The sequence below is a fragment of the Balearica regulorum genome, chromosome 3 (genome assembly GCF_011004875.1).
Source record: "Balearica regulorum gibbericeps isolate bBalReg1 chromosome 3, bBalReg1.pri, whole genome shotgun sequence".
Lineage (NCBI taxonomy): Eukaryota > Metazoa > Chordata > Aves > Gruiformes > Gruidae > Balearica > Balearica regulorum.
In genome coordinates this window covers 105907997-106009856 of record NC_046186.1, presented here as the reverse complement: position 1 = coordinate 106009856, position 101860 = coordinate 105907997, and the positions used below count along the sequence as shown (strand labels likewise).

The 101860-nt window shown below is 42.3% G+C and overlaps 4 protein-coding genes across 11 annotated transcripts; 2 read left to right on the top strand and 2 right to left on the bottom strand.

Moving 5' to 3' along the window:
- Positions 1 to 6169: 6169 nt before the first annotated feature.
- BROX (BRO1 domain and CAAX motif containing) lies at positions 6170 to 23988 on the bottom strand. Of its 5 annotated transcripts, none has more exons than XM_075749323.1 (13): positions 23847 to 23988; positions 21905 to 22035; positions 21015 to 21121; positions 19379 to 19475; positions 17950 to 18045; positions 17209 to 17281; positions 16746 to 16851; positions 16101 to 16190; positions 15199 to 15284; positions 13828 to 13909; positions 12635 to 12785; positions 11067 to 11226; positions 6170 to 10572 (listed from the first exon to the last, which is right to left on the bottom strand). In XM_075749323.1, the coding sequence occupies exons 2-13, from the start codon at positions 22003 to 22005 to the stop codon at positions 10486 to 10488; spliced, it is 1236 nt and encodes a 411-aa protein (XP_075605438.1). In that variant the 5' UTR covers positions 22006 to 22035; positions 23847 to 23988; the 3' UTR covers positions 6170 to 10485. The 5 variants fall into 5 exon arrangements, with proteins under 5 accessions (XP_075605438.1, XP_075605439.1, XP_010306769.1 ...); XM_075749324.1 differs by lacking the exon at positions 23847 to 23988 and adding an exon at positions 23115 to 23708; XM_010308467.2 differs by lacking the exon at positions 23847 to 23988 and adding an exon at positions 22619 to 22783 and having other exon boundaries at positions 6883 to 10572.
- A 156-nt stretch (positions 23989 to 24144) lies between these two features.
- On the top strand, positions 24145 to 54563 carry AIDA (axin interactor, dorsalization associated). Of its 3 annotated transcripts, none has more exons than XM_075749327.1 (11): positions 24145 to 24372; positions 27993 to 28062; positions 34839 to 34892; positions 37323 to 37377; positions 42551 to 42614; positions 43062 to 43168; positions 44837 to 44848; positions 47586 to 47708; positions 50223 to 50345; positions 50826 to 50943; positions 51889 to 54563. In XM_075749327.1, the coding sequence occupies exons 1-11, from the start codon at positions 24263 to 24265 to the stop codon at positions 51983 to 51985; spliced, it is 933 nt and encodes a 310-aa protein (XP_075605442.1). In that variant the 5' UTR covers positions 24145 to 24262; the 3' UTR covers positions 51986 to 54563. The 3 variants fall into 3 exon arrangements, with proteins under 3 accessions (XP_075605442.1, XP_075605443.1, XP_075605444.1); XM_075749329.1 differs by lacking the exon at positions 24145 to 24372 and adding an exon at positions 28752 to 28832; XM_075749328.1 differs by lacking the exon at positions 44837 to 44848.
- Positions 54564 to 55283: 720 nt separating this feature from the next.
- Positions 55284 to 82167, bottom strand: MIA3 (MIA SH3 domain ER export factor 3). Of its 2 annotated transcripts, XM_075749316.1 has the most exons (29): positions 81542 to 82167; positions 80664 to 80797; positions 75049 to 75135; positions 71156 to 74102; positions 70270 to 70545; positions 68567 to 68676; positions 67125 to 67256; positions 65894 to 65915; positions 64118 to 64206; positions 63886 to 63963; positions 63680 to 63790; positions 62768 to 62839; positions 62463 to 62567; positions 61574 to 61696; positions 61337 to 61460; positions 60423 to 60478; positions 60251 to 60341; positions 59988 to 60126; positions 59151 to 59252; positions 58993 to 59053; positions 58834 to 58869; positions 58675 to 58742; positions 58296 to 58393; positions 58048 to 58179; positions 57776 to 57844; positions 57573 to 57649; positions 57355 to 57426; positions 56551 to 56713; positions 55284 to 56184 (listed from the first exon to the last, which is right to left on the bottom strand). In XM_075749316.1, the coding sequence occupies exons 1-29, from the start codon at positions 81690 to 81692 to the stop codon at positions 55853 to 55855; spliced, it is 6057 nt and encodes a 2018-aa protein (XP_075605431.1). In that variant the 5' UTR covers positions 81693 to 82167; the 3' UTR covers positions 55284 to 55852. The 2 variants fall into 2 exon arrangements, with proteins under 2 accessions (XP_075605431.1, XP_075605432.1); XM_075749317.1 differs by lacking the exon at positions 57355 to 57426.
- Positions 82168 to 86525: 4358 nt separating this feature from the next.
- On the top strand, positions 86526 to 98251 carry TAF1A (TATA-box binding protein associated factor, RNA polymerase I subunit A). The gene is made up of 10 exons (XM_075749315.1): positions 86526 to 86927; positions 88322 to 88491; positions 89728 to 89841; positions 91050 to 91248; positions 92039 to 92169; positions 93019 to 93177; positions 94316 to 94382; positions 95119 to 95239; positions 96567 to 96727; positions 97922 to 98251. The coding sequence occupies exons 1-10, from the start codon at positions 86792 to 86794 to the stop codon at positions 98062 to 98064; spliced, it is 1401 nt and encodes a 466-aa protein (XP_075605430.1). The 5' UTR covers positions 86526 to 86791; the 3' UTR covers positions 98065 to 98251.
- Positions 98252 to 101860: the final 3609 nt, after the last annotated feature.

The window sequence follows — 101860 nt, the reverse complement described above, 5'->3', positions numbered from 1 at the left end:
GTATATAGCAGGGCTCTGCCTTGGACATATATACTTAGTATTTTCATTAGTGAATAGGTTGATGCAATGGATTTATCTATAAATATATTTTTGCTAACAAATGAGAGTAACATGGAAAATAGGAATACAATTCAAAAGAATGCCTATAAAAGAAATATTCTGGAAAAAACCCCAAACAACCCAAACTCAGGATGTAAGGAAATAATTTCAGGGTTCTGTACTTAGACAAGATGGGAAACAGCTGCTTAGGTAGCAGATATGCACTACTTTGTCTTGGTGAGCCCCAGCTGGAGGCCTCTATTCTGGTTTGAACATGACAACATTTGAAAAGCATGTGGACAAATTAGAGAAAGTCCAGAGGACAGCAATAAGAATGAGTAAATATCTTGGGAACTAAAACTAAGGCAGAAAGATGCAAAGGGATGGTCGTATTTAGTCTACAGGTGGAAAAGTTAAGGGAAGGCATGGTAACAGTCTAATACAGGAAAAGATCATGAAAGACCAAAGGATAGTTTGTCGATAGGACAAGAGAGGAACTTGAAATGCAGACAGCATGATCTACGTGAAATAAACAAAACTCTATTAGTGAAAGGATTCAAAAACACTACAACCAACTACCTGGCAAGCTGATGCAGTAATATTACCAGAAGTCTTTAAGAATAAATTTGACAAGCCTGTCAAGAATTACTTGATCTCTCTTGGGGCAAGAAGCCAGACGAAGCGGTCCATCCTTAATTAGAAGCATCCCATTCTGATTCTTCTGCTAGTGCTTTCTGCCACGCTGGTCTAACTGCGAAGGTTGCACAAAATTCATAGCATGCCTAACATACTGCACCCCGGTTGTTACCTACCTGTGTGATAATCAGGTTTTTCTATTTTCAAATTGCTCTTTTGCTTGCACTAAGGCTGCCTCTAGGTAGCTAAAACCAAAGACAACTCCTGTTCTGGGTATCGTAAAATGCATCCTTTGGAAAAGACCAACAGGCTGATAGGAAGCAGTGTATTCTGCATTATGTCATTGTTGATGGTGTTCATATCATCCGAGCAAGAGAAAATACCTAATTTTAAAAATCATCAAGTGTTTTAAATCCTGGTGATAATCCCTTGAGACAATGCCAGTAAGTATTAAAAGGAGAAAAAACAGCACAGTACCAGCTTTGTTGCTTGAATAGTGATTGCATTCCAGTTAATCCATCCTTAAAGTAAGCTAATCAATCATATTAAAAAAAAAGAAGAAACCGTAAGTTACTAAGAAATTAACTGGTTGCAATTCAAACTGCCCAAAACTGGAGATACAGCCTCCAAGAGAGTGTGGACTACAGAGCAGAAGCAAGAAGAAAGTTTTAATTTTGAACATAAAGACAAGCTGATCCATTCAGCTTGTAATATGATGTGATCTGCCAATTCACAAAGAAGAAAGCCTGTAGCCTGTTTTAACTGATCTCCTCACACTGGCCAGACCCAGATAATATATTATTTGCTTTAAACAATCCCACCATGACCAGCAGATTTTGCTAGGATGGTTAGTGTATGCAACAGCTATACAGGGATCTGAACTTGGAAAGATATAAGTCTTGGAGATACATCACCTGTATCCCATCTGCCAGTTTGTCAAACCAAACAAGACAAAAAAGATAAACTTGGATGTTTTCTCCCGAGAATTCCTAACTCGGTGCCTGAGACCTCTGGAGGGAGGGGATCCCTTGAAAAGGCTGCCAGGCCCTGGGATGGGGCAGCTGCTGGGAGCCAGGGCAAGAGATTGTCGGAGTCTGTCAGTGCTCCTGCTCCATGGCCTAGGCAGTGACCTTTATGGAAGGGTAGCTGCTCACCTGGTCACAGAGCACCCATGGACTCCTGGATGTCACCACGTAACTAATTACAAAGATATCCTTTTCAGTGTAACCTCATGTAAAAGATGTAAATTGTTTACTTCTTCCCATTTAAAAACTGCAATACGGCTTTTGTGTGCGTACCGTTTGTGTTATGCGGCCATCTAGAGGGCCTGCTGCCAGTACCGACTTCATGCTGTTGACCAGAAATCACAAAACTGCAGGAAAATATAAGCTCTGCTGACCCTTAGTGGCCATAACTCCACTACAGTACTGTGGAAATTTTTTTATAAATTTAAGAGCACTGCTGTTCTGGTGCCGTTATGCACTGTGTTCTATTTTGGGGGGGGAAAGTACTGACTAACTTGCTGAGGGCAAAAATTGGGGAAGTACTATCAGCAGAGAAGAGGATCCAGGTATCACAGAGGAGAAGGCACTTGCCCTTAAGATTTTACAGCAATTCAACAGAGCAAATGCAATCTTACATCCAGGGGCTATCAAAATTGACCCTGTAAACTGAAGGCAAGTCATTCTTTGGGAAAGACACAGAAAGATTGGAGGCACGATGCAAAATGATTTAAAGACCAGCACATGGCTCTGACAGACAGATGTGGTTCTTGGAGACACCAGGAGATGCATGTCTGGTTCAGATAGGGAAGACTTAATGCATTGTACTACTGAGGCTTCATCTAGAATTCAGACACGAGCCTGGGTCTCAAGGATCAGGAAACAGGAATTTAAATATGCAAATAAGGACCCAGGGGGACAAGGGGCACTGAAACCCCGTTTTATAACATGAACTTAAAGATTGACGGGAACCCACACAAAAGTAAACATACTGAGAAAGAAAGATACCTCCTTAGCCAGAGTCCTGAGACATCCCTGATAAGCTCAGCAGAAACCTCCATGGTGGGGAGTAGTTGGCCGAACAGAAGAAACCCTGATGGGTGCAGGACAATGAAACTGTGATAACAGAATTGTAGAATTGTTTAGGTTGGAAAAGGCCTTTAAGATCGAGTCCAACTGTAAACCTAACACTGCCAAATCCCACTAAACTATGTCCCTGAGCACCACATCTATGCATCTTTTAAATACCTCTAGGGATGGTGACTCAACCGCTTCCCTGGGCAGCCTGTCCCAGTGCTTGACAACCCCTTTGGTGAAGAAATTGTTCCTAATATCCAATATACATCTCCCCTGGCACAACTTGAGGCCATTTCCTCTTATCCTATCGCTTGTTACTTGGGACAGGAGACCAACACCCACCTCACTACAACCTTCAAGTAGTTGTAGAGAGTGATAAGGTCTCCCCTCAGCCTCCTTTTCTCCAGGCTAAACAATTCCAGTTCCCTCAGCCACTCTTCATGAGACCCTTTACCAGCTTTGTTGCCCTTCTTTGGACACACTCCAGCACCTCAGTGTCCTTCTGGTAGTGAGGGGCCCAAAACTGAACACAGTATTCAAGGTGTGGCCTCACCAGTGCTGAGTACAGGGGTACGATCACTGCCCTAGTCCTGCTGGCCACGCTATTTCTGATACAAGCCAGGATGCTGTTGGCCTTCTTGGCCACCTGGGCACACTGCCGGCTCATATTCAGATGGCTGTTGACCAACACTTCCAGGTCTTTTTCCACCAGGCAGCTTTCCAGCCACTCTTCCCCAAGCCTGTAGCGCTGCATGGCCTTGTTGTGACCCAAGTGCAGGACCCAGCACTGAGCCTTGTTGAACCTCATACAGTTGGCCTTGGCCCATCAATGAACCGACCTTCCAGGAAAACAGGAGTCAGCAACAACTATTCTGGAAACCGATGTCCCGTGCTCACTTATGTATCAACACCAAAAAGGTATAAATAGTAACTCGCTACCTACCCAAAATGAGCTTCTCTGCAAGAGTTTCTCCACACGAGATCTCCAGACAGACCGGACCGCAGTCAGATTGTGATAAATACCACAGAAACACAGACCAGAATGATAGCTTCCTACCCAAATGGGTCATGCTCTCGATATAAGCCAACTGACACTAAACAGATGTTCCCAACCACAGCAGAAGACAAGCGGAGCCAACCCTTCCAGGCTGACCCAGCCATAGGGACACTGTTTCCATTGCTCTCAAAAGCACAGGCACATCGCGTAAGCTCCCAACACCCCTCAGGGCACCCCAGCAGCAGCAGGGGATCTCTGCTAGACAGTCCCGCTGCGTTGCTTTGCCCTCTGCCACTACACCAGTAGCTCTGCCCTAACTGGAATTCTGTTGCCTTAAGACCCCGTGTACTGCAGCAGTAACGAAAAGCCATTGTCTTCACGTGAACCTCAGAGCTACCGTGTGCTTCACAACTGGGCTGCTTTGTGTTGAAATTATACACCAGCTGCCTGTGAGGACTAGAGTAAAACTGCAAGGTTTGCTATTTTTAAAAAGGCAAATAGCTTAAGAAAGTCTGTGCTGTCAGAGGGGTTCCCACACCATGCGCACAAGAAAAATGCAAGAATGCCCACTTGCATCAACCTCTGGGAAGAGTATCATGGCGTAAGATTTGTGATCGAGTTACTAATCTGACCAAAATCACCAGCCTAGATAACAGGAATTCGCTAGTCACTAAAGCATGAGATGAACCATTTATTTAGGCTTCCCATCAGCTTTGATCTGATCTGAAGTCACGGCTTAGAGAAAAATCCTGTGGGGTTTTCCTACAACATCCAGCCCAGGATAACATCATTCAGCCTTGAATTTTCCAAAGCTACTGAAAACAAGTAAGTATAGGACTTGCCACTCAGATACCCACCAGAATATCAGTTTTCATTTTCATAAAGCCAAGTTTCCATTTGTTATGGCTTCAACAGAAAATTGCCAAATATAAACAGAAACAAGCAATGTGTAGACATCTATATATAATCTGAAAAGGCAGTCTTATGGTTTGAATTGCCCACTCATCTGCTTTATCCCAATGATGTTAGCTAAAAGCATCCATTGGTGGTTATTTCACTTCTTATTCATGTGTGCAAGAAAATAAGGAAAGTCATAAAGCGTCGAAGTCTAGAGTTTTTTCCCCATCACTCAGAAGCAGGCAAGCAAAGCAGCCTGCAAGGCACAAGGGAAAGCACACAGCAAGACAGGTCCTGCACATGCAAGGAGCTGCTCAGCTTTCTGAAACCTGAAGTGTTCCAAGTAACCCATCAGCTGTTTTCAAAGCAACATGAGGGAAATGGTGGGTCTTAGGAGTTCCCAACACAAACCAGCAGCTCTCTGTGACTTGGAAATCCGCTGCAGAGTTCACCCACTTCAGCAGAGACTGCTGCTGAAAAGATTACTTTCTCTATGGAGGAAAGGAAAATAAAAATCCAGTCTAGCAGCTACATGCTAAAATTATGAATGCTCTCCAAATGTAATGGCCTGTTTGGCTGGCTCCCTGGTTGAACGGATTAATCTAATGTCAGACAAAAAAAACACTCTGTAAAGTAGAAAAAATTTAGTTTCTAAATTGGGGAGGAAGGTTTGTCTTAAAGTTGATATCCAGGATATTGTCAAATTCCCAATGCTACGCTCAAAACAGTCCATACTTCACATTCTTATAGCATTATTTGATATTATCAAAATTAATCAGAAGATAGTTTTAGACAGCCAAACAATTCTTATTCTCTAAGGACTAAATAGAAATTGAAATCCTTTAAATCACTAGGAAGGAGGAAAAATATTATACAGTCAGTTATAGATACTTTTACTGAAGTCACAACATGCATGAATGAAAACACCTTTTCCGTAGGTTTTTTCAAAGTACCTTGTTGAGGGGAAAAAGATTTATTTCAGAAAGAAATAGACATCAGAGGCTGACAGAGACTAATTTTTTTTTTCTAGAAACTGTGCTGAAGCCTGAGAGACTAAAAGGCATTAATGTGTATTTACACTAAAAATTGAAAGAGCCAACCACGCCTCTGAAAATGAAAACCCATTTCCTACAAATCTACTGGCCACCTGCTGGCAACGTAGAGAAGTGGCAGCAATCCACACTTCCCCAATAACCTCGTCACGTAGTATGTAGAATATCTTAGTGTCACAGGCCTTTGAAAGCACTAGGATTTTGTATAGGTGTATGAAATTATACCTGATTTTTTTTTTTTAACATGTTTGGAAATTCCACCTCCTCTCTTCCGGCCTCGTGACTTGAAGTGCTTCATACTTCCATATGCACCCAATTCACGTAACTATCTCGCTCCTTTGGGCATACTGCAAGGATAAAGTATTCTCTATAATTATTACATTTGCTTTAACTTGGAGAAAGTAACATTCAACATAGACTCTTTTTCTTGCTACTATACTTAAAATTTAAAGTGATGAAACAAAACCGGATACAGTTAGATCGTTTATTTTAAATAGTATTCTAAAACTTGTGGTTATATACAAATTTTCAAACTATGAAGCTTAAAATTGCATGGTGACTGTCTTCACAAAATAAGGCTGCTCGGTCAACCTCATCAGAGCCAATTCCAGTGAGGTTTGATTATTCAGAGTACAGGATGGCTTCAAGAAGGTTGTAATCCATGAAGGCACCAAAGGAGGAAGGCCTTCCTACATAGAAAGCTGGTCAAGGGCCCCCTAGTTACCATGTGACATTTGCTGAATTTGACAGCATCACCAGTGGGGAAAGATCTGAGCAAATCCAGTGGTGGTTGTGGAAATGCCATTATGGTGCACTCAAAATCTGGAGACAGGTACCCACTACAGGGGCCTTTCCATGCCAGTCATACGCGCTGAGCTTTATTCTTCTCTCAACTGGGCCAGTTAGGGGGAAAAAAAAGAAAAAAAAAAAAAAGGTAGCTTATGCTGCTATGATAACTTGGCAATAATCTTTAGAGACAGGTTTATTTTTTTAGGGATAATTAATAGGCATGAACAGGATTTATGTTAATGCTGAAAATTCAGTTTAGATACTAGGCACAGGGATGGGATGAAACATGTTATCCCGCAATGAATAGACAGAAACTTTTCATTTCTCTGAATTGACATGGAAAGCAGATGAATTACTGCCTCGTCACGTGTTCCCCCAATACTAAAGGTAGAGATACACTTCATGAGTTTATTTTATACAGACAATTAAAAACACATTTTAGTAATGTTTCCCATAAAAATCTTACCAATAGCACAGTACTGAAATCAGTGCAACAAAATTAAAACGACCAGAAGGAATATTTACAACCATAGTGTATTGTACTAAAATTGCAAGATCAGAAATTTCTAAAGTGCAAAGTTGGCTATATTCTACACAGATACAGGGATCTGTTTTCTTGCTTATAGTGTGAACCACTACCATCCTTACAGATGCACCACATAATCATGCTGAACGTTTAAGTGACTAAACATCATCCTTAGGCTGACAGGCAAAACTCCTCTACCGAATGCAGCGTCCAAGGGCCAAATTTAGTCCCTCAGTCCTAGGAGTGTCCCATGCTGGATGGAGATTAACTACCGTAAACCAAGGAACATGAAACATGGAGGAAGTGTATTTAAATATGTGGAGGGAGGTTTTTTAAATAGAAATCTCACAAAGAGCTTAATGGTTAGTTTTATAATAGATTGAAGACAATTAGTGCATTTTTAAAAGCATGAAATAGAGGGCCCAGCACTCTGTATTTTGTTAAGCTGCAGTTTTGCTCTAGTTCAGACCAGATGCAAATTTTTAAAGACTATTTACACCAACAAGATTTGCAGGTTTAGCCATGAGAGCCTCTAAAACCAGAGAGAGGCCACAAAAAAGAGGCTCTTGCAGCATTTGAGTATTACAAAGTCACCGTTCAAAATACATCATTCTTAAAAATTACTAAAGGAAGCCATAATTGGAGGAAAGAGGCTGCTAGGTTTCCAGATTAACTGAAACTCCCAGTCAATTCACCTATATTCTTGAGCATATTGGACAATTAATCTACTTATTATTTACAATAATTCTTGTTACTACCCAACAAAACCAAAGACAAAACTACTTGTTGACTCATGATGACTCTCAATACTTTGCAAACTAAACACTTTCCAGTTTCTTGGTTTTGGGTGAAACTATCCCATGTTTGCCACAGGATTTTATGAGTAAACAATGTTTGTCTTGAAAAGTAACATGTTAAGTGAATTAGTTTGTTCCATTAATCTATTTTTAAACTACTACATCATATTTACTGAAACAGCTATGGCATAAAAGGTTACAAAGCTAGGCTTAAGTAATGCCGTAATCTGACACAACCCACTTGGTTATGCCCCAAACTATTTACAGTGAACTTGATTCAAACAAACCACTTGGTTTGAGAAAGCGTCCAAAGAATTAAGAATTGCAAGTCCATAAAATAATCCTTCCTAAGAAGTTGTTTGGGAATGATTTAGTCATGATCTGGTCATTTTATTTTAAGATATGTATGTACTGAAATACACTCGCGTGCAAAAGCCTCACTGAAAATGAGTCCTGCACATGCATTAAGCAAAGAAGTTTAAGTCTGTGCCACAGTGTGTAGCAGATGGAAGGGAAAAAGGGGGGAGGAGGGAAAATACAATCTAGTCTGCACAGGAAGAAAATTAATTAGGTTGAGACATGTAAGCATTAACACACAGGCATCTGAAAAACAATGAGTAACTAAAAAAATCGTGATTATGAAACTGAGTTAACTGCATCTTGATCCTTAAAGGGAGCAGGCTAAACGAATGTAGATGACTACAGCTGTAGTAAGTTTTTAGAATTAAAATCTGTATAAGCAAAGTAGCTCCACGCTCCATTCTGGCAAAACCTAAGCTAGTCTTTTAACAGTGCAAGAAGTTTAAAAAGTCAGCTGATGACAGCTAGGAGCAGATCCGAGTAACTCTTCATAAAACATACCCCAGGCCCCTCTGCAGCATCAGAAGAAATGGAGCAATTTTAGATAGGAATTCCTGATACTCCCCACCTAAGCCCTTGCAGAACAGAAAGTTCTTCCAAAGCAGTTCAGCTAATTTTACACTTATTTTTGTGTGCAGAACTGGCTGATATTAAAATCCATCACTGGAAATAATGAGTTCCGCATTCGATTCACCCATGACAGCCAGCATTAAGATCCTCTTTGCCTTTTGCAGCAACGAACTCTGTAGTTTGGTCCAGTATCTCAGGAAGAGTCCTGAGTTTCAGATTAACCTCCTCAACAGGTTTTGTTCCATGGGCCGTCAAGGAGCTACATACACACCTGCCCTCAACACTAAGTCACTCTAAGTCCCATGAAAGATTTCAAACAGAAGCCCTGATGATGAACTGATCCAAACAGTACAAAGTGAGGAATGTGTTTAGATTATACATCATAAGTGCATATGCCATCGTGTTTTGTTGAAAGGGGAACATTTTCAGACTAGTTTCTTTTTCAGGTAAAATGGAGTGCAGCAACTGGTACCCAGAGATTGCAAGGCCCTCACTTCAACACACACATCACATTCTCTTGCATTTGCAGCAAATCAGAAAGCTATGTTTTTGTTGACACGGGTGTTTTGGAGTGCTCAGCACTAAAGAGTGTTATCACATTTTCCACAGTAGGAAGAAATGGAAGAAGCAAGTTCTACAAAATACTTTCTTTCTCAGTCTTGACTGGGCTTGGCTTTTGGCAAGTTCTGCTCACAAGGAGCTGATTTCAGTGCAATACTGCAAAGGCTGAGCAATAGCACTGTTTACATCCGGCATAAAGGAAACCTAGAGCTTGGTTTCCCAGTCGTGCCATCGGCTCTCCAGCTCATCTTTCCTCCCTGCTCTCCTAACAGCTTCTTATAGACACTACCCAGATGGAAACACAGCATCTTAGTTACAATTCCATTACATTATGCATCACAGCTTCATGAATTCAAATGGAGCTTTTCTAGTGCCAGGAGATTTTAACTGTCTGCAGCTTTCAAACTTACCAAATCTTTCAAGATTCAAAACCTCTGAATGAATGACACCGTGATGCATTACTTTTAATCACTTCCATATTACTTGCTGCATTGCTTTCACATACACTCTGATATTAGATTTTAATTTAAAGACAGACAAGCTAAAGAACCTTACTACGAATTCTGATACAAGAACCCTATTCTAGAGAGGAAAGCGTTCTTTAGAGGCTAATCTTTTCAGGAGAGTATAAATTGTGCTCCAGTTATGCAAAACAAGGTTTTCCAAGTTCTGTGAAAGTCGCTGAAATACCATAGGGGTGTTACAAACCAAACCCAGATTTTCTTTGCTCACTACGATTAAGTGAATCGGAACACAGCAGGGTGTTAAGTCTGAATGACAAAACCTGAATAAATATAACTGTTCATGCAAACTTTTGTTTGCAGAATTTGACATTACATAGCATATAATTTAATGGAAAAATCCTCAAGTGTTACAATCATGATACTTCCTTTGCTATTTGTGGGTAGAAACTAAACCCACAAAAAGAAACTCTCTAGAGGCACAATAGGAACATTTAAGCCCACTCATTCCATGATATCCCACTAAAACAAAAAATAAGTCAGATATAAATAAACTCCTAGAAATCCACCACATTCTCAAGCAAGACAGACGCATACTAACAAAAGTAACTTAAATTAGTCTTCTAAACTAAAAAGGAAGAATGATACAAAGGGAGATCAGAACTAAAGCCCCAGAGTCCAATTAATACAGTTTCAAAGTGAATTCAAAGCACTTATGGCACTTAAGAAATCTGGCATCCACTGTCTTTTTGGGGCTTTATATCTGGTTCCTTCAGAGGTTTTACTTCTTCATCTGGTTTTGGTTTAGCCTGCAAACAAGAAGAAAAAAAAGCCTAAATACCGCAAGTACAAACCACTGTGCCTGCACAGTATTTATGCACAGCTAACTTTACGTATTCTAATCTAATTGTCCTCTCTCTTCAAGGCTGAAGGCTTTGAGCAAGCCTCAAGCAAGGAGGAAAAAGCCAAATATTCTCTATTTCAGCATCCTTAAATGAATCCTTGTCTAAAACCCAATCTTTCTATAGCATTCGCTCCTGTACCGTTTCAGCACCTTATACACAGTAAAGAATTTCCTCCTATTTAGGACTTAGAAAAAAATTACTCCTAATTTCCAGGTGCTGACAGTGTGGCAGAGAAGTGTACTGACTTGCCTCCTGGAACAGCGGAAAGATGAGCTCAGGTGGTGCCTTGTGTCTATGTTCTGCACTGAGCTGGGCAGCATTACGGAATAGCAAAATAATAACTGTATTATACACAGAATAAAGCTAAAAGAAAAAAACAGTACATAAGATTATCTTACAGTGTCATCCTTTGGCCTCTTGGTGAGATCAAATGCCGCAAGTGTTTCAGGAGTCCAGTGTGCATTCAAGGCAGGAAATTCAAAAGGAACAGGCTCTACTAAGCCATAATTTGCTTTCAGTTCCAGCTGGGGAGCCTCTGCTGGCACCTTCTGAAAATAGCTGTAATAGAATACAGCAATATATTTAAAACACAATGCACTGTCTCTGTAAGTCTCGTTTGCAATTCTAAAGAAAAACAATCTGGCTTTTTACAGCGGCAATCATCGCTGCTCTTCCATTTCATTAAGGCACTGTCCAACATGTGTTCTGTCAGTAAGATTCACAAGAACAAAAGCAATTCACTCTCAGTATTCATCCCCTAATAGCTAGGTGGGTTTATTCCTACTTGATAGCCATTGTTCCCAGCACTTCAATGAGAGAGCACCTTTTGTTCAAAAAGACCTTCAAAATCCAAATGAGGATTTAAAATACTTCCCCAAAAAGATGAAGAGGACAGTTCTTTTCCTAAATCAGTCTTAATGTGCCACAGTGCATAACAGCAATGACACAGCAACACCCACAAGGACTTCCTACAACACAAAGCCTGAATGAGGGTATAAATCTACCCTCGGCAAACCAACAAGAGCTGAAAACTGACACATACTGACATGCGCTACCTCACTTCCTCCCAAAACAGTCCCTGGCTACCTGGTTTCTCTTTCAAAGTTTGTTTCTAGAGGGACATGGATTTGTTAAAATCTCCTGTATGCTGCTGTTGTAAGCTATGACAACAGTTATTGGAACCAAAACAGAGTGGAAAATTTCTCTTCCTATTTGCAGTTCAGCTTGATGTACTTGACAATCCTTTTTGTTTAGTCAATTCCCCTACTATGCAGCACTTTAAATATCATAGAAAGGGAAATAACAAACCTATTATGGAATACTAAATCATAAGAGGAGGGAAGGAGAGAGAGAAATGAGCAAAAGAATTCTAAAGCCAAACTAATCTTGCTATTTTAAACTGCTTCCAAACTCTCTGTGGAATGGGCATTAATTAACAGAAAGCCCTATTCACAATATTATTTACACTTAGACTGGTAAAGCTCCTAGCACCCTCAGCATATTCTTCACTGACAGCATGACTGTGCTTTGACTTCCCAGCTAGCAAAGCAGAATCAGGAAACAGTCTTCTCCATTTCCCCTCTGTCCTCTTTTGTCCACTAGATCCCAGCAGCTGTAAAGAGGGCATCAGAGCAACACAGCAACCTCTGCAGGACTTTCTCTTGTGCGGAAGGAAAAGAAACAAAGTGGATGAGGAATAAAGGAAGAAAACTGCTTAACCTCTCCAGCACATCAGTCCAACCTACCCTGCTGAACTGGCACAGAACACAGAGAGGGTGAGAGCACAGACCCATAGCAAATCCGCTAAGAGAGTATTACGGAATTGCAAATCTATCTTCAAGTTACATGCCACGTCCTAAAGGAATAGAAGAACTGGAGAGTAAAATTTACCATCCCATCTTGAAATAAAGGCAAATAAGGTAATGACAGTTCATACAGAGTACTGTATCATCCACGCATTACTTACATGAATCCATTCTCTCTCTGGCATTTTTCTAGCGTGTTCTTAATCAAACTTCCTAATTTCCTAAAGAAGAGATGTCCAGAAGGTTTGGCAGTAGTCCCAGGCCCTTTGGTTTCTCCATATTCTTTGCACAATGCTTCAGCCTTGGCAAAAACTTTGCAAGAAAAAAATGTAATAAAAATATTTTACATTATTATTAAATCACGTTCTGATCTACAGTGTTTCAGTTTTAGGAGACATCGGAATCCATTCAGGCTTCTTGCTTCTTAGAAACAAAAATAAACTAGCTCAAAGGCAGTACTTCCAGCCAAGATTTATGGCATCCAAAAAGTGACTAGGAACAGGGGAAAAAAAAAAAAAAGATAGCTTTTTGGGTAGGAAGATGCAGGAAAGCAAAATGCAACCATAAGCCCAAGAACTGTGCCACATGGTAGGGAAAAAGAGAGGGTATGAAGGTGTCCAGGCACAGGTAATAGCCCAAAATAAACAACACTTAATATGGAGTGGGAAAAGAAGCACTCTTCTCTGAACAGCAGGCACAATAAAAACACAGTATTTGTTTTAGTGCAAGTAATTCAACTTAGTTTGTTCTTAATAAATTCTTTTTATTTATTTTTAAAATTAAAAGTTTCCAGGTTTTGAGCATTTTTTATACATTGTAGTAAAGTAATGCAGTAGTGCAGGTCATTGGGGTGGCAATAGCATTGAAGATAGAAGGATGGGTTGAAGACCCTGAACTACTGCAAACTTCCCTTCATCTACCTTTCAAACGAATAGAAAGGAAAGAAGTTACTGAAACCTGTTTAAAAAAACCCCAGCCAAACAAACATGGTCTAGCTTTACTATCTAATGTAAGAGAGAGCAACCTCCAAAGCAGAAAAGGCTGCAATAACTTAACATCCAGACCAGAAAACATGATAACCAGACAACTGATTTTTACACGGTATGGCAGGCAGTTCAAAGCCAGCCTTTAACAGGCTGAGAAGTGAAGACGAAATTTTCTGCAGCAGTCTTATGAAAGACAGTCTTTGGTAAGACAGAAAAAGAATATACTGTCTCTATTCTCTTTTGTGCTGGATTTTCATCAGGTGACAGGTAAAACCTTAAGTTTACTAGAGAGCAAATAAACACGACACAGCAAAATAAAACAGGCATGTCATCATCAGGCCCTGTAATCCAGTCTCAAATACACTTACATTTTTCTGATTCCTGCAGAGATCTGATTGCTTCCCCGCATTTATCACTCGCCAGTAAAGTCTGACCATGGTAACAGTATGCCTAGTGGGAGAGGACAAAATCATTACCAGGGCACTTCCTGCACCAATTCACTTCTGCTCTTTCTTACATCAGAGTTGCATCTCTTTGAAGCTGCCATTCCCTGGAGAAAGCTGACAATTTGGGAATGCAAGTCAAAGCAGCTTTCACTAAACGATGCAGTTCAACATAAACACCGTGAGGTAGGTATGAAGCAAGCCGTCTCAAGTCTAGCCAAGAGTAACTTTCAGCTTCACAAAGGCTGTTTCACCAAAAGCACTAGTATATAGTCTAGTTCGAACCTCTGCCTCTTGCTGTATCAATGTGCAGCATTAAGCCCCATCACGGACAGAGGATGAACCCCAGTCAAGTTTACAAAGCAAACACTCTAAAAACTAAAACTACTTGAATACTCAAAAACCAAATGTGCAAACAAATTGTATCCACAAGAGATGAGGCGTACTGCTGCTTGAGATATTTTGCCAGTCCAAATAGTTTTTCCACCCCAAAAAGTCCCATTCCTTCACACTTACGCTTGAAGATAGTACTGTATTCCAGTGAGAACTGAAGGGCCTCTTTTCTATTATCAGCAGTTGCTGAATTTAAATATTAAATACCATAGGTAAAGAAACAATCACATTAACAACTGCTCACCTTCCTTTAATGTCTGTTCTCACAGTATAGCAAATGTTACCTAAATCTACCATCGCCCATATTATAGAAATAAATAAAAAAAAAAAAAAAAGTATGACAGCTCTGACACTCTCACCTCTCAAACTTGCTAATACAGCAAGTAGCTTTTAGCTACAGGTTTAACTTAAGAGAGACAATTGTGGTAACTGCTTTTACAGTATGAAAGAGCCAGATTACAGGCTGTGGCAGGCTACAACAGATAAACAGCAAATTGAGCAGCTGATGATCCCAAGAGTGCCACTGCACTTGCTAAGAGATCAATCACGCAAAAAGGGACAGCACTTGCAATCGTACCTAACGTTACTTGAGGCAGTTTCATTCAGGGCCTTCAAAAAAGATGATCAGCTCTGAATTATGCCTAGAATCAGACTGTGATGCAGATAAGGGAAGACAAGTATTATGCTCAAGCTGAATTGCTTCACTTAACAATATGAGATCACAATAAATTCCACACTGCAGTAAATTCACTTGGCTCAACAAAAACACTTCAAGTGCCACTGACGCTGCACAGTCTCTCTTCACAGCATGAACAGAAAAACAAAGCAATATTTAGCCCCCATTCCAAATCCAGCCCTGAAACAACATTACAAACTGTGACAGCTGTCAGCCAAAGTACTTACATAGGCCATATAGAAGCAGGTCTTCAAGTTTAAGTACTTCCTCCATTTACCTGCATAGGTTGGATCCAAACTGGCTAATGTTTGATCTATGAACAAATATGTAAAGTTATTCTTTAAGACATTTCCAAAAAGAAAAATTACAAACACACACTCAAAGACCAAAATTCTTAAACTTAGCAATAGATCTTAACTACAAAGTATAGCCAGAAACAAGGGACGTAAATCACTTCTGCAAAGACACAGAGAAACTATGAGGAAAAAAAAAAAAAGCAGTTTATTGAGCTATCATGCAGTTGTCCTTAGAATCCCTGAAACTGCTGTCCACTAAATTTGGTAGGCTAATTCTCCCAAGTATTTTTAGGCAGTATTTCAAAGCTTGTTCCTAGCTTAATTTCAAGTAGTGACCTATAAAAGCCTACGTACGTTACCACATTCCATCTCCTACATTGAGTCCCGTATCTTTGCACTTTCCCCGCTTGCCTCCACAAGCCCACAGATCAGCTTACTCATTTGGAAAGATGTACGTAATTAACCCGCTACACACTTTATGCTCTGCATCATAATCTGCTGCCCAAAGACAGCTGAAACACACTCCATTTACATCAAGCATTTTGTTTGCTGCTATTACATATTCTCAAGACATTACTCTGTCTTCTGTCTCCCCTCACTAACATTTCCTACCATTAGCTACAGAAAAAGATTCCCACAAAAACAAAAGGCCTTATCAAAATGCATCTGTTACGCTGATAACTGAAGCCTTAAAAGTGCTCAATAGAAGCTAAATATACAAAGCATATCCACTGAGAAACGGTGTTAGTATCGCAATTGATGGGCGGGTGAAGTACGTCTGCTGGCAAGAATGCATAAACCAGGTCACTAAGGATACAAAACAAGACACTTACCAGCTTTTTGGTAGAAGTTAGCTGTTTCATAAGCAAGAGCAGCTATTAATCCTGGATTGTGTTTCAGCTCAATAGCCCGAGCAATTGTCACTGGAAAAAAATTCCACGCCACACTATTAAAGTTTAATTGAAAATGTCACATCAAATCAGCAGAGGCATTTAGCATTTTCAAACCCCCGCATGAGCAAAAAATAAGTGTTGTGCAGTTAAGCAAACTGCAGAATACAGACAGATTGTTTCTTGGATAGAATGATTTCAAATTAATAGAGAAGCTGAAGGAAGGTTAGTCTGAAGATGAGCTAGTAAACAGAAGCTACAAATTCTGTGAAGTAAAGGAACTGGGAATTTATGTCAGGCAAACATGGTAATGAAGAGACTGCACGAAAGGAAAAAAGAAGAGAGGAGGAATGTCACACACAAGTTCTTCCAAAGTGGTTACATTTGTAATATCAGACTGATTTTTGGCATCTTCCTCCTATAATTGTAACTTACATTTCTTTAAAAGCAACCCGCCCCACTAAGCCACAGTACTTCAGGAGAAGGAAAAAAAGAGGCATTGCTGACAAGCAGACTTCATTAGACACCTAAGTAACCCACAAAGACTGTCATTTCCCATCCCCAACAAACATGTATATACAAAGATACCTTCTTGAGCTTCAGCTTGGCACTGTATGATGTAAGAGTCTATAAGTCGAGCTTCTAAATCTCTTCCCTTTTCTACAGGTGTAATCAATTTTGGGATATGACTTTCCTAAGTACAAAGCAAGTCTCAAAGTTAGTTTAGGCTTAATACCACCGCTGCCAATGCAAAGCAAGTCCCTTATTCCTAAATGGATGGGACACTGAGTGAAGGTCCCAAGATGGCTAGCTGCATTGCTGCATGTGTTACTGGGCAGACTGACTGATAACTCTTCCATTGCCATTGGGAAAGAGTAGCAGGGATTGAGCGGTAGCACAACGTAATAATACCCTCCTTTTTCCTGTATCATTTAGTCTGAGGTATTTGTTTATTCTGTAACCTTGTCAGAAAAGTAAAGGCTTTTCTAAGACAAAAAGTCAAGTACTTGGAGACAACTTAAAGAACAGACAGCAAAGATGGTTTTTCTACCTTCAAGTGTTTAAAAATCCCAGCTGCTATCTTCAGGCTTCTGTGAACGTCTTTTGCTTCATCTTCTGTTATACTAAGAATATAGAATGAATCAATGGAATTTTAGTTAGAAAGGACCTCTAAGTGTCATTTAGTCCCAGCTCCTGCTTTGGAGCAGGACTATCGCAAACAGCAGATCGGGTCAGTTATGACTTTGTCTAGATGAATCTTGAAACCTTCAAGGATGGAGAGTCCACTAACTCTTTAAGTAACCTGTCCCACTGCTGTGCTATCCTCATGGTAAAGAAGTTTCTTACAGTGTCCAATCATTAAATAATCAAATAGAGCTCACTTGTAAAAAGAAACGTAAGACCTTGTAATGACTTTCAAGTAAAAGGTAACCTCAGTGTTAAAAGCCAAAGCTTTAGAAATCTGTAGGGCTAAAAGCCAGCAGAGCTGTGATTTTCAGAATCTCAAGTTTGTACCTGGACATTTAGAGCAGGACTGATAAAGGATTTATTCACAGCTGATGCTTTCTCTATATCACAGCCATATGGTACTAGTACACTTTGTTCACAGACGCAAGAAGGGACTGAAGTGCGCTTGGACATTACAGCACATGAATGAAGGCCAACTGCCTCCTTGAACTACTGTCCCATCTGGACATGCACTACAGCAGTCAAAATTCAGAACCTGGTAAATTTTTTTTGTGTGTGTGGAATATTGCTGCAATGGAATTACTAAGAAAAGAAAAACACTTACTCTTCTTTTCCAGCGAGTCTTGATGCATATTTTGTGTACCACAGAGCTACATTAAATCCCATGGAAACCAGTTCAAACACTGCATCCTGCTGGGCACTAAAGACAGACAAAACCCCCCCAAACAAAACCCCAAACAATTTAATGCTTTCCATTTTGTTCTGTCAAGCTCTCTCTGCTGATAGTTCACACAGCATAAGTCAACATTTCCCTCCATAAAATATTTTTCATTTAAGAAGTCAACAATTTCCAATTCAGAACCTCCTACTTGCTGAACTGCCTAAAAAACACTTCAGTTTTTACTTATTCCCTTTAAGAGCTCATAATTATAATTTCCCACATTTAGATGCCTACCCTTCCCATTTGGGAACTTTTATTTTAAAACAGTAACTTGAGATTTGTTTAGCTTTGGGTGTGGCTGACATTTTTCCCTTTTTTTTTTTTTTTTTTTTTTAAATTGCACATTTTGTGGAAAGCCTTGCTCTGGAATGTCTACTTTAAAGTTGTAGCTGCTAAGTTAATAAGTCAGAGTCTATTACATCTCCCCCAAATTAATGTTACTGCAAGTATTTATGTAACTGCAGTCAAACGGCATGTGCAAATAGCAGGAAATTTCAGAAGCTAAAACCATGGTCTTTGAAAAGAGTGAACTTGCGATCACAAGCTTAGGAAGGAGTAATCTTTAAAAAGAAAGGTGTGGGAGTGGGAAGAATAATGTTGGCACAAGAATAAGTATGTATGACCATGAGAAAATCAGAGGAGAGTCCTCATCAAGAGATTGTCTTCCAAGGGGAATAAAAGCATTGAAGAAGTTGAACACTTCTTCTAGATAAAGCCTGACAAATTTGTAAGTGTGGTTATACAATGCAACTACCTACAATAGCAAGAGATGACTGAATAATCCAGAAGGTTACAGATCTATACTCCAACTTAAAACAGAAGCTTTGTTTGTACCAGGAGTACACGTACTAGGAGCTTCAGCGGACAAGAACAAAATCGGATCTTCAGCAACTTTTGTACTTCAAAGATACCGGTCAGGCAATACTGCCAAATGAAAAAGTTTTAAACTGTAGTTTAGTAGTTAAACTATGTTATTATATTCAATTCACCAATACTCTCAAGGTTCTTCTTTGTACTGCTCTAGTCAACTGTAGACAGATAGAGTTTGTAGATCAACTAAGACACAATGGATCCTTCTACCATGACTGTGCATTATCACACTGTTATGTAAAGGCAACACGTGCTTCAGAACACCTAATACAGTACAGCAATTATCAAAAATGCAAAGCAACAAGTTTTTGGAAACTATTTTGTGTTCAACATTTTGCTACACTTTGAAGTTTTCCTTCACACCTGTGCTGGCACACTTGCATATACATAACAGACCAGAAGAAAATAGCTGCATACTCTGTAATCATAAAAGCATACATACTTTGGAACTTGTCCTTGTAATGTGTCTGTCCACTTGAAATTCTGAATATATCTCAACTTGCATTCTTGGGAAGAGTCATCCAGTGAAAGGATAAAACCTATAGAATAAAAAAAGGTACTGACATTTTTTTGAGACAGGCAATCTCAGTAATTGAAAAGTAATGAAGGAATGGGGATCAATGAAAATACCGATATAGATAAAGGAATGTTTCTTGCTGTAGCACTCAAAAATCCGTATTACTTCCTGAGGTGATTTTTCTTCAATATCTTGAGAACTAAATGTGCAAAAATCAAAACTGGCTACTACAATAAACTCTTTGACCAGCAGGTTACCAACCCAACCCTGTGTGTCTTGATTGCTCGAGGAAAACCTTGCAGATGTCTGCATGTCCTGTATGGTGACTAACTGGGAGTTGGACTGACCCAGGTATGGGACAACTGAGGCTGCTCCAGGTGAGTGACTGTCCCTGCCAACATAGTGGCGATTGGAAAATTCCAGGAAAAGCTGCCTGGTCAACAGGGAGAGGGAAAAGGGCTTGTAAGCATGGACTCACCCAGCCATCATTTCTTTTGTCTCCAGAGCTACAGGAAATTGGTTATTTATGTCCAGCCACCCAGAAAGCAGCAGTCAATGGGATGAAGTGAAGCTCATGCTATGGGATGTTCAAATGCACGTGCAGGCCCAGGAAAGAATTTTTCAGGGAAAAGCAAGACTCTTGGCCTGATCAACTCTTACAGACTTCAAGAACTTAAGATTTGCAACAGCAGCTGTTGGGGCTATAGCTCTAGGTGATGTCACATGTTTATAGAGACAGAAAATACTTGTTACTTTACGCACAGAAGATTTTAGTGACCAAGCATGATGCCTTCCTGAAGAAACTCTCCAAATCTTGTCTGCAGCAACATGGACTGTTATTGTACCTTCATCTAGAACGTCCCATTAGCTTACACCCTCCCAGAGACTGAGGGAACTACACCAACTTGAGCTGCTTCACTTCCCACAGACTGAAATATCACACAGTTTCCATCAATCAGCTGATTCCTGCAAACTCAGTCCTAAGAAACTTGTCTGAGCACCTGACTGCTAAGAGAGAATTATCAAAATATTGGCAGGAGGAAGGTTTCAAGGGAATGCATTGTCACAGGTGACCATCTATTGAAAATGTAGATACTATGCCCATGAGAACCTATTTATACCTAAGACAAGCAGCAACAGGAGTGTAAACTTGCAGTACGTCCACTACCTGGCATTAGACAAACCAGGAGTTTACACCAAAGAGCAACTCCCATCACCTAATTAACAGTTGCAATTTATACTTAAGGAGCAATTCATCACAAACTGAGAGACAAACATTTTCTCCTCCAGCAGGAAGCAGAATGAGGTTAAAAGCAAGAGGACAAGACTGCCGACACTTAGTACTGGCAGGGTCACAAAGGACACTGAAACTTGTAGAAAGGGCCAGGTGAGTACCCGTGACTGGTAATCAAGCATAGGACCCATGAAGATACTCTCCTTCCTGAGAAGTGCAAAGCTTCTTTACAGAAGATTAGCACAATACACATTCTGATAAGTGTCATTAAAACTCTAATTATAGATGTCTTGATATATTAGCAGTATGACTAAGAAATGTTCCTACCTTGCAAGAGTGAGAAGTACAAGTCAGTTGCATTTTTCATCATTTCTGGATTACAACTCGAGTCTGTAAATAACTCCAGTAGTCGTGATCGAGATAACCTCAAATCACTGTACGGAGGGGGAAAAAAAGAAAAAATAAACCTAAGAAATTCTACCCAAAAATGTACTATTAATAAAGTACCCACCCATGTATACCACCAGCCTTTTGGCTAAGAAAGTGAAATTAAGCATTCAATTTAGCTATCTGAAGGCAAGGCAAGGTACTTTATGAGTAAGATGCCAATGAATACAGCAAAATCTTCCTTTCTCCTCTGGATACATACGATTGACTCTTTAGTTTGAAGTACAATCCATTTTGGACAGGCAGCAATGGATAATCAGTACTCATCATCAATCTACTGTTCTAACAGAAACTAAAATGCCTTTATCTACTGAGAGGTTGGGTGCAGGGGGAGGGAAGGGAATTAACAAGCAGGAACATTCTTCAACATTAGAACGGGATGAGCATATGAAGAGATAAGAATAGATCTGCAAAATAAGCTGAGATCTCATTATATTCCTATCTACAATAGAACATTCACGCCTTATTCACTTATGGAAATTACTTTAAGTAATCCTTTGCAGAAGAATGCACAGTCATCAGAAAGACAATGAAATGTTTAGTCTTTTGCCTCTGCATTATTATAATAGGCCTCGCTATAAACTCAGAGACTTGAAAACTGGGTAATTCATTCTTTGTAACTAAATGTTCAGTGTTATCAGTGTCTTATTGTCTCCTAGCCCACACATTTCTAGTCATCTTCAGAACAAAAACTGAAAAGTAACCATTACTTTTAAGGATGTCCTCCAAACTGTGAGAGACAGAGTGAATTTAATCACAAGTACACTTACTTGCAAACCTTTGTTGCAGCCGGAGTGGTAGCTACCCCATAAAAATTGAATGAAACGGGAGCTGTGGCCTTCAAAGGGTTGCGATGAAACCAGTGCGTCATTTTCCTTCTGTAGTGTTGCTCACGCCAAATCTAAGGGGTGGAAAGAAATTAATAGCTGTAGGAACGGGTACAGCTCAGGTTCTATATATGTCATGCTCCTCAGCTCACAAAAATACATTCCAAATGTAAGCAATTAGGAAAGAAACTAATTTGCAAAATTGTATACATAATTACAGAGAAGAAATTATTTTTTTTCCATTTGAAACACTAAGTTTTCATAGGCCTTGTCTTCATCATCCATGCACTTGTTTTGAGAATTTAACTCTGTTGAAATACATATTTTTTCTGAGGTAACTATTTTAAGTAGGGCAAAAAGCTATAACCTTCTTTATTCTATATTACTGTATACTTTCCTATTCAATAAAACACAATTGTTGCCTCCTGCATAAGGCTGAGTATTTCCCATGTCATTTACAGGTATATCTCAATTCACTGAGATCGCTATATTGTATCTAGTCAACCTATTAGTAGGTTTTATTGCGGCACCACCGATACAGACGAAACTGCAATTACGCAGTAACCCTTGCTGAAAACATAGGCATATTTACATACAGGCAACAGACCTGGAAATTTGGTAGAATACAGCTAAACCAGACGACCTTTCCTCTGTTACCTCAATTTCAGAGAGCATACATAGCGTCAGCATTCCAGTGAGATGTTTTTACAAGCTTTCAACAGCGGTGCGTGGCGCAGGAGGATGAAACATCATGGGCACATGTTGAAACAAGGGAGGTTTGTACTCGACAGAAGGAGAAACTTCACTGCCAGGACAGTCAAGCTGAGGAATAAGCTGCCCAAAGAGCTTGTGTGGTCTCCATCCTCAAAGGCTTTCAAGACCTCACCGGATAAAGCCCTGAGCCACCTGCTCTGACCTCAGAGGTGACCCTGCTCTGAGCAGGACGTTGGACTAGAGACCCTCCAAGACCTCCATCACCTTATGATCGATCCTTTTTGAATCTCAAAGTTCATCGTTACAAAACACTCTGCAGCGTTGCGGAAGAAAAGCAGATCTGCCAAGCAGCGACCCCCTGCCACCATCCAGGTCTTCCCGACCGAGCAGGTCGTCGCTTGTTTACCACGTCAGCACCTATCACGACATCTTCACCCACCTGCAGAGCGATCTGCACAGACGAGAGGTGCCGCGACACGGCTCAGTCGCATCCAAGGCAGGGGGCACTTTGACAGGCACTTAACCAGAGATCTTCCGTGTCCAATCCGCCTCTCACCCCTCACACAGCACCGGACGGTTTGCCCGGTGCCGATCGCCTCAGGCCCGCGCCACCGCCTCGCTAACGCCCGCCGCGGAGCAAGCGGCAAACACCGACCGACGGCCGCCCCGGCGTGCGGCTCCTTTCCCGGCAGCAGCTGCGGTGCCGCCCGGCCCCCCGAGCCCCGCCGCCGCCGGGGAGTCGGGCACACGCAGCCCCCACAGGCGCCGGACCCTCCCGCCAACGGCCCGCCGCCCGCCGCCACTTCCGCCCAGGCCCTGCCCGGCTCCCGGCGGTACGTCACACACCCGCCGCCGCAGGCAGCGCCAGCGGAGAGTAGATGACATCGTCCCGCGGGGTACGGCGGGCTGAGCGCATCGATCCCGCCGGTTATCCCCCCTCCCTCGCCGGGTGCCCCCAGGCCGCCGCCAGCCCCACGGCGGGGGTCTCCCCCTAGGACAGCCGACGGCGGCACAGCCAGACCCGCAGCCCCCCCCCCCCCCTCCCCGGGTAGGGACCCCTCAACGCCACAAACAGAGGCGGGACCGGGAGGGGGCGGCGGTCCAGCGGCGGCGTCGGCCCTCCCGGACGGGTGACCCACCTGCGGCGCTGCACAGAGGCGCCACTGCTTACCTGTGGGGGCACCTCCCGCGGTAGCACGGCCGGGAGCGGAGGGGAGGAGCGGAGCGGTCCCCGCCCGGGCGCCGCCGCCGAGACCTAGCCGGGAGGGCGGGCTCCCTCAGAAGCCACGTGACCGCCGCCATGACAGATACCGAGGCGGAAGTCGCGGTTTCCCCCACGTCCCCCCCCCGCTCCAGCCGCGGGCGAGTGTGAGCCGCCGCCTCGGTAGCGATGGCGCGGGCGGGCGCGGCCGGCGCAGCCTACCTCGCTGGGCGGCGCTGGCGGGAGGCGCTCGCCGCGTTGGGTTGTCGCGGCGGCTGGGCTGGGCTGGGCTGGGTTGGGCCGGCGGCGGGCGCGGGGCTGGCGGGAGCGGCTGCCCGGCGCGGTGCCCCGGCCCGGGGTGAGCATGGTGCCCTAGTGCTGGGGCTATGTCGGAGGCGGCCCGGAGCCTCCTGCAGCGCTGGGGCGCCAGCTTCAGGAAGGGCACCGACTTCGACTCCTGGGGGCAACTGGTGGAGGCGATCGACGAGTACCAGATGTGAGTGCGGGGGCGGGCGGCTCCCGCCGCAGCCTCGCCGGTCCCCGGCACGGTCCCAGAGCCCCGTGTGAGGGGAGGGAGGGTGGAGAGCGGCCCCCGGGCGGGACGAGGGGGGCCCCCGCCAGGCCTAGGCCGCGGCCCCCCTCACCCCTCAGGGCCCGCCGGCGGGTCCCCTGCCGTTACATAACACGCGGGGCCGTGGGTCGGGGCGTCCCCTGAGGCGGGGCGGGAGGTTCGCCCGAACCCGCCGGGAGCCGCCCCGAGGAGACCGCCGGTCGGTGGCGAGTGCTTGGCCGGGCGTTGCATCCCCTGGCTGGGGGAGCGAGGCGGGAGCCGGCCCGTCCCTTTGGGAGGGTGGCAGCTGGCTGGCGTGGAGCTGCAGGGCCCCCCGGGCACGGGCTGTCGGGGCGGTTGGTTGGTGACACACACACACACACCCCCGGCATTGGGCACCGGTGGCGTGGGGTACCCCCATCCCATCGCTTCTTTGCCCGAGGCACCGTGGTTGTGGGGCAGGGGGTCCGGCTGAGGCAAATGGGCTGCTGAAGCATCAGCCTTACCCCCAAAAAAACCCCAGGCAACCCATCAGGGTGAAAACTGGTCCATTGCACGCTTGTGTGTTTCACCCCTGATGGGAGAGCGGGGAGCCTGATGTTGGGAGGGTAGCGACTGGCGCAGCCCCAGTTGGATTGGGTTGTACTGGGTGGGACCACACCGTCCGTGAATCCTGTGGTATCAGACAAGTATTGGCACCATAGGGCACTGTTGATGGTGTCCTTAGAAACATACCTGGCAGCTTTAGTCAAATGCTCTCCTCTAGTACTCTGTTCTCCATGAAGATATGAGCTATTTCCTTGTGATCTGAGTATATTGCAGGCTAAGTTTCTTAGGAGGAATTTTTCTGGAAGAAGTCTAGAGGGTTTGTACTTGTTCCCCAAGAGAAAATCAGCTGAAGAGATGCTGAGAGATCTTCTAGTGGTGTTCAAGACTACTCAAGTTATGGGCTATAACCATACCGACTCATTGCCATTTGGAGTAACTAGACTAACTAACTAGTAACTAACTGCCAGGTATAGCGTAGTCAAGAGATGCTATAATCTCATTTCCTTCACTCACTAGACGGGATGATGCAAGTTCAGTTATTTGCAGCTTGCTGATGGTCTTTAGAGCAGGGCAAGCTGTTACCGCCAACCTTGGTGCAGGGATGAAAATAAGTTATCTTCTAGATTTGTATCTCAGAAGAAAAAAACAATCATCAGAAAGCAAAAGAAGATATTTTAATAATTGCTCTTATGTGGACATCTGCAAGGAGGTCCAGTAGAATTCTAATGCTTCAAACTTGGCGGTCTCAGCAGTTTCATTTAATGATGTTTCTTCAGAATGAAAAGTCTTCAGGCTTCTCGTTCTGAGCTTGCTTCATTGAGAAGTAAGGTCACTAAATGTTTGCAGACAGTTCAGTTTGAGAGTTGAAGTATATCTTTTGTTCCCTTCCTCTCGGCACCACTTGTGTCTGAGGACAACTGAGGTGATCTCCGTGCCCTTGCTTTACTATGACTTTGGAGCAGTGTGATATCTTTGTAAGAAAGCTCCTTTTGGGTAGTAGTATTGTAAGCTGCTCTTGCAAGCCTTATCAGTGAGTTTCTACTGAATAGAGTAGTCGTCAGTAGAGGAACTCTGTGGTTCCAGGAGGGAGAAGAAAGGGGAGAGAAGGTCAACGGATTACAGAGAGGTATTTCCTAGGAACGAGCAGAACCTTTTCAGTGTTTGCATCTGCTTCTTGTAGATACAGCTGGTGTAAACTAATAATGATTTCAATCTATAGGGTACAAGTTGCAAATAAGAAGCACAGGGCGAGATACCTGCCTGTAGCTCTGGAGAGACCTAACAGCATGACTTTGTGCTGTTGCCTTCTCAAATGACAACCTGAGATGGGATGAACAAGTGTGTTGCTGGAGTTGGTCAGGTGCTGCTAACGTTGGCAAGGTCTGTACTGGTCAACACGGGGAGAAGCCGGTTACAGTGAGCTTGCTGACACTGAGAAAGATCTTCCCAAATCTAAGCCAGTTCATTCCATGGATGTAATGGCTGCTGACTTAAAATACAATTATTTGCCTCCTGTGTCCAGAGAACCTATGTCTGCTCAGGTCTTTATGTTACTCCTGGAAGTGCAGGAAGCTTGGTGCAAGATAGGCCCTTGTTCACTCAGCTGCTTACTCGCACAAGAGCCCCCCGAGGTTTTGGCAGTGCCTTCCCTGTTGAATGCCCCCATCTGTGGAACTCGCTCTGATCTGACTTTGAACAAGCTTCAAGTGGGACGCCAGATGCATTTATTTGGATTAGGGTGTGGGTTTTTTGTGTTAATGACAAATGGAAAGAGGTTTGTGTTACTGATGCTTGCAGAAGTATTAACACCATTATGCTGCCTGTTGTGGGTGGTATATTGCTGCTATGGTGATATATTTTCTTAAATCGTTACTTTCAAATGCCCTATCTGTATGTCCCTTGTGTCATATCAGCAGGGTGGTAGGGAAGGAGTGTATATTTGGGTTCAAGCATGTTTGTGCTTTTTGTCTCTTCTCAGCCACCATCTTTTCCCCTTTATGAAGGGGGACAACACCACTGACCTTGTCCTATTTGGTTGTGTTTTCACTAGTGCTAGTTAAAAACTCCAGTGGCCTCAATTCTTGTGTCTTTAACAGAGCTTACTTTTAGGAGAAGCAAAGAAATAATTGAGTTCTGATTTTTGTTTCTGAGACAGGCTTTGATGGTAATCTGTTTTGGTGTATATATTTTGAATGTGTGCCCCCCCCCCCCCCCCCCCCCCCCCCAAAAAAAAAAAAAAAAAAGGGCTAATGCCCACTGCAGTGGTGGTGAGAAGCTGAATCCCTTTAACAAAGCAAAGTTGTGAGGTTCCGGATGGAAGTGTATTGCAATGCCCAGAGCACTGCTGCTGTCCCTGGGTTTCCCCTCAACCCCGTCCCCCCTCCCCCTCTGCTTTTATTAAAAAGAATTATTTACAAGGAATGGCAACAATTGCCCAGAGGTTTTACTTGTTTAATGTTCTCCTTCCTCCCTGGACGGAAACCGTAACTCTTCCCTAGCTTCCCTCTCTAGCTTCCTTTCGCTTTCTGGAGCTGTTTGCTTGCTGCTCCTTTCCAAACCCCTTGGTACTCCTGTCTCCGTGGTGACAAGGGGTGGGGTCTGTGCTCCGCCTGTGATGCTGACAGGCACAAATGTGAGCTGATACACCCCGACAGCCTGGGCCAAGCCGCCCTGCGCCTGCCTTCCAGCGCTGGGAGAGCATCTGGCCATCACCAAGGGTGCCTGCACCCGCACCCCCTGGCAATCCAACTTGCCTCCAACTCCCTGTGAAATGCATGTGGGCTTGTCCTACAGTAGGTTTTTTTAAGTAGGGCCTACCATGGTTATAGAAATCTTTGTTAAAAAACAAAACAAAACCCTAACAAACAAAAACCAAAACAAACAAAAAAACCCAAACCAAAAAACTATGTGGAGCAGCAGTTTGTGGACCTCTTGGCTGACACGTTTTCTGGAGACTGAGGGGGTTGTGTGTTTTCTGTGTTGTGGTCCCACTCTACAATTTTCTTTCCCCCATCCAGATTAGCAAGGCATCTACAAAAAGAGGCACAGTCTCAGCACAACAACTCGGAATTCACAGAGGATCAAAAGGTGAGTATTGCTGTTTGCTCAGTTATGGAGTTTAACTCATAGGTGTTGATGTGCGCTATGGTTCTTTGTATCTCACAGACCAGAGCCTTGGAGATTTTTCCTCCCTTGATATGCACAAACAGAAACAGAGCCCACCATGGCTAAAACAGTTGCTGTCATTGGATGTGGCTGATGCTGTGCTGTGTAATATTGAATATCATGCATGCTGGCCAGAGTTCTTCATAACCCGAAGAACTTTTTTTGGGTGACCTTTTGATAACTTGCTTATTCAACTTTAGCACAACTTCTGTTGTGAAGTCTGAATACAAAATGTCTTGAACTGCAGACATCGAGGGTGTGTGAGGAGGATGTTAGCTTAACATGTAACACCTGACTGGGAAGGGTCCTGGCAGAATACTCCCTACTAGTCTCTTAGAATGTTATTTGTTTATCATCTTTCAAAATATTGAAATGACTTTACCCCTTCCACCCTCTCCTCAGTTGAAAAGGCTGTTTCTTGTCTCAGCATCATATTAGTGCAATTCTGTGACAGGGTTTAGAAGGAAGATGCTAGCTGAGGTCTCATACACTCAAGCATTTTCAGCAAAATAAATTTTTTTGAAATACGAGGCCTTGCTAAATTTTTGTGTCTTGTTTAAGGGCATGTTTTTTCTTACGAATACTAAATTAGAGACCCCCTGTATTTCCAGATTTCCAAGTCATAAGATCAGTTGTTTGAGCAATGGAATTGCCTGAAGACTGACATTTGCTAGCCCAGAATCCCACCTATGGTAATGTGGTGCTAGAGTAATGGGATTTGTATTTGGAAATGTTGGTCCTGAAAACAGATCCTGACTACAGAAATCGGAGATGAATTTAAAGATGTTTAAAGAAACTCATTACAAAGCAGTACACCTTTACATAGTCTGATAGTGGTTTGTAACTCTTTCCTTGACACATACCAGTAAAAAAAGCAAAGAGCTGGTCCTTCCATGTTCTCTTTACCTTCTGCAAAGAACATAAGGCTTGTGATCATCTTAAACTGAGTCAATCTTGGAGAAGGATTGGGTCCCTTTCCTGACCTGAAGGCTTGGAAGCCCTGTTAATTTTGGACAGGTGTTTACTCTTTGATTGCTTCTGCACTGTATCCCTTGCTGGTAGCTTTCTCCATCATTCTCAGCTATAGTCATCTTTACTGCATGTTTCCCCTCTGTGGATACTTTTGAAAATATGGTTACTTTATGAAGGCGAAGCTGTTAATTTTACTTCTGTGAGTATGGGAACCAGAACCACGCAGGGCTTTGCTTCCAGATGTTCCCTGAATCTTGTGGAAAAGACCTTGGACCAGATTGTGGAAGTAAGTGAGGTCAGCCGCGGGGGAAGGCCTGGGGGGCTCAGGAAGCAGAGATAACTGACCTCGGATGTTAGATGTGCAGCTGCAATCATATCTTAAGGCAACTGCCTTCTGAAAAGAAAAAATTAGTGGCTGTTTTGAATCCTTGCAGAGTGGTACCTGTTTCTAAAGCTGATACAACTTACCAAAGAGGTTGACATGTATATCACTTGTGTTGGTGTGTGGGGTTTTTTTGTGTTTTGGTTTTTTTTTGCAGATCAGTAAGGGGCTGATGCACTGAAGCTTTGAGCCTGGTTATCAAAGAGTGATGCCTATTTCATTAGCCAGATACACAGCTGAATTCCCCAACATTTTGTTGAGAGAACATTGTCTTTCCCTCCTCAACCATGAGGAATGCTAATCTCAACAAAAATAAGTCTTGCTATTGCTTTGAAAGAAACACATAAAACTCTGTACAGAAAAATCTTTTAGTCTGATATTAAGCTCCTTGCTGTTCTGGTCTTCCCTATTTCTGCAGGAGCTCGGCCAGTATAATCAAATGATCATGAACAATTACTATCATCGCTAGTATCATTCACTTGGCGTGTAGGGGTAGAGTTTAGCATGCTTCTGGGATTTCAAGCAGTTTGAGTAACGAGAAGTGTATCTTCTCTCTCGCCACCCTTGAAAAAATCCACATACCAAAACAGCCACTTTTGCTCAACTAAGTTCCTGCCAATGCATCCACCAGCAGGCTATTTTTTCCTGGTTCTGGAAATTGTCGTTCCCTAATATCCTGTCTTTCCGAGGTTCTGTATGTCATATAAGAATCCCCTCTTTATTTTTTTGAATGTAGAACAGTGTGTAAACTTCAGGGTTAGCTTATCTGATATTACTGGCCAAGGCTGTGCACAGAATGTCATTGATTGGAGAGGGCAAGGCTGTGATGCTAATTATGATTTCTAGTTGCTTGATCTACCCTCCGTCCAGTCTTTGTGTAGATTTACAGTTAGCTGTTTTCCAAAGGACCATATATACTGCTGAGAATTACTAAGAAGCTGTCATTGTTTCTTACTCAACATATTGTGTGGGGAAGGTGGATTTCAGTAGTGATTTCTCTGTACCAAATGAAAACTACTAGCTTTACAGGGAAAGGACAAGGCTAGGTTCAAATCCTCAGCCCCATCTGTCTGTATAAACTTTTACCATGTTTGGGTTTATTTCATGCATCACAGGTGGTGTGACAGTGCAGATATGGCCACACCATAGTTAATGGTGTGACTTGCTAATGTAATCATACAATCTGTTAATATAACAACACTTGACAGATGCCACCAATTTTTTTTCTAGGCATACCGTGAGCCAGTTATCATTTATCTTACAATAAATGTATTGTTTATGGTAAGAATTCAGACTTTTAAATATTCATATCTTGCCTTTTTGCTCTTGATCTGAAGAGTATGTTTTGAAACACTGTGTGCTACTTCCCTTAATAGAGCAGACTTGTCTACAGAATTTGACATTCGTTGGAATTTCACCTTCTGGGGGTTGTCGTCTTATATCTACTGCTGGACATAATTCTGGAGTTTTAGTCCTTAGGGAACATTCTGTCTTGACTTGGATAATTGACAGTGCTGGAATCTTCATTAATGTGAATTTTGGTGAGGAATTTCTCTGCAGATAAATACTGTAAACAACAAATCATTGTGCTTAAATCTACTCACCCTACAACAGCTTTAAGGAGGCTGTGCAATAATTTCATCACCTAGAAGCTGTGTGTGTGGAATAGATACAGTTAGTGGTGGATTTACCTCAGTCTTAACATCTGCATCCTGCTGTTCTTTATTTTACCTTCATTCACTAAAAATGCTATCTTCATTCATGATCAACCACTGTGTTTTGCTACCTGAATCGTTCCAGTTAGGTTTGGCCATGGTTGTCAGCTTGTCTCCAGCTATAGTTACTCTCACCCTGTTCTCTATGCAGTAAATTTGACCTTTAAAGCCCTCTTCTAACTGCAGTTGTTGCTTCTCGTGTAACTGTTTTTGTGTTAGGCTGAGTTTTCTGCAGTATTAGAAAATCATGCTTTTTTTTTTTTATGCAATGGTAACTTGCTGAAATAAGAGCACTGTTAAACAGTCCTAGCATGATTCATTAAACTACTGGTCTCCTAACAGCCTAGACCTCTCTTTAAAGCCAAACTCTGCTCTGGCTCTGTATTTATGCAAACATCTTTGACTGCATTACAGTTAGCACAGTCATTACTCACACAACTGCACTGAAGAAACCTTGACTACGAGATCAACTGACTTTTTCCCTTTCTAATCATGAGTTTACGTAAAACTGAATCTTAACTATTTTAAACTAGCAAAGTTAATTATGACTTCAGTCTTTCTAATGAGATGCAGAATGTTTTCCCTGCTGCAAAAAGGAGCCTTTGCATGGGATAGTTACAACTGAAAATGATAGCAGTGTTTAGCTGCATTTTTAACTTTTGGGTTGGGTGTGGTCCCTTAAAAAAATAGTTATGAATAATGCCTGCTGGGAGCTTGCCATGTTTCAATAGATTCCATATAAAACCTATTCTTTACTATTTTAAGACTCCCAAACTCTCTTCAATTAATCTGTTTCTAGAGCCATTATTGCCCTTCAGCCCCCAGGACCCTGAGGACGCACATTTTGCGTTCCTGTTTGCCCTGTTAGGAGGTACTGAGCTCAGGCGGTTTTAAGAATACACAGTTAGGAATCTTCAGGGTAGGGAACAGGGGTGTTGCTGAGCTTATTGGTGAATTGACAAAGGAGATAGGGGTTGAGCAGTGCTCTTTGAGACCTTATTTATGGTGTGGGCTTAATGCTCTGCATGTGAGACAGGGAGGGGAAGAGCTATGTGAAAATCTGTTTACATGTTCTGATTCCGTGGTGGGGCACACAGACTGCGTGCTGGCACCGTGCAAACTTGTAGCCCTCTGTCTGTGGTGCGTTTGGAGGGGTTTTGATCTAACATGGACTGGGCAGGCTCTTTGCTCAGCAGTCAACACCCAAACCATCAGAACAGCTGGGTTTTTGCAAATGTTAGAGCTGTAGTCAAACCTCAGAGACTTCCCTCCCTTCCCTGGGGAACCTCTGGATTCCTTTCTTTTACCCGTTACTTCACACCTTCCTCTTTAAAATTCTACCTTTGCAAATGTTTTCAAATATAAAAAGGAATTCCTTTTATTACACTGCAGCTGGTTAGGTGGATATAGTGCATTCTCACCCTAGGGACTGAGAAGCTGCTCCTGTAGTACTATCTGGTGTCTTCCCATTGAGTCTGAAGGTACATGTAAATTCACAAGACCTGTGTGTGAAGTGTGGGTCTGAAAGCGTCAAAATAAATCCAGGACTGCATGTATTCTTTTCTTTTTCAAAAAAAATCTGTGTTTTTCCAAGCTATTCTGGAGGTCCAGCTATGGCTCTCTCTTACGTAGCAGAACTTATGTTAGGGAGGTAGAAGTTTGATTGAACCTAGACTACAAAACGAACCCCCACAGAAATGGAGCTGTAATATTTTTACTCTGCCATGTTGTATGCAAACATACAGTCACATTGCTCTATATTAAAATTTCCAAACAGCACACTGCTGCACATGCTGCATCCTAGGCAGAGCAGAAAACAATATGTGTGTCCTCTGCTGATACGCATCACTCGCTACTTTCCTGGAAGGTACTCAGAAGAACTAAATTTTTTGTAAAAGACCTCCATACAATGCACAGTAATATAAATTACGAGGATGTAAAGTCTGGGCTAATGCCATCTTGTAACAGAGTGTTTAAGATGAGAGGAGGTACCAGTTGGGGAGAAAGGACTTTTAAAATCTTTGATGAGCCTATAGTGGCAGATGAAAATCAAGTATCTGAGGCTTTCATGCACCCCAGCTGATGGCTCTGCCCTTGAGGTATTGATGTCTGATCTGCTTGTGATTCAGCTGCTGAACTCTTTCAGCTTTCGTGTGGCTTAAGGTGAACTGAAACTGGAGACACTTAGCTTTTAGCCCAGCCGATTGAAACTAGCAGTGGCCCAGGAGCTGACTGAGAAGGAGTTGTGACATCCCTTTGCAGGAGAGTCAGAGCAGATGACTAGGGAAGGTAACTGTGAAACCATGCCTAGTTTTTATCTGTTGCTACAAACCTCTCGGAGCCCTAAAACGTAACCCTGCTTTAAAGGAAAGTTTTGGCTTTTGACCGATACCACATAACTTGCCAGATGCCCGTACTCTTGAAGCGCTTTGATGCTAGAGTTGTGCTTTAGGAAATCTTTTCCTCTCCTTGTATCCATCTTGGGGGGGAGCTGTTTGTATACTGCCTGATTTAAAAGGAGAGAATGAGTTACAGGTGTGTATTTCAACTTTAATCTTCCTTCTGGGGGAAGAAAAACTTACTTTGAAAATAAAATGCTTTTTTTTGTAGCTTCATTGTTGCTTTTTTTCGCCCCATAAATGTTCTACAGAATGTTTTGAATTATATTTGGCCCTTATCTCTGCAGATAGTCTTAGTTTTTCTTCACTAAAACCTTTTAGTTAATGAACAAACTTGTCGTGGTCAGGCAAGGTAAAAGTTGAGGTCAGTTATGGAAGTCAACTCCTCCTTTCAGCTGGTAGTAATAGGGACAAATGTGACTTACTGGAGCTTCTTATTTGTGAGACACAAAAGCTTAAGTAGCACTGTCTTCAAAGTAAGATTGCTAGCAATGGGTTATTTTGAATCCCTTCCCTCTCTTCTGCATTTTTAAATGAAAATGAGAAATTACTTCACAGTTCTGCTCAGGGATATTTTAGATAGCTGACAAGTTTAAATCAAAGAGTATGTTTCATGCTTCACTTGGAGTTTAAATGTCTTAAAATTACAAAAATAGAAAGTTAGAAAAATAATCCGCCTTTATACTTCCTCTCCCACCAAAACCCACAAAAGCAAACTGTGTTTTTTCAGTGCTGAGATACTGGGCTTCTGTAACTTCTGAGGAGGGTTGACTTGGTCTGCTGAGATTGTAAGCTCGATAGGGGAACTGTAAGCATGAGTCTTAAAGGGCAAATTAGAACAAACCACTCAAGTTCTCAAGAAGGTAATACACTGGTTGGATTGGATTTTTTTTTTCTCTCTCCCCTATCACTTCAGAGCAGTTGAATTTATAAACAATTTATGATGTGGTAGGCATTATTACAGTTTCTGCTGAGTGAATGACCCCCATCTGTGGTGATGAGCTGTGGGAAGTTAAGTGGCAGATGTCTGTTTCATCTATTGTGCTTTCAGAAAATTTTGTGTATAAAAAAAGGTTTTGATGTTGAATGATCTGATACTGATTAATAAATCTGAAATCTTTGCAAGGAAAAGCAATTGTTTGTATTTATATTTTTTCTTTTTAAAATTTGAATATGAAAGAATACAGTTTCAGTAACTTTTTACTAAATAAGTAACTTTTTTTCTTTCAGAAAACCATAGCTAAAATTGCAACATGCTTGGAACTGAGAAGTGCAGCTTTACAGGTATAGCTCTTTTTCCTATGTGACTTCATAGTTTAGTGATAGGTAACTGTAGAACTTTTTAAAGATAGTTTAGTGTCTTCAGACATAGCCAAAATTTCTGAAAAAAGAGTGAACAAACCCTTGAACACTTGGACTTTCCAGGTTGTCAACATGATGCCCCAGGTGACTGCCTTAAAAACCTTTAAGTACTTATATGAGCATGTGTTAAGGTTTTACAGGAATTTAACCATAGGTTTTGTGTCTTTGGTTCTTTGCCTCATTTTCCTCCTTCAGAACTGATTAGTTTGTCTTCCAAACCTGTGTACAAGGGTAAAAAGATCACCAGAGTGACCATTGCACTTTTTCAGCCACTTCACAAATAATAGAGCATGAGGAAAAACATGTGTGTAGAAGAATATTTATTTTGTAGCAGTCATGAAAACTGGTAGTACTGTAGGTAAATGTGTGAAAATAATGATTGAGAAGCTACTCTTCGGGCTTCTTTCTGGCCTGAGGTAGATGGCATGGAAGTTAATTTCTTTTTCTCTCAGCACAATCTTATCCCCAAAACAAAAGGGAAGTGAGAGAAATTTCCAGAAGAATGTGGATGGGTGAGGGATGAAACAACTAAAATAAAGTTTAGAATCATAGAATGGTTTGGGTTGGAAGGGACCTCAAAGATCATCTAGTTCCAACCCCTTTGCTGCGGGCAGGGACACCCTCCACTAGCCCAGGTTGCCCAAAGCCCCATCCAACCTGATCTTAAACACTTCCAGGGATGGGGCATCCACAACCTCTCTGGGCAACCTGTTCCAGTGCCTCACCACTCTCACAGTAAAGAATTTCTTCCTAATATCTAATCTAAATCGACCCTCCTTCAGCTTGAACCCATTACCCCTTGTCCTGTCACTACATTAGTTCGGGTTACTAGATCATCTCTTTACCAGGTGACAGGCAAATTTTACATCAAGTTACTAACAGGAGTGCTCCTGAGTACTTGGTGTGGCTGTACAAGGTGCAGCAGCTCTGTTGTGCTACCTTCAATTGTCTGAGAGGCTGGGATACACTGACAGTTCAGGCAGCGTACTGGAGCTGGGCTAATGAGTCTCAAGGCTGGGGAGTCTCAAGGCTGTGTGCGGTGTTTGAAGAATTATTTGGTTAGCTCTACCTGTCTTTCTATTTTGATCTAAACTAGGGTGTTTGAACAGCGTTGCATTTGTTCTGAGTGACTTTGTGATGAGGGCAGGCATGTTCCATTGTGGGACAGCTTTGAGGGTCAGGTCATGTCTCAGCAACAGCAGAAGATACAGGAATGTCATAACCTGCCAAACTGAAGAGGTGTCTTGCAAGAACAGCTTTCCCTGCTGTTGGTTCCTCAGCAGTAACTCAAGGATTTTTATAACCTCATGTCAGGGTACTAGAACTTCTCATCCACATCACTTTGGGGAGTGTTTTACCTGCTGCAGTTTTTTTATGATTTCTTAGCAGAGATTAAAGCTGTTAGTGAGTGTGGGTCATTTTTTCCTGTTCTTCTAACAGTATGGGTATAGCTGCTTTACTGTCCTTCTGCAGTCTTGCAGAAGGTCCCTGCTGACACTTGGGCAAAATCAAGAAAAATGTCAGACCTTAAAGAAAAGTTGAAAACAATGGGTAATCTTTCTTGAGATTCCAAGAGTACAATGACACAATAGGTAAGACCTGATCCTCTGCCTAAAAGAGGAGGTCCAGTGTCAATCCTCTTACTTGCACCACTTTTTTTATGACAGCTCATCATCTCAGAATAGGCTAGTTCAGCTTGTCAAACTGTCGGTGAACTACCTCAGAATAAAAAATGAAAAGCTTTTCTGTTGAGTTAGTCAAATAGGCTTAGTGAGAAGCAGACATATGCTACAGCCAGATGAGGAAACTGCATCTTCAGAGTTGGAGAAAGGAGAGATGGGAATCCTTCTTCCATTTGCAGTGAGCCCTTAGCTGAGTGTTTTGTCAAGCTCACCCTCAATACTGTAATTTCTGCCAGTGTTACATTGTTGGACGTGTGTCCTGAACTGTGAATGCTGCTGTTGGAGCATCACTTTGCAGTGCAGTCTTACAGCTGATTTTGCTTCAGAACAACTTGATTGGGGAAGAATTAAAACAAGTCCCTCTGTCGTAACATTCCTGTGTATAGTAAGTACGGAAGACCGACTAGTTCCTTTAAAATTTATCTTGCATTATAGCTTGGAACATGGGGTAAGTTTGTTCTCAATAAATGAGAAGTTATGTGCTTTCTGCCTCATCTGTGAACCTAGCCTCTGTTGGGGAGATTGTTTGGGTTTTTTTAGGACGTAGCTTTGAAGTAACTTGGTACACATGAATGAAGGAAGCATCTTGCATGCTTGTACTAGGACACGGTAGCTCTGTGTGAGGTGAAGGTGCATGCTAAGGTCTAACTCTGTCTTTGTAATGTCCTAGTCCACCCAATCACAGGATGAATTTAAGCTTGAGGATCTGAAGAAGTTGGAACCGAGTAAGTAGTATCTTTATATCTTAAGCGAGTGACATTTATCATTACAGTGGAAAATGACAGCAGTATGAATACTGACTCACCACAGTGTGGTTTGACAGTAATGCTGATTTTAGGTGGCTCTTCCAAATATATATTATCACATAGACAAAACTTGATGTGTATTAAGGAATGTAATGTGAATAACTTTAAAGTATAGTCATCTTAAAGTTTCAGATAATGTATTTGTCTTTATTCTCAAATAAATTCTCAAAAATTCTTTGGGTGCTGCTAATTTTTGCGCAAAATAGTAATTTAAGCTATCAGTAGTACAGTATATAATCAGCTGGAAAACTTACCTGCACATTTCTCATTTGAATTGAATTTCAATGCTTTGTGGTCTTCTTCCTTGCAGCATGAAATTTATTTTTCTTCTGAAAATATTTAACTTGTGCTCATGGTAGCCAAGGACCTGTAACCTGCCACCATAATGTTACCAGACTAACGAAGTGAGGATGTGAGTCAGTCTTTGAAGGGTTTTGTGTGATGTTGTTTTTTCCCCAACTAATCCTGGGACAGTTCTTGGTATGTCATTCCAGAAATAACTGTTTCATGTAGGAAGTATCTATTTATCTGCTACATTTTCCCTCCTGTAACACTGGCTGCTTTCTTCTCAAAGCATCCTTATGATCAGAGCTTCCACATCTAAGCAATATTATCCTGAATGCTGAAGTTTCTGCTATTCTTGGGGAACAGGAGACGTGGAAGAGCTTCTTTCATGCTGGCAAAAGTTGGTTTTGTTTTGCTCATGTCACAATTGTATCACTAAAGGGAATATTGGGAATAAACATCATGGGCAGACAAGTGTTTCCACTTCATGAATAAACTGAGCTTCTCTGCACTCCCATTCTTTAAGTAACCAGCACAGGATCCTACAGGGAAGCTTGTCAAGAAGCAGAGTGTTGACTTGAGGTTCCTAATGTCTCTACCAAAACATAGAGTCCAAATGCTTTTAAACTGTTCCCTGAAAATGGAAGGTCAAGGTACTTTATAAGACTACTAACTCTGTGAAGACCATAACTCAGGAAAGTGTTTAACTATGTGTTGGAAGTATTAGGTCTTTCTCAATCTGCATATTGCATGGCTGGCCTCTGCATCCTCTGATTTGGGATTATTTTGTATAGATACTCCTGCTTTCTGTTTACAAAGTATTTAAAATGTTATAATCATTTAATGACTGTGGATTTTAGACTCCATTGTGCAAAAGCCCTGTAAATGAATGAATGGTGGAAGAGGCAGAAGAATCATGTTTTAACTGATCAAACTGTTCTACAAATCAAAGGAAGTGACTATTGAAGAGTTTAGTCACAATTTACGTTCTGCCAACAGCTGTAAAGCTTCCTTTGAAATGCCTCCTTAAAAGCCAAAATTTCAATTATGGTGTAACATCCTGTTGCTTATCTTGTCCTCCCATCAGAGAACTGATTTTTACCTGTCAAAAAAACTGTTCAACAGTGGGAAGCGCATTCAGCCCACACTTCATACAACAAGCAACTATATTAAAACTGAGGAGCAGTGTGTGGCCATCAGTTTTCAAAGACGCTGAGTTATTTTCCTTGGAGAAGAACGGGTGCTTCTATGACAACAATTGAACATTGGCGTTCTTAATGCTGCTGTCTGACTTGGATTGTTCTGGCACTTTTTCTGTGAATTGTGCCTTTGTTTTGTGGTTTTTAAGTATATATTGAATAGAATAAATCTTAATCGGGCCAACACCAGCCACTTCATAAAATACACCGTGAAGTGTTTTAATTTGCATGTTGTCAGTTTTCTCTTGCATTCCACCAGAAAAAGCTTAAAAAAAAAAAGAAAATCTGAGCTGGCAATGCAAATAAGCAATTCCTTTGTTAGGTCAAGACATTCTGTTGGGGTGGAATGAAAACAGCTATTCACACAATTTGGCTTGTTTTAATTACTTTTGTGCCTGAAGCTGTCAAAAGGGCTGAGAAATTTGGTTTGGGTGTTGTTATAACAACCAAGGCCCTTAGATTTAACCTTTTTTTTTTTTTTTCCTCCCTTGTATTGTCAAGTTCTAACTTTTCCTACTTAAGCTTGCATTTCACGCTGCTTGGAAAGTGAAGCACTTGGCTAGTTTTGTTTGTTTATAGGATTTGTCACTGAATCTTTTGTGCTAGTATAATGCTACAGGAGGGTCCATACATGCAAATAATTCTTCTGAGACTACACTGTGTGAAATCATTGCTAGCACATTGGGTCTCACCAATCCTTTTCTTGTGAAAGCTTATTCATGTTACAGATGGATAGGCTGGGACATCCCATGTGCCTGTGTTCATGTGTGATAATTCTAGCCACTAAGCAACTGGTTTCATACTCAGTGTATATGTATTTTAAGAGAAACAGATACTGGGTTGTACTGGGGAGCCTGCTTTCTGAATTATTTTGTGTTGTCTATTTAAAAAAAAATAAAGCAGTACAGGTATCGTAGGCTGTCACTAAAAATCTAAATGGACAGTGGTCTTTACCAAGTTTGTGTGTAGTGGTCTTACAGCTCATGTTGATAACTTCTTTTGAAATCTTTCAAGAGAGCCAGCTGCTGATAAAATCAATGTGATATTGTCCAACATCACGAAAGAAAAGGCAACTTCTGCATGAGAGCCTGCAGAACAGTACTTCAAATAAAAAGATTTCAGTTGGAAAAGCAACATAAATGGAGGCCACAATGCTGGGATCTGCCCATTAGTTACACATGTGAAGAACTTTGCAGCAGCAGCATTAGAGGGAAAGTGCTCTTTCTCCCAGAGGTGATGTGTGTTTTTAAAACAAAACAAAAACCAAAAAAGCCCAAACCAACCTCTTAAAGCTTGGGTGTCTTATGCAGTATTGCAAGGGATATTCCTGTTCGTTGTAACCTAATGCTTTTTCTTAGTGACTTTAAGTATTTCACCAGGCTGAATGCTCCTGATGATGTTTAAAGGAGCACTTCAGTACATCACTGTATTGCAACTCTGCAAAATTATTTGCTATTGGTGGTGAGACAGAGCTGAAGGCCTTTTAAAAACTTGATTCACAGCTTTCTGTGGGAAAAGGCAAGAGATTCTGGATGGTGTTTCCAGAAGTGTTTGAGCTAAATGTTCAGCATCACCTTTGTTACCAACACCCGCAGGATGTCTGAAAGCAGTGTACTCCCGTGGGCAGGTCTGATATCGACGCCCGTGTGCGTGGCTGCAGCTCAGTGGCAGGAGGGTGTCTGCTCAGCTCTGCCTCCGGGCAGGATCAAGATTTTGGGCGCTGTAAAACTGTTTGCCTTTTTCCTGTGCTCGTATTGGTGGAGTATTTCGTGCCCTCTAGTGATAGCTAGATGAATTACTAGGAGGTTGGGTTTTTTCCAGGGGATGTTCATTCACATAGTGAGAGAAACTGGTTACTGGGAAGAAAGGAATTTAGTGCTTACCAACCTTTGGAAGATGGGAAGAGAACTGCTGTAATTTCTATTGCTTCCAAAAAAAACGTGCCTGTGATTTGCAAGAGATCTTGCTTTACTGAAATTTCTCTGCCTGGTACAGTTTCACTTTCTGTCTCTGGTACGATGTAGCTCTCCAAGAGCTGGGGAATTCTGAGTGTGATAAAAATCCCCTTTTCCTGAACTTTGGCTGCACTGGACGGTGACTGTCTATTGTTAATCAGCTGCTTTTCTGTTGGGAAGTGGCTGTGATTCTTCACCACCATGGTGAGATCGGCATTACTGATTCCCTCGGAGCAGAAATCTTTGGGGAGAGAGAGAGACTTGGCATCAGTTTTTTTCTGTCACATCTCTGAAGGCAACTTAAAGTTTTCTATGTATTGTGTCTAGGTGGAATCAGACAGTACCTAACCTCTCAGGTGGTGGTACAGAAATCAGAAAAAAAAAGTCAGAATGAGCAAAGGCTAGAAAGACTTTTTGGGTTCTTTATAGTTCCCCTGAGGCATTCTTTATTCATTGTAGCGTTCGGATGGTGTCTGGTAAGTTAATGATGGAGCCTACGCTGAGTGATGTGAATATGAAGACAGACAGGGAAAAGCTCTGCTACACTGGCTGAATTGTAGTGTGCAGACAGAGCGGCCTGGCAGTGGTTCCTTAAACATAACTGTTATTTAGTACCTCTGGGTATTCACGTAATCTTAACACTGCTTTAAAAGTTTTGTTCTTATTCAGTAGTCCTAGGGGGAGATTTCCAAAATGTGATCTGAGAGGGCCTAGTGCAAAGTGAAGCTCAGTGGGAGGACTCAGTTTTTTCTACCTCCTCTCCCCCTACCCAGTCTGAGATACTCGTCGTCTGGTAGGAGAGTGCCTCTCCCTGCAGGCGTTTTCTTGTAAACTTTAGATCCTTTAGCCACCATGAAATGCTTATTTCTTTTACATGCTTTTGGAAGTTTTGCTTTTACTTGTAAATGCTTTTGGAAATAACAGCTGCCGTTGTGATTACTAAAAGTTGAGTAAGTTTCCAATACAAATGGCAAAGCCATTCTCCACCAAATGCTAGAGAGTATAGTTGGTGTCTCTGGGGCTTGATGCTCCAATGTTGCACTGTATCTCTTCTGAATTTTGATAATCTGCGCAGACATCTGAGGGCAGAAGAAAGAAAAACAAAACAAAAAACCCCAACAAAAAAATCCACTCAAACCCATCACCACCAAAAACCCAAAACGCATGCATGAAGAAGCAAGAAGTCTCAACTAAGCTGTGTGTTGGACTCCCATGGTGGTTGTCTGAATGTGCAGCCTACATGTGTACTTCACTGTGTCACTTCTGGAGACTTAATCCGTTTGATGCCAGTAACAGTACCACCCTCCTTTCAATAGCCACCAAAGATTACTACCATTACCTTGGTGCCTGTAGCTTTTTCTCATGATGCTTTTAGTTCTTGCCATGTTTATCTTCCTTGTCTGTGTAAATGTGGAGGTGATTATGTACTGGAGTTGCAGTTAGCCTATCTGAATGTTATAGTGACATAGCTCTGATCAGGACTGTACTGGTGTTTGAAATGGGAGAGGGGATTTTTGTATGATTTGATTATTTTTAAAATATTATTATTACTTGTGCCTGTGAAGAAAATGTGAGAACGGACATAGCTGTGTAAAGTAGTAGAAATAATGCTTGTTTATGGATATGAATTCTTATTTTTTCCCTTCTCTGCAGTCTTAAAGAATATCCTCACTTACAATAAGGAGTTCCCCTTTGATGTTCAGCCTGTCCCACTCAGGTAAGAGAGAACTGGGTCACTTCATGTACAGATGTGTATCTGAAAGGGAGCATGGCCTGGGACCTGGTATATATCTGAAATGCTAGAATTTCTAGAGCCACCTACTTGCTGTACTGCTTTGGGTAAACTGGTTAATAAAAGAACTTTTGAATTCTGTTTGTCTAGGTACCACTAAAAATCAAGCCCATGCTTTTGGTAAAATCAGGACTTGGTACATCCCTACATCTCTCTGAAATTGCCGGTATTGTCTCTTGTTTTTAGACTGTGCTTTCTATTGGGCTGAGCTCCTGCAATCTCTGTCAGAGTCTATAGGTACAGGTAGTAGTTTATAAGAAGTATGAAATGACATTAAAGCACGTTGTCCCTGCTCTATACTCAGATGCTGAATTGTGAATTGAAAGCCAGATGATGATCTTTGGTCTCATTGTTCTTTCTCATGTTTTACAGGAAGATTTTAGCACCTGGAGAAGAGGAACACTTGGAGTTTGAGGAGGATGATGAGGAAGGAGGAGCTGGAGCAGGGTCTCCAGACTCTTTTCCTGCTAGAGTTCCAGGTAGGGGCACTAGCCTTGCCAAGCCAGCCTATGTAGCATGTATAAGTTCTGTCTCTGAGAAGCCCCTTTCTCCACCTGTGATTTGAAAAGTTTAGGTGAGGAGCAACAGGTTAATGTAAACTCTAATGCTGTATTGGAGAACCACAGAGGTGGCCAGTGGATTTCTTTTTTTTCTCAGCAAACGCTATCTTATTGCAAAACAATTGTGTGGATAACCTGTGAGGGTGATACCATCTACCTCAAATAATTAGCCTTTATTCCTATGTGAAGTTTCAAACGCATTCAAATGTAAATTGTGGCAATGTTTCTCCTACAAGGAGCATCACGTCCTGGTAGAGATGCTGTAAGTTGTTGCTAGTTATTTTTGTGTTGCATCATCTGGTGAGACAATGGCTTAGACTAAAGCCAAACTCTGAGAGGATGAAGAGGGGGTGGTTTTGGTTTTGATAGCTTAAGTCTGTGTGTGAAAGCACTTGTAGAACTAGTTATACCTACAGATTCTAGAGAAGGTCTTTCTGTAACTTCAGCTTTTGACAATTTATCGGGTAGAGGAGTAGGATGCTCCAAGAGAGGTTCTTCTGGTTCCTGGTTTCTTTGCAGAAAAAACCCAAATTTCTAGTTTCAGAGCAGATTGGCAAACTTTGTATTTTAGGAAGGAGAAAAATGTAGGGAAACTAGTACTAGAATTATGGTCAAAAGAGCTGGGGTGTTGCGTTACTTATGCCTGGAGAACACACATCTCTGTTCTTAGATTTGAGCCAATGCATGTTACTGGATATGATCCCTGCGGGCAATACTGATGTAGATATGCACAGTCTACTGTTGTTTATGTTAAGCTCACAAATAGGCTATAATATATTGTGATATTTTATTGCTGACATTGATCCTTGTCATTCACCATGATAAATCCATTTATGAAGATGTGTTCTGTCTCTCCAAAGTACAGTAGAGACACCTTGAATAGCTCTTTGGTGGTGAATCAATAAGGCCGTGACCATTACCGTAGTGCCAACAGTTACTTCTGTGCAATGTTAGAGCTGTACACATGTAGTGGACATAGAAGCTGTGTATGTGCTTAAGAAAGAATCAAGTTGATGATATATTGCGTTTACAGTTAAATGATTTTTGAAGTAGGGTAGGCAAATTGGAAAGAAGTTTGGGGCATATACTTTTACAGAATTATTCTTCAGTAAACCCATGCTTTTAAGAAGAGGTGAGAACAACTCCTAAACTTACTGGTATTTTACGTTGTCATCTACTTCATAAACTGCATATCTGACTTTCCTGAGTTTTTTTGCATTAAGGTGAACTTCCCCATAGCTACTATAAATAATCTGAACCCCTAAGGTGGTTTTGGTTTTGTACTACTTGAACACAGATCTTGTTTCCCCATTGAATGTAAATCAATGTGGTGTTCCTTACCTGATGGGAGGTTGGTCTGTTGCTCTTTCTCTGGGTGATGAGGTTTAAAAGCCGTTTGCAGCCTTCTGGGGTGAGCCTTATAAGTAAAGTGAACTTTCCATATTGAATTGATAGAACTGTGTTGCACTCTTTGCTTCTATATGCCTTTAATCCATAGTGCGTAACTGTATTGTCTAACTGATCATGGTCTTGTCTTCTACATGCATGGCTTCATCGTTATCACTTTGCACCATTCATCTAACCCAGGAGCCAATGAAGGTATGATAACCTTTTAGTATATACAGTTATTTCTTTGATCATATTCATGTAGCTACGATGGTCTTCATTCAGCTTTTCATTTGAACCCTCAAAATACAATCTTTGGTAACAATCATAGTAGTAGGCATCTATGTGTTGATCTTTATTTGCCTTCAGTACCAGAGAAAGGCAAGGTTGTATTTGGTGATGCACCTTACATAGCTCTCTAGAAGTCCTACTGTGCTAATAAAGACATTCTGACTCGCAGTGTAGCCAAAGGTAGGTGTAGCTAGATTTTCTTCACTGGAATACACATCTTATGGGAGATCTTACACAAAGACTACTTTATGTAGTTAGACTTCTGAGCTGAACTGACCAATAGCTTGCTGCCTCTAACAGCAAAGGTTTCCTGCTTTTCTCTTGGTTATATACTTCTTTATTCCAATGCTGTGCTGGCAAAGGATTCTTCTGTGAACCATTTCCATTTGTGAACACAGCAGGAGACTTGTTGCTTTTTCCCCCCTATCTCTGAATCGGGGTTGGGAACGGAGAGACTGAATGCTTGTGTCTTGGTGGCAGTGAGCTGTTGGGTTGGCTCACCTTTATGTATCTGAAATGCACTTATAGGAGGACACATATTTCATTTGTAGATGCTCCCTTCTCCCTCTGGCAATGATGCCCTGTGGTTGCGTCTGAAATGGCTGGCAGTTTTCTCATGGAAAGCCTCAGTGTGAGCCTGCTGAAGGCTAATGAGCCCAAGCCATGGTGGCAGACTGGCAGCGCAACACCTAGCCCTAGTAAAGTTACACCATAGAGAGGTTCCTGTCAGCTAATGGCTCCTATGTGAAATGACTACAGGGGCTTCAGCGAAAAACCTGGTTGGGTGCTTGTGGCTGGCATGAGACAGGTTACAGTCAGCTGCTTTAGTCCACTGCTGGCTTGGCTGTTCCTCCTGCTGAGGCAGAAAGGAAACTGTGGTCCTTGGAGACCATCTACTTACTGTTCTCTTACCTGCTGGAAGTGAGCTTAACTTTTCTGTTCATTACAACTTTGCAATTTCATACATTCTGGAAAGTATTTTTCAAGAACAGAATGATTTTTTTTAGGCCACTGTTTTTACAATACAATCTGATGCATCTTTCAGGTGATTTTTCTGTCAAGTATCCCATCACTTAGTGAGTGATGGATAGGAAAACGGAAAGTTACAGTTGCCCCTGGCTCTTGGGGGGGGCATGCTGCTTTTAGGAGACAACTGAAAGATGGCAAAACAGTTTTGTGCCAGTGAGAAGATGGGCTTGCTTCTGCCTTCATTTAGATTGAAATAAGGACTCTGTCTTTGAACATCTGTTCGAGAGAGACAGCAAGACTAGAGCGTGTATGCTGCTTTGCAGAAATGGATGCTCTCTAATAAGTTTGCTTTTTAACACTTCTCATACTATAGTCAGAAGCCTGTCCCATTACTTCAGAACGGTGGGTTGAATTCTGCTGTGCTATGTTGTGAAGTGTCTGCAGGTGCAGTACCTTGCAGGTCATGAGAGGCTGCTAGCAGCCATGACAGGAAATACAGAAGTGTACAGTATCATAGTTGTGAATTCAGGTCTTGCTGATGATCCTGAAAGGACTCAGTGTGGGAAAGTTCAAGAAATCTTGCTGAAGCTGTGCCTCTAGTTCTAAGAGCAGAATACATGGTCCTCTCTTAAAAAGCCAGTCTCTCTAATAGGACAAAAACTCCTTGGTTCTCCAGCTCCTCAAGCAGATCAAGAGGAAAAAAAAATATCGAGGAAAACCCATATTGGACTTGCCAAAGGAAACTATTGCTTTGTTTATATCTCAAGCCTTGGGATAACATTTTTTTAATTAGAAAACCAAAACTTTAAATCAAACTTGCTCATGAGTCTAAGCATTTCCTATCTTGGTGCTTATTCATCTAGTACTGGAGAGAGGCTTGAAGCCTGCCAGTTTTCACGAAAATCAGCATGAAGAAACCTACTCCATTGTTGATGACAATCTGATGGCTTTTAGTGAGTTTGAACAGTTTGGATTTCTTGCCAGCTGCGCTGTCTTCCTCAGCACTGTGAGGATTCATTTATGCTGACCACAATGTTTTGATGCTAAATGTTCTTGATGCAGAGCTGGGAACTCCTTTCTGAAGGCAGAATGGAACTTGAGGGGTGCAAACAGTATTTTTTTTTTTTTTTCTCCCCTTTGAGTAGAGGCCAGTAGAACTTTGATAACTGAGAATCTCTCTTCTGGTTCTCTTATGTCCAGTGGGATTTGCAACAATGCCATTTTCCTCCTTATTCTCCCAGTCTAAATGTTCAACATGAAGCCAAGTCATGTTCAATGGGGTGGGACTCCTGATGAAGTGTCTGAACTTCCTGTAAGTGCAGATTGAATCCAGTCTTCCAAATTTAATGCTTAAAAATTATATAAAGTGAGTTCCATGAATGAGTTATTCTGCATGAGAGCAAGAGAGAACACTTTAAACAAAGCTCTCCATTCTTATGGCATTAGGTTTTTATGAATTCGTTTGACTTGAGGCAGTCCCAGAGTTTTTGGTGTGGGCTTTGAAATCTGTCAAATGATATTGTGTGTCTGCACTCACAGACTGCCCGTAGTGCTGTTTACTACTGTGACATGAATCCTTGGGCTTTGCACCTCTTAAGGAGAACAGCATCTTCCATGAGAGATGATGGGATAAGCAAGGCTCTGCTGTAAGATGACACGAAGGGTTAATAATATGCTTTACTCTTTCCAGGTACTTTATTACCCAGATTGCCATCTGAACCCGGGATGACATTACTCACCATCAACATAGAGAAAATTGGTCTGAAAGATGCTGGGCAGTGCATTGATCCTTACATCACAGTCAGTGTGAAGGGTAATGATTTCTGTTCCTGGCTCCTCATTTCTAGTTTGGAGAGAGTGCGTTTTCCAAAAGCTCTATTGATTTTTCAACCTGCTGGGAAAAAAATATTTGTTGGTACTTGCATTTTGTATTGTAGACTTAAGGCTTCTGCTTTAAACAAGGGTGGAAAAATTCTGTATTTGAGAGATACTGGGAGGTGAGTCACTGCAGGGGACGTGCTTGTCTGTGTGCTCCGGGGTGCCTTCCCCATGCTGGGAGCTGAGTATCAGTGACTTGGCAGACTGTAATTCTCAATTCCAGCTTCTTCAGCTGACTCTTAAGTACAGATCTGTTTGGACGGCTTGTACTCTGCAGCACATACGGGTCTCCGGGCTTTCTGGAGATGGTGAACCACAGCCCGCTGACTCCATTCTTGCCCTGTCACTAAACTAATTTTTTAGTAAAACAAAGATCGTCTTACCAAGGCTTAAGGTTTAGATGAATGGGTATGAAGCAGGGAAGTAAAGCTTGCAAGTGAAATAAAATATGTTTTAGCCTTGGCAGTGAAATATTTTGGTCAAAGCCTGGTGGGGGCTAACAGCCTCCTGCTCTGAGAGCCTCCATGAATCTGGAAGAACCTCTGACAGTCTAGGATAGGCAACATGAGGATTTCTCACTGTTTCAGATGACAAAGTGGTTGATGTCTTTTGCTTGAGGCTGAAATTTTTGGTATTCAGACTCTTTCTAGTGGGAGCATCTGCCTCTTCCCCATTTTGCATTCCTTAGAAAGAAGCCCCTGTAGTCAGAATTCCTTACCTTTAACCTGCCCTGCTTGACTTCTGCTTATCTCTACAGTCTTTTGAGGTACATGATTTTTTTGTTTTGTTTATTGTATAACAATTTGTAGCTGAGCCAACAGCCTCTAGTTACTTCCAGTTGTGGTAGCGACCTCATATGTGTCCTCTATAGAAGTGCTATTGGATACCAAGCATAGGGATGAAATACTTCTTAGGTATGTGATCAGGTGCTTCCTCCACCAGAGAAGTTCTTTGGCAGAAGTGAGGGTCACAATTTTGAATGTCACTTGAATCCCAGTGACGTTCTTAAGTGTTACCTGCCAAAATATAGAGACAGAAAGCTTTATCTAATCCTGCTTCCTGTGGTGATTTTTTTCAACGGTAAAACCTTCTACTTCTCTCTGGATCTTTGAGGAGTTCCCTTGCTTGGGGTGGAAGCTGGAGCCTCTTGCCTTCCCCAGTTGATAAAACTGCCTTTTTGTGTTTTCAGTCTTGGAAATGTGCATTATTTCTTTTTTTAATGGTGTTGCCTTAGGTTTGCAGCATTATTTTTAGATTGTGTAACTATTCTTCGAGCTCCATTTCTCTAGTCACTTGTGGATCTTTCTTTGCCTCTAGTATGTTGGAAAGCTGAGGGATGGGTGACTTCATTGGTGGGGCTAGCTGGATGGATGTGGGTTTAATCAACTTGAATTCTTTCAAGCTGAGTTTCTCTTGGCCAGCAGGAAAATACCAGCCCTAACAGGGTTCTAACATTGGATCCTGGAACTTATCAGAACTTGTAAAGCAAACATTTGTTGTTCCTTGCCACTGAAGTGTTTGTCTTAACTTATTATGTATTGTTAAAAGTGCTGCTTGTCTTCAGAGCTCACTCTCATTTCCTTTCTGGAGCTAAGGAAGACTGTATATTGCTAGGCCTAGTAGCTGTTTTCCTTTGTTCTATACCAGGCTGCTCTTCTGCAGGTTTGGGGAGGGTTTGTTCCTGGTGCAACATCGGTGGTCCCAGCCTGCTTCCTGGATGAAGTGCATCAGTGGTGCTCCAGGGCCCCAGCCTGTACCCGAGGCACAATGCATGTGCTCTGTACTTGTAATCTTGGCCACGTCATTAGCAACTTTGCCTCACCTGAGGGAAGGGGATCACTAATGAGAGGAGAAAGAGTAAGAGGACAAACGTACTCATGTAAACAGCGGAGGCTTAGTGAGAAGCGGTATCGTCTGTGGTGGGTGTGCCTGAGCAGCGCAACCAGTGGCTGGTGCTGAGAGCTGGAGTCCAACCCATGGCCCCACCGTGCCTCTCTCTGTGGGAAAACCAAGAGGAATAATGCACGTGGAGTCTAGGCAGCAGAGCAGGACACATACAGCTCGTATAAGCCATGCCAGCTGTGCCCTGCAGACCCTTTGCGTATCCCATTCTGCCAGTTCAGCTAAAGGGCTGAAGCCCTGCTGGAGTCCCACTTGCAGAAGGAATGGAATCCTTTGCTGGCAGCAGAAACAAATATGCTCTTAAAAATAGAGAGAGGGCTAATTCCAAATTTTCATCTTAAATGTTGTCAGAACTTCATGCTGCAATCAAAAAGAAAATTCTCTGACGCTGAAGGGGGCACGATTGCCCCTTTTTTAAGTTTAGGGGAAAATTGCAGGTGTGCATTAACTTTTTGTGGCAGTAGTAGGGGTGAATCATAAATCTCTTAGAGCAGGACCTTAAAGTCTGAGAAGCTACAGCCATTCTCATGCTGTTTCTTTCCTGCAGATTTGAATGGGATAGATCTGACTCCTGTGCAAGATACTCCTGTGGCTTTGAGGAAGGAGGACACGTATGTCCATTTTAATGTGGACATCGAGATTCAGAAACATGTTGAAAAACTAACAAAAGGTATGTAGTATCAGAGACCTGGAACAGGGCCCAGGAGCTTTGAAAGTGTAGACACTAGGCTGCTCCTGATGTAATAAACAGGCCGTGCCTGAGCTGCTGCTGCAGGGCTCAAGATCCAGACAAGGATAAAAATAGACCTTTGCATCCTGTCTCTTTCAAATCAGTCATTGTGATGACTTGCAGACAAGGGCGGAATGAAAAGAGATAAAAATGCAGCAGTCTGCTCTGCTATGCAGGTATTGAGCTGCTTTATGACCTTCTTAGTCATTGGACAAACTGTTACCTGGATAGGAGTGAAGAATACAAGCTCTTGTGAGTGTGGTGAGCATTGTAAGAACATGGTATAGCTTTTGAGTAAACAACACAAGTGTTGGAGATAATTCCCTTTAATGTATGTAGACCATCTGGATGGCAGATGAGTTTTCAGATAACTATTGGCCGTAATTGCTAACTTTTCTATTAAACCATTTTCCACTCTAGGTGCAGCTATTTTCTTTGAATTCAAACACTACAAACCTAAGAAGAGGTTTACTAGCACCAAGTGCTTTGCTTTCATGGAGATGGATGAAATTAAACCTGGGGCAATTGTTATAGAACTGTAAGTGACTTGCAATTATAGATACCAATGACAGAGGAAATGAACTAGACTTCAGTTACAATGTGTGGCTTGTTGCATCAGGAGGGGTTTCTTGTACTCATTAGATTGACTTCTGTAAAGAATATTCTATTTTTAATAAAGAAGGGATGATAAAATGCTTCTTTTTAATAAAGAAGGGACAATAAAAGGCAAATAAAATGGCTAGAGACCCTTCTCAAAACCCAGACTATTTCCAAGTAAAATGGTGGTGTTTATAACTAAATTTTGTGTGAAGTTAACAAATTCTGTATGGGAGATTTTAATTTTGACCTTAGCTTGAGTGTCAGATCACCTATATTTAAAAAAAAATAAAAATCAACTCACACAATCTTTTGGTACAGATCTTCTGTAAAGGAAATCTGATTTGAGACATTGAATTTTATGAGCATTTCAAAGCATTGTTGGGTGGTTGTATTTTCCCCGTTGTAAGTACACCTAGAAATAGATTAGCCAGTTATGCTGCAGTGGTTATGATGTGCTTCCTACCCTTAATGTGTGGCTGAAGGTTTTTGAGGGTTTTCTTTCAGGAAGAGGGTGAACCTTGGAATTCTGGGCGTTTCTAGGAAGAGTGCTTAGTCTGTGCTAGCTGAAATACTTCTGAAGTACTGAGTAACTGATACTGCACCTCCTACAATCCAGAGTATCGGATTGGGAATTCTCCTTACAAAAACCTTACATTCATTTAAAAATTGAAATCTTTGTTTTGTTAAAATAATAATCTAGAGAAAATATCAGTTTGGGTTTCTTTCTATAAATCTAGTCATCATTGTTGCTTCCAGTAAGTCTTGTCAAATGTATTTAACAGATTACTGTAATAAGATCTGTACAGGACAAGCTTTCTAGTATGCTTTGATCTTCCTACGCAGCCATTAGCACTTGGATTAACTTATTTTCTTGTGGTTACAGGTACAAAAAACCCACTGACTTTAAAAGGAAGAAATTGCAGCTGTTGACCAAGAAACCACTTTACCTTCACCTCCATCAAACGTTGCACAAGGAATGACCCTAGTTGTGAGACTTCTGTGAACTGAACCACAAGTCATGGTAGCTGTGTGTAGTAGCCTTAGCCTTCGAGGGGCAGGAAAACGACTGTATTCATGCCAGTAGGTCAGACGGGACCATCGCACTCTGCACAGCACTACTTCAGGGTCAGAGGCAAGCCTACCATTCAAGTGCAAGATTTTTCCAGTACCTTCCAGATACAGGTTTTGTTTGGGTTTTTTTTTTTTTTTTTCCTGAGAGCCCTGAAATACGTTGACTGCTTCTCCTAATTTTGCTCTTCATCACTTTTTTTTATCTTAACTGTTGTTATCCTTTTGCCTCAAACTCCACCCAAGGATGGAGGCTGCCCCTTTGCCAAACCTGTAGCAATAAAGATGTGGCAGGCCTACTAACTGTTTACACTTGCTGTGCTATTGTAGTTCCTCTCATCTGCATTTTGGAGTTCTCTGTAGTGGGGTGGGTGGCAGAAGACCAGGAGAAAGACGAGGTGGGGTGGGAAGGAGCTTGAGGTGCTGCAAGTGATTTGAAGTGAGAGAGAGGAGGAGGAGGATGGGTGAAGCGGGGTGGCCACAGAAGAGGTCCTCAGCCAGCTGTTCTGCTTTGGTCAGGCCAGGAGGAGGACAACTGCAGATGAGAATGCTGAACTATGATTTTTAACAGCCTTGCCTGATCCACTCGTACTGAGTTTTGGATACAATTACACATTACAATCCTTTAAATCACCCGTTACTCCCCAGCAGAGCTAATTTTTTCTGTATCTTGTCACAGAGTGATTTGCGAAGGTGGGTCGGGGATGGAGAGAGGCTTCATCCTCGTGGCGGTGGGTGTATCACCATTTCGGTGACAGCAGGACAAGGCCCCTCAGCGTTCAATTTTCCAGAGCTTTTGGCAAAGTAGATCTGGCTAGCAGGTTGACCCACCTTTTACATGAAACTGCTGTTCTTATGGAAACTGATTGTGTGCAGTTTTCTGCATATTTTGTGCAAGTCTGGAAACTTACTCTAAAAATTACCTTTTTATGTAAGTAGATAGGATTATCATTTATTTTCTATATTTTTTGATTTGGTGTGTAATAAGCTGCAGGACATTGGCTTATTATGACACACTTGCATTCACCTTTTGACCTAATAAAGGGACAGAAGTAGAACCCAGTCAAATCTTTCCTATATTTGCGTGGATATTTAATACAATACTTTAAGGTTTGATATACTTCTTGCATATCTAACTAGTGCCTAAATAATCTGCTATGCTAACAAAAGACCCAACCCCCCAAATAGTGTCAAATATTAGGTTTATTTTAAACAGTCTGGATGTGGATGTATCCCCAATTCCTCTTTTCTGTTGTGTAACCCCAAGATGTTACGTTATGTTTTAATGGAAGGGTTGTTACTTTTCCTCATGATGTTTGTCTGTTTGCAGGTGGTTTTTTTTTTTTTTGCTTTACCATATTGATTAGGGTAAAAAAAGCTCTTTTTTGAATGTCCTAATCTTCCTGCCTTCCCTCTGTTCTGGCATAACAAGAGATGACATCGTTTAGGTGTTGTGACAGAAGTCAGCAACACTTCCTGGAGGGAAGAGGGGGGGAAGCGCAATTGAATTTTCGTGGTTATGGGTCTTTACCCCAGTGGTGTTACATCTGATACATTGAATTTCAAGCCCTGAAAAGAGATCCCTACAAGTTATGGAAATACCTCTGCATGCTGTATTCTGGATACCAGACAGAAGGAGGACATCACATACATTCTGAGAAAATACATAAAAATAATCCTTTGAACTCTGCAAAAGGATGGAGCAAAGCATCAGTCTGTGGCTGCAAACAACTCTGAGCTTGGTCAGTAGCTGTGTTACCTGCCAGCGGTCCCTGGCTGGCTCGGGTGCCTTTCTGACCACCGGAGCAGCTGCGTAGCACTGAGTGTTGCTGTCAGTCAGTCCTGTGCCCCCTGTGCCAGGCAGCACCCTCACTGCCCTCCTGGGGCTCCCAGAGGATCATTCCCTCAGCTTTACCCTGTTAAGGCTGGGGGGGGGGGGGCAGGGGGTGAGGTGGCAAGGGAGGAGGTGCAAAGCAGCACAAAGCTGGCTGTAGGGGAAGGAAAGAGCCTGAACTCAGACAAACCTGACTTTCAAATGCGAATGTTCATCAGTGTGTGTCATCAGCCACTAGCAAATCAAATGCTATCACTTGAATTATGAACCCATTGTGTCAGCTGCTTGTCTCTTCTCCAGCTTGTAGATGTCTATATTAACTCCAGTTATATGAAATGTCAACTTTGAAGTATTTTTGTTAAATACACAAGTAGAGCTTTGTATTTAACTGTTGTGAATTAATGTCTGTAGAGTGTGAAATACCATTTTTAAAGTTGCTTCTATCCTTTGCAGGGTTTTTTTGTGAACTTTCACGGAAAGGACTACTATTCCCCACAACACAAGCTCTTGTATTATTTTATGCTTTAGTGATGTTCTATCTTGTCTTTCATCTAAAAAAATCTAAAGCTTAATACTTGTACTGTAAGAATGTAACACCTAGATGCCACGTTTCATGGCTGCTTGTATTCTGGCAGTAAAGCTGTAATGGCCTTTCAGTAGGGGTTTTTTTTTATTATTCCTAGTTGTTTTCTCTTCCCTTTTTCTCTCCTCCCTAAGGCCTGCTTTTGTGCAGAGCGCTTTTGAAAAACCTTAGTGTCTGCTCTGCCAAACACCATGCACCCATCCTTGCATTAACACTTCTGTACGGGGACAACTTTAAAAACATCCCCCCCCATGTGTAGCTGTTCAAAGCCATCCCCTGTTCTGTGTTTAAAACAATCCAGGTTAAGATGTTTTACATAAACCCACTCTGCTTTATGGATTTTTTTTTTTGTTAATGTAAGTGAAAAAGGCTATAAAAATACAGCCCTACTCTGTCAAGGAATTGGTCTTAAATACTGAGTAAGATTAAAACTCAGCCTTTGCTTAATGCTGCAAGCCAGTTGTGAAAGCAGAAAGCTATTATGAAATTTCTTAGTTTCTAGAATCCTGGAGCATGCACCTGCATTTCCAGACTAACCCCACACTGGCATGAGGGTTTCCAGCTTGGTACTGCCCTTCAGCTGAGGAGGCTCTATCCCCCTTGTACTCATTACACAAAGCAGGTCCCTCGTGCTGGACTCATTGAGCATGAGAGGAATGCAGTCATTAATGGTGCAGCAGCAATTACTCAGTCTTGATGCAGTTCCTGATCTTGGTCACAGCTGTAATAGTCTCTGGTTAAATTACTGAACTAATATTGTTTCTGAAAAAAAAAAAAGGCACTGAAACAAAGCTTTCAGGGTTTAGCAAAAGGAATTTTTTTTTTTATTATAACTTTCCTTTGAATACAGTGTCATTTGTGCTTCTGATCTCTGACCAGACTTTTTTTTTAAAAAAAGAAAACCAAAAACCACCTCACAGTCCTCACATAAACCCCTGGCCTACATTAACCACAGCTTAATGATATGATGGAGAAGGCAGGTAGGATAGCATTTTACTTAAAAATTATTTCCACAGGAAATGATTTGATTTACATTTTTCACTAAATTAGTTCATTCACCAACTGGTTACAGAGGCTACATTTAATTAAAACTAGCCACACAGGTACTTCCTTTCTATTGCACGTTTAGAGTAGGTTCAAGTCCATCACAAAAAGGTTCTTGCAGCCCAAGAGGATGGATGAGTTTAAGGTGATCATAAATGCACATGTCTGTAGCAACTGGATAAAAATTAATCCTGCAAAAGCTGAAATATACTGAAATGAGACAAATGGCTTCAAAATAGAGAACCATTTCTTAAAATCCTGACTGCAGGAAGTGCGCTAGTCCATTCTGTTGAGCTGCTGACCAGATGCTGCGGTCAGTCAGGGTTTCTGCACCGGGGGCTGTGTATAGTCCTTTGGGGCTGCTGGTGGTGGTGGGGGGGGGCCAGGGGGGTGGTCTCTGGGTCCCGATGGAGGCAAGTCTCTGTTAGGAGAAGGTGTATAGTCTCTTGAACCAGGCGGGGGTAGCCGCGGGCCAGGAGGGTAATCTCTTGGGCCAGGAGGACCTAGGGGGCGAAAAGGAGGGTGCCCACGTCCATAGCCTCGTGGATCTGGAGGCAGCGGCACTGGGCCAGGAGGCAGATCTCTCATTCCTAAGGGTGGGCCAGGTAAGAAATCTCTTGCAGCTGGAGGTGGTAAGGGAGCACCACGGACTGGAAGGAAAGGAAAACACAGGGTTAAGTGACATCTTGCTTTAACCTAAACTGTGAAGTTCCTGACTCCCTCATTTTTTGGAGCAGCTCTAAGGTGAGTCACTGTCACATCCAGGCTTCCCTGGCCCTGAACTGTAGTGACTTTTGGCTGCGGTTTCCACTTTAAACAAGGAAAAAGGAAGAACACCTTGGCATTGAGGAAGCTTGAAAACTCCCACCTGTCCAAGCTTACTGAGCAAGACAGCCAGACCCCACAAGGCATGGGGAAGCTGTATGCTAACAGACAGCCGATCTCAGTTCTGCCGTGGGCTCCTGAGATGCACAGTGGGAAAAGCAAAGTTTCAGCACTAGGTAACACAACCATACCTAGGGGCACAGGCAGAGGTCGAGGCCCGAAGTGCCCGCGGAGAGGTGGTGGTGGTGGTGCTGGTCCATAGCGAACAGGCGGTGGAGGCGGAGGTCCCATCACTGGGGAGGTCATGATAGGTGTCCCAGGGAAAGAAGGAGGGCCTTTGGGACTGGCATTAGCCTGTGCGAGATTAGATTAATGCTTTGGTGTGTTATTCACCAGAAGTACTGACACCGCTCAACACCACAACCACTTGCCCAAAGGCCACAACGTGAAAGAGACAGGGAAGGAGAAAAAAAAAAGGGGGGGGGGGAGGAAAACACACACCTCAAAACCACGTTAACCAAGTAAAGAATAGGGAAAGTTACTGCACCATCACTGTCCCATCACCCAGAACACTGCTTGCACTACCCAGGAGCGAGTGCTTAGTGTACCTTCCGAGTGACAAGTTTTCTTTAGCTAAAGCTCTTTAGAGAAAAGTTCAATCCCTTCTGAGGTGCCCCCGGTGGACATCTGGCCTGGCACCTTGAATTACATATGGAATTGTGCTTAAATACCACAGGTAAGGCAGCTTCTTAGGATTACTGTAGTAGTCACTCCAAAGCGTTTGCCTGCAGTCCTTAACAAGAAAGATCTCATTTCCTCAACTCCATAAAAACCAGACAGCAACTGTTCATCATTAGAGAAACCTTTTGAGACAGAGGTATAAGCCCTTGGTTAGTTTTGCAGAGCATTGTGTTATTTCGCAGTTCAGCACACCAAGCCTGTTATTCCTCTCCATCAAAGCAGAGTAACACCATATCCAGCCTCTCAATACTCACTGTAGCTGGTTCAATAGATGAAGGTGAATCAGTAGTTACACAGGGGGCTTCAGACTCTTTGGGAGAGGGTTGCTTTTTTGGGGTTTTTTTGGACAGCAAATAAGGATAGTGACAGGATACAGACAAGACAGAACATGATACAGTTAAAGCAGCAGCAGGAAGTACAGTGAATCATGTACTAGAAACACTTCCTGAAGGTTGGGGGGGGTTCAGCTTACCACTCCATCCATTGCTGTGGAAGGGGAGGAGGTTCTTGGCCCACTACTGATCAGGGACGCTACAGTGGGCCCAAGATCTGTAAAAAGTGGCACAAATGCATGTCTTACCATACTTGGGGTAAGGAACACGGGGTTTAAATTACCTTTTTGAAGTGAAAGAATAACTGAATAAATTGTAGTTGTTTGCAGGCCACATTGCTTACCAGGAACAGACATCCTTCCAGGTAACTCTGGTGGCCTTCGTGGAGCAGGGGGGCCATCTACCACTGTACCTTAAGAACAAGAACCCCAGAGATCCTCATCAACACATGCCTGAGCTACTTTTTTTTTTTTTCTTAAAACCCCCACTCATCAGTGTATTAATAAAGTAAGTATCAATGCTTAACACTATCCCTAGAACCAAGATCAGACCTTCGCATTCTTGGGTTTGTAGCATAAGAGACAGTTATCACAGAAGGAAAGCTACACTGCTTACCAAATTCACCTCTGGAGCCTTCCCTTCGAGGAGCAGAAAGGGGCCGAGCAGGAACTTCTATCATCTGTGTGGGTGATGGATTTCCTCCACTCACAGGTGATGGGCCAAAAGAGCCATCTCTGCTTAAGGGCCCTATGCCAAAGAAGAAAAAACACTTGATTTACTTTTCTACAATTTACTATAGCCTTATTTTTTTTAGGATACACTGACTCAAAGACCAAAGGTTTGGGAGAAACAGCAGCATTTACCTCGTCGCGGTGGGACCTGGCGATCAGGTCTGCCTGGAGTTGGCTTTACAATTAATGGTCTTTGAAGCATGACAATTTTTTGGTTTACTTCTATTAACCTAATTTTAAAAAAATAAAGGGTTTTTTATTCAAATAATACACGTGAGTTATATTTGTTATAATGTAACAAGGCAAACTGCATTGTAAAATGTTACAGCTTTCACTGAGACATGTAATTTTAACCGAACCAGTTTAATAGTAATTTTAGCTAGTAACTCAAACATGCCCCGCAGTCTGAGCAAGCAGGCTAACTGAGCACCTCGCACTGTTTGAACCCCTCTCTCCCAAACAGCACTGAGCATGTTCAAAGAGCAATAAAGACGGTCTGTACTGCACTTACTTTTGTCTCAGGTTGGCCGCTTCTCTTTTTTCTTCAGCCAGAGCTCTCTCAGCAGAGCGGGCAATGAGCTGTTAGGGAAAATTTTGCCAACTGCATTAACTGCACCAACCTGAAGTCAAATACAAACTGTTTGCAGCAGAAAAGGAAGAGCATTCTTACCCAATTATCGTGTGCCTTTTTCTCATGAGCAGCAATCTGAGAAGAAAAGAAGTGTTTTACTTTATTTTGTCCAACTATTAGTATTTCCAGTAACTCACTATAGAGGATTGGAATGATGCAGTAAAAGGTGACAGAATAACCAGGAAGCAAGAAGTTTACCTGGTTTTTGTAAGATCTCTCTGTTTTTTGCAATTCTTCTTCCATATCTTGGATCCTTTGCCTGTACAAAGGGGAAAAGGGGAAGGAGAGAGGTTTAAATGAATTTTCTTCAATAACTGAAATAAAGGAAAATAACAGTCTTCAGAAACTGAAGTTACTTGTAAACTTTCACTTCCTCGATGGCCAGCACAGCTTTTTCGTCTGCAGCAGACAATTTCTGCTCCTTCTCCTGACGCTCATACTCTTCCTGGGTTAGTTTTCTGCATAGGGGAAAAACGAACAAACAAACCACACCCTTAGAACTTTCAATTGCTTCTCCACCACAATTTCAGCTTTCCTAAAAAATTTAGATGAAAACATCCCTGAACCCTATCTCAAATTTTCCCCACAAAATTGAGATGGTATTACAGACATTTCAGTAAGTAAATCAATGAATAAATGAGGAATGAACACAGATGCAGAACTAGTTCTTCACTGCTAGCAATTCATTCATCTCACCTACCACCATGAACTCAGCCTTAATTTAGCCCTTTGAGAATGCAAACTGCTCACAAGGCTAAAATACTAAGTTTCTACATTATAAAAATTAGACTCGTTGAACTGAGATCCGAGTAGCTGAAACAAATCTTAATTAATGGTCACTATCTTCTCCTTGACATTTCTGGACAATGTGACATCGCAACCACAGAATTTGCAAACCAAGCCACCCATTTTCTCTCTCCAAAGGTGGGGGAGTGTTCTGGAGGGATTTTCTTGGGTTTTTTTTAGTGGTAGAGGGCAATATTGTGCATGCAAGGGGACAATCTTTTTACAATCTCTGGAATGGCAGAAAAAGTAAAAAAGGGGTACTAGCTTCAACCATACTGAAACAGTAGTCATCACCTTTCACTCCAAATGCAACCTGAAGTTATTTGATGCCAAATTTGAGCAAAGAGCATTTGTATAGTGCACATGACAGAATATGGTACGTTGTGGGAGAGTAAGGAAAGCCTTACTTCTGGAGTGCCATCTCCTTCTGCTGGTAAAGTTCACCAAGAATCTCCACTTTCTGCTGCAGGGTTTTACATTCGTTTTCCAGCTGAGCCTTGGTTGACTGGAGCGAATAGGAATCATGTTCTAATTTTTTTATTTGCTCTGTTGGAGAAGCAGGGGTAGGTGAGGAACTTGAAATGAGAACCATTACGCCACTTAAAGCGCTCTGTTTCTTTTTAAACCATAAACATCATTTCATCCTAAGCAATTATTTTGCTAAGCCTACCTTCCAACTCATGTCTTGCTGTTACTTCATCATTCAGTTTGGATTGCAGAAGATTTCTGTCTTCTTCAACTATGGATAACATAGTTTTTACCTGAAGAGAGGAGCATAAAGTTTATGATCTTAGGCATAGCAGTAATGTGGCTGCATTTATTAGATATCTGGTGCAGCATACCCTGGAGACATCCATCATCTGCTTAATCTGAGTCTTCATCTTCTCACTCTCATTATCTAGAAAAGAAAAATATATTTGTTTTCCCTGTTTCTTAACCCCAATTCCCTGGATTCTACAGCTGTTAAAAATAACACTCCCTACATTTTAATCTGGGATAGATCTCCTTGCATGGATGAAAAAAAAGGGGGAGGTGGAGAACAAAACACAGTATCAATTCCATGACCAGCACAACAGAACTATTAGATTTATTCCAAACAGCATTCAGAAGATTACTTCTTGTCACTTCTAGCCACCACAATAGTGTTAATGTGAATGCAGTATCTGTTAATGGACATACTATCTGAAAATCAAAAAATGGGAATTTCCAGTCCACATACAGACTGTACAGTTAGAAAAAAAAGGAAAATTAAAAACAACTTCAAACCCAGAGATGTAACAAATACATGTGCAACATTAGGAATTACAAACTTCCTGAATAGTTTTGAAAGTGTCTGTTTCAGTCTTTCAGATTTAAAAGATATGATTATGTAAATTAGTTATCTAACCAGAGGTAAGCACAATACTCATTAAAAAAAATCATATTATAAATAAGCATAGCATAACAACAAAGCTGAGATTCTCAGCTTTTGGAATGTTCTTAATTGCTAACCTTTATACACAATTTTTAAAACTGTGTCATTACACTGACGATACACCTCAACAGTAATCTAAAAGCAATTATAGGCCTTTTTAACGGTCTCTCCATTCAGTTAGGAGGTATTTTGTGTTGTCTGAGGATTAAAGCCAGCAGTCTCTTAACCAACAGGCAGCTACATGGGTGAATTCTCCTCGTTCTGCCTATGCCCCCACACGAACATATCACCACATCTGCTTTAGCCACTGGGCTTATCAGCCAGCAGGTAGGATTACTGCACCTGGCAGCTCTCCATTGGCCAGGTCGTCTCCTGTGCTCCACTCACACCCTTCGCCATCCTTTTTGGCCTCAGACGCTGAATCCATGTCAAGCTGCTTCAGCTGCATAATGCAGTTAGTTAAAACCTAGTAATGAAATCAAAGGGTCACTGAAGGAGAATTGCTCTGCGTTTTGTAAATTATTCCAAAGTATTTTATGATGTGTAATATTAAAAGCAGGCTTGTTATAAAGAACCTACTTCAATTTCATTTTCCTTGTAGGCAAGTGCTTCTTCTATGTCCTTCTGAGACTTCTGATACAGTACGATCTGCTCACTGAGCTCAGTATGCCTCTCACTCCAACCTTCAGCTTCTTTTAGCAGCTGTATGAAGCACCAAGGCAAGATGATTACTTGTTTTATTTTTAGTACAGGTATATGTAATTAAAGTCTATTTTACTACCAGCTCTGGTAATAACTGATCACCACAGATCACAGATAAAGGGTAAACTTCACGGTTATCACACTCATCACTAGTCCATAGGTAGAACTGGATGCTGGGAATCTTTCTGCAATTTATATTATTTGGTGATTTTACAAATTTGACATTTTCTCAGCTAATATCCCAACATCAGAACTAAACTGCTCACACACTTCAAAATATGAGGAATTAATAGCAGTCCAGAGGTAAATCAAATGACATTCCTTAAACGGCCATCTACTTCATATATGGAGAAAGAAGACAGACAGATATTTACAATTATCCGTAAAAGAACTGTCACGACATTTTGGGGCTAAAGATGCTCCCCACTTAGCTTCAGAATTGCCTTTTGGCAATTCTTTACCATGAGTTCCTTCAGTCCTGATCCCGATCATGCAGTGACCACCACATCAGCACAGACTTTCTGTGAAGTTGCTGACAAAAACTGAATCACTGGAACTGGCAAAGCCTTCACACTGAAGACACGTGGCTCACCTGCACAAAAAGCCTGTGCAGACAGGCGCAGGGGGTTTAAATTTTATCGTGATAATATGAAATGTGGAATTCTGACACATTAAGAAAATGGAGACACACTGAAGTTATACTCAAGAAAACTAGGATATTTTGTTCAAAAGAGAAACAAAGTTGCATGGCCTGGGCACAACTTACTTGCTCCTTGCTCTTTTTCAGCCTAGCATTCTCTTCCTGCACATGATGAAGCTCAGATTTCACCTTTTCTTCACTTAGCTTAGCTTCATTAAGGGCTATCTGCACCTACACATAAAGGAACAAAAAGACAAAGTCAAATTGTAATGGAGCAAGAGCTATGTCTTACCTGGTAACGGAAAAGAAAAAGGTAAATATACGCAAACAACCTGGAATCTGCCAAGCTAGCATTTTCTATTACATCCTAGATATGAATTTTCCTGGTAGAAAAACTTTTGACTGTTGAGAGAGCGTAGATAATGCTTTACCTCTGAAAGCTCTACAGAATGCACACTGACAGCCTCCTGAAGTTTCTCCAAGGACTTCTGGGTTTCAGAGATCTATATAAGAAAAAGATGAGTGGTGACTTTGTATTAGCCTGGTATATGCCTTAGCCTGAGTCATTATTTCACCTGTGCAATGTGGAAGCATAAAAGGGAAGTCAAAACGCCAATTAATTTCCACTTAAATCTGCCATTAGACTAGCAGCAACACAGTGCTGCCTCATCAGCAAGGCAAGGAATAGAAACACACAGTACATTTGAATCAACTTCCCCCTGTGACCCTGTCTGTTTGTGGCTAGGAAAGTTCTCTATACACCTGCACACTCTAGAACAAAAGTAACAAGTGCTGATGTCATTAGCAACAACCTTTGATCAAAACAAGATCAAAGAACTCACTGGAGCTTATCATTACTACAGAAAAATCAGGCTTTAAACAGAAGGAAGAAGAAAAAAAGAAAAGAAAAAAGAAAACAAATATACCTCTGGACAACAAGAATGAAGGCCAGCTTAGAGATCTTCACACTTACTATAGAACTAGATGCTTCCTCTAAGTACAAGAAAATGTCTCTTATCAACCTGAAACCTTCAACCCACATTGTTAAGGAATCTCTGGCTCCAACTAGGAAGTATTAAACTAGCCCATAACTTGAATACGTTCATTTGTGTGCAAAAGCACATAACTACACAAGTCCATCAAAATCTCACCAAAAAAACCCTACAATCAACAGATTCTCCCCCTCGAGCTTGGGATGAACCTGAAATTTCATTTCAGTTCTCCTTTTGAGGTGGTTCATCTTGTTTGCACTACCTCTATCTGTTTTACCCATCAGGTTGTGACCAGCTTTGACAGCACATTAAGCTAAGGACAACAGAAGACATCAGTGTGATTGCTCTTACCTTGTTCTGTTTCTTCTCATTCTTTTTTCTCTCCGTTTCAAGCATCATGTGCAGATTTTTTACTTTGTCATCTAGCTGACGGTTTGCTTCTTCCAGTCCTTTGACAGTGTCCTAAAACAAACAAACAAAAGTAGAAGACCATCTAAAGCGAGTTATTTTATTGATGGTTTTTGCTTTTAGTACACAGACAATTAACTGTTTCTTACCTTAAGCTCTGCAGTTTCATCAGAGAGAATGTCTTTTTGTTCTTGGGCCGCTTTCACAGATTCCTTTGCTTCCTTTATCTAAGCACAGAAACAACCAAGCAGAACTGAGGAAATTGTCAACATAACATTCAGTAAGAGTAGAAAATAAAAATGTATTAGTTGTTGCATTGACTGCATCATTAAACCATTAACAGAAAATTAGGAAGCAAAGGACAAGAACCTAGAACAATACCTTTTGATCATATTCTGACATCTTTTCTAAGATTTCTGTTTTTTCTTGCAGAAGGTTTTTAATCTTTTCAGCAAGTTGCTTTTCAGTCACTAGGAAGAAAAAGAGAGCTTACAGTAACTATACTTCATATCCTGGGAAAAAGTAATCATCAGACCTATCATTACTACCACTTCAGGGAACATTTTCAAGTAAGGACTAAAGTACAAATCAGGATAGTGTCAAATTCCCTGGCCATCAGCCCTTTCTGCAGGAGTCTAAGCATCTCCAGCTTTCATTTAAAGTTGACTGAAAACAAGACAATAAATCACTGAACACCAAAGTGCACAGCTCTTGCATCCACTTCACAGAAGCTGCTCACAGAACACACAGCGGAGCAGAATAAGGTTCTGGCTACACGCAGATGAGGTACGTTCAAGGGAAGAATTGGTAGCGAGGATGTCTGAGCAGCCTCAGACCGCTACCGTGACGCTCGGGGAGTTGCAACACCTTCCCTAACAACCACCTCTTTCTGCTACATTGAAACTGAATGTTTGATCAGCAAAGATAATAGGATGAAAGCCCTGAAAGGCCTACTGGGAACAGAGAAGAGACTGTCAGCTAGCAGACAGCATCAGTACGACTCAAGGTACTGCACCGCTTTCTAACAAACCTCAAAAGGGCTGTGACCAAGCAACAGTTCTTTAGGCACGCATTTGTTTCTAACCTAACTAAACAAGTCTCCAATCAACCCTTAGGATTCAATGAAAGTTACTAACATACTTAAATTATTTTATTGCAAATTAATTTAAAGAACATCCAATTGTCGTTCTTTTTCAAGTCCTAAACCACCCCCCGTATTTGAACACCCCAAGCCCTGTTTGCCTCACAGCAAATCCTGTAGCACAAACAGGAAGCACTGGCTTTTCCAACTGCATCCCACGGGGTGCAATGGCAGCTGCTACTCCTCCTTCCCTCCCACACGAGGGCTTCTGGGCCAGAGGATCCCCTGCCCTTCCTGCTCTGGGAAGAGGAGAGCCAACGAGTGACTGCTGAGGTAGAAGATAGTTCTCAGCAGTTTAAGGGGGGCAGAAATCCCTGCATCAGCTTGGTCTCTCAATTTTACTACTGTTGTGAAGAGCGGATAATAGGTTTTATCTTTGGGCCTCCAAACATAACCTATCTTTCAAAGCATTTTTGTCACTGTTAATATTACTATATTTCAGATAAAGATTTTGACAACAACATGACTTTTAACATGCTTGAAGAATATCTATTTGTTCTTAGCTTCAGTAGTTTCTATACAGTATCATACAGGAGAATATTTTTTGGGGGGGAGAGGAAGAAGATATTTGGGTCTACATTGAGAAGGTCTTTTTGCACCTGCAGAGCAGTCAGTTTCATGCTCCCCTCAGTCCAAAAAGGTAAGAGAAACTAGCTACTGCTTTTGCTGAGAAGCAACAAGCCAAAGCAGATCCACTGCAAGTCAGAAAACCAAAACAGGCTCTGGTTTATGATGGTAGTGGGGCAACGGATCACATTTATGTTGAGCAAGGTGGAGCTTTTCCTGGCCCTTTAATTTGCAGGTGCAAGCTGCATTGTTTCACCTAATCAAAGCATTATCAAAAGCAAAATTAAAATTCTCAGATTCAAGTAAGTATCATCTACCAGCCTAGTTTACACCATAACCTTAGAGTTAGCATTCTACTTGAAAGGAAGTGAATCATTGGGTCTCCGAAACAATCTTCAAAACTTGTACGTATCCAAGCATCAAGTACATGAAAAAGCTGAGAAACTTACCTTGATATATTCTACTCTTTACCTACAGAAGAAAATAAATAAATAAGCCATAAAAAGTGATAAATGAAGAATTTTATTAATTTTCCCTATAGAAAAATGTTACCACTTATACATGGAGTAACGAAGCATATGGAAAAACACATCTACCACACTATCAATGCCAACAAGAGCATTGAATAACACTACAAACAACCTTAAGCTGTTTTCTAATAAAAGCTTCTAGGTTAATGCCCTGTCCCAGAGCTTTAATAAACGTCTGTTTACTCAGCAGTCACTAAAAGGATAACAGTAACTGCCCACAGCCAATTTGCAACATGGAAAATGAAGCCATTTTGCATCAAACAACAGTTATGAATTTGCAAACGCAAAAAAAAACCCCACTTGCATCCCAGTTCTGATCTTTTTAAAGCAACATATGTTCACATGGCAGTTGCTCATTTTGAAATTAACACCGTTAAGAAGAATTTCAGAAGCTTTCTTCTTGTACTGTTACATTAACACTATTTTGCATTTGAAACTGACCTAGTATATTCAGTATCAAAACTAAGCAAGGAAAAAACTACCAACATTGTTACAGATAATATTTAGGTTTAATTTATTTTTGTCAAGCAACCATAGAGCATTCCACAGACTTCCAGAGCATATCATCACTGAACCAGACAGCTGTAAAATAAACTGTCCTGTTTGTTTTTCATCTATCAATTCCCAAGGAGATGCACTGGTATACTTGAGAGCTCTGGACAGTATTTTTCTTGCACAAAAAACTATCCATGTAAGAAAGAGGAAAACAAATGCAGAGTGGGGAAGGGGATCTCCAGTGAAAAATAAGATCAAGTGTTTAGGTTTCTAAATGCAGCACCTACAAGCAGCTGGACAATATGACGGAGGAAGGATTAACTGCTTGTTTTGGAGCTAGTCAGCAACGGGCTCAAGCACATGGAAGGCTTCTCATTTCAAAGATATGCTGACTCTTTCCTCAGCCTTCTTGATTTACATCATACTCCCTTATTTTGCTTTCAAAACTGCCCCTTACTAAAAAATCTTCAAAGGAAACACTTGTTAGCATGAAGAAAATGACAACTTACTTTAGTTCACATTAATGCTCTAAAAAGCAAAAACGCAAAAGACTACATATTGCTTTGACCCCAGTAACACTGAAACAATTTAACCACACAAAAGAACACGCAGTAAGTGAAATATCTGCAGGCTTGCAAGCACGAAGCATACTCACTGAAAGGCAGGTTCTCCAGAAAATTATAGCAAGCGTGGCAATTCCCACTAAGGCAGTGATAATAACAGGCTCCCATGGAAGTCCATGGAAATCAGGCCCAGGACGAATTTCCTCAGGCAGGGTAGCAACCAACTGAAAACCAACAACATTGACAGCTATGAATATGTTTTTATTAAATACTCAGGCAAGATAAGTAGTCTGCCAAATATTTTTATTCCTCTCATAACAACAGAGAACCATCTAGAGCTTTCCTGCAGTTTTTTTGTAAACTCAAAACTGAAAATTAAGAAAACCACAAAGCAAGCTTGATAGTTGCGTTTCAACTCAAAACCGAGTAGAGTCTGAGTAGTATCTGGAAGACACCTGACAGTAGCAGTCTGCTGGCAAAGAACAGCTACACCAAGAGAAGCTGATACATTTTGCATTACACAGCACTAGTAGTTATTTGATCCATTTCCAAGTAAAGCTATAAGGATACCAAAATACAGAAAAAAACATCCCAGCTTTACATCTGGACATTCATAACACTCCTGCAAAAAACGGCTCAGATCTTTTCCCAGCTGTCACCCTGGTCACAGAGTCATATGTCACATGTCTCGTCATACGCCTCTGAAGGCCAGAGAGCACCAACTGCCTCAAAAGGTGCCAATACCTGGTACAGTTTACAGGGCCGATACAGACATGGCGCTCGGAAAAGAAACTGTACGAACTACACCGAAACCGCTGCCTTCTCCCTGGCCGCAACTGACAGAAGCGTGAGATTAAAATGAGGGCGCACGGTTCCCACCGCGGAGCCCAAGCCGGGGAGGAGCGGGTGTCCCCGCAGGCACCCTCTGCCCCCAGGGCGAGGGGCCGGGCAGCGATCCCTGCCCGTGTTGACGCCAGCAGACGCCTCCGCTCCCGCGGGATCGCCCCACATCGCGGGGCGGGGGCGAGGAACAACAGCCCCTTCGCGAAGGGAGCGCGGCGGGTGTACGGCTGGGGTCACACACAGCCCCCCCCCCAGGGACGCGGAAGCAACACCCGCCTCGACCCGTCTCCCTCGGGGGCTGGGGGGGTGTCACTTGGGGCGCCGAGTCCCCCGGTTTGGGCCGGCGGAGCCTCCCTGCCGCTTGTCACCGCCGGCCGTTAACGGCTCCCAACGGCCTCCGACGCGGGGGGATCGGCCCCGCCCGGCGAAGGCGACAACCCCCTGCACGCACCCGTGCCCCCCCCTCCCCTCCCGCACCTGCAGCAGCCGCCGTGCCGGGGGCTCCACGAGGCGCGCGGCGCGGCCCGCGGGGTCCATGGCGGCGCGAGCCAACTTCTAGGCACACGTCAGCCCGGAGTGACACCCCCCCCCCTCCCCCCGCTCGGTCCTCCGCCCCCCCTTTCCACCGCCCCGCGCGCGTCATCGGCATGCGCCGCCGCCCGCATGCGCAGTCGCCATCTCCGCCACTCACCCGCCGCAGGAGCTCGCGGGCCGCGGGCGCCGCTTCGCCCAGGACTCCCCGTGAGGCGGCGCCTGCCTCCGCCCCGCCGTCTGCCGGCCGCCCGGCGTCCTCGTCGGGGTCTGGAGGGAGAGAGCTGTTACCTCACGGAGCGGCCGCGCCCGCGTCAGCTGTGGCCAGCAGGGCCTGCTGACAGGGGAGTGGTGCAATGGGGATCCCGCTTCTGCCCCCCCCCCCCCCCCCCCCCCCCCCCCCCCCCGTTTTCTGCGGCCTTTTAGGCGAGACTTCAAATTACGGTCCCCTGTTCTCCAGAGCACTGAATAAAGAGGCAAAAGCCCTTAGAAATGATAGGGATATTCCACAGGCGGCTTTGGAAAAGGTACCGCAGAGAGGGACATGGATACCAAGTCACTTTGCCAGGTCTGTCTCAGACAACAACTCCTTCAACAGTGAGTCAACAACAACAAAGAAACAAAGAACACACTCTTTGATTCTGAATCAATAACGCTACATCTTCTAAGTTTACAGCACTGTTAGCATAAGCTTTAAACCATCTTTACTTCCACCCTGATCTGAAGCCTGCCTCTTCCTCTCACTGCTACTGTTGCCATGAATTCAGGTTAGCAGACGAAAATAGCCACCCGCCCAGCCAGTTGTTACATTGTGGAACAGCTTCTGTGACCAGCAGGTTCCACAAGCATCTGCCCTACTTCTTCCCAGCACCTTTAGCAGTCTTCATAGAAATTCCTGGCAAACAGCATTTAACCACCGTTAACCTGAAGTTACCATGAAGGAATGGAAGATGGCCCAAAATACAATTGAACATCCAACTGCTTAACCACATAAGTAATCAGCAGCCACCTAAAATTCATTAGGCATCTTTACATTCAATCTAGAATTTCCTTCCATACTTAGAAGCTGCTCAAAAGTGCTTGGCTGTGGGGACGGTACAGTACCTCAGTAGCATACAAAAGCTAAGCAAGACGTGCCTGAATTCTGTCTAAATGCTCAGTGAAGACAAATTTATTAAGCGTAATCAGAGGTGAATGCAGAACAGCAAAGCTGAGCTTAGCACAGAGAATGGAGTCAAAGATCGTTTCATGCCAAAACAGAGCTGGGAAGATGACGGTAATGGGATCCCTCCTTGTCATAATGATGAGTCAGCACAGGTCAGCACACAGGAGAGAAGGCCTCAGTGGAGCAGAGTCTCTTACTCCAACAAACACTTTGGCCAGAAATTATTGAACTGCTTGAAGGAACCTACACTCCACCTTTCCTAGAAAGTACTATAGCCCAAAGTCACAGGTTAAAAAGAGCGAGCGCATGATTCTATAGCCTGACAGTTAGACTGTCAGTCCTCCTGCAAGGAAAACTAAACCTGGGCTGATGGTATGTTTCCAGTGATTTCTGCTTTTTATCCACTACCATCCTGAGACATAGTTCACCAGCTCGAGCAAAGAGCTCTGACTGACACAGGAGAAATTCTCTCACTTCTGAAGTGCAAAAAGGCAGCAGAAAAACCCCTCTGCTGAGGCGAGTGGCAGCGAGACAAAACTGCCACTAGAGGGACTGTCATGGATTAGTGAAAACCACCAGGACTACAGCAACATACAATTAAATTATTAGGTAGATACCAAGGTTTTCCACTAAAACCCATTCAACCATGCTCCTCTTTAAAAGCAAAAGAACAAGATAAACCAATTCCAAAAGGTTACCTGCAGCAATATCTTCCATGGCACTCTGTCCCGCAACAGCTGACCCAAAGGAAATATCTTCCAGCAGCGATCCTCTTTCGCTATCATACCCTTCTTCAGCTTCTCTATTATCTAAGAGGTTGGCCTCTTCATGCTCAGGTGGAACATTAACAGCTCTCTCCTCCTCAATAGGTGGTTCTGGCCTCTTATCTTCAAGCTGCTGAAATTTCTGATTGCTATCAATGGCATTTGGGTTTCGGATGGAAAATCCGTCATATTCGGCCGCTTCTGCACCATCTATGACAGACAGGGAGACATGAATTAAGCACTGAACTAATGTGTATTTCTTACCAGCAGCTGCCCCCGCTGAAATACGGCATTTGGCAAAGGTATCTTGACACTTTTCAAACACTTTTATGAATGCGGGCAAAAATATGATGATAGGGACACCTGAGATTTTAGATGCATGGATTTACTGTGTGAACTTTGCATTAATCACTGTATCTCTCATAATTAGGTGCTAGCTAGTTCAGAAAAGAAACTGCTCTAAATCCTCCAGGAAAATTCAGCACATTAGTACATGTGAATCCCTATTTCTTGAGGGGGGAAAGGTATAGACATGACCTGAAAGACTCCTTCTAGTCGTATTCACGCACGGATCCCACTTATACAGAACCTGGCCCATAAGAACAGACGTGCTGAGCTCAACGTTTTCTCTCAGGATTTGTCCCTGGGATGCCCATTGCAATGCCAAAAATATGCATTAAACCAAAGCAAAATCCAAGGGGATTCCACAGACTCTCTTCTTAAAGGCCCTATTCTTAAAGTTTCTCTAGGTTACACAGTGTTCTCTGGGCTAGGGTTTTATTTCATTTTCATCTGTTTATTAACTGGTTTTACATCCTACCTTGAATATGCAGCTGATCATCTTCCTGTTTTGGAAGAGATGCAAGTGGGACACTCTCACTAGCAGACGAGTATTTACTCCTTAAAGAATATATTAATTCTTGAATATCATCCATCAGTGCGCTCTCATCATCATACAAATCCATTTCTTTCACCACTTCCTCTTTATTTTCTGCCACTCTGGAATCCAGAACTTTTCCTACAACACCCATAATGCTCGATTCTGAAAACTCAAGTATCTGGTCCAAAGCTTTTTCTGTATCTTCATTATTATGGCTTGCTTTCCGAGCAAGCTCCATCTCTACCTTCATGTCGTGAAACATGGCTTCTATCCTAACCACGTGTTGATGCCCAAGGTACTTTTGTAGACGTATTACACGCTTTTCATCAAGAAAATCTCTCATTATTGTGAGCCGCTTCACAGACTCACTGAAGTCTGTTACAGTGTCATCTGTGGCTGCTGAGGTGTCAGCAGGGCTGGGGAAATGTGCAGATTGCTGGTGGTCATTTCTTGTATGCTCTAACTTTTGCACCTCTTTTGAGTCTTTCTGTGAAACGCCCTCTGGGAGATGACCTTTCCTTTGGTTAAAGTCATTGTTGTCTTCTGCATCAGGAGAGTGGAAATTATCTTCTTCCACAGCTGACGGTTCCTCAGCTTCGGAAGACTCATCATCATCTTCCATGACGTGTTCCGTCTCACCCAATTTAGCATCTTTGCTCACTGGTACGTCAACCTCTTTGTTCCCAGTCCCGCTTGCATCTTGCACGCTGATAGGTTTTTGAGTCTCCTTAGAAAAGGAATTTGTTTCCTGTGCCGTTTCGTAAGTAGGATTTGCAGTTCCCGAAACAGCTTTGCTTAGTACTTCTAATTCAGGGTTTGTACTTTTAACATTTAGCGTATCCCCCTGTACATTTGCAGCCCTTGCTTGCGACAGCTTTGCACTTGCAGCATTCTCATCTTCCAGTAGTTCTTCCTCTGGTTGTTTCAGGTCAGGGTCATCTTCAGCATCTGGCTCTTCAGATGGCAATTCTGATCTCAGTGTTCTTTCTTTAGCAAAATTTGTGCCAAGATTTTTGTCTGAATCTGCATCCTTAGTACGAGCAGTTCCTTGCTGAGTAAGATTCTCTGTATTAGTATTCTGTGGAGTGCTTTTTGATTTTTCTTCAGGGGAACTTTTCTCAATGCTTTCTTCAAATACTGTCCTCTTGCCAAGGTTTCTTGAAAGCTCTTCTTTCACATCTGCCTCTGAATACTCAGTCTCATTTTTCCATGAGCTAGGTTGCTCCACAGCTCCTCTATGGCTGTGGTCTCCCTCCCCTGCAGGGGTTTCTTTCATGTTTCTCCTTTTTATTTCAGGTTCTTTGTTAAGAAGAGAGGTGGTTTTCTGATTTTCATGATCAGTCTCCCCTGTTTGTTTCAAATCTTCTCCATGCCTTAGAAGTTCTTTCTCCACAGTGGGCATTCCATGCTCCAGTTTCTCTTTCAAGAGGTCAGTATCTCCTAAGTCACTTTGAGATGCATTTTTTACCCCTTCCACTGGTTTGGCTGGAACATTAACAGAAGGCTTGTTCTCAGCTCTTTCTTTCTCCTTTGTTTTCTCCCATAACATTTTGTGCTTTAAATCACTTTCCAAGTCCTCATCCAAGGCGTCATCCTCAAAGTTTTTCTCATCTTTCTCTACTTGAGCAAATGACACTCTTTCTGGACTTTTGTCGGTATCACCAACAGGGGGTTTTAAAGCATCTTGCTTGCTTTCAACAAATGATTTGGACTGCAGATCATCTCCTGGACTAGGCAAAACATGGGGATCAGGCACAGCTGTACTCTTCAGCTCTTCACTATGTGACCCAGTTCCATCAACTGTGTGCTGCTCTTCAAACTGTTCAGTTTTGTTTGTTTTTTCTTTTGAATCCAGATCACCTGTACCTACAGGTTCCTTTCTAAGGAGTTCTTCGGAGAGATCCTCAGGTTGAGTTGTTGCTGGTGCTTCTCTTTTGCTAATTAGCATCACCTCATCCTGTTTCTCTTTTGTTCGTTTAGATTCGGACCTGTCCACACCTAAACTGTCACCCAACTTCTTGCTTTTACTGAAGGCATCCTTAAAAATTAATGCATCTGAATAGGATTCTTCCTCATCGTCTCTTTGGTTATTTAGCTCTGTAGCACCCTTCGCATCTTCATCAGGTTCACGATTTTGTGACTCAATGTCATCGTTTTCATCATCATCTGAATGCGCTGAGGATTTGTTTTCTTCCTCTGCCATAAAAGACAGCAAAGGGATATCTTCAGACTGATCTCCAAAGTCTGGCTCCTCCTCTGCATCATGAGCATTAATGCTCAAATCTTCATTAAAATCATCTTCGAGTGATGTAACAAGGCGAGTCACTTCATCATCTGATACAACAGCGTCGGCAGTTGAGCCAAATTTTGTTTTCAAGTTCACAGAGAGCTCTCTGTTTAAAAGCGTATAGGCATTGACTTCTTCATTCTCTTTGTCAAGTTGACTGGTTTCACCCTGAGGAATACTAGTGTTTTTGGTATTTTCACTTTCTAGCCCTTTTAGTTTCCCATGTAGCATTCCTTTCAAGTGCTCATGTGCAATTTGATCTCCCTGAGAGTTTTCTTCGTGACTATGGACACTGGAGTCTCCCCCAGTATTTTCAGTTCCTTCTGTAAGAGAACTGTCTACTTCCTTTGTCATGGCGAGGGCTTCCTTGTCATCTTCTGCGCTTAGCTCATCTGTCTCCAAATCATCAAGCGGCTTTCCTCTATCAACCTGTTCAATCTCTTCATCCCTTTCAATTCCTTTGGCTGGTTTTGTCCCTTGGTCACTTGATGCAGTTTCCCCTTCATTTGCTGTCATCTCTTGCAATGACTTCAAAAGCTCATCCACATTATAATTATCAAAATCATCCCTTCCACCATCAAAGCAAACAAAGTCTGTTTCCTGAAACAAAAAAATAGTACATATTCACAAATATTATTTTCTTTATTACAGTGATGAGACCAGATCCATTTGGTTGGTTAGAGAGAGATGCAGCAGCAAAGTAAATTATATTAATCGTGCAGAATTACTCCCTTGAGTCCTTAACCAGAACTCTCTGAAATCAGTGGAAGTTTTGCCCAAGGACTCTTAAAAACCTAAATAAAAAGCTTATGGCTTAGCCCCATCTAAGACCTCCTAGTGAGGAACAAACAAAGTCAGCAATGGAGTTGACAGTATTATACTTTACTCATCACATAAATCCTGAATTAAGAACAAGTGTATTGCTGAATACCAGTGAGGAGAAGAAAAACATCGCTAAGCTTGTTTGTCACATCTCTTTTAGCTGGTCTCTCCTCAAATGTGGAAGCCCTCAAAGCAGGAGCTGCCTGTCACACAATTTCTGAAAAATAAACAGAGCGTAAGCCACCAAACACAACTGCGTAAGGGTGCGAAGCTGCGTCCACAAACAGGCCTTACTCACACAACTCTGGAGTTACTAGCTATTCGTGCATGAAAGTCATTTATGTATGTAAGGCTTGAAGGACCAACTCTAGAATCAAAGGGCTAAGTGTATCAAGTTTTGTTTGTTTCTGATAGCACTTTAAACTTCGAAAGTGTGAGAACAGAAACAAACCTGAATACATACCAAACAGCCTATGTGAGAGCCAGCTAGCAGCATTTCTAGAGCTGAATCCAAACAGATTTTGTTAGAAAAAACCCAGAACATTGAAGAAAAACTCAATGCCCACATTTTGGGCTGATGTTTATGCACCCATCCACATACATATCTGCCTGCTAACTAAAGGTAACTAAGGATCACTGAAATTTTTATTCTCTCCTCAGAGATTTCATTGAATGCCAAGGTAAGAAACAGTAAGAAGCCCAATTTAAAAATAACAAGACTTACATCTGTTGGTAATTCTAGCTCCTCATTGGAATAATTATGATTTATTTCAAGTAAATCCTTTGGAAAATATCCAAAATCGCTTCCAACCTGCCAGAAAAACACACACAATCAAAAAGCAGTAAAGAAGCTTTCAAAATGATGCGACTATATTAAAATCCTAATTAAAGACACTAGTAACAAACCTGTCAAACAAGTATTTCTAAATGAAGTTTAACATAGTGAATGAAAGAAAAAGGTTAGCGATACCTTATTTATGCAAGAGTTTTCACTGAGGTTTTATACTGACATTTCACAACACCCCTGTGAAGTTGGTGAGTTTTACTGTTCATGTTTTAAAGCCTGACGTGTAACAAATTATTAGGAGAGTTGGGAGTGAAGCCCAGGCATTCTGGCTCACGTGCTTTAACTGCTATCGTGCGCTCTCACTGGCACCACACATGCCTCCAATATTTTCTCAAGTAGTAAGCAGAAGAGGATCTTTGACTAATAAGATTTACAACCACGCACAATATTATAGCCTGAAATATGCTCACTTTGTAGCTTAAGAAAAAAATTAATTCTTAAAGTAGACTTTAGGAAAATGTAAAATTGTACCTGAGGTAATAATCTATTTTAAAACCCCCTTTGCAAATGCATTGTTGCTTGTCAGTGATTAATACAAGCAAAAAATCGGCTGCAGATGGCTATTTTCAAGCAAGTCAACACGCTAAGCCAAGGCAAACAGTGGAGGACAAGAATCTGTCTTATCACTCACTGGATAAGATCTACACAGTAATGCTCTCACTTGAGAGTTCTGACAAATGCTGTCAAGAAGCCAATATTAATAGCATGTTATCACTGCGTAGATTAGATAAACAGGTAATTAGAGCCTGATGGACACACCTAGAAAGGTACAGATTTCCTAGACAACCAAAATATCCGGGAGAAGAAAAAACTGTTGGTCATTTCATCAATGTTTTGTTATGGGAAGAAGATGACAATTGCCAATTTTCTTGAAAAGTTTATCTGGGAAGAGCACACAGTTAAAGATCAAATTAAAAAGGAAGCTAGTTATGTCAAAATAATTAGGGATATATATATTATACATATCATTACATTGAAACAAGGTCACCTGACCTGAAGTTTTCTGGATTTACAATGGCATAAAAAAAAGAAAATTGTATCCAGTGAGTAAGATGTACTAACAGAGTTGCTTGGGTTTTTTTTGTTATCATGCAAGCAAAGTAAGCACTGATACATTATAGGGTTTCCTTTTTTTAACTATTTCTCATTCAAATCTTACCTTTCATAGTTGAGATCTCTGAAGTTATTATGGGTTTAAGCTGAAGGAGGGTCGATTTACATTAGATGTTAGAAAGAAATTCTCTACCGTTAGAGTGGTGAGGCACTGGAACAGGTTGCCCAGAGAGGTTGTGGATGCCCCCTCCCTGGAAGTGTTCAAAGCCAGGTTGGATGGGGCTTTGGGCAACCTGGTCTAGTGGAGGGTGACCCTGCCCACAGCAGGGGGTTGGAACTAGATGATCTTTGAGGTCCCTTCCAACCCTAACCATTCTATGATTCTAAGTTAGTTATACATATATAAACAAATAAATCCATTTATTTATTTTCTCACCTTTTGTAAACATATAGAAATACTCTTTTATGGAAAAGAGACAATGTATGCAGGTTTATTACTGGGAATGGGAAATTGAACTAGACAAATCAAAAGCTTGTCCTTGTGCAGTATACTACAGTTGTATTCTAAACTGGTCTGTTTCTATGAACTTCTATTCTAGGTTTAAATGATCTTTCTGAAAACAAAAGCCAAAGCTTCAATGTAGCCTCCTTACAGACTAACCTCTGTGACTACCATTAAAATTAGGCATCACAATTTGAAACTCATTTAGTGTAATCCAAGCTGCTGACCATACAAGTCCTCTGCAGTGACCCAGTTTACCACTTATATGGTTTACGAGCCATATGGGATCTGCATGCCCAAAATTTCATCTGCTCCTCTCCCTACAGGTCCTCTCTTGTAAGGGGGAAAAAATGTCCCATTGTGCAAATAAAGGAAACATTCTTCAATCTCTGCAGACACCATAGAGGAAAGGCATTATGAATGCCAAGTAAGTAACGGAGAAAAAAAGCGCATCCTTCATTTCCACTCACTTCCTAGCTAAAATGCTGTGGGTGGACGAAACACATAACTGTGCGTATAGCATCTGTGCCCAAGCGTGGCAGCCAGCTGCAGCAGATCCACTGACCGCCGCCGACCGAGAAACCAGCTTCTCACACCACCTACCTCAGTGACAGAAAACAGGTGAGAAACAAAATGTTCAAATGTTTTGAATCTTAAAGGCCACATCCCTAAAGCACAGGCATCACAGGTACCTAAAACCGCACAACATCGGTCAAAGAAGGGCGCTGGTTTAGTCTGCCCATTCTGAATGCTGGTGTCGTTAAGAAAACACAGAAACAGGAACAAATTTCCTGATCCTCTGGGTCCTCCAGACATACTCTGCCTTCCTGTCTTACCCTTTCTGTCTGCCTTTCTACTATTCTATGTAGAAGATTTGAAAAGAAATGAAAAAAAAACCCAAAACCCGACCACCCAAAAACCCCATGATCTGCAGCCAAGTTCATTTCTTGTAATATGAGGCCAGAAATAGTTTTCTCAACCTTGAATCAAAGGAATAAATTTCAGCCCTTTGCTGCAAGATACAATAACAATCTTCCACAGCAAGAATTTCACATGTCTTTGCTGAAATGTTTTGTTAAAAAGCAGCAGCTTTTACTTAAATTATCTGAAGTAGTTTTGGAGTTCTGGATCCTGCTAAAGATGAGGGCAAAATGCTGGAGAAATGCATAGGAGGAAAGTCTACATAACACAACTTGATGATGTAAACTATGCGAGGTAGATGCTGAAGAGATTCATTTCACAGCAGGACAGGGTGCATTGGACAATGAGAGTACCAGATGCGCTCCACCTTTCAGCTTTAGGAAAAAATCAAGTATTTTCCTGGAACTGAGGTATTTGTGAAATTCGTAACATAAAATCACTGTTAAATAATGGTCATAGAATACTATCCAAGCATTTGGCTTTGCTTTATTAATGAGGTTTAGACAGCTCTGCTAAAAACTCCATGCCATATAATGTATCGAATACATATTATAGCTGGGTTCCAGAGTTTTTTCACATGCAAAATACTCACTGAGCTCAATACGAGTTCTGCAAGCAATAAAGTAAACAAGACTGGGATCATAAACTAAAGGATCTATTTTGTTAAAGTACAGCATGTTTGCTGGCACAGGGGAAAAAAAAAAAAAAAAAAGAAGAAAAAAAATCAACAATGGCTTGAAAAGGGCAGAGTAAATTAGAAAACCAAAGGCAAATAAAGCCCGGACCCAACTGCTATAGATTTTTCAGCCTTGGTGAAAAGCTCCTTTCTTATGAGATCATCTCCCTGCAGGTCAAAAATACTATTGTATTCCTCATGGCTCCTCAAAATCAATTTCAGGATTAGAGCCTGTATTTACAACATGTTTGAAATAAGTAGTTGAAGCTTCTCATACACACATCCCCCTGACCTCTGTGCCCATCTAAATATCAGAATACCAGTTATCCCTTGATTTCATCATTTCCATTATACCCTAATAAATACTTTCCCCCAAAACTTTTGGGAATGGAAACAGGCAGTAGGGTAGATGCATGAGATCAAATGACACACACGAGCAAAGTCACGCCATGAGATCCCAAAAAGGCTGCGGCAGAAGGTAACATGCCTTCCACTGGAACTTGTTTGATCGCAGACTTCACTAGGTAGCCTGTTTTTAATTAGCAAGCGACAGCCTCCCCTTAGCTCCAAAACTGCACACAGCAAGCACGGCTGATCTGCATAAGTCAAGCTGCCCAGCAGAATCTGGCATCGGAAGTCACGTTACGTGAGAGAGACCCCAGCGCTATCTGCAAGTCAGGGACAGGGTCAGACACACCAGCGCCCTGCTCAACATGCAACGGTAGGCACCTCTGACCCCGTTGCAGCATTGGCAAACTGGTTGTTGCAGTATTACGATTAATGCAGAAACACTCAATCAAATCGGGGGGGGGGGGGGGGGGAGAAATGACTATAGCCACCAAATGAAAGGAATTAGCCTACTATCACTGCCCTAAAAGGAACATAGAAAATAGCATAACACAATTAGAAAATGACAACAAATAAAATGGAGCTTTGAAATTTTTACATCTGCCCACTTCAGCTTTTACTTGTTAAACTCAAAGCAAACATCCTTTTAACTTGGAGACACACCTAACTGTATCATGAGCTTCCTATCAGTGAATCGTTAAACTGAATATTAACTCAGCAATTACCTTAAACCTGCTGTCTGATCTTGCAGCCTGCATTACACCTTGTTAGAAGATGCAAAACTGGCCCCATGTTGCTACTCCGCCTCTGAAGAACTGGCAGCCCTGGAAACCTGTGCCGGCTAATTAACCAGATTATTTATGGTACAGTACATGTCAGAAGGGAATTACCAGCATGATACAATTATAAACTCTTCTTTAACCACGTGCTGCAGTTTTCTGCTCTCTTCTGTATCATTCTAATTGGATTCAGCTCCTGCTGAGAGCTTGGCTGTCCACACCCAGCCTGAACAGGTTAGAGAAAGTGATACATCCTGCTTTTCACTAAACCACTAGTCCCGCAGTCAACACCCAGGTGTGGCTTCAAGCAGCCTAGACCACCGTCACAGGCAACTGTCTCCCCCTTGTAGAAGACCAGAGTAAAAAAAAAGAGGTTGAAAGAAATGATTCAGACACAAAAAAGTATTTAGGGGACAACTGGAATTAGGTTTAAGCAACTTCCACAGTGCCAGCATTTTCAAGAGAAATCCACAAAAATTGCTTCTCCTCCAGGGTCTCTCAGTGCTGCTTCTGTCAGGCAAATAAGGTGTTTATCGTGAAAGCCCAGAGGAGTTAAATACCTGCAAGTATGGGGACTCTCCCTTCCCATTAAGCCTGTCTTGATTGCCAAAAGAAAACAACGACTCAGACAAGGCCACTACCCTGCAAACTGCTACAGTGTGTTACTAAAGCTGAGAGACAGACCTTTTAAATATTGAATTTACCTTAATTCTTTTTTGTTTTACTACTATTTTTCCCCTGCAACTCTGCATACAGCTTATATAAAAAGGGGAGATGGCAGCCAAATATTAAGACGAGAAACACGATTAAAACATGTACAGAGAACAATTTTTGGCAGGATTACACAGGGTGCAGGATGAGACCACGTCAGGGGTGAACACAAGCACAGGCTTAAGCCTCCCTAGATGGGAAGGGAGACTCGTGGGCCACCACTTGGAGCATTGCAATGGGAGGTTTCAACACAAAGGCAATTTTCTAACAGTTTTTAGCACGCATTAGCGTTGCCCATTTTTCACAGCACTTAATGCCTTATGTTTGATCAAACCGCATCCCAGTTCACACTGGTCTCAAGACAAAATGGCATTCATTATGTTATTTAGCTATGTTCAAAACCCTAAGTGTTCTCCTAAGAGGCAAAAGGAAGAAAAAAGAAAAATATTACTGACAAAAAGCACCAAGAAAAGCAAACAGAAAAATGCTTTACAGTACTTACACTTCCAGCCCAGAGCTCGGTTGATTTTCCTATTAGTTTGTAATATACATATACCGCTTCTCCCTTCTTAAAATTTACAAAGCGACAGTCTGGACCTTTGAAATCCTGCATTGCCTTCCCTCGGCACATTAACACTGTCCGAATAAAACAAAAAGCAGAGTATTAATTAAAAAAAAAAAAAGACACTTTCATGAAAGGGGTCTTTGCTGACTGACTGAAAAAAAGACTTGCCCACACGCACCAGTCTCCTATTTTCCAGACTGGGTCAAGACATAATTTAACTGAAAGTATAAGTAAAATAAGAGGTTATAGATAAAAAAAATACGTAAGCTCGCTGATCAAGACAAACTTGAGGATTACATTTCAGAAGTGCGCTATAAAGCTATCAGTATTAAATTAGATGGGCTGAAAGATGACATCTGTGTCCTAGCGAATCAGCCCTGAAATTTTTCAACGCATCAACACCGCCCAGAGAGCGAGTTTATCAGAAGAGAAGGGGGGTTTGCAGGGGAAAAAAAAACAAAACAAAAAAACCCCAACAAACTAAAAAAAACACCCAAGCGAACAACCCCAGGAGCTGTGGCGATCGGAAAACTTGATGAAAAGGCGAGGAACGACGCGGGTCGGCGCCGCGCTGCCATTCTCCCGATTCTCCCCGGTTTCCGTGCCAGGTCCTTGGGGACTTTGGGAAATGCCCCCGTCAGGCATGCGACGTTTGCATCTTCTCCCGGGGGCGCGGGGCGGCCTCTCGGTCTCGCCGGGCAATGGGGACCGGCAGGGACCGCCCGCTCCCCGCCGGGCACCCCCGGGCCGGGGTCCCCCGCCGCCCTCAGCCTCCCCCTCCCGGGGCGCGACGCGTCCCCACCGCCCCCACTCACTGCTGCACTCGGGGTCGGCGCAGCGTTTGCGCTCGGCGAAGCGGCGGCCCAGGTCGGGCCCGGCGGCGGCGCAGGGGAAGGAGGGCGGCGGGGGCAGGATCAGCAGCAAGGCGAGGAGCAGCCGGGGGTCCGACGGTGGGGCTGCGGCCATGTTGGCGGGCGCCGGCGGCGGGGAGGGAGCAGACACGTCAGCAGCGCCGGCGGGAGGGCGATGTGGCGGGGGAGGGACAGGCCCGGCCCGGCTCGGCCCGGCCCCGCCGCCACGGAGGGAGGAGGGCAGCGCCCGGACCCTCCCTCATCCCGATCCCGCCCTCGTGGAGACGGGACCCCCCGATCGCCTACTCTGGGCAAGAGTCCGGCTCTTTTTCAGGTTCCCTGACTCGCAGAGGGGCTCTCCGCACCCTGGAGGAGTGAGAGGGAAGGTCCTGCCTCTCATTTGTGCTTATTAATGGCGGTTTTCTCTAGCAGAGGATCGCTGAAGTAACAAGAATGACCCAGGCAGAAAAGGTGTAATTACCTCCGTGAACACCCCCCCCCCCCCCCGCCCCAAAGGGCAGGGGTGCAGCAGATCCAAACATCCACCTCGCTGCTCTCCCTCCTGCCCCACCAAGAAGTTCGCATCTCCTGAGAGGAGCAATCGTCACCAAGCAAACATGTCATTACCCGCCCCCCCCCCCGGCCCGTGACCTCCCGAGAGTTTGAGGTTAAACTTGCGGTGACACGGGCGGATGAACTCACTCTCCCGTAGCCGCGGTGAGGAAAGCGCAGGCAAATGAGGGGTTGCACAGCGAACTGCTGAAAACGCAGAATCCCCAACAGGACCGGTTTTGCCCTTCTGTGGCGGTCAGCTTCCACTTGCTGCTACATTTTAACTATGAATGCTTGCAAACCAAAAGATGGGCTACTTACACCTGCGCCTGTGCTTTTTTATGAGCTCTTCTTTACATCCATCGCGTTTATATTGCTTTAGAGATCTAAACCGGTAGAATAACAGAAGTCACAATGGTCACTGTGCTGGTTTAGGCTGGAATACAGTTAATTTTCTTCACAGTTGCTAGCAGGGGGCTGCGTTTTGGGTTGGTGCTGAAAAGCGTTGATAACCCAGGGAGGTATTTGTTACTGCTGAGCAGTGCTTACACAGAGCCAAGGCCTTTGCTGCTTCTCACCCCACCCCACCAGCGAGTAGCTGGAGGTGCACAAGGAGTTGGGAGGGGACACAGCCAGGACAGCTGACCCCAACTGACCAGAGGGATATTCCATACCATATGATGTCATGCCCAGCATATAAAGCTGGGAGGAGAAGAAGGAAGGGGAGGACGTTTGGAGCAATGGCGTTTGTCTTCCCAAGACGTGCTGGAGCCCTGCTTTCCTGGGCATGGCTGAACCCCTGCCTGCCCATGGGAAGTGGGGAATGAATTCCTTGCTTTGTTATGCTTGTGTGCGCGGCTTTTGCTTTACCTATTAAACTGTCTTTATCTCAACCCACAAGTTTTCTCACTTTCACTCTTCCAATTCTCTCCCCCATCCCACCATGAGGGGAGTGAGCAAGCAGCTGCATGGTGCTCAGCTGCTGGCTCTGGTTAAACCACAACAGCCATGTGCAGAAGAATGAATAAAACTTCTTTCTTCTCCCTCTTTTCAGAGCTGTGTGACTCGTTCAGCACAGCACTTGACTGGACAAAGGGAATAAAAGATGCAGCCAAGAAGGCGTATGTAATATAATAGTCTTCTTCTTGGTTTATCAAATGGCCAAAAAAAAATAATTCACTTTCCAAAGGGGAAATTCTGAAGCTGGTCCCAAAATGAATAGACACTTAGCAAAACTGATGGTCAAGGTGAAGGATTCTGCTTTCTTATGCATGTCAAAGGACAACTCTGGAGAGCTGAGGTTTTTTTAAAGAGTCCTTTTAAATAATATATTCACAAGCACTCTTAAATTTAGCTATTTGGAGTTTGTTCTGCAACTATGATAGATGCAGTTGGTCCTACTGCTCCGCTTACTGCCAGCTCCCATCACAAGAGTTAGCAATCACCACTGCTAATTGCACTAGAGGCATTGCTCCATGTTCTTATCGTACCCTCATGATTACCAACTTTTGCTCTACATACTCTCATTTCCACAGCCCCGTCGTAGAGGGCCTGAGATCCAAGCTTAGTTACTGCTATGTAATCTCTGAAAAATATGCAAGCGGTTAATTTTCAGCCCCCACACAGAGTAGTTTGATATTTTAATCACATTATGAAAAAAACATCGAGGCAAAAATGGGTATCTTTCTTAGTAGTGCAATGAACAGCTTTGGTACCTCTTTGCCAAACATACCTTGGACATCCTGCTGTTTCTTATGACCCGGTCCATCTGGAGGTTAAGGAAATATCCACATGCTACAGGAATGCAATGATTCATTCACCCCATGCCCACACATACTCTCCAGGCCCAGTGCAGTATCACAGCTCTAGCATGCAGCATTGTTGACAGCCCCCCTAGAATTTTGTTGACATCTTCGTATTTCACATCCTTTAAATGAGGTGATACCTATTTGCCATTTGCTGATATTGGCTGATAAAAAGCTCTAAGAGAGCCTAACTCATAAAATTTAGACATGAATTTTATCACAATTTACAATATGGAAGTAAATATATTCAAGTCATGCTTTATGATGACTGTATGAATGAAAACCAAGTAATTTTTCTCTTGATATTAACATTTCTTGTGGCTTAATTCCCAGACTGATCTTTAGGTCCACTTGCTTGTGAAAACAGAGCTGTTTGGCAATTTCCCATCAGTATGAGGTTATCAAGCTTATCTTTATTAAAAGACCAAGATAAAAGGTAACTGTGTCTGCGGTCATAAAGACAAGAGCAAGAAAGAGGGATGCAAAGAGAAACGACATCACATACTTCTTGCACAAGTCATTGCCTTTATTGTGCAATAACAAGTAGCTCACAGTCAATACGTATACATGAGTTTACCACTACTGCTGTCCAGCATTCCTTAGAATTTCAAGTATTTCATAGTAATAATGTACTCACTTATTAACATACCCAGCTTTCCCCAATGTGTGACATCAAAGAGAAATATTTCACTTAATTCAATTTAGATATTTCAGACAAAATTTCCTTCAGTCTTCAACCCCAATCTTGGAAACAGATGTATTCAACTATGAGAGTCACCCTGCTGTGCATGAGGAATCTAACATTTTTACATGTGTACAGTTACAAAGCTGTTCAACAATCTCTGCTGCACTAAAGTATCTACCAAATTAGTAACTAACATACATTAGCAAGATCAGTTCGGCAAGTTTACATAAGAATCAGCAAAGACTCTCACTCATGTATGACACAGGAAGATAATAATAAGCTAAATGTAAACATGTTTCTAAGCAAACGTGCAAACTTTAAGAAATAAAGTGGGGTAAGCTGGATAGTGAAATTAGGGTACTGACCTAACAAAAAATCAGGAACGTTGTAGGAAGTGACACCACGCTTGGGGAACACCAATGGTCAATGAGGCACTCATTCAAGGTACAAATTATAAAGAACAAAGACGATGACATTGTTAAAGAAGTGGTAATATATAACAGTTTATCGTCAAGTAAGTTAAATATCAGTTAATAATAGAGAATACTTATGAACTGAAATGCCAGTCATATATTGGAAAAACACAGGATTTAAAAAAAAAAGGGAGACTTCTGCTATGTCCACATAGATTTATTAAATGTCATGCTATGGTATGATACTGAGGTTTAAATGTTTACAGACAGTACAAACAACTGTTCTGCCTTGTACTATTCCCTTGACACTTGTTATTGATTGCAGTTGAACCACCATACTGAATTACAGTTTATTATTTACTCACCCTCACGTGGCAGAGCTGTTCTGCAAAAAAAACTTTGTAAATTCTTACTCAGAAGACTGGACTTTACACATACCAAACCACTACATGGCAAAGTCAGTTGCCAAAAGTGATTTAAAGAAACAAGTTCCACCCCAAGTTTGTACAAACCAGATCCTGTGGTTGAGGCAGACGGACTTCTAGAATCCAGGTACTCTGTGGGCGCACAGGCAATATTACTGCCCCGCAACGCACGAGATTTTGATACGGAATCCTCTTCTGCAGAACACGACGTTCTAAATTACAAACTGACAGAAAAGTACTAACACAGCTAACGGAAGGAGTGACAACAGGATCCGTAACTATCACTTTTAGAGCGACCGGTGCAGTAGTCACAGTTCTAGTTAACGCTCCGATTGCGCTACGTGTAGAACCAAACTCTCGGCCACGCCACCGGGCGCACCCCGGCTGGCCTCCCGCGCTGCTCCGCATCCCTCCCGCTCCGCCCCTTGCCGCCGCTCCTCCTCGCCCCGCTCTGGCTGGCAGCCGGAGGCCAGCGCGCCTCCCCGCCGCAGCTGCGGCGGGGTAAGGAGCCGGCTCCTAGGCAGCGCTGTGGCAAGTGTACCTCCGCAGTTCACGCCATCCTTACATCCTGCTGCCCTCAGCCCTGCTCCGGCCGATAGCTGCAGAATCGATCCGCATTCTCCATTAATTTCGGATTTATTTCGGATGGAAGCGAGCCCAGCTTCGCCAGCCGCTCGGTTCATCACCTAACCAGAGAGCACCCGACCGGCCAGTCGGCCTGGGCACACGCCCGCTAGCGCCAGGGGGTCCCCGAGGCCAGTCCCCGGAGCTCGCAGCCAAGGGTCGAACGACACTTTTTTAAATCCGAAGCCAAGCGCGAAGAGGCGAACCGGCCCCTGCACTCCCGGGGCCCACCACCACCGCCGCCATGCCCACCGCTGCCGGACTCTCCCGCTCACGTGACCGCCCCACGCAGGCGCACGGAGAAAAGTGCCTCTTCCATCATGGCGACGGCGTTGTCTGGCTGCCTCAGCGCGCATACGCAAGCAAAATTCCCCCCCCACACACACACACCATGGCGGCAGAGTTGCGCCATATTTCTCAGGGCGCATGCGCCTCACTAGAGCACCGCGCCCGTAGCGCATGCGCCCCGTGAGCCTGGCCGTTTGGCGGCGCGGGAGGGGCTGTCGTTGTTATCCCGAGCTCCGGCTAAGCCTGCCCGGCCGCCTCTTTCACGGGATGGCCGGATGCCCGCGTTCGGCTTGGCTGGGTTAGCTCGGAGCGGCCGGAGGTTCGTGAGGTCTCCCCGCAGCGAAGTCATTCCCTCAGGGTCAAAGATGGCCGCTGCCCGCTCTGGCTGGGCGGGAACGCGGTGACGGCCTGCCCGCGGCGCCATGGACAGCTTCCTGGAGGAGGAGGAGGCGGCGACGACGACGGCGGCGGCGGCGAAGAGCCCTGCCGCGCAGGCGGGAAGCGTCCTGCTGCCGGCCCTGCACCTGCCCTTCCTGCCGCCGCACCTTTACCAACGGGGTAAGGGCGGAGCTGCCCGGCGGCGGACGCGGCCCCGACGGCTCCCGTTCGTTCCCGCCGCGACTCCCCGTGCTCCGCTGTTCCCTTTCTCCTCCTCCGGCTCTGAGGGAGGAACGCTGCCCTCTGCCCCCGCTGTACCCGGCGCCGATGAGGCTGGCCTGCCCCCTCTCTTTGCGGCTCTTCGTCGCTCTCCCGCCGAGGAGGCGGTTGGGGTTCCCGGTGCCCTCAGTGCCGCTCCCGGATCCCGTTGGGTGCGGCGTGTGGGCGGCCTGCCTGGCAGCCTGCAGGCCCCTTGAAGGCGGTGTGTGCACTGCTCGTAAAGTAAGGGCTGCTGAGGTGACCGCTAGCAAAAGCGTTGTGGATGCAAGTGACCGCAAAACCTCAGGAGGTTTTTGTTTCAAAATAGCTGAGTAGTGAAACACTTCACATCAACTTTGCCCGTATAGGATGACTTCTCAGCAACTTGCATATTAGGCCTTACCTACAGTAGGCATGATCCTTGGTGTTTTAATCTTGTGGTGTTAACTGTGGGTTTTATTTTCTTAGTACTTGGAACCTGTGAGGTTACATATAGGTGTGAAGACTATACCTATAGTTGGATTGGTTAGAGGTATGTTTTGTAACATACACTGTAATAAACCTGCTTCAAGCCATTCGAGTTACTCCTTTGCCTACAGTCCAGGTACGAGGTGGTTTGGTGAGCTCTGCATGTCCTTTGCAGAAGGCTTGCTCTTACAGCTTGAGTGTCGTTGTAGGGGCACATTAGACCATGGCATACAACCATGAGCTTTAAACTAATGTGGAAAGGAGGTTTCAGTTTCATGCTATAACAGGAGTTGAACCAATGTCCATGTAAAAAGGGTGAGTGGCCTCTTTCCAGTCTTGTACTCAAAACAGAATAATTTTTTACATTTATCTTTGGTTTTAGTGGAAATTACTTAGCCTTTGGTACTGGAACGGCCTGTTTGTATGTGGGTATGCAAGTCTTTAACTCAGAGGGGTCACAAACTTAAGATGATGATTGGCAAGGGAAGAGAGTGGTCCCCAAAATATAACAAAATATACTGTGATGTTATCAAAGCATCATGGTCTTCTAATTCCTGTAGGGCAGTAGTGTGTAATAATTGGCTCTTCACTGTTTCATGTGTCTGCAGCTGTGTGCTGCTTGTGGAAAATGCTATTTCATGTTCTATTTCCAGCTTTTGCCATAGCCTTGCCTCCCTGCAGACTAGTAGGTGAGTTTAACTGCAAAACCATGTAGCTTAAGATCACTTCCTGTAATGTCTGAGAGAGATCATAGAAGAGAGAGACTGAAATGGTAGGCACGTTGTTATCTGAATAACAGCTGTGACAGTTGTGGGCTTGGTTGATTATTTTTTCGTTTGTTTGTTTAGCATCTTCCCGTGAACACAAATTAAACTTCAAGAAGAGCAAGGAAGTGTGTTTAAGTTACATTCAGGATGCCATGCTACAAAAGCAGTGGAAAAGGGCTGCAGAATTTCTGACTTTCTATATTGAGTCACTAGAGAAAGACTTTTCTACAGAATACATGGGTCCATCAGAGGTGAGCCAGTGTCTCTTATCAGGGTTCTTTTGCAGTTGAAAAAAATACTTGCAAGAAGCATCTGTAATACTTCAGGACCAACATTTGCCTTAATTAACTAATCATAGGCTTGATTTTTTTAATTAAAAAAAACTATCAGATATTAAGACCTGAGAAGTTAGGCAACTTTCATAAACTAACCTGGCTTCTTAAAAAAAAAAAAAAAAAAAAGACATTGAAGATTCCAAACCAAATAAGGAACTCTTCAGGTGCTGATATAGAAACTCTCCAAAAGTCTGCCTCTGCACAGGCATGCCTCTGCTGTGGGTTTTAACCAATCTTGCTGGAGTTTGAATTCTGCTGATATCTCACTTTCAGGGGTGCTGAGAATCTGCAGTGCTGATGTTTTTTCTGAGTGCTCACTGCTCCTGAAAAGTTCTCTAGGCTTGCAGGCTGTTTTTGTGGGGGATTTTTGTGTTGGTTTATTTTGGTGTTTTTTTATACCTAGGCCCTTGACACAACAGATGAAAACTTGGCTTGGTATAAGTTAATTCCATCAGGAGCATATCTATGAAAAATTGTCTTAGTGTAGTCTTATAAAATGGAAGAGCAGTGAATGTGTTTGCCACTGGTATACCATCAGTCAGAATCTGTTTGAAAGTTAGTGGCTTTACCAGCTCCTCCAGGACTTACAAAACTCCTAGCAAGTGTTCAGATTTAAGCAGGAAGAAAGGGATCAGAATTATTAAATAAATGGAGTACTTGAATACGGCTAGCCTGCTGGAATACTCAGTTATATTCTGTAGGCAGACATTGAAAACAAGTGCATGTAGATGGGAAGCCACATCTAATTGGAAATAATCTTTACTGCTAAATTCAAAGAATTATGTATACCTTGCATGTCAGCAGAAACATATCAAAGGGAAACATATGTTTTCAGTAACTTTGAAACATCCTGTTTTCAGTAACAGGAGGGGGAACCTTCCGACAAATTCGTTTCTGTAAGCTTTGCTGGAGTGCTGCATTTGTAATGAGCAATTGTGAAGCACCCTCTGAATGATTGCAAAATACTACTAAATTAATATCTAGATGACTATAGCAGTAGACAACGCTTAGTATTAATTTTCTGTTTGCAGTTCAAATGTACATTTTATTCATATGTTGCAATAGCTACAAGTTTGATAAGACCGTATATATGGTGACTGTTCCCATTTTTTTATACTGAAGTTATTTTTTAATCTTTCTTCCCATTAATAGATGATTTGGAGAATAGGAACTGAAATTCTGTGCCATCATTCCCATAGTAGCATGAAAGAGTTCAATTCTTTCATAGAACAGATGAAGACTTTAGGAGTAAAAAGGTATTTGAAGGTGAGTGCACTTAATGGTCTTGATGATTTTCCACGTGCTTTACTTGAGCATTAGTTTCTGAATCTCTCTATCTTGAAGTCTATTATGGACAATAGTGTCAAAAAGATAGCACATCTGAGTTACTAATTGCATGATAATTTAAGGGTTATTCTATACCTAACCATATCTTTATTTGGTCTATATATTTTATCACAGATGTGTATTGTCAGTCCTTAGAAGTGCTTAGATCCTTTAATTAATCTTCTAATTCGAAACAGTTAAATTCTTTTGTGCATGTCCCAGTTTGTTTCCAGTCCTTAATTTGGCCACTGTGCTCCTGACTAAACAGTTGTACTTCAATTTTGCTGCTCTTGTCAGGTCACTTTTCAAGTAGCTCATCTATATATAAAGCAGTAGGACCCCTCTGTCACCCAGTTGTAGGGTTTTTTTTCTGTGATGGCTCATTCAACCGTATATTGTTTTGGTTTCCTTGAGTGTTTCTCACTTGCGATGATGCTTCTATCTCATTCTGTTGTATTTGTTCAAGACCTTCAACAGAAGTTCTATGCAAGATTTTACTAGAGCTGACAAAGTTTAGACTTTTATACAGTGCCTAATCAGCATGATAGGGTAGTAGGGCATACCTCTTTCAAGTGCTCTGCAGTTGGGTAGCCAAATGAAAAATCAGCAGATCTAACCCAACTGGATTTCATCAAGTCATTTCTGGATGTCCTTTAATAGATACAGCTCTTGTTAATGACAAGCAGGGTTTTGAGACAACTGCTTTCTGCTGCCTTGATAAGTACCGCTGAGTGTCTACCACCTGGTGGGTGACTTTCTGCCCCACAGATTTCAAGAGCTTCAGCCCTTTCCTTTCCCAGGGATACATCTTTGTATATTGGATATGCTTTTGATTACTGATGTTTCTCCAGCATCTTCAGACAGGAAAAAATTACTTAGGTTCTTGGCTCATCTCCCTGTCCCAGTGACCCTTGTATTCTCCTATTTCTGCATTTTTCTCCAAAATTCCTTGCAACAATACTGTTTGGATAAAATAATGTGTAAAATGCTCTTCTAATTAAAATACTTCACTAATCATGTTTGCAGTATATTATATGCACGTTGTAATGAGTCTCTTCTTTGCACATCTGTGTAGAACTTTGCTGTGTTGCTGAGGTTCTCGCCATTTATGATGTGAAACACTGTGGTATGGACTATTTGAATTGCAGGTTTGTTTAGAGCACGCCTTTCATCTCCTTTGTAATGGACTAATAGACGAAGCTTACCAAAACCTGTCCCTGGCGGAAAGCTGGAGGTTTGGAGAACAAACAGTCATTCAGGATAAAGAAATGAAATTGATTCAGGCTTACAGGGGGCTGTTGGACTACTATAGCTGGTCTAAGCAGAGGAACATGCTGTTAGAGCATGGTAAGTCCTTGTGTTGTTTTTGTATTGAGCTGTAAACTTCAACTTGCTTGCTCTTGCAGACACCATGGTTTGCAATGAGGCCTTTTCCATGCGGGCTGCTCTTCTGCCTTTATCTGCATACGAAGGCACCAGAGGGAACCTAGACTTGAAAATGTGATGTTATGGTTGGTACATAATTCCGTATCAGCAGTGATGGTGGTACCAAAATGGCATGCTGACCTGCACTTTTCTGAAGTGTCCTGAAATGCTATTCTGAAACTTTCCTCTCCACCTGAGTCGCATTTTCATATCCAGGCATCATCCCCTAAGACAATGATCAAAGGAAGGTGTTCACATACAGCAGTGGCTTCCTTATAGATGCATAAGTGCTTGACTGCTGCTAGAATTTTGAGTGCTAGCAAAACCCCCAAAACTTATGTTTGAATTTCAGTTTCTTTAAAGATACCTAAATTGCTACTTGTATGTAGCATCTAATTCTGCATATACCTACTGGCTGTGTGTTATCAGTTACATTTGAGCTCTACTTATTTCTATGAAAACTAAGTATTGAATTTTGCTGGTAACATCTTGTCATGCCACATGAGTTGAAATTGGTTGATAATAAATTTGAATGAAGAACAGTGAAACTCTCTTGTTCCAGTACTGAGGAAACTGAGGCCTCTTTTTCTAAAAGCTCTCTGATTGGAATCCTTGCTTAGCAAAATGTGTTCATCTTTTACATGCACCACTTCTTCAAGATCTCTCTTGATTAGCAAAGCTAACTTTGTGGCATTGTCTCATGTTTTGGTAGGTCATGATGGATTTGAAGACTTGTCTGTTGAACAGGAAATGCACAGTTGCTTTCGGAAGGCAGCAGTGAACTTAAAGGAGATTATTAAAATACCTGGAGTCTGGGATCTCTTTGTGAAATGCTATGTGGATGTAAGGGCATGTCTTACAGATATCTTCCTATTGTGTTTCCCTGTCTAATTTTCGTTAAGATGTCTGCAGCTTTTTTTAGATATGTGTGGGTGACAACAAATTACTTTAAACACAACACATCTGTATGTGTATCTCACTGGCTTTGATTTAGAGCACAGTTTACTCCTGGTAGAACTGCAGAGCCTGCACAGAGTACAAAAAGGACTTTATCTGTGCATTGCCAAGGAAAAGAAATAGACAAACAGCTTGCATATTTTGTTTTCATGGTGCTAATACAGAAATTTGAGCACAGCTACTTTGTTTAAATTCCCGAAAGCAAGTTCTCTCTTCTTGGCAGGGCAATGTTTAACACTTAGTGTATCCAGAAAAAGACACCAAACATGCAGTTCTTCTGTGTTTTGTTGTTGTTTTTTAAATATCTGCTTAGAATTTGTAAGTAATAAATAAAGTTAATCTTAAAATCTTTACTTTTGGTAAATGCTGATAAGCTCTGACTTCTCTGAGCACATCTTACAGAAATTTGCTTGGTGCTGACAGCTGCCAAGTTCTCTCTTTAAAGACGTGGCAAGCTGCTTCAGTGCCTCTTTCCAGTGCACAAGTGCTGGTAATTCTTTGACAATTAAATAAGTGTTAAAGGAATCTTCTCCTGTAGCGGCTTCTATGTGTGAATTTTTGTCTATCTGCGATAGGAGAGTAGCCAGTAAAATGAAAATAGCTAGTGTTAGTCTTATCTAATGTCACTCATAGATACAGAGTGCGTATTGGGTAGTTCTGTGGCAGCCCAAAATTAATTGTAAGTGTATGATTGTTAATATATGGTAAACTAATTGCAGTCTTAACTTCTCTTAGTTGTTGGAGTTCTATGGAGACCATAACGAAGCCCGCCAAGTATTAAATGAATATGCTTACAACTCAAAGTTTCCTGCTAATCCCAATGCTCATGTTTACCTCTATCAGTTCCTGAAGAGACATGGCGAATCAAAGAAATCACTCATATCTGCCCTCAAGGTATGTATTATATAGTAGATACAGTCTGTGGTCATTCATGTTGCATGGTGCTGTGAAAATTTGGTTCAGTTGAACTCCTATTACATTATTTACCCTATTTTTGTCTTTGTGGGAAGCAGAGGGTTAGAGTAAAGTTAGTGAGAGGGATGCTAATGGGTGTGGCAAACAAGGTCCTGTCCTGTCTTTGAATTAATGTATTTGTTTTGCATTTAACTGATACATTGTATAACTTCTTTAAGTCAGTAAACCAGCTCAGAGAACATGTTTACATGGTTCCAGAAGTCTGTATCAGCAGTCTTGTACATAACATGTGTTGATTTTTGTTAGTCTGATCTTGACAATACTGAAGAAATTATTAGATGCTTCCTCTTTTGCACGTTGATCCTGTCTAGCAATTAGTTTATCTGTTTTCAATGAGCTGTGCATTTAAGCTAAAATAAAAGTTAATTTCTGCTGGCTGTTGGCAGACAAGGCCTTGCTACATTAAGCTTTTGTATAGTTACTTTTACTTACCCTTGGCTCGTTCATCTTGGTAGCTTCTTGCAAACAATGTTTTGCAATGTGTTTTGCCACTTGATGGCACTAACGTGCTTTTGTTAAGGCAGATATTTCAGAACAGTTTCATAAAGTTTAGACTTTTAAACTGTGGCATATGTGTATAAAATGCCAGCTTCTCAGTGTGTTTTAGCAGTGGTTTTATACCCTAGTCTCTTACAAGACAGTGACAAATCAAAGAACTGGTCTGATTGGTCCAGAAACTGTGATCCACTGCACAGAGCAGTAGACAGGGGAGCTAGAACTAGCTTAGGAAGGAAATAATGTTGCCTTCTAAAAAGGGGACACTGGATATGGACCTGGACTGTTCCTTGAGAATGTTGTATTTGTAACATGCAATGTTTTTCAGCAGCTATCAAGGTATTTCATCCATTGTGTCACAGAGCAGTGTCACAGATGTGCAAAATGGACCTAGATATTAATTCTTTATATCAAGGCACTAAGATACCACATTTCTTAATTTCCTGAACTAAACCACTCAAAACTCTGAAGCCTGTGCTTCTCTTGATCAGGTTAGAAGTCTTCAAAAGTTTTCACATAAAAATAATGTATCGGATTTTTTGGTTTTATTTTTATTTTTCAGATCTTGCATGATATTGTTCCTTCTCATGAACTAATGATAGATTTTAATACCATGCTTCAAAAATCAAGTAAGTATTTAAATAGCTTTGCTTTTTTCCTTTCTGTTAATCTGGAATAATATTCTGAAATTATTCTGCAGACTTCTATCTGCTTTTCAAAGTCATTTTGTTTAAGGGAGGAAAAAAAAAAGCCAAAACAACCCAAACCCCAACTTTGCAATCACAGGAACCTTTAAGTTGAATGTGTGAGCAGGTGTTTATGAACTTCTGTAAACAAATGCCTTTCTCATTTTAAAGGCCAATCAAAGGCTGTTGTAAGGCACAGCTAGGATCTCAAAAATAACTTTTTTTTTAAGTACCTTACTCTGAATACCAGGGTCTCCATTCCATTTTTGGGGTCTTGGATTTATTTATTTATTCTTCATTTTCTGGAGGACTTGAGATGGATCTATACTTTAGTTCACTGTATTGATCAAAGAACTAAATCTTCTTCAAGAGAGTTTTATCTTCAAGCTGGTAGAAGAGTCTTACAAATTGGAGACTGTTTTTCCCATGCTGATCAATTGCATTCCAGTCTGTCTTGTGACCTGGTATATTCCAGCAAGTCAGCAGATCAGTGAAATACCCTTGAATCAAGATTGTTCTCTCTTCTGCTTTTCCTCTTTAGGAGGTGAAAACAAACCACTTCAGTAACAGAGAAAGTAGCAGCATTTGCAGAGGCAGGATGGAGAACTGTATTTCACTTGTTTGCTAAGGAGTTCAGCCCCATCTAAGTAATTCATTAATCAGCCTAATCTTTTTTCAGAGAAAAGAAAAAAACGTCGACTGGGGCTAGAAGTTATTTTTGCAGCCTTGGATTATGCTGGCTGGAAGGAAAATGTAAAAGCATGGAACTGTTTGGCAAGACAGGTGAAACAAATAGTAATGTAAGTATCTCTGATACAATGTGCTAAAAACAGTGGGCCAAAGTCTCCACATTTGGGCAATTGACAAAGTGACACTCTGTGGTCTTTGTCTTCCGTACTGGTGAACGGAATTGTCGTCTGGCCTACCTCTGCAGAGTTCTGTGGCAGTGCTTGGCTGCAGTGTGCTTTCATTGGGAGGAAAGAAGAAATTATTGAGGATAATTCCAAATTTCCGGTGTTACCACCTGAAAAAAGTTGTTGGGTTTTCTTTACCGGGTTATGTGTTTATGCAAAGAGTGTTATTCAGATGTTCAGGTAGCGTTTGCTGCCCATCACTAATCTCCCTCTTTTGGCAGGGAGCACAAGTTGTTCTGCTCTGTTACTGCGTGTGCATTACTTGGAGCTGGTTTGAGAATTGCTGGGCTGCAATAGGGACGTGACGGGTACTGTACAGACTGGTGTGTTGTGTGATGGTGGGAGCCGTTACGGAATGCAGCCAGCGTATTCATAAAAGCTGAGGCAACGTGCCTGGGGATGGGGCATGGCCTCTGATTTCAGAAGGAACCATCTCAGACAATCCATGTCCAGAAGGCCTCTAATGTCTAGACTTTTATTTTAACCAACAATCAAGGTTGTGTGGTTTTTAAGCCCTATGTATCTACAGTAAAATAATTGCATACTTAATTTGACCCATTTTGCTGGTTTATTGCCACCTCCACAGCATCTTGTCCAGAAGCTAGTGGATTAAACCTAGGAGCATTGTTGCTTAGAGTTAGTAAAAACGGTATGATACTCTAACTTTGCCTGCATTTTTGTATTTGAAGACACAGCTTCTTAGTATCTTGAAATATACTGGGCATCTTGGTAGTTTTATGGGAATGTCACTTCCCTGTTGTAGTTTCTATTTCTGAAATGCTGAAAGGTCTTTATTGCATAACAGTTATTGGGGTAAGTATTTGGAACAAATTAGTCTTTGAGTATGCATAGTGTAACACAAACATTTTCTAAAAACAAACCAACCTTTTCATGCTACTAATTTGTTGACAAACTTGAAGAAACTTTCTTGTTACTATTGGCAAACTGGCACACAAGTCAAAGGCTTGCTTTATTTCACACCATAATCTGTGTTAATGCCAAGTCTAAAAAAGACTGCTAGAGTTCACCTCCTGCCTCGCTAGTGTTGCCAGGGATTTCTGTTTAGATTAGTGTTTTAGTCTGCAGTGTAATGTTAGTGTGTCTGCGCTGGCAATTTGAGACTTGTAGCAAGTTGATTATAAAATTCAGTGACAACTAATCATCTTTTCATCCCAATGTAAGCTTTTTTGTCACTTGTTTTACCTTTTTCCAGCTCTGAGAAGCACCTTGACTGGATCAAGCAAGAGTGGAACTCCAGAAAGGACTGGTGGCCAGCCTTCCATTTTAGCCGTTACTTGGCAAAACGGAATTGGCAGGAGAATGAAAGCCTTTCGTATGAAAAAGCTCTGGTGGCTGGAATCTTACTGGGAAAGGGTAAACTAAGTGTTCTTTCCTTTTCACGACATAGAACAGAAATAATGTCTAGTTCGAGCCCTGAGGAGATGGGATGCAGCTGATCTCCCTGGAAGAAATGCAGTTTCTTCCTTCTAGGAAAGATGGTTGTCTTTGAAGTTGAACATGAGAAAAACATTTAAATTGGTTTGGTATTTGACAGTGATGCATATTTTGCATAACCTGTCTTATCCTGGTTTAGAGTTCTGTTTTATCTGGCCTTGTTGAGCAGTCACAATACTATTTATCTTGTTTAACCTTCAAACCACAATTTCAAAAATGCACAACATGCTCCTGAGTGAATCTTGTGAGGACTACGGAGAGTTTGCTTGCTGGATACAAGTCTAGCCAATGTCTCAGCAAATACTGAGGAGCCGCTGTTCTTTAAGGGCTGTGGGGGTGTTGTAATGCAGCAAAGAGGAAGGGGGGTGGTCTTCAGGGAAAACCATCAGCAGTTTGGTAAGAAGGTGAAGATCGTGACCTCTTTAGCAGCATTCTTTGAAATGCTGCTAAAACCAAGTGGAGTATTGGGCCAAGAAGCAGCTGCTAAATTGAGAATGAGAATACAGTGTGGAGACTGTGGCTCATACACCAGTTTGGACTTCTGGTTTATAGGCAACTTGTTTGTTGTCAGCTTTTCTATAACTTTATCTGGTGGAATTCATAAAAGAATTTCTCATATTGAAAGTCTTTTTTTTTACTTTCAGTAATATGTTATCAAATGTTTCCCAGCTTTTATTTCCAGATAGCTAATAAAATTGTTCCAGCTCTAATTTTTTGAAATCGTTTCTGTGCTTATTGGTGTTAATGAGTCTTTATTTTCCTTAACAATAAGTTAATGTATGAAATCAATGCTGCCTTACACTCTTGAAAATTTACTTTCTAATATCTTTGAAAAGTAAAAACAAAAGAGAAAAATATTTTGCAAGACACCGCATACAGTTATATACGTATAGAATGCTTTCTGGGTCAAATAAGGATAGATTATTTAATGCTGCAATTATGTCTCTACTGTGCATGTCTTGGATTATTTTATTACCTTTCATTAGTGAAAACTTTTAGGTGTTTGCATGTTATTTAAACAGTGAAAGCATTTTAGCGTTTTGTATTTGCTTGTGTTATGGTGTAACTTACAATGCTTTTTTTTTTTGCCTTTTTTTTTTTCTCTCTCCTTAGACTGCAAGTACTTCAAATATATATCACACCAAGGCTGCAAAGCTCAGGTGAAGAGGTTTCGGATACTGAAGAAATTTGTGAATAAGCACAATCCTGTCTACCTGAGAATATCTAGTCTTTCAGATTCCTCTGTACAACCTTGATTAGAAGGCATCCTTAAGGTTCTTGCTGCATTTTCTCCTCTCTGTGAAACTGACTTCTGTATTGGTGCTATTCTAATACTTCTAGGCAGACCCTGTAGACTCAGTACTAGACTTTTTTATATATTTCTGTAAAAGAACTTTGGTTTGTATTTATTTTATAATAAAATGAATATAAATCAACTGATAAGGTTGAAGAATTTCTTTTATTAGTCCCATATTTCTGTGTGGAATGCAAACAGCATTGATTTCAAATACCTCTTGAGAAATATCTAATATTATGGTGTGAAATTTCTGTATCAATAGGATTTTAGGGTTGATCCTCATGTTTAGATGTGGAGATGGTGATTTAAATGACTGCTGGAATGTAGTTCAAAATCCATTCAGGACTAGCAGTGGCCGTAATAGGTGTAGTGTCTTAACCTGGGAACAGTTCATGATGCAGTGTGAAAATGCAGTCTCAACCTGTAAAGGTTACATAGCATGCTGCTTATAACTGATCATTTCCTGAAATACGTGGCAAATGGTGAGGCACATGTCACACTTTTTTGCACTGTGTATTGAGAAGAATTACAGGTTGTGAAGATCATCTGCAGCTTGTCCAAATAGACGATGATATCCAAAGGCAGTTTTCCCGTATGTCATACTTACGGGTTGTGTGTCCAGCTCAGGGATTGTTTTGACATCATTGGTAGGAGAGAGTGGAAGCTTGCTGTAGCTGCATGGCCACAGAGGAAAGCTGGTGTTGCAGTGCTTTGAAAGAGCAAAGGCCCGGAACTACCGAAAACTTCTCTACCTGATGAGAGAGAACTTCTGGAGTCTTTTTGCAGTCTTGCCTGTGAGTTGACTTGTGTGCTGTTGGTGTGTTTGGAAAGCAAATGCTAATGTGTTGTCACAAACTAGCATTCCAGTTTGACTGAAAACAACAACAACAAAATGGTTTCCAACTATTACTTCTGTTTTAATGACAGGTCTGTAGAATTCTGGATGAACTGCTTGAACTACCTCTGGGAATGAAATAAAGATGTCTTTATTAGCATAGTAGTATATGGATAAGTACAACTGTGCTTTTAAAAGCTGAGTGTTTATCTGGGAGTTTAGATTAATATGGGTCTTGTGACATGTGCCTAAGACTGCGTCTTAAACATTGAGTGTGCTACTGCCATAACTGTATGTTTTATTTAAAAAAAGGCAATTATTCATCATTCCTGACCTATGTGCTGGTTTAGTTCTGACTCCCTAAGAGTGCTGCTGCCTCGTTCTGTAATAGTCTTTTTTTTTTTTTTTGATCTTCAACTGAGTTTTGACTATTTTAATTTAGATGTTGAAGTTTCAAAATGCTCTTCTGTGGTGATGTCTCTCCCACACCCCTGGGAAGCAAACACACACACCCCCCCTTGGTCCGAAAGGCAATCCAGGGAGTTGCTTCCAATGACTCATTTGATGGGTTTCATGCCTGGACGGTGGGGCTAAGGCTGTCCTGGGACAGCCCTGGGAGGCCACTGGACAGGGTGTCCTTTCCCTGCAGTCCTTAATTTGGCTTCCTGCCTGCTACTGTGCTCTGGATTTCCAAAGACGGGCCTTTGATGGGCTGGTGGCTCTCCTGTGATGGGCCTGGGAGCATCCCAACAGGCTATTATTTGGGCTTCCCCTTTCCAGTGTGTCTGTGTGCTCCTTTGTGGGGGTGCAGAGGTGCTTTTATCATACAATCTAACATTGAATAGTATAAAAATTGAGTGCTAGAACCCCTGATGCTTGTTGAGAGCTCCCATATAATTCTCCTTTTGTCTCCTTAGCTGCCTGTGGAAGACATGTATGCCTTGCAGCAACTGAGAAACCATCTCTTTTATTGAGGAAGAAATTTGAAACAAAGCAGCAGAGACTGGAGTGGAGGTAAGAAGAATGCAGTAAAGAGAATGAGAGGACAAAGAGGAGCTTGATGTCTTTGAAAAATCTGTTAATCCATTGTGCTCACAGCTTTCTCCTATGACCTCTGGAAGCAGGGTTGCTACCAAGTTTCATATTCTCTCCTGGTGCTAGAACTACCATGCTGCAGTAAGCAAGGAGAAGAGCAGCACAGTCCCAGCTTTCACGTAACTATCTCAAGCATTGCTCTTTCATGTCCTGCAAGAAACTTGCTGTTTCCTGACACTGTAGTACTTACATCTGAGACAAACCTGTCGGTCACAAGTCCTGAGTGGAATTTCCTGTGTGAGTTATTCAGTGCATACTGTGTTTTCAAGCTTGTGCGTTGTACTTTGAATGTGGTAACTCCTAGTGGACTGGAATATTCTGCTTTGGCTCTGAATTATGTGGTCTAGGTTTGGTTTTCTTATAACTTCACATATTCACCCTGTGTGCAAAACTTCAGTGAGGTGTTTTTTCCTTCTGTGAAACAAATAGCCCATCTTTTCTTCGCTGATCTCCTTTATGCAGAGGCAAGGAACTTGTTCAGGGAATCCATGTCTTCAGTCCGCAGACTGTGCCTGTCGCCTTGTTATTCCACCTCTTGCTCTGGTATTTTTAATATTAAAACCTAACATAATGATAATACAAAATTACAAATAACTTCATCTCTACCCTCTTCTTTCCCTGTTGTTCTGTTCATGTTTTTGATGCTCCTGCTTGTGCTTTCCTGTTTTAAGAATGTCTTTACTAAAGTTCAAGAAAAGCAAGCTAATGAAATGTCAGCTGCTTTTTAAAGCATGTTGACCCTTGGGTAAATGTGAGCAGTAAGCTCTGTGGGAGGTTATGTGTTACCTCCTTGTCCAAATGTGACTAAAGCTATTCTAGCTTTTCTGTCCCCATCAGGGAGCAGCAAGGAGTGTTCTTGCCTCCTGGTCTTGAAGCATCCAGTAACTAAGTGCAGTTCTGCACATGGGTAAATATTCTGAGGTTTTGTCTGCAAGGGGCATGCCTCTAGGAAAGGGAGAGAGGCGCTTAAGTTCTCTTAATGGTGGATAGTTAGTTACCCTGAAGAGCTCAGTAATGCTAAAGGAATTAAAAGCATAGGGAATTTGTAGGCTGTAGTTACGAATGAAGAGTGCATATATATCCTTGCTTATCCTTGCTGTTTGTTGTAGTTTCAAAATAAGGCAATTGCCAGGGGACACTAATGCCTTAATTTCAGTGATTGTCTGCAATGTATGAGAGCAATAACTGAGATAAGCTGATACTTCAGCAGATTTAAATGCTTGGATTTAAAAAGCTTTATCTCATGACAGTGCTGGATCTTGTGACTGGCCTGCTTTGCAGTTCACTGAAGTCTAAGCAGAGACAGGATTATTGGCAGGCTGCTGTGCAGTCAAGTGATGGTTAAAACCCTAGAGTTTTTTAAAGCAACCATTTCCCAATAAAGACTCCTGAGGAGATCTGTAATCACAGAGCATTCTCAGCTGTCATGTAACGCTGGTTGTTGTATTGAGAAGCTAGGACTGAGAGCTTTGACTTCTCCATGAGCTATGTGCAAATAGATCCTGGGAGTAAATGGTGATGTGTGGGGAGAGGGGGAAGAGTTCTGAATGAGTGGAGGTGTCCCTACACGTGAGACTCTTCTTGCAGCTTCCTTGCGCTTCCTGTGTCCCATGGAGGTTAAGCAGTAAGAAAGAGGTTGCTAGAGAAAGCAGAAAGGATATCTGTGCATTGGCCGTAATAGTTTCTCTTAGGATTTGGGAAGAGGAGAGACATTTAATTGCTTTTTTTTTTAATTGCTTGGTTCCTCACTGATGTTTCAGAAGCAGTAAAACAGACCACAAAACCTTGCTCTCTAATAAGCTCTGTTGTACAGAAATGTCTAGTG

Bases quoted from the DNA above. Each gene is read 5' to 3' on its own strand.
- TAF1A (XM_075749315.1), top strand. From the start codon at position 86,792: ATGGACAGCTTCCTGGAGGAGGAGGAGGCGGCGACGACGACGGCGGCG. The intron at 92,170-93,018 runs GTAAGGGCATGT...AACTTCTCTTAG, and splicing joins TTGTGAAATGCTATGTGGAT to TTGTTGGAGTTCTATGGAGA. The intron at 95,240-96,566 runs GTAAGTATCTCT...ACCTTTTTCCAG, and splicing joins CAGGTGAAACAAATAGTAAT to CTCTGAGAAGCACCTTGACT.
- BROX (XM_010308467.2), bottom strand. From the start codon at position 22,651: ATGCTGACGCTATGTATGCTCTCTGAAATTGAG. The intron at 18,046-19,378 runs GTATGTATGCTT...GTCTGTCTTTAG, and splicing joins TTACAAGGACAAGTTCCAAA to TGCCCAGCAGGATGCAGTGT. The intron at 17,282-17,949 runs GTAAGTGTTTTT...CTATATTCTTAG, and splicing joins AGACTCGCTGGAAAAGAAGA to TATAACAGAAGATGAAGCAA.
- AIDA (XM_075749327.1), top strand. From the start codon at position 24,263: ATGTCGGAGGCGGCCCGGAGCCTCCTGCAGCGCTGGGGCGCCAGCTTC. The intron at 42,615-43,061 runs GTAAGAGAGAAC...CATGTTTTACAG, and splicing joins GTTCAGCCTGTCCCACTCAG to GAAGATTTTAGCACCTGGAG. The intron at 50,944-51,888 runs GTAAGTGACTTG...TTGTGGTTACAG, and splicing joins GGGGCAATTGTTATAGAACT to GTACAAAAAACCCACTGACT.
- MIA3 (XM_075749316.1), bottom strand. From the start codon at position 81,692: ATGGCCGCAGCCCCACCGTCGGACCCCCGGCTGCTCCTCGCCTTGCTG. The intron at 75,136-80,663 runs GTAAGTACTGTA...TTTTTCTGGCAG, and splicing joins CCGAGCTCTGGGCTGGAAGT to GTTGGAAGCGATTTTGGATA. The intron at 57,427-57,572 runs GTAAGCTGAACC...ACCCCAAAAAAG, and splicing joins CCACAGCAATGGATGGAGTG to CAACCCTCTCCCAAAGAGTC.